Source organism: Octopus sinensis, linkage group LG19 (assembly GCF_006345805.1).
Source record: "Octopus sinensis linkage group LG19, ASM634580v1, whole genome shotgun sequence".
NCBI classification, from domain to species: domain Eukaryota; kingdom Metazoa; phylum Mollusca; class Cephalopoda; order Octopoda; family Octopodidae; genus Octopus; species Octopus sinensis.
This window is the reverse complement of record NC_043015.1, coordinates 47,905,199-48,007,698: the sequence shown is the minus strand read 5'-3', so window position 1 is coordinate 48,007,698 and position 102,500 is coordinate 47,905,199. Positions and strand designations below refer to the sequence as shown.

The window sequence follows — 102,500 nt, the reverse complement described above, 5'->3', positions numbered from 1 at the left end:
TTATGGGTTGGCCCTGCCCCTCTGGCGAATCTCTGACGTCATGTAATGTTATGGATTGGCCCTGCTCCTTTGGCAAATCTGATATGTAATGTTATGAGTTAGCCCTGTCCCTCTGGCGGATCTGACATGTCATGTAATGTTATGGGTTGGGTCTGCCCCTCAGGCGAATCTGATATGTCATGTAATGTTATGGGTTGGTCCTGCCCCTCTGGCGGATCTGACATGTCATGTAATGTTATGGGTTGGGTCTACCCCTCTGGCTAATCTTCGTCATGTAATGTTATGGAATGGACCTGCCCCTCTGGCAAATCTCCAACATATCATGTAATCTTATGGGTTGGCCCTGCCCCTCTGGCGAATCTGACATGTCATGTAATGTTATGGTTTGGACCTGCCCCTCTGGCGAATTTGACATGTCATGTAATGTTATGGTTTGCTTCTACCCCTCTGGCAAATCTTCGCCATGTAATGTTATGGTTTGGGTCTACCCCTTTGGCGAATCTCTGGCATGTAATGTTATGGGTTGGCCCTGCCCCAGTCATTTGACTGTGGCCATGCTGGAGCACCGCCTTTAGTCGAGCAAATCGACCCCGGGACTTATTCTTTGTAAACCCAGTACTTATTCTATTGGTCTCTTTTTGCCGAACCGCTAAGTGACGGGGACGTAAACACACCAGCATCGGTTGTCAAGCGATGTTGGGGGGACAAACACAGACACACATGCATACATATATACGACAGGCTTCTTTCAGTTTCTGTCTACCAAATCCACTCACAAGGCATTGGTCGGCCCGGGGCTATAGCAGAAGACACTTGCCCAAGATGCCACGCAGTGGGACTGAACCTAGAACCATGTGGTTGGTTAGCAAGCTACTTTACCACACAGCCACTCCTGCGCCTATTATAAGGACACGGTTTCAGCAAAGAAATATGTGGGCCTTACAGAGGGTATTGGGTTGTCTGGAAAGTTCATGCCGATTTATAGTAGCTTATCTTTCAACTTATTTTAGAACATGAAAGTATGAAAAATCTCTTATTATAAAAGGCAGATTTTATCTGCCTCCCTTTGGGAGTTATAGAAATCTACAATATAGGATTTCTTCAATTACAATTTACCTAGCATTTTTAAGAGTAGAATGCATCGGGTCATGCCAGGTCCAGTTTTTAAAATTTAAACTCCAATTAAGCAAAATTTACAGAAAACTCACATTCTGGTGTGTATGTCAAATGCTCTTCTTAATGTGGTTTACACCACACGCAAACGCACACACACAGTGTGCTACGAATAAAGTGAAACTAATTCAGTGTGTTGACAGGTAGACAATAGAATGCGATGACGACTATGACGCTGATAGATACATGAGTAAAATGTATGGGAAGCTAACAGATAAGAGTGAGTGAAAATGTTCTTGGAAGAGAGTAAATAGCCAGAGAGAGTGATTTGAGGAAGACTTTACATTAAATAACCTGTAGTGGCTTGTGTTAGTAATAAAGTAAACATACACTCATACATACATACATACATACATACATACATACATACATACATACATACATACATACATACATACATACATACATACATACATACATACACACATACACACACATATACATACATACATACATATACATACATACATACATACACACATACACACACACACAGTATTGAAGCTTGAGAACAATCAGATACATTTGCAACACATCTGTTGAAAATATTATTGTTCACACACATACATATACATATATACATACAGACTGATAGACACACACACACACACACACACACACACACGATCCAGCATGGCCACAACCTCAAGGCTGAAACGTATAAAACAATAACAGAATATAAATGTGTGCATGTGTGTGAGAGAGAGAGTGTGTGTGTATATGTATGTATGTATGTGTGTATGTATATATATATAATAATGCGGTTTTTTTCAACAGCTTGAACTAAAAGTCAGAGGGGAATGGGATAAACTACTTATATTAACTTGCTATAAAAGCAGGTAGTAATTTTATCTTGTCCTTATTCATAGGGCAAGTTTTGAAGAGTGCATTTCGATTTTAACAGCTATTTTTTTCAAAGCTATATTGGAAGTAACAAAGGAGCATATTTGGCATATTTTGCTTTATGAGTTCAATAAAGACAACAACGCAACGGAAAGTACAAGAAATATTAATGCAGTATATGGGGATTGGACAATAAGCGTAAGGCAGTATCAATGGTGGTTCCAGAAATTCCGAGCCATAAACTACAGCCTAGAAGACGAGCCTCATCCTGAAAGATCTGTAGAACTGACAAGGACATCCTGAAAACCCTGGTGGAACAAAATCTCATCGTAACTGTTGAGGAACTAGCAGAGAAGCTTGGATTTGGTCATTCAACCATTCATTGACACCTGTGTGCTATCGGAAAAGTCAGCAAATTGGGTCAATGGGTTCCTCACGAACTTTCTGAGTCTAATTGCATGCAGAGAGTGAATGTATGCTTTTCTTTGCTGTCACATCTCACCACTACTGCGCTATGTATATCTATATATATAAAACTGTAGTTGTGTGAGTGTCTGTCCCCTTCGATTTAGATTCCTAACTACTCCCACATTTTGCGGTGCAGTTTAACCAAATTCGGGTAGCTTATAGTCGTGATTCATATCGAGCCCGTCTGAGTATTAGCGCGCGTTTACGATGAGTCTACGATTTTAAAAATAATTTAACATCATTTTTTATTCCATTTTAATGCATAATTTTTCGTGTGTCGATGGCGGCGGAGTTGGCGTCCACGCTCACACCTGCACCTGTGGGGAAGGGAGTGTAAGGAAATCAACGTCGTAGTGCGTTGTCAAGGAGACCAGTGTTCTTTTAGAACAACGACTTCATGGCTTGAAGACACCAAAACAGAAATGGCTAAGAAAGCGTCTACATGAGTCTACGATTTTAAAAAAAAATTTACCATCGTTTTTTTTCCATTTTAATGCATTTTTTCCTCTATTATATAAGGGAAGTAACTCTCTAAAAATGTCTACGATGAGTCAACGATTTTAAAAAAAATTTACCATCATATTTTTTCCTTTTTAATGCATTTTTTGCTATTTTTTGGCTATAACTCTCTAAAAATGCTTATATAGTTATTTCCCTTACAAACCCGAGCAACGCCGGGCGATACTGCTAGTGGCTAATATTTCCTTTGAACTTTGCTTTTGTTAAATTTATTAAAATCCCAAAGAATCCCACTCAACACATGGCTATGATGCTCCCCAGCTAATCCTGTTCACAATCAGAGATGTGTATATTGTCAGCCACTAAGGGACATGCTCAATTGGTAAAGGTCAAGCAACTGACAAGCAAATCTGAGGCATTGAGCAGAATATTTGCTATAATGATATTTCTGCTTCAGCAACTCAGTGCTGAATCTGTCTGAAATGTAATGGGAAATAGGTCAGTTTCAAAACATTGATATCTAGGTCACAAAAGCAAAGTGTGAAGGGAATAGCAGTCATTTCCTTTGATTTCTAAATAGAAGCAAATAGGAAATAACACTTATTGACCAAAGACAATAAAATAAAATTAAAATTTTGTTACACAGTGTATCTCATATCTGATTAGCCTGTCATGTAATGTTATGGGTTGGCCCTGCCCCTCTGGCAAATCTTCGACATGTCATATAATGTTATGGGTTGGCCCTGCCCCTTTGGCGAATCTTCGACATGTCATGTAATGTTATGGGTTGGCCCTGCCCCTCTGGCGAATCTTCGACATGTCATATAATGTTATGGGTTGGCCCTGCCCCTCTGGCGAATCTTTGACATGTCATATAATGTTATGGGTTGGCCCTGCCCCTCTGGCGAACCTTTGACATGTCATGTAATGTTATGAGTTGCCCCTGACCCTCTGGCGAATCTGACATGTCATGCAATGTTATGGGTTGGCCCTGCCCCTCTGGCGAATCTCTGACATGTCGTGTAATGTAACATGCTTCATGATTTTGGTATACATACCTTTTTAGTATTTCCTCCTAAGAACCATATACTCTGGGAACGTATTAAAGCCCTTTTTGGGGCTACTTTATTTGAATTCTTTGAATGTTTTATTTAAGAAGTTAATACAACAGTATATTTTCTAGTTTCTTTGGAGGAAATTAATGTCTAATAGCCTACCTTTTACATTCCATGATATGAAGGGCTATAAACAAAACCAACTTGGTGTAACTTTGCTAATACATTTTCCACTAATACTGGCTGAGCAATCGCCAGTTCCTTTGCTTCTAAACCGAGACACCAACACTGTAACTTTTTGAGTGAAAGTGGTTTCATATTGGTAATTGTTGACTTTTCAAACCAGGTTGCAATATCATCTGGGTAGATATATCTAGAGATTTAAAGAAGGGAAACAAATATATAAATATACACATTAAGAATACCTTCTCCAACTGTTTTTTATTATTTGCTATCATTGAAATATATATCTACTAGCAGTATCGCCCGGCATTGCTCGGGTTTGTAAGGGAAATAACTATATAAGCATTTTTAGAGAGTTATAGCCAAAAAATAGAAAAAAAAATGCATTAAAGATGGAAAAAAAATGATGGTAAATTTTTTTTTTAATCGTTGACTCATCGTAGACATTTTTAGAGAGTTACTTCCCTTATATAATAGCGAAAAAATGCATTAAAATGGAAAAAAATGATGGTAAATTTTTTTTAAATCGTTGACTCATCGTAGACGCACGCTAATACCCAGAAGGGCTCGATATGAATCATGACTATAAGATACCCAGTTTTGGTTAAACTGCACTGCAAAATGTGGGAGTAGTTAGGAATCTAAATCATAGGAGACAGACACACAACTTGACTTTTATATATAAAGACTAGCAGTATCGCCCGGCGTTGCTCGGGTTTGTAAGGGAAATAACTATATAAGCATTTTTAGAGAGTTACTTCCCTTATAAATTCGGGCTTTCTTAGCCATTTTTGTTTTGGTGTCTTCAAGCCATGAAGTCGTTGTTCTAAAAGAACGCTGGTTTCCTTCACAACGCATTACGACGTTGATTTCTTTACACTCCCTTCCCCACAGCTTCACGAGGGAGGGAAGGGGGAGAAGCAAACAGGTGCAGCTGTGAGCGTGGACGCCAACTCCGCCGCCATCGACATACGATGCATTTTATGCATTAAAATGGAATAAAAAATTATGTTAAATTATTTTTAAAATCGTAGACTCATCGTTGACGCGCGCTAATAGTCAGACGGGCTCGATATGAATCACGACTATAAGATACCCGAATTTGGTTAAACTGCACCGCAAAATGTGGGAGGAGTTAGGAATCTAAATCGAAGGGGACAGACACTCACACAACTAGAGTTTTATATATAAAGATATGCGTTTATAAACAAATTTACATTAGCATTGAATCTGTATTGCATGATGCAGACAAGAAAGTGATATTTCGAATGCAGTAATCACCATTAAAACACCAGAAAAATTAGGCATTATCACCCTTAAACAGGGAAAAAGTTGTCAACAAACAGCCATTGGATATATATATATATATCTACCTATCTCTGTCTGTCTGTATGTATGTGTTACATATATATATATATATATATATATAAATTGCAGCTGAGATACCAGTGCCGGTGGCATGTGAGAGAACCATCCGAACATGGCCATTGCCAGCGCCGCCCCAACTGGCCTTGTGTCGGTGGCACGTAAAAAGCACCATCTGTTCGTGGCCATTGCCAGCCCCATCTAGCCCCCGTGCCGGTGGCACATAAAAAGCACCATCCGATCGTGGCCGTTTGCCAGACTTGTCTGGCACCTGTGCCGGTGGCACATAAAAAGCACCCACTACACTCATGGAGTTGTTGGTGTTAGGAAGGGCATCCAGCCGTAGAAACATTGCCAGATCAGACTGGGCCTGGTGCAGCCTTCTGGCTTCCCAGACCCCAGTTGAACCGTCCAACCCATGCTAGCATGGAAAGCGGACGCTAAACGATGATATATATAAGATCTTCCAATGGATGTTGTAACTAACACCTTTATCTTTTAAGGACCATATATGACTGGATAATTTGGTCGTTTTCCTTTTATCCCAGTGCCTGAAGCTCAAAGTGTGATTATTGAACCTGGCTTTGAAATTACCCTCTGTAAGGCCCACATATTTCTTCACCAAAACTGTCCTTAGTGGATATAGAGTCCACAGTGGTTCATAAATGATGGTCTCGGACATGCAAGGTCCATTTAGTGGGCACAAATTTTTATCCCTGCATATATTTATGTATATACATATATATATATATATATATATATATATATATATATAATAATATCCAAACTTACAGGGAAAAATTAGATTTAGGATTAAATCAAATTTCACAGTATAAATATAAATTTAAGTAGAGATAAAACCACTATTAGGCAACTCAAACAGTGATAGACATAAACATTTATGTCTATCACTGTTTGAGTTGCCTAATAGTGGTTTTATCTCTACTTTAATTTATTTATATATATATATATATTATATATATATATATAATACAAGTAATAAGAGAGAGACCACATGTGATCACTCTAACGCTAGATATAGATCCGCAAAGGGAATCCACCACTAAAGAATTGTTCTCAAGCATTAATTCAACATGCCAAGAATGTAAGCAGGCAGGACAAATGAAAAATAACGAAAAAATAGATTAACTCCATACAATTGTTTCATCGTTAATAGATTGTGTAATTTTACTTACTTAATCATTTTCGAATCTTAATATGTTCTCAAACCGGCAGTAAATTACTGGGGTATTATTTACATCCGATATTTTCAACGCGCCAGAAATGAGGATATTTGAACGTAACTGCAAATATAATTGGCTGTGCCGTTTGCCTTTGCTCGGCTTCGTATGGATTTTGGCGTTCGGTTCAGCAAATTATATTTTTGATATACTCTACTGAAGATTCGAAAATGATTAAGTAAGTAAAATTACACAATCTATTAACGATGAAACAATTGTATAGAGTTAATCTATTTTTTCGTTATTTTTCATTTGTCCTGCCCGCTTACATTCTTGGCGTGTTGAATTAATGCTTGAGAACAATTCTTTAGTGGTGGATTCCCTTTGCGGATCTATATCTAGCGTTGTGTTTTCTACTATAGCCTCAGGCCAACTAAAGCCTTGTGAGTGGATTTGGTAGACGGAAACTGAAAGAAGCTCGTCGTACATATGTATGTATATATATATATATGTGTGTGTGTGTGTGTGTGTATGTGTGTTTGTGTCTGTATTTGTCCCCCGCCCAACATTGCTTGACAACCAATGCTGGTGTGTTTACGTCCTCGTAACTTAGCGGTTCGGCAAAAGAGACCGATAGAATAAGTACTAGGCTTACAAAGAATAAGTCCTGGGGTTGATTTTCTCGACAAAAAGGCAGTGCTCCAGCATGGCCACAGTCAAATGACTGAAACAGGTAAAAGAGTAAAGTTGTTGACTTACTTGATGTCAATTATCTTGGAAATATTTTCAATGTAATTCTTCCAAGCTCTTCTCAGCCACTCTCTAATGGAACTCAAGAATGGACCGATTTCTCCTTCTGCAGTCTATTTAGATAACAAAGAGATATTACCATGAAATATCATTGTATGACTTGATATTTCTAACATAGTTAAATAACATTGTTATTATTTAGAAATAGCTTCAGTAAGTGGATTTCATAGACAGAAGCTGAAACAAACCTGGTGTGTGTGTGTGTGCATGTAGTTGTAAATGAGTGTCACTGTTATATAGGCAGTACCATTCATTTTTCGGAGGCACAATGGCCCAGTGGTTAGGGCAGCGGACTCACGGTCGTAGGATCGCGGTTTCGATTCCCAGACCGGGCGTTGTGAGTGTTTATTGAGCGAAAACACCTAAAAGCTCCACGAGGCTCCAGCAGGGGATGGTGGTGATCCCTGCTGTACTCTTTCACCACAACTTTCTCTCACTCTTACTTCCTGTTTCTGTTGTACCTGTATTTCAAGGGGCCGGCCTTGTCACTCTCTGTGTCACGCTGAATATCCCCGAGAACTACATTAAGGGTGCACGTGTCTGTGGAGTGCTCAGCCACTTACACGTTAATTTCACGAGCAGGCTGTTCCGTTGATTCGGATCAACTGGAACCCTCATCGTTGTAACCAACGGAGTGCTTCCATCTACCATTCATTTCTAATACATTTCTAATATCTGGTCATGGAGAAATATTGCCTTGCTTAGAAGGAACAGGTAGGGGTAGTCAACAAGAAGGGCATGAAGGCACAGAAAAATCTGCCTAAAAAAACTACAACTGATGCAGAGAAGCTTGGAAAAGTGGGCACAAAAATGATGATGATGATGATGATGATTGCCTACAAGATGGTTTTATAAATCACAAGTCATAATAAATAAGATGGTTATTTTGAGATGATTGAAGAAGGTTTTTCTGAGATGATTGAAGAAGGTTATTCTGAAATGATTGAAGAAGGTTATTCTGAAATGATTAAAGAAGGTTATTTTGAAATGATTGAAGAAGGTTATTCTGAAATGATTGAAGAAGGTTATTCTGAAATGATTAAAGAAGGTTATTTTGAAATGATTGAAGAAGGTTATTCTGAAATGATTGCAGAAGGTTATTCTGAAATGATTGAAGAAGGTTATTCTGAAATGATTGAAGAAGGTTATTCTGAAATGATTGAAGAAGGTTATTCTGAAATGATTGACGAAGGTTATTCTGAAATGATTGAAGAAGGTTATTCTGAAATGATTGCAGAAGGTTATTCTGAAATGATTGAAGAAGGTTATTTTGAAATGATTGAAGAAGGTTATTCTGAAATGATTAAAGAAGGTTATTTTGAAATGATTAAAGAAAGTTATTTTGAAATGATTGAAGAAGGTTATTCTGAAATGATTGAAGAAGGTTATTCTGAAATGATTGAAGAAGGTTATTCTGAAATGATTGAAGAAGGTTATTTTGAAATGATTGAAGAAGGTCATTTTGAAATGATTAAAGAAGGTTTTTTTGAAATGATTGAAGAAGGTTATTCTGAAATGATTGAAGAAGGTTATTTTGAGATTATTGAATAAGGTTATTCTGAAATGATTGAAGAAGGTTATTTTGAGATTATTACAGAAGGTTATTCTGATATGATTAAAGAAGGTTATTTTGAATTGATTGAAGAAGGTTATTCTGAAATGATTAAAGAAAGTTATTCTGAAATGATTGAAGAAGGTTATTTTGAAATGATTGAAGAAGGTCATTTTGAAATGATTAAAGAAGGTTTTTTTGAGATTATTGAAGAAGGTTATTCTGAAATGATTGAAGAAGGTTATTTGAGATGATTGAAGAAGGTTATTTTGAAATGATTAAAGAAGGTTTTTTTGAAATGATTGAAGAAGGTTATTCTGAAATGATTGAAGAAGGTTATTTGAGATGATTGAAGAAGGTTATTTTGAGATTATTGCAGAAAGTTATTCTGATATGATTAAAGAAGGTTATTTTGAAATGATTGAAGAAGGTTATTTGAGATGATTGAAGAAGGTTATTTTGAGATTATTGCAGAAGGTTATTCTGATATGATTAAAGAAGGTTACTTTGAAATGATTGAAGAAGGTTATCTGAAATGATTGCAGAAGGTTATTCTGAAATGATTGAAGAAGGCTATTCTGAAATGATTGAAGAAGGTTATTCTGAAATGATTGAAGAAGGTTATTCTGAAATGATTGCAGAAGGTTATTCTGAATGATTGAAGAAGGTTATTTTGAAATGATTGAAGAAGGTTATTCTGAAATGATTAAAGAAGGTCATTTTGAAATGATTAAAGAAGGTTATTTTGAAATGATTGAAGAAGGTTATTCTGAAATGATTGAAGAAGGTTATTCTGAAATGATTGAAGAAGGTTATTGAGATGATTGAAGAAGGTCATTTTGAAATGATTAAGAAGGTTTTTTTGAAATGATTGAAGAAGGTTATTCTGAAATGATTGAAGAAGGTTATTTGAGATGATTGAAGAAGGTTATTTTGAGATTATTGCAGAAAGTTATTCTGATATGATTAAAGAAGGTTATTTTGAAATGATTGAAGAAGGTTATTTGAGATGATTGAAGAAGGTTATTTTGAGATTATTGCAGAAGGTTATTCTGATATGATTAAAGAAGGTTACTTTGAAATGATTGAAGAAGGTTATTCTGAAATGATTGCAGAAGGTTATTCTGAAATGATTGAAGAAGGCTATTCTGAAATGATTGAAGAAGGTTATTCTGAAATGATTGAAGAAGGTTATTCTGAAATGATTGCAGAAGGTTATTCTGAAATGATTGAAGAAGGTTATTTTGAAATGATTGAAGAAGGTTATTCTGAAATGATTAAAGAAGGTCATTTTGAAATGATTAAAGAAGGTTATTTTGAAATGATTGAAGAAGGTTATTCTGAAATGATTGAAGAAGGTTATTCTGAAATGATTGAAGAAGGTTATTTGAGATGATTGAAGAAGGTCATTTTGAAATGATTAAGAAGGTTTTTTGAAATGATTGAAGAAGGTTATTCTGAAATGATTGAAGAAGGTTATTTTGAGATTATTGAATAAGGTTATTTTGAGATGATTGAAGAAGGTTATTTTGAGATTATTGCAGAAGGTTATTCTGATATGATTAAAGAAGGTTATTTTGAAATGATTGAAGAGGTTATTCTGAAATGATTAAAGAAGTTATTCTGAAATGATTAAAGAAGGTTATTTGAAATGATTGAAGAAGGTTATTTTGAAATGATTGAAGAAGGTTATTTTGAGATTATTGAAGAAGGTTATTTTGAAATGATTGAAGAAGGTTATTTTGAGATTATTGAAGAAGGTTATTTGAGATGATTGAAGAAGGTTATTTTGAAATGATTGAAGTAGGTTATTTGAGATGATTGAAGAAGGTTATTCTGAAATGATTGAAGAAGGTTATTCTGAAATGATTAAAGAAGGTTATTTTGAAATGATTGAAGAAGGTTATTCTGAAATGATTGCAGAAGGTTATTCTGAAATGATTGAAGAAGGTTATTCTGAAATGATTAAAGATGGTTATTTTGAAATGATTGAAGAAGGTTATTCTGAAATGATTGCATAAGGTTATTCTGAAATGATTGAAGAAGGTTATTCTGAAATGATTGAAGAAGGTTATTCTGAAATGATTAAAGAAGGTTATTTTGAAATGATTGAAGAAGGTTATTCTGAAATGATTGCAGAAGGTTATTCTGAAATGATTGAAGAAGGTTATTCTGAAATGATTGCAGAAGGTTATTCTGAAATGATTGAAGAAGGTTATTCTGAAATGATTGAAGAAGGTTATTCTTAAATGATTAAAGAAGGTTATTTTGAAATGATTGAAGAAGGTTATTCTGAAATGATTAAAGAAGGTTATTCTGAAATGATTGAAGAAGGTTATTCTGAAATGATTGAAGAAGGTTATTCTGAAATGATTAAAGAAGGTTATTTTGAAATGATTGAAGAAGGTTATTCTGAAATGATTGAAGAAGGTTATTTTGAAATGATTGAAGAAGGTTATTTTGAAATGATTGAAGAAGGTTATTCTGAAATGATTGAAGAAGGTTATTCTGAAATGATTGAAGAAGGTTATTTTGAAATGATTGAAGAAGGTCATTTTGAAATGATTAAAGAAGGTTTTTTTGAGATTATTGAAGAAGGTTATTCTGAAATGATTGAAGAAGGTTATTTTGAGATTATTGAATAAGGTTATTTGAGATGATTGAAGAAGGTTATTTTGAGATTATTGCAGAAGGTTATTCTGATATGATTAAAGAAGGTTATTTTGAAATGATTGAAGAAGGTTATTCTGAAATGATTAAAGAAGGTTATTCTGAAATGATTAAAGAAGGTTATTTTGAAATGATTGAAGAAGGTTATTTGAAATGATTGAAGAAGGTTATTTTGAGATTATTGAAGAAGGTTATTCTGAAATGATTAAAGAAGGTTATTTTGAAATGATTAAAGAAAGTTATTTTGAAATGATTAAAGAAGGTTTTTTTGAGATTATTGAAGAAGGTTATTCTGAAATGATTGAAGAAGGTTATTTTGAGATTATTGAAGAAGGTTATTTGAGATGATTGAAGAAGGTTATTCTGAAATGATTGAAGAAGGTTATTCTGAAATGATTAAAGAAGGTTATTTTGAAATGATTGAAGAAGGTTATTCTGAAATGATTGCAGAAGGTTATTCTGAAATGATTGAAGAAGGTTATTCTGAAATGATTAAAGATGGTTATTTTGAAATGATTGAAGAAGGTTATTCTGAAATGATTGCATAAGGTTATTCTGAAATGATTGAAGAAGGTTATTCTGAAATGATTGAAGAAGGTTATTCTGAAATGATTAAAGAAGATTATTTTGAAATGATTGAAGAAGGTTATTCTGAAATGATTGCAGAAGGTTATTCTGAAATGATTGAAGAAGGTTATTCTGAAATGATTGCAGAAGGTTATTCTGAAATGATTGAAGAAGGTTATTCTGAAATGATTGAAGAAGGTTATTCTTAAATGATTAAAGAAGGTTATTTTGAAATGATTGAAGAAGGTTATTCTGAAATGATTAAAGAAGGTTATTCTGAAATGATTGCAGTAGGTTATTCTGAAATGATTGAAGAAGGTTATTCTGAAATGATTAAAGATGGTTATTTTGAAATGATTGAAGAAGGTTATTCTGAATGATTGAAGAAGGTTATTTGAAATGATTGAAGAAGGTTTTTTGAAATGATTGAAGAGGTTATTCTGAAATGATTGAAGAAGGTTATTCTGAAATGATTGAAGAAGGTTATTTTGAAATGATTGAAGAAGGTATTTTGAAATGATTAAAGAAGGTTTTTTTGAGATTATTGAAGAAGGTTATTCTGAAATGATTGAAGAAGGTATTTTGAGATTATTGAATAAGGTTATTTTGAGATGATTGAAGAAGTTATTTTGAGATTATTGCAGAAGGTTATTCTGATATGATTAAAGAAGGTTATTTTGAAATGATTGAAGAAGGTTATTCTGAAATGATTGAAGAAGGTTATTTGAGATGATTGAAGAAGGTATTTTGAAATGATTGAAGAAGGTTATTTGAGATGATTGAAGAAGGTTATTTTGAGATTATTGCAGAAGGTTATTCTGATATGATTAAGAGAGGTTACTTTGAAATGATTGAAGAAGGTTATTCTGAAATGATTGCAGAAGGTTATTCTGAAATGATTGAAGAGGTTATTCTGAAATGATTGAAGAAGGTTATTCTGAATGATTGAAGAAGGTTATTCTGAAATGATTGAAGAAGGTTATATCTGAAATGATTGCAGAAGGTTATTCTGAAGTGATTAAAGAAGGTCATTTTGAAATGATTAAAGAAGGTTATTTTGAAATGATTGAAGAAGGTTATTCTGAATGATTGAAAGAGTTATTCTGAAATGATTGAAGAAGGTTATTTGAGATGATTGAAGAAGGTTATTTTGAGATTATTGCAGAAGGTTATTCTGATATGATTAAAGAAGGTTATTTTGAAATGATTGAAGAAGGTTATTCTGAAATGATTAAAGAAGGTTATTCTGAAATGATTACAGAGGTTATTTTGAAATGATTAAGAAGGTTATTTTGAAATGATTGAAGAAGGTTATTTTGAGATTATTGAAGAAGGTTATTTTGAAATGATTGAAAAAGGTTTATTTTGAGATTATTGAAGAGGTTATTTGAGATGATTGAGAAGGTTATTTGAAATGATTGAAGTAGGTTATTTGAGATGATTGAAGAAGGTTATTCTGAAATGATTGAAGAAGGTTATTCTGAAATGATTAAAGAAGGTTATTTTGAAATGATTGAAGAAGGTTATTCTGAAATGATTGCAGAAGGTTATTCTGAAATGATTGAAGAAGGTTATTCTGAAATGATTAAAGATGGTTATTTTGAAATGATTGAAGAAGGTATTCTGAAATGATTGCAGAAGGTTATTCTGAAATGATTGAAGAAGGTTATTCTGAAATGATTGAAGAGGTTATTCTGAAATGATTAAATAAGAAGGTATTTTGAAATGATTGAAGAAGGTTATTCTGAAATGATTGCAGAAGGTTATTCTGAAATGATTGAAGAAGGTTATTCTGAATGATTGCAGAAGGTTATTCTGAAATGATGTGAAGAAGGTTATTCTGAAATGATTGAAGAAGGTTATTCTTAAATGATTAAAGAAGGTTATTTTGAAATGATTGAAGAAGGTTATTCTGAAATAGATTATTAAGAAAGTTATTCTGAAATGATTGAAGAAGGTATTCTGAATGATATATTGAAGAAGGTTATTCTGAAATGATTAAAGAAGGTTATTTTGAAATGATTGAAGAAGGTTATTCTGAAATGATTGAAGAAAGTTATTTTGAAATGATTGAGAAGGTTATTATTTGAATGATTGAAGAAGGTTATTCTGAAATGATTGAAGAAGGTTATTCTGAAATGATTTAAGAAGGTTATTCTGAAATGATTGAAGAAGGTTATTTTGAAATGATTGAAGAAGGTCATTTTTAATGATATTAAAGAGGGTTTTTTTTGAGATTATTGAAGAAGGTTATTCTGAAATGATTGAAGAAGGTTATTCTGAAATGATTGAAGAAGGTTATTCTGAAATGATTGAAGAAGGTTATTTGAGATGATTGAAGAAGGTTATTTTGAAATGATTAAAGAAGGTTTTTTTGAAATGATTGAAGAAGGTTATTCTGAAATGATTGAAGAAGGTTATTTTGAGATTATTGAATAAGGTTATTTGAGATGATTGAAGAAGGTTATTTTGAGATTATTGCAGAAGGTTATTCTGATATGATTAAAGAAGGTTATTTTGAAATGATTGAAGAAGGTTATTCTGAAATGATTAAAGAAGGTTATTCTGAAATGATTAAAGAAGGTTATTTTGAAATGATTGAAGAAGGTTATTTTGAAATGATTGAAGAAGGTTATTTTGAGATTATTGAAGAAGGTTATTCTGAAATGATTAAAGAAGGTTATTTTGAAATGATTAAAGAAAGTTATTTTGAAATGATTAAAGAAGGTTTTTTTGAGATTATTGAAGAAGGTTATTCTGAAATGATTGAAGAAGGTTATTCTGAAATGATTGAAGAAGGTTATTCTGAAATGATTGAAGAAGGTTATTTGAGATGATTGAAGAAGGTTATTCTGAAATGATTGAAGAAGGTTATTTTGAGATTATTGAATAAGGTTATTTGAGATGATTGAAGAAGGTTATTTTGAGATTATTGCAGAAGGTTATTCTGATATAATTAAAGAAGGTTATTTTGAAATGATTGAAGAAGGTTATTCTGAAATGATTAAAGAAGGTTATTCTGAAATGATTAAAGAAGGTTATTTTGAAATGATTGAAGAAGGTTATTTTGAAATGATTGAAGAAGGTTATTTTGAGATTATTGAAGAAGGTTATTTTGAAATGATTGAAGAAGGTTATTTTGAGATTATTGAAGAAGGTTATTTGAGATGATTGAAGAAGGTTATTTTGAAATGATTGAAGAAGGTTATTTGAGATGATTGAAGAAGGTTATTTTGAGATGATTGAACAGCACAACTAGTGTAATAAAAGTTTTATAACAATATTGTTATTGTTAATAGCAATAATTACCTCGTGTAGCAATTTTTCTATATAAATTTTATCACTTTCTAATTGTGTAGCAGCTTTGTCAACTAATGATGTAATAAAATCTGCTTTTGTTCCTTTCAAAAATTCTTCTAAAAGTATGTGGAATTCTGCTTTGGAGATATATTTGGCTTCAGGCCTACGATTTGTACGACAATGGCCCTCCAAAGTTCTTGTGAATATTTCTTGACAATGGTGGACACTTTCTTCTATCTGTTGAAATAGATTTACATTAAATTTCTTTAGGAATGTAACAGTTAATGAATGTCAGAAGTCACCAATTTGTAATGGTTAAGTGTAAGATCCAATTTTAACAGTTTATAAATATTGAAGATCACCAATTATAACAACTATGTGTAATGATGATATGCAGCGAATAAATGAGAGAAGATATAAATCGTTAGTTGAAATGATCCTTAATATATTATTGTCATAATTACAAAGTAAGTTACAATTACTTGGGGTTATAAATAGTTAGGTTCATCCATGGTTACTACTAGAGAGAGAAAGGGTAACAGAGTTTAGTCAAATAGAAAGTGTAAAACTGTGTTGTCCCTTGCATAAGGGTTGTATGCCCCATCAGCACCAGATGAAGGAAGAAAAAGGGATGCTCTTTGCCCAGAGGCTGAGCAACCAAAGAGAAAACTGATTTATGGTTGCATATCTATAATTTCTCTAACTAAACTAGTTCAGAATAGATAAAGGATTTTTCCTCTCTAATCAGCCTTGACCCACGTTTGACTCAAATAAGGCTGAGAGGTCAGTTTACTCTCATAAATTTCTTAGTGCAACAGGTGAGAACAATAGAAAAATGTAGATGTGGTTTCGAATTCTGGCTTAGAAATTTGGAAGCTATTTTTTATAGGACGTAATAAATTTTCTTTATAATTTTAGAACATATTTCCAATAACTGATAATTAACTCCATTAGACTTCTACTATAGCCTTGATCAAACCAAAGGCTTGTGAGTGGATTTCGTAGGCAGAAACTGAAAGAAGCCAATATATATATATATATATATATATATATATTATATATATATATATATATATATATAATAATAAATATTAGGGAATAAATCCAAATTTACAGAGAAAATCAGATTTAGGATTGAATCCAATTTTATAGTAAAATATTATATAATATTAATTAGAGACAAAACCACTATTTTGCAAATCAAACAAAGAAAGACTTAATCCAATACATAAAAAAATTTTAATATAAATTAAATAAAATTATATTCGCCACTACAATTGTTTCATGTCTCTTCTCAGGACATTCATCAGGTGGATTTCAGATCTTCTATTCTAATATATATATATATACGAGCAAAACGCACCCCCCCCCGTCCAATGGACGGTGCTGAGTTGTTAACCATTTAAACCAAATTTTCTCAAAGCAACTTGTCCAACCGTCCCATAGGCCTCCCCTTTGAGAAACACTGATTTAACCTAAATTTGAGACACCAAACAGGCCGGCTTTTTTTGTGCAAGCTGCATCTGCATTTTACTCACGTACAACTGATGTATTTGTGCATACAAATGCATGTTTCCATGGCTTTATCGATTGCATTCTCACCTGGAATCGATTTTTGTAATTTTTTCAAGACTCATACACGCCCTGATACCATTGGTATCTACATATCAAAATTGAGTGCAATCTGATGGAGGATGCCCGAGATCCTAGAAGACGCACACAGACCAAACGGATTTTATATAATATATATATGTACATAGAGAGAGGGAGGAGAGCAGTTAAGAAACTTAGCTTCCCTGGAAAGTTAGAAGGATGTTGAATTGTGAAAGAAAAAGCATGCCTTTTTCTTTCTCTCTAATTATTTGGGAAAATATTTGAGTACCTTGAATTACGAATCGCAGTGGATGAATAAAGGGAAATGTATTTTTAAATTATACTTATTTTTCGTAAATATGGGAGTATACTACTGAAGATTGTAGTATGTAACAAATTTAAATTAAATTAATTTATTTAATTTGTAGATTTAACATGAAAGTAGTTCAGTATTAACCACTGTAATTTTAAAATAAACTTTATTCACCTTGCCCACTTTTACAGTTGTTTTGTATCAAGGCAAATTGTTGATGTTTTATCTAAACATTGATTATTCAACACGAATGGAAGTTAAATTTATTAACTGCTCTCTTCCCTCTCTCTATGTCTTTCCTTCTTGGGACACAAAACTCTACTTGTGAAGACCTGTTGAGGCAAGTGAAAATCTCAAATCCCAAATCCAAATCAAAATTGAAATCAATCAACATCAATGGAAATTGCAGCTGTGATACCAGTGCCGGTGGTACGTAAGAGAACCATCCGAACGTGGCCGTTGCCAGCGCTGCCCTGACTGGCCTCATGCCAGTGGCATGTAAAAAGCACCATCCGATCATGGCCGTTTGCCAGCCTCGTCTGGCACCTGTGCCGGTGGCATGTAAAAAGCACCCACTATACTCACGCAGTGGTTGGCGTTAGGAAGGGCATCCAGCCGTAGAAACATTGCCAGATCAGACTGGGCCTGGTGCAGCCTTCTGGCTTCCCAGACCCCAGTTGAACCGTCCAACCCATGCTAGCATGGAAAGCGGACGCTAAACGATGATGATAATGATGATGATGAATTTGCTGCCTTTGGCCCCAAGTTAGAAGGATGTTGAATTGTGAATTGCCTTTTTCGTTCTCACTAACTATTTTGTATATATATGTCTATATCTATGTGTGCATGTCTCTGTGTCTGTGTTTGTCCCTGCCATCACCGCTTGACAACTGGTGTTGTGTTTACGCCTTGTAACTTAGTGGTTTAGCAAAAGAGACTGATACAATAAGTACTAGGCTTTAAAAATAAGTCCTGGGGTTGATTTGTTGAGCTAAAACCCTTCAAGACGGAGCTCCAGTATGGCTGTAGGCAAATGACTGAAACAAGTAAAAGAATAAAAGAATTAAAACAACCTGTGCATAGGCACAGGTGTAGCTGTATGGTTGAGAAGTTTGCTTCCCAACCATGTGGTCTTGAGTTCAGTCCCACTGTGTGGAACCCTGGGCAAGCACCTTCTACTATAGCCCTGGGCTGACCAATACCTTGTGAGTGGATTTGGTAAGAGGAAACTAAAAGAAGTCTGTTCTATATAAATACACACATATATATTTATGTATGCATATATCTATGTGTATGTCTTTGTGTCTTCAATATGTTTGTTCTCCACCATCACTTGACAACCGGTGTTGGTTTGTTTACGTCCCTGTAACTTAGCAGTTTAGCAACAGAAACCAAATGAAATGGGTACCAGGCTCTAAAAAGATAAATAAATAGGGAACTTGTTCAACTAAACCCTTCAATGTGGTGCCCCAGCATGGGCACAGTCCAGTGACTGAAGCAAGCAAAAGATAAAAGATGGTTTGTAAATAACAAATTGCTATACCTCTTCGTTAAGTATTTTCCAGAAAAGCTTGACGTAGTTGTTAATTGGCGACAATTGTTTTAGTGTGAAGTAGAACGTATAAGACCATTCAGTCCTCAAAGTCTCATCTGGGAATTGCTTCATCATGTAAGCCTCAAGAAACTCCATGAGGTTGCTCTCCTATAAAAACTCACAAAAAAAGAATTTACTTGGATTTGAATCCATAATATTTCTAGGATCTTTTCGGTTTGAATGGCAGTTTTTAACATAATTTCTAGGTAACTAAACACTTTCAAACTTCGTATACTGGTAGAATGTGTTTATAAAACATCTTTTTCTCTTGGCTTTATTGAAAAAATTCTATAGTTTGTAAGATATTTGTTGTTTTTTTTTCTTCAATTTCTGCAATTTCAACCAATCAATGACATCTTTTTGAGGTGAAAACATTCTGTGCCGTATGAATATGTCCCTCGTTTAAGAAACAGATTGGGTTTATTTACATTTGTGAAGAAAAAATATATCCCTAACCCTAAAACAGATTGAAATGCAATAGATCGATACTAGTGTCATAATTATGGGTGACAATTTCATATGACACTGCTAGAAAAAACTGCCGTTCAAACCGAAAAGATCCTATTTCTACCTTTTCCTAGGTTAACTTTAATGTCAAAACTGAGCAAAATTTCATTGTTCAATGTAAATGCTTACCAAAGTAATCAATTGATTGGAAGCATATAAAGTAATGATGTGTTTCTAATAGACAAAGTGTGAGAAAACTTCTGAGATGATAACTGCAGTGAAAGTCTTTCAATGTTTGAGAGCACACAAACACCACCATTTCCCACTATTTCCACCTGCAGCAGGATGTATACCACCATGAGGTGGTTACCTCCAAAATATCAATCTATGTTACTGGATATACTTTATGTTAGTTTCATGTGCCATACTCTTCTATGCTGGCTTAGGGCATACTAGAAGAGGATATTAATTTTGGAGTTTTCTTTCTCCTAGATTGATTGCTTTCACTGCAGCTAAGGAACTCAATCTGCCCTTGCAGAAATCTATTAGGTTGTCTGGAAAGTTTGTGCCTATTTTTGAAGGAAATACTTGCCATTACATTTTGAATCAACCATATATGAACCATTTTGTTGCACAATGTGTCTCCATCTGTCCTTTAACTTGAAAATACCCTCTTCCCAGAATTGAGCTGGGTTTCATGGCAAAGAATTCATCAAGGTATCTTTTTACATCATCCAAGGAATTGAAATTTTTACCATTAAGACTATTCTGCAGAGACCTGAATAAGTGGAAATCCGAAGGTGCAATATCTGGTGAATATAGAGGGTGGGGTAACACATCCCAGCTGATCTGCAGCAATTTTTGTCTGATTCCCAAAGCATCATGTGCCGAAAATGAATTTTCTTATCTTCCATTTTAAAGTGTTACAGAATTAACACAGGTTATAGGAACATAAATCTTCTTCCACGAAAAGATAGCTTAAACTGTTCTCTAAATGGAGGTGTAGTCAAATCCTATTTTATGGACTCAACCATGTTCTAAAATAACTCGAAAGGTAAGCTGCTATAAATCGGCACAAACTTTCTGGACAACCCAATATTTAACCCATTGACAGAAACCTGACAGGCACAACCATTCTATGACAGAATGGACCTGGGAGTAATGGTAATTAAGGGTCACTCTATGCTCCCCATAACTCCATAACTCCCAAATTGGATGCTCACCACCAGACACATACATAGGACACAGCCATATTAGAGATAAATGTACATTGTTTTATTCTAATCATTATTGATTAGTGTGCCTCTTATTAATTCATTCCAGCATGACAAGGCTTTTCACATCAGAAAATTTGTTATTTGCTGTGTAAATATAAGAATGGTAGTTCTTAGTGAGCTGTGAATGACTGATTCTGTGTCTGTAGCTGATGAAACATAACAATGCAGGAACATGTTCTACAGTCTGACAATGTTGTTTATGGCCAAGTGGTGTCTTTGTTTTTTTGCACAAATTGTCTATAAGGGGAATTTCTTTCCCAAGACAGTATCAGTAGTGAAGGCCTTTCTATGTCTGAGCACATATGAATGCGTTAAATATATAAATGTATGCATCTATATCTAAAAGGAATAGGTTGTTCTGAAAATAATGGCCGATTTCAGAAACATACTTTTATGCTGGAAAATATAACAACAGAAATATTTTGATTATGCATCTCTGCCATCTATCAACAAGATTATTTATGCCTTGTTGATAAAAAACTTATTGGCTTTGATGCTAAGAAATCTTTGAAAGCTGATTCCACCTCTGGTTTGGACCTGAAAGTTTTATCACTTAAAAACGTGTTTAAATGCTTTAAAAAATGGCAGTCAGTGGTGAAAGATCAGGAGAATATGGTGGATGTAGTAAAGTCTCTTATCCCAAGTCTGAGTTTCTGCAGCGTCATTCCTGCAGCATGTGGCTTTACATTATCATGGAACAGAATCGGGCCACGCCAATTCACCAATGCAGATCTCATTTTTTGCGAGTGAATATGCACTTCAGTGAGTTGATTGCAGTAAACCTCTGCTGTAATGCTCTGATTGGCTTCCAAAATTGGACAAAGCCAATTGCAAACCACCAGACAGTCACCATAATCTTTTACTGATGCAACTTTAGCTTTGGGAAATGTTTTGGGGACACATCACGATCAAGCCATTGACCCGATCAGTTACGGTTACCATAAAGGATCCGCTTTTCGTCAAAAGCAACTATTTGGTCATGAAAAGGATCATTGGTGTTTCGCAGAAAGAGCACACTTCAAAACACCAAACTTTTGGATTTTCGTTCAGCTCATGCAGTACTCATTTATCAAGCTTTTTCACCTTACCAATCTTCTGCAGATTGCGTGAGACCATTGCAGTACTGACACCAAGTGCCTGAGACATTTCTCTGACATTTTGATGTGGGGTTTGGTTCAACAATTTCTTTCAAGACTGCATGACTGTCCTCTACCTTCTTCATCTTCAAGGCTCTTATCACCACTACAGAATTTCTGAAACCACCTTTGTACTGTGTGATCATTGTGGACCCCTCTTCCCCTGTTGATATTGGCAGGAGTTTGGGAGGTATTGTGCCCCAGCTTGAACTCATGCAAGAAAAGTGAGCGAAGGAGTGGCTGTGTGGTAAGTAGCTTGTTTACCAACCACATGGTTCCGGGTTCAGTCCCACTGCGTGGCACCTTGGGCAAGTGTCTTCTACTATAGCCTCAGGCCGACCAAAGCCTTGTGAGTGGATTTGGTAGACGGAAACTGAAAGAAGCCTGTCGTATATATGTATATGTATATGTGTTTGTGTGTCTGTGTTTGTCCACCCTAGCATTGCTTGACAACCGATGCTGGTGTGCTTATGTCCTCGTTACTTAGCGGTTCGGCAAAAGAGACCGATAGAATAAGTACTGGGCTTACAAAAAAAAGAATAAGTCCTGGGGTCGAGTTGCTCGATTAAAGGCGGTGCTCCAGCATGGCCGCAGTCAAATGACTGAAACAAGTAAAAGAGTAAAAGAGTAAAGAGAAGGTCCTTTTTTGTCATGTTCATAATTAAGGGCGCCTATGCTTCAAAAATGTTTTCTGTCTGAAATAAGTAGAAAATTATTAAAGAGCATATATAAATTATTAAGTATGTCAAAATTCACCTCAAATATAATTAAAATACTATGATAAAATTGCATTTCAAAACACAACACTTAGAACAGTCATTATTTTTGGAACAACCTAATAATATTAATGGTTTAAATCTTATTGATTGCCATCTTCAAAGTAATGCTATGTTCAGTTTTGTTTCAAAGGTCAACATACTCACTTCTTCATACACTCGGTTAGACCAAATATCTTTAATGAAGTAGACACAATCTCGCGGAGTCATCCGTCGGTTATTGACTTTCCCTTCATATCTCAAGAGTTTTGGAACATCTGGAGAAAGACCCTATAAGAGAATGTGGAAACTTAAAACTACTTCAAAGAAACTTTATTACAGTCTAAATTTCAGTAAACTTAAAAAATTTTTTTTACAATAATGGCACAGGTGTGGCTGTGTGGTAAGAAGCTTGCTTCCCAACCACATGGTTCTGAGTTCAGTCCCACTGAACTCAGAAAGAAGCCCGACATACTCTCTCTTTTACTCTTTTACTTGTTTCAGTCATTTGACTGCGGCCATGCTGGAGCACCGCCTTTAGTCGAGCAACTCGACCCCGGGACTTATTCTTTGTAAGCCCAGTACTTATTCTATCGGTCTCTTTTGCCGAACCGCTAAGTGATGGGGACATAAACAAACCAGCATCGGTTGTCAAGCAATGCTAGGGGGACAAACACAGACACACAAACATACACGCACACACACACACACATATATATATATATATATACATATATACGACGGGCTTCTTTCAGTTTCCGTCTACCAAATCCACTCACAAGGCTTTGGTCGACCCGAGGCTATAGTAGAAGACATTTGCCCAAGGTGCCACACAGTGGGACTGAACCCGGAACCATGTGGTTGGTAAGCAAGCTACTTACCACACAGCCACTCCTGCGTCATATATATATATATATATATGTATATATTTATGTGTGTGTCTTTTTGTCTATGTTTGTACCCCAACCATTGCTTCATAACCGATGCTGGTGTGTTTAGGTCCCTGTAACTTATTGGTTCGGCAAAAGAGACCGATAGAATAAGTACTAGGCTTATAAAGAATAAGTCCTGGGGTCCATTTCTTCAGCTAAAACCCTTTAAGGTGGTGCTCCAGCATGGTTGTAGTCAAATGACCGAAACAAGTAAAAGACTAAAAGAATAATGAAATAAAATAATGAATTGATAAGAACAGGATTTTTTTTCAAATTTTGATTGCCATTTTCAGCAGCTACTTCTCCGCAGCGCCAGGCATTGTGAAAATGTGCTTAGAATATTGCAGGGTAATATCACATGATGGATTCTTCAAGCCAAGCTAACTGACAAGAAACCTAGAATGGGGTAGGTGTAGACCAAGAATGAAATGGTTGGATAACCTCCATAGTTCCAGTAGGTCACGTTTGGGAATCCAGCCAGGATGTCTAATGATGACTGCTTCCGATTGGAGCCTATGGAGGAGGTTTTCTGAGGATTTTACCCCAATGACCCTTCCAGGAAAAGTAGGCAGAGAAGATGGCTGAATAGGAATATGAACGGAAAAGAAGAAAACAAGGTTGGAATCATATAGACAAAGATTTTAACAAGTAAATAGTTATGTTTGGTCAGAATATTCTTGTTTAAAAGTTTGCTGGGTCAAGATCCAAGGCTGCATCTATATCTAAACAGCAAGAATGACAACCTTGCAACTACCCAACAATAAATCATACTCTTTGTTCTGACTCTGGCATGTACTAATGCCATTTATACCATACATATGGTATGTAACTGTGTGTGTGTGTGTGTGTGTCTTTGTGTTCGTGTTTGTTCCCCACCATCGCTTGATTTGTTTAGGTCATTGTAACTTAGTCGTTCGCAAAAAGAGACCGACAGAATAAATACTAAGCTTGTTCCAGCATGGCCGCAGTCAAATGACTGAAACAAGTAAAAGAGTAAAAGAGTAATAAGAACTGGGGTCAATTTGTTCATCTAAGACCCATCAAGACAGTGCCCCAGCATGGGCACAGAAACAAATAAAAGAGTGAAAACAAATGATATTAAAAGACTGTAATAAACGAAGATAATAGAAACCTTTCCAGTAAATGAAGTTATATCCATTTCAAGATGAGCAGCTTCCTTTGCACTGATAGTTTGTATCAAAACTTGTAAAAGTTCCCGGGAGGCTGCCTCAGAGGATATTTCTTGCCAGCTGACATCTTCGCCAGTGATATAGCCAACACATTTCTTCCAATGTTGTCTAAACAACGAGATATAAACTAGTGTTAGTTTTTCTTAAAAAGAAAAATTATTTTAGGTATATATAACAACTATGACTACCAAGTGAGGTATGTATATATTTACCCATTGTTCATTTTATCATGAAATATTAAGTTTTATTATGGAGATGTACTTGCATAGCAAGCGACCTGATCTGAGATCGTGTGCTGGAACGAAAACAATTGCAGCGTGGAAGATGTTTAAAAGCCATTTAAGAAACACACAAAAATCGTTAGATTCACTGCAACATTTAAATTTAATTTGTCAAAATATTTTCTTCGCTTTGAGACTGCGACCTGTTCACTGACAAAATTGAGATGCAGCACGAAATTTTGTCAGTGAACAGGTCGCGGTCTCAAAGCGAAGAAAATATTTTGGCAAATTAAATTTAAATGTTGAAGTGAATCTAACGGTTTTTGTGTTTTTCTTAAATGGCTTATAAACACCTTCCACGCTGCAATTGTTATAAAGTTTTAGGTTTTGGTTAAAACTATGCAAGATTTTTTCACAGGTTTAAAATGTGACATTGATTTCGTTATCTGCATTCCAACAAGGGAGCTTTGTATATTTGTTAGGAACCAGCTCCTTCTTCAGAAAAATTTTAATATTTATAAACAGACAAGAACATTCATACCTACCTACCTACCTACCAACACACACGCAAGTTTCTTTCACTTTCTGTCAATCAAATCTCATAAGACTTTAGTCAGCCAGAGGCTAGAGCAGAAGATATTTGCCATGCAAGTTATCCATACCAAAACATCGTTAACAGACTTACCAATGCCAAAGAGGACTTTGTTTTGTTTTTATCAAATTTTTCAATAGCAAGAGACCATTTGAGTGTTGTTCAGGATCAGAATTCATACTGTGATGTGAATGTATGATACTCTTTTACTCGTTTCAGTCATTTGACTGTGGCCATGCTGGAGCACCGACTTTAGTCGAGAAAATCGACCCCAGGACTTATTCTTTGTAAGCCTAGTACTTATTCTATTGGTCTCTTTTGCCAAGCTGCTAAGTTATGGGGATGTAAACACACCAGCATATGTTGTCAAGCGATGTTGGTGGGGACAAACACAGACACAAAAAACATATTAACACACACACACACATACATATATATATATATATATATATATACATATATACGATGGGCTTCTTTCAGTTTCCGTCTACCAAATCTACTCACAAGGCTTTGGTCGGCCCGAGGCTATAGTAGAAGACACTTGCCCAAGGTGCCATGCATTGGGACTGAACCCGGAACAATGTGGTTCATAAGCAAGCTACTTACCACACAGCCACTCCTACACCTATGATATAATTTTCTTATAAGAAACTTAAGTCCTACATAAGTAATTCCTAGTAAATGCATCGTTTTGTGAGAAAATGTAATACATACATTGCTCCTGATATTGACTGTAGTTTCTGCTGCTGTTGGTAATAATGGTTTCTTTCCTCTGTTAGATTTTGGTTCATCTTTAATAAAATTCTATTTTAAAGGAAACAGAAAGCATTGAGAAACTTTTGATACAGCATAGAAATAGAATGTATTTTAATTAAATATCAAAGAAAACAATTTATTCTTGATTTTAGAATCTTAATCAATTCTAGAAATCACTGAACACAAACTGACTTGATTTCTCTTTATAATTGCATATACATACATACATACATACATACATATATATAGTGGAGGCGCAATGACCCAGTGGTTAGGGCAGCAGACTCGCGGTTGTAGGATCACGGTTTCGATTCCCAGACCAGGCGTTGTGAGTGTTTATTCAGCGAAAACACCTAAAGCTCACGTTGCTCCACTTCACTCAGCTGTAGAAAAAATGAGTTGCAATGTCACAGTTGCCAAGCTGTATCAGCCATTGCCTTTCCTTTGGATAACACTGGTGGTGTGGAGAGTGGAGGCCGATATGCATGGGTGACTGCTGGTCTTCCATAAACAACCTTGCCCGGACTTGTGCCTGGGAGGGTAGCTTTCTAGATACCATCCCACGGTCTGTGTCGTGACCGAAGGGGGTCTCAGATATATAAATATATATGTGTGTGTGTATGTATATATATATATATATATATATATGTATGTGTGTGTGTGTGTAAATATATATATATATATGTTAATATATATATATCGGGGACCTCCTTCAGTCGTGAATGACCATGGGATTGCACCTACAAAGTTCCCCTCTGAGCCACAAGTCCGGGCAAAATTGTTTATGGAAGACCAGCAATTGCCCATGCATACCGGCCTCCCCTCTCCATGCCACCGATGTTATCCAAGGGAAAGGCAAAGGGGCTGATACAGCTTGGCACCAGTGACGTCGCAACTCATTTCAACAGCTGAGTGAACTGAAGCAACGTAAAATAAAGTGTCTTGCTCAAGAGACACAACATGCAGCCCGGTTCAGGAATCGATCTCACAACCTCACGATTGTAAGCTCGATGCTCTAACCACTGAGCCATATGCCTTCACACACACACACACACATATATATATATATATATAAAGGCGGTGAGCTGGCAGAAACGTTAGCACGCCGGGCGAAATGCTTAGCGGTATTTCATCTGTAGTTACGTTCTGAGTTCAAATTCCGCCAACGTCAACTTTGCCTTTCATCCTTTCGGGGTCGATAAATAAAGTACCAGTTTCGCACTGGGATCGATGTAACCGACTTAATCCGTTTGTCTGTCCTTGTTTGTCCTCTCTATGTTTAGCCCCTTGTGGGTAGTAAAGAAATATATATATATATATATATATATATATATATACATACATACACACAAACACCTTTTCTTCTTCTTCTTCCCCCTCCTTCCCTTCATCTTTTCGTAATTGTTATTGGTGTTGTTATTCCTATTATTATTCATTGGTTCTTCTTTTATCAACTCCAAAAGAAAGAACGAGAAATTAAACCTTAGCGAAATTTGAACCCAAAACGTAAATTCAGAGGAAATATTGTCAAGTATTTCGTCCTGTTTGCTAATGGTTCTGCCAGCTCACCACCTTAAACTGGAATAAAATATCGAATAAAAATAGCAAAAGGTTGGGATAATAGGATCAGATTTACCCATGTTCAGATCCAAATAGTTTGTAAGTGTTCAGTAAATCTTCATAGGTCGTCATTTCTTCCTGAATAAACAAAAAACAAAAACATTTTAATGCTTTGATCAAAAGTCTATAACCTATCAATGAATTTTATATAATTTCTACTAATTTATTGGAGAAATACTTGAAATCTTCATCTGCAATAATTACCAAATTTAATTTCTTTTATTTATTTACTTTTTTGAAGAAAAATAAAAGTTAGATGCATTAAAGGCCTTTAGCTAGGGTCTGTTTATCTACATTTAAAACTGTATACAGCTATGGTACGACCACACTTGGAATTCACATCATCAGTTTGGAACCCCTATCTTGCTCAGAACATTGACCTCCTGGAATCTGTCCAGAAATGTGCAACCAAACGCATACCTTCCATCAGACACCTACCATATTCTGAGCGCCTTGTTTCCCTGGGCATGGATTCACTGAAGCTCCGGCGTCTGGCGACGGACTTGGTAAACACCCACAAAGTTATCAACCACCTCACCAACAACAATACTGAACACCTTTTTGATCTCCATGTGTCTAACACACGTGGACATACCTACAAAGTCAGAAAACAACACAGCTCCCATGACTTTCGGAAACATTTTTTCATGCTCAGAGTTACTGAAGCATGGAATAAACTGCCTGCGTCAGTTGTTGACTGCCATGACACTGCATCCTTTAAGGCCCTCATGCTTTCCGAAATCCGCCGAAACTACACCTGATTATATATACACTTTAGATGAGTTGTAGTTCACCTGAGCACTGTACACAATTATTATTATTATTATTATTATTATTATTATTATTATTATTATGGCCTTAATCAAAAATAGGTCTAACTTCAAACTGTATGACTCAAGATGAGAATTATAAATGACACCTCATAGATACCCTCTATTATAATTACTGAAATAAATACACCGTCAAACGAGTACTAGTTATGAGAGTAGTACCTGTGGCTGATTGTGCTAGTATTGGGTTGTCCGGAAAGTTTGTGCCGATTTATAGCAGCTTACCTTTCAACTTATTTTAGAACATGGTTGAATCCATAAAATAGCATTTGACTACACCTCTATTTAGAGAACAGTTTAAGCCATCTTTTCGTGGAAGAAGGTTTATGTTCCTATAACCTGTGTTAATTCTGTAACCCTTTAAAACAGAAGATAAGGAAGTTCATTTTTGACACATGATGCTTTGGGAACCAGACAAAAATTGCTGCAGCTCGGCTGGGATGTGTTACCCCACCTTCCACATTCACCAGATATTGTTGGTACTATGGACATGTGAGTAGAATGTCACAGGAAAGAATTACAAGACAGATTCTTCAAGCTGAGCCAACTGGCTGGAGCACTAAGGGTATACCAAGAAGTAGATGGTTGGATTATATCCATAGTCTCAGTTGGTTATGCTTGGAAATTCAACCAGAAAGAATAATAATGATTGCTTCTGATAAGTTAAGTTGAGTTAATTTTTTGGCTCAAAAAGCAAAAAGCAAGGCCATGTAGGGGGACATGGAGTTGTGTACAGGGTGGTGTTCATGCAAAGAGTTCAGGCCATTTCTGGTCAAGAGAGACTTTGAACCGAGCGGTCATCGGCATCTTCCTTATCTCGTCTGGCAGCTTATTCCACAGATCCGCAACCCGGACGGAGAAAGCCCCTCTCCTTTGATTGAGATGAAATCGTCACAGATAGAGCTTTTTGGAGTGACCCCACAGCCGACGCTCTGGAGCAGGAGTGAAGAACAGCTCTTTTGAGAGGTTACACTTTCCGCTTATGATGTTGTGAGCAAGAATGAGATCACCACGGCGGCGGCGTTTTTCTAGAGAATAAAGGTCGAGCGTCTTCAGCCTTTCTTCGTAAGACAAATGCTTGGGGCCAAGAACCAGGTGGGTAGCCAACTTCTGGACTCTGGAGGAGACATCTGTGAACTCTACCCACCGTGAACCTCTAGGAATTGTGGATGGAGAAGAGGGGTAGGTGATTTATCTGATGTACTCATAGTTCTGATATCTCTAGATTTTATAGACCAAAGTTATAAAGCTAATTGTATGAGGGGGTGCTGAAAAGACCCTGGCTTAAAGGATATTGCAAAGGGCTTGGTTGGAGGCCCAATCATCCAAGTTCTTTTACAGGGCTTAGAAAATCTTAAGGACCACTGCAATAAGTGTGTGTATATGAGAGAGGGATACGTTGAATAAAATCATAACTGACTGATTCTCCTGTATTGTTTTTAACCCAAAGCCAGAAACTTCTCAGCACTCCCTCATGTATCTATGTGCATATATATATATTTTTTTTCATTTTCATCTAGTTTCAGCTCACGATCTGTGGCCATACTGGGGAACCGCCATATATATATATATATATTCTTCTTAATAGAATTGAAGGATAAAATCACGTTAATGATTATATCAGGTAGTCAGCATGAAATAAAATCTTATAGGTAATTTATATGTTAAATTAATAATTATATATATATATATAAATATATCACTATGGGCTCCGTGTGGGCAGTCATCTAAAAGTTTTTGTGCATCTTGATGCTGACATAAGTTCCTTGTTTTTCCTGATGAGAAGGCGGCATAATGCACCCCTTATTCCTTCGAAATTAGGAATATGCAGCCTTCGAAACATATGTCGAAAATAAAGGAATTTTGTTAATTCGTCGTTCAACTCCATTCTTTCATTTATATTTATATATATATATATATATATATATATATATAATATATATATATATATATATATATATGAGTGGGGTGCTTAAAAGTTCCTGGCTTTAAAGGGGTATCACAAATGGCCAGGTTGGGAGGCCCACACTTCTGGCTTCCTTTACAGAGCTTAGAAAAACTGAAAGATCACTGCAATAAAGTGTATGAATCTGAGAGGTGAATTCATTGAATATAACCATAATTAACGGATCTTCCTGTATTTTCTTTTACCCCAAAACCAGGAACTTTTCAGCACACCCCCTCATATGAGACAAAGAAAATGGCTTACGTCGTATTTCTTTTTGAAAGAATCATAATCTTTTCTTGGTAAAACATCACAATAATTTGCATTCATTTGAGAATACATTTTGCTTGCAGTTCTTTCTTTTAACTTTGCCTCTCTGCAATAAAAATGAGTGGAAAGAGTTCTCTCTCTCTTCAAATTCTATTCGATGTTATTAAGCATTTAATTTCAGCAAACGATAACATCTTTATTAACAAACCTTAAAAATAAACAGCGCTAATTAATATTCTTTGTGCTCACAGGCACAAGGCCTAAAATTTTTTCTTGCAGGGGTGTGGCTGTGAGGTGGGGTGGGGGCTACCTGATTACATTGACCCCGGTGCTCAACTGGTACTTATTTCATTGAACCTTGGCCCGAGGCTATAGTAGAAGACACTTGCCCAAGGTGCCACGCAGTGGGACTGAACCCAGAACCATGTTGTTGGCAATCAAGCTACTTACCACACAGCCACTCCTGCACCTACACGATTAATAGAGATTAATCATCATCGTTTAACGTCCGTTCTCCATGCTAGCATGGGTTGGACGGTTCGACCGGGGATCTGGGAAGCCAGAAGGCTGCACCAGGCTCCAGTCTTATCTGGCAGTGTTTCTACAGCTGGATGCCCTTCCTAACGCCAACCACTCCGTGAGTGTAGTGGGTGCTTTTTACTTGCCACCTGCACAGGTGCCAGGCGAGGCTGGCAACGGCCACGGTCGGATTGGTGTATTTTATGTGCCACCGGCACGGAAGCCAGACGAGGCGGTGCTGGCATCGGCCACGAGTCGGATGGTGCTTTTTACGTACCACCAGACCAGGGATCCTGGCTGGTTCAATTCGATTTCGATTTCGCTTGCCCCAACATGTCTTCGCAAGCAAGGGTGTTGGCATGGGTGCCTGTTGTACGGTCATACGTATGATAATGATTTCAAATCTAAGGGCAGCTTAGGGGTGGGGGTTAAGTTGATTATATCGACCCCAGAGTCGACCTTGGTGGAATTTGAATTCAGAACATAGCGGCAGATGAAATACCTATTTCTTTATTGCCCACAAGGGGCTAAACATAGAGGGGACAAACAAGGACAGACAAAGGGATTAAGTCGATTAGATTGACACCAGTGCGTAACTGGTACTTAATTTATCAACCCCGAAAGGATGAAAGGCAAAGTTGACTTCGGCGGAATTTGAACTCAGAACATAGCGGCAGACGAAATACCACTAAGCATTTTGCCCAACATGCTAACGATTCTGCCAGCACCCCACCCTTTTTGATATGTATGATAATGATAACGATAGATGACTAATGAACAGTAACAGCTATGATGCAGCTATGTGGTGGTGGTAGGGGTGGGGGCAGTGGTAAATGGTAGTGATGGAAGTGATAAGCAAAAACGCACTTGACTGCATTCTTAAGAGCGACGGGATCTTCTTGAACTTCTGGTGGTGCACCGTCTGACGATCGGCGTTTCATTATTTGTTTCATTGTGAATTGCTGCTGGGCAAGAAGATGGTTTATTTCGGTGACCAGCATCTTATGACGACTACGTTGCTGATCATATTTCTCATGAATGTCGTCTACTTCCTCCTTCAATCTACCTAGTATATATTCGATATCCCGTTTATGCTCCAACAAACTTTGCACGTTTTTCTGCAGCCTGATGTGCTGTTCTTCCATCAAAACAAGTTCTTCAAAAACCAAAAACATAAAAAAGAAAAGAAAAAAAAAATTGATTGACAGAAATAGATCAGACAGGTGGACAAACAGACAGAGAGAGAGATGGATGGATAAATGTGAAAAAAAATTTTTTTTAAAAGAGCCAAAAGTAAGTTCCCTAGACATTGCTGTCTCATGTTGTAGTACTCATAGGGCCAGTTACCTGGATTGCATGGCATATATATTTCTTTACTACCCACAAGGGGCTAAACACAGAGGGGACAAACAAGGACAGACAAAGGGATTAAGTCGATTAGATCGACACCAGTGCATAACTGGTACTTAATTTATTGACCCCGAAAGGATGAAAGGCAAAGTCAACTTTGGCGGAATTTGAACTCAGAACGTAATGACAGATGAAATACCTATTTCTTTACTACCCACAAGGGGCTAAACACAGAGGGGACAAACAAGGACAGACAAAGGGATTAAGTCAATTATATCGACCCTGAAAGGATGAAAGGCAAAGTCGACCTCGGCGGAATTTGAACTCAGAACGTAGCGACAGATGAAATACAGCTACGCATCTTGCCCGGCATGCTAACGTTTCTGCCAGCTCGCCGTCTTGATTGCATGGCATATAAATGACTAAGATCACAACATTCCCCCTGAATGGGCCACCAGTCAACTGAGGGTTACTCATTTACAGCTGAGTGGACTGGACCAATGTGAAATGAAGTGCCTTGCTCAAGAACACAATGCATTGTAAGGTCTGGGAATTGAAACCACTTATTTATGGTCAGGAGTACAACCTAGCCATTAGGCCATGTGCCATCATGGATAAATGTATTAGGTTGTCAAGAAGGTTCTTGTGGAATTTTAAATTTTGGTTTTAAATTATGTATTTTCAAATTAATTTTCATTAAATTACTTTGACTTTATATATAATTTTAAAGCTTGTTTTTCACTCTGTCTAATGTGTTACTCTTTTTTTCTTTTTGAATAATTAGGCTATTTTTTCCGGAACATTGAATACGACATGGACAAAAAGCAAATTCGCACAATTTTCTTATTCCAGTTCAAGCTAGGCTGAAAAGCTGCTGAAACAGCTCGCAATATCATCGATGCATTTGGCCCAGGAACCACTAATGAACGTACAGCACAATGGTGGTTCAAGAAATTTTGTAGCGGTGAAGAGAGGCTTGAAGATGATAAGCATAGTGCTCGGCCATCGGATGTTGACAACAACCAACTAAAAGCCTTAGTCGAAGCCAATCCATGCACAACTGTTCGAGAGCTTGCTTCTGAATAAGACGTAACGTATACGACAATTTCCAACCAATTGAAAGAGATTGGAAAAACAAAAATACTTGAGAAATGGGTGCTGCACGAATTGAATGACAACCAAAAAAAAACGCCGTTTAGAAGTGTCGTCTTCCCTTCTTTTACGCAACAAGAATGACCCATTTCTCAACCAGATTGTGACTTGCGATGAAAAGTGGATTCTTTACAGCAACCAGCAATGCTCAGCTCAGTGGTTGGACACCAACAAAGCTCCATGGCACTTCCCGAAGCCAAAGTTGCACCAAAAGAAGGTCATGGTGACTGTTTGGTGGTCTGAAGCCGGTCTCATCCATCACAGCTTTTTGGATCCAGGTGAAACCATTACAGCAGAGAAGTACTGTCAGCAAATGGATGAAATGCATAAGAAACTCCAACAACAGCCAGCATTGGTCAATGGAAAAGGATCAATTCTCCACAACAATGCTCAGCCACACGTCACACAACTGACCCTGCAGAAGTTGAACGAATTGGGCTACGAAACTCTGCCTCATCCACCATACTCACCAGACCTCTTGTCTACCACTTTTTCAAGCATCTCAACAACTTCCTGTGTGAGAAATGCTTCAAAAACCAAGATGATGCCAAACATGCCTTCATCGACTTCATCACCACCAGAATGCAGGATTTTTATGCTACTGGCATAAATAAACTTGTTTCCCATTGGCAAATGTGTGTTGATCCTGATGGAGTTTATTTCGCTTAATAAAGTTTTGTTTGAGTCGAGATATGTGCATCTGAATTTAAAGGTTAAAAACTGCAAGAACTTTCTTAACAACCTAATATCTAGGAGTGAATAATAAGGTAGACAGACGAATAGCTAAGAAAACAATGGAAGCTGAGAAAATGTGAAATATTGAGTAAGATATGGAGACTGAACCTGGAACCATGTGGTTGGGAAGCAAGCTTCTTACCATACGGCCACACATGTGTAGCTGTGGTTAAGAAGTTTGCTTCCAAACCATGTGGTTTCATGTTCAGTTCTTATGTAACAGACCGATGCCTATCAAAGCACTGGGAATGGATTTGGTAGACATCTGAATATACTTTTTTCAAAAATATTCAAATTATTAGATATGGCCTTCACTGATATAATATCATCAAATATAATATAATATAATATTTCCTATATGATATTTCACTTACAAAAAATTTACCTTACCTTGTTTTTTGTCCTCATAAACATCCATGATCTTCTTTTCATATTTTTCAGCAGTAGTAACAACCATTTGCTGAAGAGCCAAATAAAACAAATAAAACTTAATTGCGTTTTTCACAGCTACATATACATAAAAGAAGTTATACAACCACACATGGATTATAGGCGATTTTTTCCTCCTTCTTCCTCCTTCCCATTAGACTTTCCCATTTTTCCTGTTTCTGAAGAAGAGCTATGCTCAAAACAGAAAACAACTACTCTTTTCCTTCTCTGAGTGTCATATTCCTATAACATTGCTTGTGCTATGTCCTCTCTTTGTTTTTTTATTTTTTCTTTCTTCTCCATTTTATTAATTAAAGGCGCAGGAGTGGCTGTGTAGTAAGAAGCTTGCTTCCTAACCACATGGTTCTGGGTTCAGTCCCACTGCCTGGCACCTTGGGCAAATGTCTTCTACTGTAGCCTCGGGCTGACCAAAGCCTTGTGAGTGAATTTGCCAGTGTTGCATGTCTGGCCCATTTAAGAGTACCTTTGATGCATTGGGTGATATGTTATGCTTGAGAAGACCTGTTGAGTAAAATAAAACCAAAATTGTAACTGTGACCAGTGCCCCCTGTCTGGCTCCTGTTGTGGTGGCATATAAAATGCATCATCCAAATGTGGTTGATACCAGTGTCCCCTAACTAGCTCCCATGCTGGTGGTACGTAAAAAACACCATTCGAATGTGGTCAATGCCAGGTCTGCCTGACTGGCTTCTGTTCTGGTGGTATGTAAAGAGTACCATCCAAACGTGGCTGATACCTATACCCTCTGACTGGTTCCTGTGCTGGTGGCACATGAAAAGCACCCAGTACACTCTCAGAGTGGTTGGCATTAGGAAGGGCATCCAGCTGTAGAAACATTGCTAGATCAGACTGGAGCCTGGTGTAGTTGCTGGCTCTCCAGACCTCAGTCAAATCATCCAACACATGCCAGCATGGAAAATGGACATTAAATGATAATGATGATGGTGGGGATAATTACATACACACACGCGCAATGGGATGGTTTCAGTTTCTGTCTACTAAATACACTCACAAGGCTTTGGTCTGCCTGGTGCTATAGAAGAAGATACTTACACAAGGTGCCACATAATGGGACTGAAATATGTGGTTCAGAAGCAAACTTCTTACCACAAAGCCGCATTTGTTCAAGTTTTTATAAATTTTTGCAATATTTCAAATCCTTACAATACTTCACTCACCTTCATTAAATCTAATTCGCGGAGTTGTGACCGCAGTTTACTCAGAGTTACTTCATATGAATTTTTGATAGAAGACAATATACTTTTGTATGTCTTAAAGTTATCAATTAAATATTCAAAAGCTTCTTGGTGAGCCTATCGTAAAATAAAAGGATATTACAGTGATAAATAACATACAAAATAGAGAAATATTACATGGAGATCAATAACGATTCAAAGTAATTTATTTAAAATATATAAAAAATGGTTTGAAAAAAAAAAAAGATTGTAAAGACAGACGAAATACCACTAAGCATTTCTCCCAGCATGCTAATGTTTCTTATTTCTTTATTGCCCACAAGGGGCTAAACATAGAGGGAACAAACAAGGATAGACAAAAGGATTAAGTCGATTACATTGACTCTAGTGCGTAACTGGTACTTAATTTATCGACCCTGAAAGGATGAAAGGCAAAGATGACCTCAGCAGAATTTGAACCCAGAACGTAATGGTAGACGAAATACCACTAAGCATTTCGCCCGGCGTTCTAACGTTTCTTATTTCTTTACTACCCACAAGGGGCTAAACACAGAGGGGACAAACAAGGACAGACAAAAGGATTAAGTCGATTACATCGCCCCCAGTGTGTAACTGGTACTTAATTTATTGACCCCGAAAGGATGAAAGGCAAAGTTGACCTCGGTGGAATATAAACCCAGAAAGTAATGTCAGACGAAATACCTATTTCTTTACTACCCACAAGGGGCTAAACACAGAGGGGACAAACAAGGACAGACACACGGATTAAGTCGATTATATCGACCCCAGTCCGTAACTGGTACTTATTTAATCAACCCTGAAAGGATGAAAGGCAAAGTCAACCTTGGCGGAATTTGAACTCAGAACGTAACGAGACGAAATATGGCTACGCATTTCGCCCAGCGTGTTTAACCAGCTTGCCGGCAGACGAAATACTGCTAAGCTTTTTACCTGTGTCCAGCCTTGGGCAAGATACTTTATTTCATGTTGTTCCAGTTCACTCAGCTGATAAAAATGAGTGATGCCTGTATTTCAAAGGTCCAGCCTTGTCACAGTGAATTTCCCTGAGAACTATGTGAAGGATACGTGTGTCTGTGGAGTGCTCAGCCACTTGCATGTTAATTTCACAAGCAAGCTGTTCTGTTGATTAGATCTACTGGAACCCTTGTTGTTGTAAGTGATGGAGTACCAGTTTATGTGTGTGTGTGTATGTGTATGTGCGTGTCTATGTATGCATGTGTGTGTATGTATGCATGTGTGTATGTGTATATATGCATGTGTGTATGTGCTGAGACCCCCTTCGGTCATGACTGACCATGGGATTGCACCTAGAAAGTTACCTTCCCAGGCACAAGTCCAGGCAAGGTTGTTTATGGAAGACCAGCAGTCACCCATGCATACCGGCCTCCCCTCTCCATGCCACCAGTGTTATACAAGGGAAAGGCAAAGGGGCCGATACAGCTTGGCACCTGTGTCATTGCAACTCATTTCTACAGTTGAGTGAATTGGAGCAACGTGAAATAAAGTGTCTTGCTCAAGAACACAACACACAGCCTGATCCGGGATTTGAACTCACAACCTCATGATCGTAAGCTTGATGTTCTAACCATTGAGCCATGCGCCTTCACTGTGTATGTGTAATGCAGTTATAAAAACCTCTTAATCCACTGAGCTACTCAGAGTTTCATAATATTTGGTTCTGAACCAAATCTCGCTTTACAGACCCTTGGAGGACATCATTTAAGTGATCTGCCATTCATACATCTGTGTTCTGTCTGTCTGTCTGTTTGTCCATCTGGAGATGCGAAGTACAAGGCAAAACTTGCAAGAGATGCCCCAGGCCCATGAAACATTTGAAAACCGATAAAGATCCTTCACCTGAGTGGCCTAATTGTCAGACTGAAAACAGAGATTTAGTTTGCAGTCTTTGCAAAATTTTCTAAGTCTCTTACTGGCTTCATGAGTCACTGTTGATCTCACGTTCATAAGAACAATCAGTTATAAGTCAACCTGTTACTGATAGCCATGCTTGGCTAACAAGCAGACACCCATCATGTATACACATATATATATATATACATACACAATAGGTTTCAGATCTTTACGTTTTGAACGACAGATTTAAAAAATAATTTTTTGTAACTAAACACTTTCAAACTCCGTATACTTGTAGAATATGTCACATAAAACATCTTTTACTCTTGGTGTTGTTGAGAAAATTCAGAAAATTCTGTAATTTGGAAGATATTTCTTGATAAAATTGTCGGATTTCGGTAATTTCAACCAATCAATGATGTGTATTCAGCTGAATAAAATTACTGCTGTTGTTTGTCAACAACAACTTCCAGAGGTGTATATTTCGTTTGTCACTGTTATTTATGACATATTTCATCTGAGTTATGCTTGTATGAATAAATGAGTGTATCTGAAGCATGTTTACTTCATGGCACCACCATAATCGTTCGTGCTTCATATTTTATTTTTTTCCGTAGCTCTAACCCTAAAACCCCAATCCTAACCCTAAAACCTTAAAGCTAAAACCAGTAGAAACATACGAATGATGTCATAAATAACAGTGACAAGCAAAATATACACCGCCGATAGTCGTTGTTGACAAACAACGGCAGTAATTTTAATCAGCTGAATACACATCATTGATTGGTTGAAATTACTGAAATAGGACAACTTTAAAGTGAAATAACTTCCTAAATATAAGCTTTTCTCAAAAACGCTAAGAGTAAAAGATGTTTTATGTGATACATTCCACCAGTGTCTGAAGTCTGAAAGTGTTTAGTTACAAAAAATTATTTTTTAAATCTGTCGGTAAAAAGGTAAAGATCCTAGGTTTCTTCTAGTTTCTGGGTATAAAATAAAAGTTGTGATAAGGCGCAGGAGTGGCTGTGTGGTAAGTAGCTTGCTAACCAACCACATGATTCCGGGTTCAGTCCCACTGTGTGGCATCTTGGGCAAGTGTCTACTGCTATAACCCCGGGCCGACCAATGGCTTGTGAGTGGATTTGGTAGACGGAAACTGAAAGAAGCCTGTCGTATATATGTATGTGTGTGTATATGTTTGTGTGTCTGTGTTTGTCCCTCTAGCATTGCTTGACAACCGATGCTGGTGTGTTTATGTCCCCGTCACTTAGCGGTTCGGCAAAAAGAGACCGATAGAATAAGTACTGGGCTTACAAAGAATAATTCCCGGGGGTTCGATTTGCTCGACTGAAGGCGGTGCTCCAGCATGGCCGCAGTCAAATGACTGAAACAAGTAAAAGAGTAAAAGAGAGTATAAACAAATTTATCGAGAGTTTTACCTGCAGAGAAATGTCGTTAACATCATGATTGCTAACTCCAAGCAAATATAATTCTTTCTCTAAGAAGAATTCCAACTGTTGAAGTAATTTCGGTTTATGTTTCTTCTCGGCAGGGTCTTCCCAAGATTCACTCCTATACGATACATTGCTGTAATTTTCAGATTTGCTAATGATAGTCCTTTCGTCAAAGCAGGTTTTCTTCTTTGGGGTATTCTGTAAATAGAAATATATCTCAGTGGCTGTGTGGTAAGAAGTTTGCTTCCCAACCAAATGGTCCTCAATTCAGTCCCACTGCGTGGTACTTTGTACTTTGGGCGAGTGTTTTCTACTATAGCCTCAGGCTGACCAAAGCCTTGTGAGTGGATTTGGTAGACAGAAACTGCAAGAAGCTTGTCGTATATATATATATATAATATATGAGAAAGTTGGTGTGTGAAAGCACGTGGTTGAATATATAGAAAATAGTAAAAAGTGAAAAAACTACAGAAAAAACTATGTCATTGTATGAAAAAAATTTATAACATTCTTCTGACATAATGACTCAAATATATATTTTTTAACCTTTTAAAACAAGCCTTCTGTAGTTTTTTCACTTTTTACTATTTTCTATATATATATATATATAACGGGAAGGTTTACGAAAATAAACAAAAGACGAAGGCAGGTGGAGTACAAACAAACAAATGTATTAGTATGGCGCTCAGGAATAGAAATAGAACAAGTCTTTTACGTTTCGAGCCTACGCTCTTCGACAGAAAGATACACAGAAAAAAACAAGGAGAGAAACAAGGAGAGAAAAAAATGCATGTAGGAGCTAACGATCTATCATAGTTAGGTACAATAAATTCAGGGTGAATACTTGATAAATGTAAGCACCTGTATATGTCAGCTAGTGGCATAGGTGATATGATATATGATACATATATTTCATTTGATACATTTATTTCATTTGATAAATATATATATATATATATATATATATATAGGGAGAGTTTACAAAAAAAAAACAAAAAACGAAGACAGGTGGTATACAAAACAAACTGATGTATTAGTATAACACTCAATATACACACATATCATCATCATCATTTAATTTCACATATATATATATATATATATATATATGCACACATACATACATGTAGATATTACACACACACACACATAGTTATATGTATTATCTGTGTGTGTGTCTTTGTGTCTGTATTCTTCCAGCCACCACCACTCAACAGTCAATGTTGGTGTGGTTATGTCCCCGTGACTTAGCGGTTCAGCAGAAGAGATTGACAGAATAAGTACCAGGCTTTAAAAAAATAAACCCTGGAGTTCATTTGTTTCAACTAAAACACTTCAAGGCGGTGTCCCAGCTTGGCCACAGTCTAGCACTTATTTTAATGGTCTCATTTGTTGAACTGCTAAGTAAACAAACCAACACTGGTTACCAAGCCGTGGCGAGGGGAACAGACAGACAGGCAGGCAGACAGAGACAGACAGACATACACACACACACACGATAGTCTTCTACACAATTTCCATCAACCAAATTCACTAACAGTGTATTGATCAACCCAGGGCTATAGTAGAAGACACTTGCCTGAGCTGCTGTGTAGTGGAACTGAACCTGAAACCTCATGAGTGCAAAGCCGGTTTCTTAATCATATACTCTCTCTCTCTCTTTTACTTGTTTCAGTCATTTGACTGCGGCCATGCTGGAGCACCGCCTTTAGTCGAGCAAATCGACCCCGGGACTTATTCTTTGTAAGCCCAGTACTTATTCTATCGGTCTCTTTTGCTGAACCGCTAAGTGACGGGGACGTAAACACACCAGCATCGGTTGTCAAGCAATGCTAGGGGGACAAACACAGACACACAAACATATACACACACACATATATATATATATATATATATATATATATATATATATATATATATATATATATACGTATATACGACAGGCTTCTTTCAGTTTCCGTCTACCAAATCCACTCACAAGGCATTGGTCAGCCCGAGGCTATAGCAGAAGACACTTGCCCAAGATGCCACGCAGTGGGACTGAACCCGGAACCATGTGGTTGGTAAGCAAGCTACTTACCACACAGCCACTCAGCCATGCTTGCATTACTAATTAATCATATCGATATTTTTCTTTAATTCCTTTTATTCAGATTCTTATTTCTATTTTCCTTAATCAACTGATACCCTCAAAAAATAAAAAGGCGCAGGAGTGGCTTTGTGGTAAGTAGCTTGCTAACCAACCATATGGTTCCGGGTTCAGTCCCACTGCGTGGCATCTTGGGCAAGTGTCTTCTGCTATAGCCCCGGGCCGACCAATGCCTTGTGAGTGGATTTGGTAGATGGAAACTGAAAGCCTGTCGTATATATGTATATGTATATATATGTATGTGTGTGTTTGTCCCCCTAGCATTGCTTGACAACTGATACTGGTGTGTTTATGTCCCCGTCACTTAGCGGTTCGGAAAAAGAGACCAATAGAATAAGTACTGGGCTTACAAAGAATAAGTCCCGGGGTCGAGTTGCTCGATTAAAGGCGATGCTCCAGCATGGCCGCTGTCAAATGACTGAAACAAGTAAAAGAGTAAAGAGAGAGTATGAGCTTTAGAACATTCTATTTCTTTCTGCAAACCTTAGGTTTTGTAGGTAATCATAAGAAATTAACACCATCAAAGATAAAAATGATATGCTTAGGGATCTCCCCCACCATCTCACACACACAACTCTAGTGCCTTCTGGAATGTGACCATCCTCAAAATGCAGACAAGGTAAAAATTCTATAAGATGTAAATTAAATTCATTTACAAGGCTCTGGTCAGTCTGGAGTTGCAGAAGAAGACACTTAGCTAAGGTACCACACAGTGAAACTGAAGCAAGTTTCTCGTCCACGCAACCATACCTAGCTATGCCCCCATTTTTCTTTTTTTAATTTAATTATAGCAGAAAGAAAACAAAAATTACTTGTTTAGGAGGTGGCAGTTCCAGTTTGTTGATTTTGGAATATGTGTCAGGTACCTTCGATTGCATCGACTTAAAAATAAGAATTAGAAAGATTTAAATTCATTTTATTTCAAATTCATTATAGAAAAGTCATTTTCATTCTTATAAAATATAACGATCTTTCTCAATTAACAAGAATAGCATATTTATTATCATTATTTTCTTGTTATTATTTTGTTGTTACTGTTGTTGTTATTATTATTATTATTACTACTACTACTATTATTATTGTTGTTGTTATTATTATTATTATTATTATTATTCTATGTTTGACTTTTGCTTTTTATATTTGTACAAGTTGGCTCCAGGTCTCACCCAGAAACCTCAAGAGACAACAGGTTGGAAGTTCGTGATGTTGTTATGCATAGTGTGCATATATTTGGTTTTGTATTTAGTGTTGTACTAGTGAATGTCTAAAAAAAAAAACGAAGATTATGTTTGTTTTAAAACTTGAAATTACATAGAAAGTATTTTGCGTAGGATATGAGCAGTTCCCATGGGCACTATCTTTTGAATTTCTGCCATTTTGGGGTTTCCTGGTCCCCTTTTTATTATTATTATATTATTATTATTATTATTATTATTATTATTATTATATTATTATTATTATTATTAAAAAGATAGCAAGCTGGCAGAACCATTAGCATACTGGGCGAAACGCTTAGCAGCATTTCGTCTGTCTTTACGTTCTGAGTTCAAATTCCACTGAGTTTGATTTTGTCTTTCATTCTTTTGAGGGTCGATAAATTAAGTATCAGTCAAGTACTGGGGTCAATGTAATAGACTTACCTCCTGCCCCAAAATTTCAGACTTTGTGCCTTAAGTAAAAAAGATTATTATAATTATTATTATTCTATGTTTGACTTTTGCTTTACATTTGCACAAGCTAGCTCCAAGTCTCACCCAGAGACCTCAAGAGATAACAAGTTGGAAGTTCATGTTGGTGTTATGCCTAAGGTGCCATATATTTGGTTTTGTACTTAGTGTTGTACTAGTGAATGCCTAAAGAACCATACGAAAATTATGTTTGTTTTAAAACTTGAGATTACAAAGAAAGTATTATTAAAAGGCAATGTTTATACTCAGCTTGAAGAAAAATTCTAATTTAGCCCCACCTGCAAGGTCATGCACTGTTTATATTGATATGCAATCACCTTATCATGCACATATGGTTGTGGTGCATGTACCTGGTGTATTTCTATCAGATAGGTAGTTATGATAGGTATATTGAGCTTTGTAAATCTGTACCCCACTGTCACTATAATGGCATGCATAACAACAACAACAACAATATTAATAAGTTAGCATTACTTGGAACTGCATGCATATTGCGTAAAGTACTGTCTGTCTCAGGTCCTTGCTGTTACTTGACAAACCGTACAAACCCCTGGTAGACACAATATCTTCAATCAACAACCTCACAATATTGTATACTGTGTGACATCGATAATAATAATAATAATAATAATAATAACAATAATAATAATAATAATAATAATGATGCATGTGCCTGGTGTACCCTTATCAGACGGGTAGTCATGATGGGTATACTGGGCTTCGTATATTTGTACCCCAGTGTCACTTTGATGGCATGCACTGCTCTCTCATTCAATAATAATAATAATAATAATTCGTTCGTTTATTAGCCACAAGGGCTAACAAAGATCAATTAAAACATAAAGGGACAAAACACAGGACGAAAGTTACAAAGGGTTTTGTCCGTTTGCAAAAAGTCCGTGTACTAAAGCGGGATGACAACGAAATATAAGTAACAATTAAAACTCCCAATAGGGGGAGGCACTTCGAAAGGTTACTCATGGAAATAATAATAATAATAATAATAATACTTTCTTTTATTGGCTACAAAACAAATAGGGATGATACAATGCTAGGGACAAGTAGGGTGTTGAACAATACCGTGTATACAATAAGTAACAAAAACAATTAACAATATAATTAAACAACAAAATTCCCTAAAAGTGGGGAGTTCCTCATAGGGACAACTGAGGAAACTCACACATTCTAGTTGTCCTGACCACTAGATGCACCTCAGCAGTAATAATAATAAGGCGGCGAGCTGGCAGAAGAAGGCAGCGAGCTGGCAGAAACGTTAGCACGCCGGGTGAAATGCATAGCCATATTTCATCTGTCGTTACGTTCTGAGTTCAAGTTCCGCCGAGGTCGACTTTGCCTTTCGTCCTTTCGGGGTCGATAAATTAAGTATCAGTTACGCACTGGGGTCGATGTAATCGACTTAATCCCTTTGTTTGTCCCCTCTGTGTTTAGCCCCTTGTGAGCAATAAAGAAATAAGTAATAATAATAAAAGACAGAGGATGAGAAGGTCAGGAAGTACTAAGGCCTAGGATTGGAAGTGAAAAGAATCCACACAACCTCAAAAGTGAGTGTGGTATTTACTGTGCTCACGGTGCACTTGGGACCATCTCAAAGAGAGCAATATTCTGGCTTTAAAAGCTGCAAATACCAAACTTTGTAGGAAGTACATGTTTGGCGGCAATAAAACATCCACCAATGGACTTATGAAATTTTAAAAAAACATTTTTAAAGAAAATTAGGAAATTTGTTTGTTTTTTTTGTTTGGTTATTGTGAATCTGTGAAGCTGATAGCATAAAAACCCTACCATTTTTTTTTTGTGTGTGTGTGTTTTCAATGGTCTGGGAAACTGAAAATATTTTTCAAATGAAAATTATTACCTTCAAAGGAAGAGTCATTTTGAAACTTGTTTCTTTTCTTTCTCTGAACAAATCTATTTTAAGAAAACAAAAAAAAACAACAATTTTCTTTGAAATATATCATCATCATCATCATCATTATCAACATCAACACCACCAACACCAAAACTAACACCACTGCTGCCATCTTTTGTCATTGTTATTGTTGTTATTATTATTATTATTATTATTATTGATGGCAATCTGGCAGAATTGTTAGCACACCAGGCAAAATCCTAACTTTACGTTCTTAGTTCTAATTCCATCGGGGTGACTTTACCTTTTAAAAAGGCTGTGAGCTGGCAGAACTGTTAGCATGCTGAGTGAAATGCTTAATAGTGTTTCATCTGTCTTCACATTTTGAGTTCAAATTCTGCACGGGTTGTTTTTACATTTCATCCTTCCGGGTTCGATAAATTAAGTACCAGTTGCATATTGGGGTCAATCAAATCGACTACCCCCTCCTCAAGATTGCTGCCCTTGTGGCAAAATTTGAAACTGTGTTGTTGTTGCCTTTGATCCTTCCAGGGTTGATGAAAGCTTCTTCTCCAATGGGATCCAAGCACTACAACACCATTAGGAGAAGTGTGTGAACTTCAAGGGGGAACTAAGCTGAAAAATAAACCTCATTCAGTCACTTTCCTGACCACTAGATGCACCTCAGCAGTAATAATAATAAAAGACAGAAGATGAGAAAGTCAGGAAGTACTAAGGCCTAGGATTGGAAGTGAAAAGAATCTATACAACCCCTATGAACTTTTCAACCAGCCCTCATGGGTACAAGGTCTGAAATTTTGTGGGGAGAGCCTAGTGAATTACATAGACACCGATGCTCAACTGGTTCTTATTTCATCAAGCCTGAAAGGACGAAAGGCTAAGTTGACCTTGGTAGAATTTGAACTCAGAATGTAAAGAGCCGGAAGAAACGCAACAAAACATTCTGTCTGGCACAACAAGCATTTGGCAAGCTCATCGTAATCTATCAACATCAATGGAATTTGCAGCTGTGATACCAGTGCCGGTGGCACGTAAGAGAACCATCCGAACGTGGCCGTAGCCAGCGCCGCTCTGATTGGCTTCCGTGCCAGTGGCACGTAAAAAGCACCATCTGACTGTGGCCATTGCCTGCTTCGTCTGGTCTCCGTGCCGGTGGCACGTAAAAAGCACCATCCGATCGTGGCTGTTTGCCAGCCCCATCTGGCACCTGTGCCGGTGGCACGTAAAAAGCACCCACTACACTCACAGAGTGGTTAGCATTAGGAAGGGCATCCAGCTGTAGAAACATTGCCAGATCAGACTCGGCCTGGTGCAGCCTTCTGGCTTCTCAGACCCCAGTTGAACCGTCCAACCCATGCTAGCATGGAAAGCGGACGTTAAACGATGATGATCATGATGATGATGGCCTTGTTATGCCCAATTAATAACTGGTACAAATTAGAGGAGATTCTTTAATTCTGCTACAGACAATCTCTCTTGTGCTAGTGTCACAATAAAATAAAGGAGACAAGTCTATCTTCCTGCTGGCAAGGATTGGCCTGGCCAGTTCCTGTCATACTGTCCAACCCATGCATGCATGGAAGGCGGATGTTGAATGAAGATGATAAAGATGATGATGTTCTCTGAAAGTCCTATCGCAGGTTACCTATCTAGAAAGGCCTGTAGGCATAGGAGTGGCTGTGTGGTAAGTAGCTTGCTTATGAACCACATGGTTCCGGGTTCAGTCCCACTGCGCGACACCCTGGGCAAGTGTCTTCTACTATAGCCTCGGGTTGACCAAAGCCTTGTGAGTGGATTTAGTAGACGGAAACTGAAAGAAGCCCATCATATATATGTATATGTGTGTGTGTGTGTGTGTGTGTGTATATGTGTTTGTGTGTCCGTGTTTGTCCCCGCAACATCGCTTGACAACCGATGGTGGTGTGTTTACGTCCCCGTAACTTAGCTGTTCGGCAAAAGAGACTGATAGAATAAGTACTAGGCTTACAAAGAATAAGTCCTGGGGGCGACTTGCTTGACTAAAGGTGGTGCTCCAGCATGGCCACAGTCACATGACTGAAACAAGTAAAAGAGTAACGTTAATTACTCAACTCCTAATGGAGTTGTAGGGTCACCATCATGGTGTATAGTGTATCATGGGGCAGCTCATCCCTCTCCAGGTCTTATCCCAGTCGATTTCTGCCCAAAAGAGAGAAACATACAAAAAGTGAGATAAGGAAAGACCAACCTCAATACAGAACTGGTACTTTATTTTATTGTCCCTGAAAGGACGAAAAGTAAAGTTGGTTCCAGTAGGATTTGAACTCAGAGCATTTGAACTCTCTTCACACAATCCTACACAAGTGTATTTTAAGTGTCTGCCTCTCAACCTCTATAATTCTCTTCTTTCCTACGCAGTGGGAATATTGGTTTTAAATTTTGGCAAAGCTGGAGTAGAATGTTGTTAGGCAATCTATTGAATACTCTAGCAATTGCACCACTTCACTTCCCTGCATACCTAGAAGGGCAATAACAGCAAATAATGGTTAAAAGAAATAAAAAAGAGCAGACAATCCCTGTGGTGTTGGCAATATAATAAGTCTACGCATACTAAGAGGACCTATTTTTAGTCCATCTGCAGGCAGCCCCTGCGGTGTTGGTAACACAATAAATCCAGGTTGTAAAGTAGTTAAGAAGAGGAAAACACATCCAGTCATTAGAACAAACTGGTTTTCCCCAGTTGTTGTGTATACCAGATGACAAATAACCACAGGAGGGGGGGGAGATGAATCACTGCAATGAGTGGGGTGAGGTGTGGGGAAACTTCTCTAACCTGTGATAGTGTGAGAAAACAGATGGATGATGATGATGATGATGATGACAATGATGACGACAACGATGATGATGATGACGATGGCATCTTGAAATTATTTGATTTCTAAACTACAGTTACCTCAAAATTAGTTAATCCCTTTACAATTCTATTTTACTTTGTTATCTCTCTCTATATAAATGGCAAAATGTCTGTGTGTCTGTGTGTGTGTATCCTTTATACAAATCCACAATTTTTCAGTTAGAGGGCTTGCACTTTCTATGGTCATTCAAAACCGTCTGAGGGTGGTCGTGCACATCTTTATATTTCCCCAGTCGCCCTGCAAAGCCATTAAAAAATCAATAGAAGTGACTTTTTTGTGAATTTTCTATCCAAAACCCAATCAAAATGCCCGAAAACTTGATACGCCAATTGAATGCCAGCTAACTGTATGTGATTGGTCGGAGATTTGGACAGTACTCGCGTGTATGAGCGCATGCACACAGCTGTATATGCATGCACTAGCAATATGACCCGGCGTTGCCAGGTCATAGTGCTAGTAAGATATATTCTTGTTTATTTCCTTAGCAACAGTTTTATTCAGCCCATTTCAGAGAGTTATGGTCAATCTGTTACTCATTGATGAAACCTAAATATTTCTGCAAGAAGCTGTCTTCCATATTTGCTGCAACAAACAAACAACAAACATACAAAAAAAGAAGAAAAAAGAAGGAAACAATATACTTTAACCATTGCCAACAGCTCCCATGACTTTCGGAAACATTTTTTCATGCTAAGAGTTGCCGAAGTATGGAACAAACTGCCGGCATCAGTTGTTAGTTGTCGGAGCACTGCATCCTTTAAAACGTCCATGCTTCCTGAAATTCGCCAACACTACACCTGATTTTCTCCCCTCCATACACACATAAGCATGTATCTGACTCATACATTATTCACTTTCCAGACATTTGTACATCACTGCATATACTATATATTATCATCATCGTTTAATGTCCGCTTTCCATGCTAGCATGGGTTGGTCGGTTCGACCAGGGTCTGGGAAGCCAGGAGGCTGCACCAGGCTCCAGTCTGATCTGGCAGTGTTTCTACGGCTGGATGCCCTTCCTAACGCCAACCACTCCATGAGTGTAGGGGTGAATTTTACGTGCCACCGGCACAGGTGCCAGGGTAGGTTGGCAGCAGCCACAATCAGTCGATGCTTTTTACGTGCCACCGGCACGGAAGCCAGTAAAGGTGGGGCTGGCATCGACCACGTATGGATGGTGCTTTTTACGTGCCACCGGCACAGGTGCCAGGGTAGGTTGGCAGCAGCCACGATCAGTCGATGCTTTTTACGTGCCACCGGCACGGAAGCCAGTAAAGGTGGGGCTGGCATCGACCACGTATGGATGGTGCTTTTTACGTGCCACCGGCACAGGTGCCAGGGTAGGCTGGATATATATATATGTATATGTATACATGATACGTCTACCTACCATCTTTTTTTCTGCATTTAATTCCAACATAACTGTAATCAACAATACCATCTGAAAGGAATTTGTAGAAAGTTTCATTAAGAATTTCCATTTTTGACGATCCTTCGGTATAGGTACCGTAAGTGGTTGTGTTTACATTTCTCAAGATAACAGAAACCCTTTTCTCCCCCCCCCCCAACCCTACACCCCACCATATATATAAAAAAAAACCGACACTTTTTTGAAATGTATCCGGTACCTATACCGAAGTTATGCCCATTTTTCTATAAGTTATGAGGATACAAAATCAGAGTGGAGACCTTCATTGATGGTACATCGCTGTTAACGACCCTTTCGCGTCGCCACACCTCATTAATCCCCTTAATGCTGTGGTGGTGGTGGGGCTACTGCATCCATAGCCGAACAATGAGACAGTGAAATTATTAAGTAATTTACGCTTTTCAATGTTTGGTATTTTAAGAGGAAGCTGGACCTCCTCTGACACGGAATTTTTGGATTGTATTAACCTGAAATGTCGGAAGTTGCTAATAAAAGTGCTTTGCTATTCCAGGGTCTCAACCTCATCATAATTCGCGATAATGACTTGTTTTGGGTTTGAGTTTTAACAAGAATTTTATAAGGGAAAAAATACCCATATTTTCTGGTACGATGTATATAATTAAACGAATGTGCATGTCACTTTATTTTACTAATTTACTTTCTCTGTTCTTTTTTTTTAACCGTTCTTTTAGCTGTTTACTTATATAAATTGTGCACATTTTCGGTAAATAAACAACTATGTCAGTAGGTAGATAGAAATTTCAGCCCATAATCACAGAGCGAACTTACCTGTGACACACATGTACACTCGAGATAGATAGATAGATAGAAGTTAGTATTCCTTTTTTTTTTATCAATATGTCGGTACATACAGCGTCATTATAAAACATTTAAAAAAATACCAAAATAATATATTGTATGTTAAATAGCAGCAAATGAACTTACATTTTATTAAATGTCCATCGTTTATAGATATTTCTAATAAAGGTGTTAAGAAATTAAGTTGGTGTTTGAACGGCGTAACACGTTGTCATAACAACTACGGTTTCCGGTTTATTGGGACGTTTTTTTTATTTTAATTACATACAATATGAATTCATTGTCACAGCATACTTAATTACATAAATATTCCACAGTAAAACGAAAGGAAATTTAATGACGTGCGAAAAAAATAAAAAAAAAGGTAATATTAGTTGAACACGAAGAGCATCATTCGGTCGCACACCATAAGAGTCGACGGAATTTATTGAAACAAGCCAACTCACTCGCGGTATTATTGCGGGCGATGGCGTGGCTAAGGTATTAGAATAGCAAAGCACCTTCACGGGCATTACCTGACACCTTGGTAAGGTGAACCACTAACGATGACAAGAACTTCGCTGACAGCGGCCCAGCTTTTCAAAATATTTAAAACTCTGCAGGCTGGAAGAAATGGTTCACCGACAAGTCCCAATGTTTTAGGATTTTGTTCCAGTCGGCAATGGAAGCAGTGACCCTCCCATTCCAACAGCAGTCACTGACTGTGGAACCCTAGATGAGGTACCTATCTCTAACTTAGGGACAAAGGGTGAAACCTTCAGGTTTCTTTCCATTTCTTCTGGATAAGCCCACAGGCTCTAAAACTGAAGGGATATTTACCCACTTAATGATCAGGTTTAGTTCAGTGTGACGAGTGAAATGACTGGATCTTTTCCCTTTGACCGGCAGATTTAAAATGTAATTCTTTTAGGGAAAAGATCCAAACGACCATGAAGATCTGTGGAGTCAAAGGTCCTACAACAGCAACATTTCAGGCCCCTATAAAAGTTGGCTCCCACTCTGAGTGCAATGGAATGCTAAGCTCATCCAGATAGAATAGACCACCAATGTTGGCCACAGACGGGGCATCAACCCAGTCTTCTGTGAGGTTCTGTACTTGTAGCAGTGTGAGGCCCTCTTTTTGCATTTTTAGTGCTAATGTCTGGGTATAATATCTACCACAAAATAGATTCCACTTGCTCCTTATTGGACAGTTATTTTCATCATTTTCTCCAAAAGAAACTCTGGCAGAAGACAGTAGGTTATCGAGAATGAGTGTCGTTGTTGCAATATGACCATCCCCATCAATGATCCAAATACTTGAGTTTATGAAGTATTCAACGACTGTATTTTTCAATTGCAGTCTCTAAATGGCATACGAGGACACCTTGTTGGTCTTGACCAGGGGTACCTGTGTTTATGCTAAAATTTAATTGGCCAAAAGTTGTCAGGCAATGCTGACTCACTATCAAACCAGATTTGAATGATATATTGAGCCATTCCATAAATAATGTGAATTTTTAATACTTCTTTTATTTTTCAAAATTAAGATAAACAAAGTTCTTTTTTTAATCTAAAGTTCTTTTTTAATCTAAAATATACTCTCCTTCAATTTCTACAATGCTCCTCCATCTATCTGGTTGACTTGCAAGGCCCCCTGCCCCCAAATTCACTCATCCTTCAGTACTGTTCTGACCTCATCTTCAGAATTTATATTTTTTCCGTTCAAATGATTTTGAAGACTGCGGAATAAATGATAATCAGATGGGGCAATGACCTGCTATTATGGCAGATGGTGCATCATTTCTCATTCAAACTGCTCCAGCCTTCGGAATGTCATCTTCACAGCATGTGGCTGAGTATTATTGTCTTGAAACCAAAAATGCTCGTTGTTCTTCTAGCACTGACTTAAGCCACTCAAGCTACTTACAATAGATCTTCTTTGTTATAATTTGGTTTGGGTTTAAAAGTTCAAAGGGGACTAAATCTTTCATATTCCACCAAACAGATAACAACACGTTATATGGGTGAAGACCTTTGTAGCGCACGCTTGAGGGAAATTCCTCTCTCTCTGTTATATATACATAAATACAGACGTGGTAGATAACAGCTAGCCTTCGGCCACACCTTTGGGCCCTGTTGTGTCCACTACAGTGATTGGTTGGTATTAGTGCAATTTGTCTCTTGCTCTCTCACGTGCCAATATGCAAAGTTAGTGTTACACATTCATATCTATGTGTATACGTATGTATGAATGTATCCCCACTATTGGCACTATTTGTTAGTAAACAGTGTGAACTGCGTCTAGGGTGGATGCGCACAATGTGTATAACTCCACTGTATATTGACAGTTCGTAAACAGGTTAAGCAAAATAAACACGTAAAACAATAACAATGCCTTCATTGAGTTGTCTATCATCCATCATGAATGAAAGAATGTATAACAGCTAGTATGTAAACGTGACTGCTGTAGTGGTGTTGTCTGGTGTTGTCGCTGGAACTGGCTGTGTCTTGTGGTCAGTGGCTAGACCTTAAAAGGTCTGGAACCAAAAGACCTCAAAATGAGGAAAAGCTGAGTTTTTATAAAGAGCTGTAGGCCAAAACAGGGTAGTCAACAGGTTGTCCCACGTGAACCTATTTAGAGACTCCAACTGGTTATATGTGGTAAGTTGGCGCAGTCAAGTATGAAACAAATTGTGCCAATACCAACCAGTCAGAATAGTGGACACAATGGGATCCAAATAGCAGCCAAAAGCTAGCTGTTCCCTGTTACATTTGAATGTGCATATATATATATATATAATAAATGAGAGAGAGGAATTTCACCCAACTCTACGCTATAGGTTCATTCATGGGATGTGTCAGCAAAGAAGAGCACACATTCAATCTCTGTGCACAATTAGACTCAGAAAGTTTGTGAGGAATCCTTGGACCTAATTTGCTGACTTTTCTGATGGCATGCAGGTGTCGATGAATGGTTGACTGACCAAATCCAAGCTTCTCTGCTAGTTCCTCAACAGTTACGATGAGATTTTGTTCCACCAGGGTTTGCAGGACATCCCCATTGAGCTCTACAGATCTTCCAGAATGAGGCTCATCTTCTAGGCTGTAGTTTTCAGCTTGGAATTTCTGGAACCACCGTTGACTCTGGCTTACACTTATTATCCAATCCCTTTATACTACATTAATATTCCTCTCATTTTTCTTTGCATTGTTGCCTTTATTGAACTCATAAAGCAAAATATGCTGAATATGCTCTTTTGTCACTTCCATTATAGCTCTGAAAAAATAACTATTAAAATAACTGCACTCTTTAAACCTTGCACTAAGAATAAGTACAAGGTAAAATTACTACCTGCTTTCATAGGAAGTTGATGCAGGTTGTTTATCCCATCCCTCTCTGACTTTTAGTTCACGCAATTGAAAAAACCACATTATTTATGGGATGACCCAATACACATGAGGGCTTAGGTATATGTTTATGATAAATAAGTGTAGCTTTTACTTGTTTCAGTCATTAGACCGAGGTCATACTGGGGCACTGACTTGATTTTTTTTTCTGGTCAGATGAATCAACCCCAGTACTTATTTTTGAAAGCCTAGTACTTAATCTGTTGGTCTCATTTGCTGAAACACTAAGTTACTGGGATGTAAACACACCAACACCAGTTGTCAAGCAGTGGTGAAGGATAAACACAGACACAAAGAAACACACACACACACTGAGAAGGAGGGCAACATTAATTTCTTGAAAGTGGGGTCATAATCCTGAAATATTGAATACAAAGTAAGTCTACATTAATTCATATATTTGTTTTCTTGTGATTTGCCTTGCATTTACTTTGCATTGTTCAAGCTTTTTTAAGTTTCAAATTTAGTTAACGGAGTTTCTTCTATAAGAAGAATCATGATTTTATTTCTTTAAGAAATATTGTTTAATTCTATTTGATTATTTATCTATTATTGTTGACCTGAGGAGTGACTATACTTTTAAACTGAATTGTTTTTCAATTAAATTTAAATTTAATTGTAATTCAAATTGAAGTTATAGCCACGAAACGTACGTAGTCATTTTACTTATTACATATTGTTTATTCATTTTTTGTACTTTTTGTGATCTAGTTATATGTTTTATAATATATTTTATTTTTTCTTTATGATTTGGTTTATGCCTATCTTTGTTTGAATTACATAATAGAAGTTTTTCTCTAATTTATATATATTATATATTTATATTGTGAAATTTGATTTAATACTAAATTGAATTTTTCCCTGTAAGTTTGGAGTTATATTCCCTAATATTATTAGTATGTATATATACACATGGGAACCTATATATATATATATATAGGTTCCCATGTGTGTGTGTGTGTGTGTGTGTGGTGTGTGTGTGTGTGTGTGTGTGTGTATGTATCTATCTATATATATAGGTCCCTATGTGTGTGTATATATTTATATAAATATATATATATATGTATGTATATAGGTTCCTGTGACAGACCTACAAAACTTACAAAAGTTACATGGGGCTAATGTTTTAAGCAATAATTTATGTAACTCCTACTAAATGTGTTGAATGCCGATTCCTTTTGTTTGTCCACTCACTCACTCACACACACACACACACACACATATATATATATATAAAGATACACATTAAGTACAGGACATCATCAACGAGTGAAAAATACATAAACACATGAGAGACAAGTACACAACAAATTACTAAAAGAAGATAACTCGCTCATCAGTTGTCAACTATTTTACTCACCCATTTTACACACATTTATGTATGTGTGTTTTTCCACATTAATAGGTATAAATTAAGTTGTTCCCAGCATTATTGTATGAAACTAAGTCAGATGTAGACCAACTTCAGTGAGACTCAGATAAATAACTAAGAATAATAATGAAATTCAGATTTGTTACTCTTTTACTTGTTTCAGTCATTTTGACTGTGGCCATGCTGGAGCACCGCCTTTAGTCGAGCAAATCGACCCCAGGACTCATTCTTTGTAAGCCTAGTACTTATTCTATCGATCTCTTTTGCCGAACCGCTAAGTTACGGGGGACGCAAACACACCACCATTGGTTGTCAATCGATGTTGGGGGGACAAACACAGACACACACAAAAACACACACATATATATATATATATATATATACACATATATACGACGGGCTTCTTTCAGTTTCCGTCTACCAAATCCACTCACAAGGCTTTGGTCGCTCCGAGGCTATAGTAGAAGACACTTGCCCAAGGTGCCATGCAGTGGGACTGAACCCAGAACCATGCGGTTGGTAAGCAAGCTACTTACCACACAGCCACTCCTATGCTTAACAAGAAATATAAACAGTTGGCCACATTAATGAGGTATATTTTTATGTTAATCCTTTTGTTACCAACCCAGCTGAAACTGGCTCTGGCTCTGTTGTATAAATGTCTTGTTTTCATAAGTTTTTAATTAAAATCTTCCACCAAACCTTAGTCACAATTTATGTTCTTAACACTAGCTTAATGATAACAAAGTTATCTTACTAAATTCTTTGTTATATTTAAAGCAATTGAAAGAAACACAGAGCATCTCAAAATAAATACAGTAATGAAAGGGTTAAGGTCACAAATAAGATATTACAAAAATGATATTTGTAAATGATGAAAATAACAATAAACAAAGTCATACATAGTCAGTTCAGTATTTTATTACACTGTCAGAAATGTTTTACAAAATGTAACTTTGATCCCATATATACATATTGAATAATACAGACTTTAAACAGCATCATTAAAAAATTTATTTTGTACATATAAAGTAAAAATACCGGTCATCTCATATGTATCAAAAGATAGTTTGAATGAACAATATATATATATATAAAAAAAAAAAAAAGAAATTAAAAAAAAAGAAATGATGTGGCATAATTTGGAGAAGGCTCACATGATCTTGTATCTCGTATTGTCTGAAAAGGCAAGGCTTGGATTAACATTTCATTAAAACTAATATAAGAAACCCGATCATTCACGCATGACTATATTAATATCTCTGATTTGATTAAACAAAGAATATAATCTTAATGAAGGTAGTCAAGATAAATGTCTTTAGCTGCAGCTTGACTCAGCGGAATCTATTTTCACTTGACTAAGATCAATTCCTTATTTGAAATGAAGACTGTTCTTGATTTTATGTGTTTACTGCAATTTATAACAATCTCTAGGCTGAGAGCAAATTCAACACAAACTGGCAAGGCTGCAACCATGCTATCCAGAGTTAAAAAATAGATATCATCAAAGACCTGATCGCTAGGGAACAGGGCCAAACTCTCTCTATTGGAGGAACAAGTAAGAATAATATTCCAGCCAGGTACAAACTCATCAAACAAAGATGAGCTTTACATTGACTTCAACTTGTTTCCTGAAGGGAAGATGGCATGGTTGTGTTGTAAAATATTTACTCTCCGGAGAACTGGAGAAAGAAAGAAAGAAAAAAGAAAATAGGAAAAAAATACCCCAAAACAAGAGAAGCTATGTTTCAAAGACTTCTGCAAGCATGGTTTTCATGCACTTGCAATCATTATTGTCGCTAGGGAAACAGTTGCTTCAGACAGAAATATCTGAAAATGCAGGTGGTAGACAGAACTTCCTCACTTCAAGGAGTTCATGCAACATAGACCAAGGGGACTCCTGAGGAAAAATAGTCTGCACCTTAAAATTAGCCACACCATTTGTTTTGGCATACAGTGTGGAAGGTGAGGGTTTCTTCACATTGTATTATTATTAATTTTTTTTTTTGCTGGAGCAAATGTCGTTCCAGTAGTGCTACTTCACAAGTATTCCACCACATGATACTACACAGAAATAACTTCAACATAACACACAATGGATAGAGATATTAATAAATTAAACTCATTTCTCTCTCTCTCTTTTTTCTCTCTCTCTCTTTCTCTCTCTATCTCACTCTCTCTCATTGGACAACCTGATGAAGACTAAGCAGGCTGACATCTTGAAGTCACTGCCAAGATATTTGTGTAAAAGAATATATATATATATATATATATATATATATATATATATATATATATATTATATATATATATACATACATATGAATATGTATATAAATAAATATATATATATAAATATATATAAATCTAAATATATATATAAATATATATATATAAATCTAAATATATATATAAATATATATATATAATATAAATATATATATAAATATATAAAAATAAATATATAAATATAAATATATATATATAAATATAAATATATATATATATATAATATAAATATAAATATATTTATAATATATTAATATAAATATATATATACATAAATATATACATATATATATATAAATATAAATATATATATATATATAAATATATATGTATAAATCTAAATATATATATAAATATATATATAAATATAAATATATATATAATATATAAATATAAATATATAAATATAATATATATATAAATATATAAATATAATATATATATAAATATAAATATAAATATATATATAAATATATAAATATAAATATATATATACATAAATATATACATATATATATATAAATAATATATATATATATAAATATATAAATATAAATATATATACATATAAATATAAATATATATATATATAAATATAAATATATATATATACATAAATATAAATATATATATACATACACATGAATATAAATATATATATATATATATACATATATACACATGAATATAAATATATATATACATACATACATACAAATATATATACATACATACATATATATACATACATATATATATATATACATACATATATATATATACATACATACATACATACATACACACACACACACACACGCACACATATATATATATATATATATATATATACATATACATATATATAAATATATATATATCTCGTTTAGAGATTTTATATATATATATATGTGTATACATATATATATATATATATATATATATATACATAATATAAATATATATATATACATGTATACATATATATATATTATATATATATACATATATATATATATATATATACATGTATACATATATATGTACAAGTATACGTATATATATATATATATATATATATACACATACATATCTATGTATACATATATATATATATACACATACATACATGCATACTCACATACACAAAGAGAGGAAGAGAGATTCAGAAATTTTTACAACAATTTTTTTTCTTTTAAATATAAATTAAAATCATATAACAACAAACATTAGGGTTAATATCCCATATTCACATGTAAGTCAGACTTTTTTTTTCTATTGTTTTTAGATTCCTCCAACAACCTTATTTTTTGTAAATTTTTTTTGTGAGTTTAATAGACTTTGAAGGACATTCTTTCAGTGTAGATGTTTGTAGGTTGGACTGAAGAAGTATTGCTAGCTAAGATGTACATAGTCTGTATGGTTGTGAATGATGTAATAAAGTCATTAACTCAGCAGTGAATGGAGATTGAGATCTCTAATATTGGTTTCACATTTTGGCACAAGGCCAGCAATTTTTGGAAGGTCGGGGAATAAGACGATTACATCGACCCCAGTGCTCAACTGGTACTTATTTTATCAATTCCGAAAGGATGAAAGGCTAAGTCAACCTCGGCAGAATTTGAACTCAGAACGTAAAGACAGATGAAATGCTGATAAGCATTTTGCCTGGCTTGGTAACAATTCTGCCAGCTCTTTGCCTTAATAATAATAATAATGATTTCAAATTTTGGCACAAGGCCAGCAAGTTCAGGGGAGGGAAATAGTCGGTTACATTAACTCCAGTGCTCAACTAGAACTTCTCTTGCAGGTCCCCTAAAGGATGACAGGCAAAGTCGACCTCAGCAGAATTTGAACCCAGAACGTAAAGACAGGCGAAATGCTGCTAAGCATTTTGCCTGGCGTGCTAACGTTTCTGCCAGTTCGCCGCCTTAAGAATAGTAATAACAATAATGAAACCACACAGGTGTCAACAGAGTTGTATAAGAAGTAAAACAAGAATATATATTAAACTAATAATAACAAATATGACTACAATATTTGATAGATATCTTACAGGTAACACCACACTGTTTCATGCTCACACCCATGCATATATATTATATATTCACCTGATAGTGCGACAACCATAGTCGTAACTGTTATAAATAGATGCCAGCTTTCACCATACCCAATAATTCTATAATACATACATATATACATACATATATACATACATATTTACATACATACATATATACTTACATATATATATATACATACATACATACATATATACATACATACATATATACATACATATTTACATACATACATATATACTTATATACATATATATACATACATACATACATATATACTTACATATATATATACATACACACATACATATACACATACATACATACCTATATACATACATACATACATATATACATACATATTTACATACATACATATATACTTATATACATATATATATATACATACACACATACATATATACATACATGTAGGTATGTACATTGGCCTGCTCGTTTAACGAGCAGGGTGGCATCATTCGAAAGCTAAAACAATGCGAAGCGCATTCTGACCAGCGATGTACAGCAACATCCAATAGTATGGCTGATACTGTGATACTGTAATACATATGTATATACACACATACATACAGCAATTAAAAAAAAAAAGAAAAAACAAACAACAAAAAAATGTATAATTAAAAAAAAAATGAAATCCCCGACAGTAAAAATCAGGGAGGTGCTGGGAGAACATATTTTCTGATTATTGCTGGAAAGTTCTAGGTATTGATTATTTTTGTTGTTTTATTTCACACAGATTTTGTAATTTACTAAAAATACTTTGTTTTAAGAAATACAATGTTTAGAAAATTGAGAAAATATAAACCAAAAAAATAATTGAAAATTTCATTTTTACTCTTTTTTTTTAATATATATGTGTGTGGGTGTATGTATATAATTTCATCATGAAAATATATTTATTTTCTTAAAACACTAATGACAAAATCTTAAACACAAAATATTTCAAAATATTGGATGATTAAATTCTAGAAATTAACCCTTTAGCATTTAAACCAGCCACAACAGACCCAAATATTCTACCTTGTTTTATGTTCAAACTGGCCAGATTCAGCCTCACACACCTACCCTACAATGTCATTTTAAAAATAAATGGCCACTTTATCAAAATTTCAAAGCTTCACGATTCTGCATGATTAATTCAAAACAATGTGAATCAATAAGCATTACATTCGACAGAGTAACTTGCATGCTAAAGAGTTAAACTGCTGAGAGCAGATTGGCAAGTCAGGTTACCCCTCTTTCTCTCCTTAAAAAAACCCCCCAAAAACATGTTTATTCTACTGTAAAGCTTCATCCCTCAAACAGCACAAAAGTAATATGAAATGGAATGATTATTTAAAGCTTTTAGTGATAGCTTGTCCTGTAATAAAGCTTTGAGTGGGAGGGGGCAATGCAATTCCAGCCCTGATAATAATTCTTCAAAACTGTATTTTAATAAGTAATAATTTTTGATAACCACACTACGTAGCCTCATATCAGAGTAAAATAATTCTCGAATATCTAGATCCAAGTTAGCATATAAATGGCAAAGACTTCTATGAAGACTGATGGCAGTGGATATTAAAAAAAAAATGTTTTTTTTTAATCATAAAAACAGTAGTTGTACAAATTATATATATTTAAAAGGTTTTATGTCCCTAGTAGTAGCAACTAGGAAGAATGCCTCTGTTTTAGTAATATATACTAACATATCTTGCTTGAATATATATATATATATATATATATATATATGTATATATAGCTTGTCTCAATACAACCTCAATGACAAACATTCCAGTTATTTTGGCACTGACCATAACCCAGAAGTTTTCAAATTGTGCACCGCAGAAGGGTGTGCGTATGTGTGCCTAGGTGAACCATGGATTTGTAAAAAATATAAATTTAAGACTTTAGAAAACCCTTTATTAATACTTGAGTGTCTTGGAAAAACATATATTTCATAATTTCATAATTTTGTATGATTAAGAAAACACAGCAAATGAATGTTTACTTTATTTTTGTTATGTTCTGGTTTTAACCAAGAAGTTGTATTTATTTAAACACTAATGTGCCAATAGTCGTTTAATATTCAATCTCCTATGCACCACAAAGTCAAAAAGATTGACCAATTAACTTCACTAAAGATTATATGATTCAATAAAAAAGCAAACGGTAAAAGCTTCAAACTAGATAAAAGATACTGTCAGCATTTTAGAATATCAGATTTATATTTTAGTATATTTATATTGTATATTTATATTGTATTTATATTATTATATAATATGTAAATTGTAATTATACTATATTTATATAATTCTGTATGTAAATATTATAACTATATTGTATAAAATGTATATTGTATTTATAATGTACTATATCATATTTATGTTGTACAATATTTATAGCATATTTACACTATGTTTATATTCTACTGTATATTATTATATCTATATTGTATAATACTTATATTGTATTTGATGTTGGGAGAGCAATTCACCCAATAAACAATCAACTAGAAAAACAACAGAGTGCATATACTGATATATGATAATTTATGTACTGATATATATATATATATATATATATACATACACAATGTATGTATACTGATATATAAAAAATGTATATTCTGATATATAATTATATGTATATACCAATATAAACACTGAAAATGGTGATAATGTATCTTTTTTCAAGAATATAACAAGAATGATTTCCACCCCACTATTTCCTTGCTACTTATCATGTTGACTCCAACAGGATTTGAACCGCATAATGGTTATTGTATGACATTTTGTCTAGTGATCCACTGATTCTGCTATCTATTACCTAACACTATAGATTTCTAACATTGCTACACAGTCATGAATTAAATTTACCCCTGTATTTTACTGGTATTTATTTCATTAATCCCAGAGTGATGAACAACCAAGAAGTCCCTTGTAGTATTTGAACTCACTATGTAACAATGTATAACTAAATAACACAACACAGCATTTATCACCTCAGCCAGTCTTCCTGATGCCGATGATGATAAAAATAATAATAATGGTTTTAAATTTCAGGTACTTCAGGTCTCTAAGAAAACTATATGTTTAACCTTGTGAAATGTTGAATTCAGTTTAATTTTTTTGTCTTAAGTTAAGCCATGCTGATGAGTTCAGAGAAAGATGAAATGGTGCTACACATGGCTACCAACAAATAGAAACTTTAAGAACTTTATAATACGCAGAAAAAAATGTGTACGCTGTATACACCTTCTTTTTTACTTTTTGATATAAATTCCAAACTTTTAAAATCCACCTCAATTTAACTGAATCAAAAAGAGATTATCTCCCCAGTAATAGTTACCCTGAAGCACACTACATATATTTATCTATGTTTAAAACAAAGAAAAAAACTGTGTAAACAAAAATATCATCGAAAATTTAGGTGAGTTTTTAGCTCATACAGGCTTCATCTTTCATCACCATTTTCATTTACACACGAGGTTTCAATGCTTAACTGATCTTCTGTACTTACATCATCCCTTTGTTATTCTCTCATTTCCTTTCTTATAACAGATGAAAGAAATAGTGAACAAGTCAATAATCCTTTCAAAGCAGTCCAAGTGCTAATTGCTAATGATATTGAATTTTGCTTGTGTTCACCCATAATGTGTACATTATACATGAAGAAGCCAAAAACACTGAAGACGAATGTGAACGAAATTACTTAGCAATTAGCTTCACTTTGATTGGATCATCAGAAAGAGAAAAACATTGTTTTATACTAAATTGTGAAGAATGGACTTGAAACAAAAAACACTACACAACTTGCTCATAGCAATGACTAAATTACCATACAGAAAGATGACATTTTTCAGCCAAGCAGGCAGAGTAATTGCTAATATCTTTAAAAGACCAATAATAACCAGAAATAAATATAGAAAGCGGAAAAAAACTTTAGACTGTGATTAACGTTATTTTCGTTTTCCAGGACGTAAGGGAGACAACTGTAGACATATTTTTTTTTTTGGTTCTAATCTGATTTCTTCAACGAAGTACAGACTTCATTGTATTTTTCCAAATTAGAATTTTGTAGTAAAAAGAAAATATATATAGGTTAGAAACATCTTGTTTTGAATAACCTGTCTAAAATGCAAAGTTAGCTATATTCTTTGTAATAAAGAAAAAAAAAAAACAATTAGAAAAGACTATGAAATATACCTTACCATTTAGTACTCTTGGTATATATGTGTGTGTGTGTGTGTGTATATACATATACATAAATACATACATATATATATATACGTGCATACACACACGTATATACATTTATACACATATGCACACACACACAAATAAATGCCATTATATATTCATCTAAACCATAAGCTAGCTTGAAAAAATGGACTTAAAAAGAACCACTGACTGAATGGATGTATCCTGTTCTGTTGCAACTTTCACCTGCAGATTTTTTGAGCATTTCTGTAATCTAAAAATGTTCATTAATAAGTTTGAAAACATGAAGAAATTTTCTGATGTTTAAAATTGTGTTTAAAAATTTAAATATAAACATATTTATATATATAAATAAGAATTTTCCTCTAAAGGTAATTTTCTCATAATTATTCCTTAAGTGATATTTTCCAAGAAATTTTAATTATCCCTATATTTATTTGCAGTTTCTCTTATATTCTGTTTCATCACAATCTTGGAATATTTTATGTTCTTTTATAAATTTTGTCGAGAGATATATGAATTTACTACAAGATATCTTCAATAAATGGTTAATAAACCCTTATATATGGAAATAAAATTTATCTTCAACAAAAGCAAAAGATATTTTGCAATGTTTAAAATTCTAAGATTAAAATAAATCTGTGTTTTGTCTCAGAATATATTTGGGATTATAAAAAAAGCGGGGGAAAAATATGCTTAAAACTTAATTATTGCTTGATTTATGAGATTGGCAAGAAAATTAGCTCTGGTATTAATTTAATGGGCTTCTTTAATTATTCCAAATAACAAACGTTAACCCTTTGCCTGTCAAAAGCATTTTCATAAGTTTGCCCTAAACACCCATGCTTGATCTCAGACTTTTAGTTGGCCCTTGTTTTATACATTCTCAGTAATATAAAGCTTTCCAAGTTACTCTATGGTTGAAAAAATTTGGGAATGCATATCATGTATGATGCATGGACGCCAGGGAAACTTGGTGTGTGTATCGCATATGATACACAGGACAGACAGAGGGTTAAATATTGCTATCAGCTCATGGTATTTATTAGTTCTCATATTGGTTATAAATATTTCAAGTTGAAAGAATATAACAAACTAAAAATGTGGCCAAAAAAAAAAAGAAAAAAGAACAGCTTTGGGTCTAACAAAATGTTGGTTATCTTAGAACTTAGCTACTAGTTTTAATTTTGCTGTAACAAGTAGAAAGGATTAAAGAATTGCACATGAATTTGATAGCCTGCCTTTGACACTATCACACGGCTGTAGATGAGAAATCAAGAGGACTTGATTGGTTTTGTTGTGTTGCTGCTGGATCCATGATTTTTTGCTTAATGCTTACTGGTGTGTCAATACTATTGTTATCCTTAGATTCAAAGTGTTTGCTTTTCCGACTGAATGCTTTCCCAAGGGATCCCTAGAGAAAAGAGGAAAAAAGAACTTTTTAAAACATGTGCTCAGAGCCCAAAGATAACTTTGAGACACTAGGCATGTTATTAAAACCTGCCTAGAAAATATCTCCAATGTATGAAACTATTAGTAGCTCAAACTATAAACAATGTACATTAAACAATATTTATCACTCACTGGATGGAGTACATTTTTTTGTTGATCTTACCTTAAGGGAAAAGTAACCAGTCATTTTGACAGTTTAGCCAATAAAAACACACGCACTATATATTTGGTGTTAATTTGCTTCAGCTCTATTTATTTTTTACATTAATCTTAATCTTATTTTGGCCAGATTGACTAAACTGGCAACATGACCATTCCTAAATACAACAATATCTGTTGCAACACACGATTTCACATCAAGAATCTTGCAAAACAAATATATAAACGTTTATATATATATATATTTCAATCATTGGGCAATAAACTGTGCATGAAAAGACCTCTTGAGTCAAGTGAAATCATTGTTGTGGCTGATGCCAGTACCGCCTGACTAGCTCCTGTGCTGGTGGCATGTAAAAAGCACCATTTGAGCATGGTCCTTGCCAGTGTCACCTGATTGGCTCCTGTGCCAGTGGTACATAAAAGGCACCATTGGAGCATGGTCATTGCCAGTACCTCCTGACTGGCCCTCGTACCAGTGGCATGTAGAAAGGACCCATTACACCGTTGGAGTGGTTGGCATTAGGAAGGCCATCAAGCTGTAGAAACCTTGCCAAATCAGATTGGAGCCTGGTACAGCCTCCCAGCTTTCCAGCCCTCAGTCAAAATGTCCAACCCATGCCAGCATGGAAAGTGGACGTTAAACGATGATGACAACGATGAGGAGTGTGTGCTTGCATATACCTTGTCTTGGCATCATGTGATGGCTGTATACAAGCAACACCATCGCACAAATAATGTTACTTATTTCTAGTCTACCATGACTAGAAACAAATACTTTTTACTGCCTCTACTATGACCTTGATAAAAATATAGCTTTACAATGACTGATAATGAAGAATAATATCTTACCCTAATGCTCATTCGAGGTTTGGGAGTGAGATCATCAATACTTGTGGTAGAGCGGAAAGATCGAGTAAAAGATCGACCAAGTGATCCTCCACCGGATTTTCTTTTTAGACCTGTAATTTCTAGCTCCTCTCTGAAATGGAAAATATAGATTAACTAATTGATTAAAGTTAATAACCAAGTCATTAAGATCTGTACAATGTGATCTATAATAAGTAGTGTGGCTGTGTGGTAAGAGGTGTACTTCTCAACCTCATAGTTTCAGGTTCAGTCCCACTGCATGGCAACTAGGGCAAATGTCTCCTAGTACAGTTCTGGGCCAAACAAAGCCGTGTGAGTGGATTTGGTAGATGGAAACTGAAAGAAACCCATTGTGTGTGTGTATGTGTCACATACACACACACACATGTATATATATATATATATATATATATATATATATATTATATATATATATATATATATACACATGTATGTGTGTATATATGTTTGTGTGTCTGTGTTTGTCTCCCCCACCATTGCTTGATAACCGATGCTGGTGTGTTTACGTCCCCATAACTTAGCAGTTCGGCAAAAGAGACCAATAGAACAAGTACTAGGCTTACAAAGAATGAGTCCTGGGGTCGATTTGCCCAACTAAAGGTGGTGGTCCAGCATGGCCACAGTCAAATGACTGAAACACGTAAAAGAGTAAAAGAATCTCCTCGGTCAGGATTCACCTGGGTCTTAAATACCAAGCGGTTTCCTCAATGATATGAGTATTCTTAACATATCCTTAAATTTTTCCACTGGTTTACCACAGGCCACATGGAGAGCAAAAAATTAGGAAGAATAGCAATACATGGTATTCATAAAGATAATACGTAGTATGGAGAAAGGAGTGGTTTTCATGGGTTTTTTTACCATGAGAAACCTAAACATCAGGAACTGTAAACAGGTGGCACATAAAAAGCACCCACTACACTCACGGAGTGGTTGGCGTTAGGAAGGGCATCCAGCTTTAGAAACACTGCCAGATCAGACTGGAGCCTGGTGCAGCCTTCTGGCTTCCCAGATCCCCGTTCGAACCGTCCAACCCATGCTAGCATGGAGAATGGACGTTAAACGATGATGATGATATACTAACCTTGCAGGCTTTATAAGGGCTTCAAGTTCTGAAACAAGATGACGCCGGACATAAGATTTAGATGGAGGGATTCCTAATGCTGTTGCAAGCGTCTCTGCAGTAAATGATGGTTCCATAACAATTAGTGCTCCATGAACTCCAGTTTCCTTCAGTTTGTCAGCATATTCCTGTTTTGAGAGAGAAACGTGTTTTTCAAATTTTATTATTACAAACAAGTGATACAGTCATTTTGTACCAAAATTTAAAACCACCACCAACACCACCACACTACTGCTGCTGCTACTGCTACTACTACTACAATTAATATTGATAATAATTTATTCAGTGGATCCCACCCAAAGGATAAAAAGTAAAGTTGATTTCAATGAGTTTTGAACATAGAAATTAAAGGGACATAATCAAATACTGCAAGTTTTTTTTTTCCTGAAACACTAAGAATACCTGGCCATTAAATATTGCAGGTCATAAAATATAGTACCAGACATATTCTGTGGGTTAGATATAATACATTTTACCCCAGAGGGATCTCTGTGAAATACATTTTGGCATTCAAGAATACACTTCAATATTTAAGAATACACTTTTACACTCAAGAATGCATTTTGACATTCAAGAAGACATTTTGACATCCAAAAAAGACATTGACATCAAAGAAAACATTTTGAATTCAAGAAGACACTTTGACATTCAAGAAGACATGGGCGAAATGCTTAGCAGTATTTCGTCTGCCGCTACATTTTGAGTTCAAATTCCACCAAGGTTGACTTTGTCTTTCATCCTTTTGGGGTCAATAAATTAAGTACCAGTTACGCACTGGGGTCAATGTAATTGACTTAATCCCTTTGTCTGTCCTTGTTTGTCCTCTCTATGTTTAGCCCCTTGTGGGCAATAAAGAAATAAATATTCAAGAAGACATTTCAATAGTCATGAAGACACTTTGACATCCATGAAGACATTTTGACATCCTAAAAATACACTGACATTCAAGAAAACATTTTGACATTCAAAAAACCCCATTGACATTTAAGGAACACATTGACATTCAAGACACTTCATTGAGTTGGAAGAATCATTAGCATGCCGGGTGAGATGCTTAGCGGTATTTCATCTGCCGTTACGTTCTGAGTTCAAATTCCACCAAGGTCAATTAAATAAGTACCAGTTACACACTGGAGTCAATGTAATCGACTTTATCCCTTTGTCTGTCCTTGTTTGTCCCATCTATGTTTAACCCCTTGTGGGCAATAAAGAGATAAATATTTAAAAAGACAGGTTGACATTCAAGAATGCGCTTCTGATGGAACAGAAAGATAACACGAAAAGAGACAGTCCACAAGTGAACACTGAAAAACAAACAACTTACACTCAAGTCAATTGACTTTATCCATTTGATAACTCGATCATTTGTCCACACAAGGGGATCTGTGTTTTCTTCTTCACACTTGATCTGCCTTTCTTGTAAAGCCTACAAAAATATCAACAGAGAAAATAATTTAAATTTTACAATAATTTGAGATAGTTTTTCAGAACAAGAAATAGTCCACAGGACAATTTCTATCTTCTCTTCCAGTCTCCATAAACATTTGGTCAAACTCTGATAATATCACCAATCCCTAAAACACATTGAGCACACATTCTATTAATTTCTAAAGGGAAAAAAAAACCAACAAACTCTTGTCTTGTAACCTTGAACCCATCTAGTCACTCAGCTACAATTTATATTTTAATTTCTTTGAAATAGTATTATGTAGTACCCACTCTCTGGAGGCACATGGCTTAGTGGTTTGAACAGTGTTCTTCAACCTTTTTACTCTTGCATATTTTACCCTTAAAATAAATTACATGTCTCAAGGAACCCCTGCACGAAAAAATTATATACTATATCTTTCTCATATTTTTTTCTTCATTGTTCACATGGTAAATATCATATATAGATAGGCGGCGAGCTGGCAGAAGCGTTAGCACATCGGGCGAAATGCTTAGCGGTATTTTGGCTGCCATTATGTTGTGAGTTCAAATTCTGCCGAGGTCGACTTTGCCTTTCATCCTTTCGGGGTCGATCAATTAAGTACCAGTTACGCACTGGAGTCAATGTAATCGACTTAATACCTATGTCTGTCCTTGTTTGTCCCTTCTATGTTTAGCCCCTTGTGGGTAATAAAGAAATAGGTAAATATCATATATAGATAGGGTGTCCATAAATTACAGATGTCCCTAAATATATCCCTAATGGTTGTAATATTTTTTTGATAACATAATAGGTTAGATAATTAATATGGTGTGCATGTATAGTAATATTACGATCATGAAATTAGCATGTCTCACTCTTTCTTGCAGAACCCCTAGAAACCTTTTGCAGAATCTTAGGGTTCCGGAGAACCTCGGTTGAGAAACGCTGGGTTAGAGTGTTGGATTCATGATAGTAAGATTGTGGTTTCATTTCCCTGATTGAGCAATATTTGTGTTTTTGAGCAAAATACTTCATTTCACATTGCTCCTGTCTACTCAGCTGGCAAAAAGGAGTAATTCCACGATGGACCGTCATCCCATCCAGGAAGGAATGTATGTGTCAGTGAAACCAGGAGACCGGCCCTTTGCTTTTTATGGAGTAATGTGAACTAACCATAGCACTTTCCAATTACTAGTACTCAGTTTCTCTTATCTGGATATTAGTAAGAAAGACTTCCAGTTATTCTAGCTCAAAGTTTCTATTCCTTATTGCACTAAATTCATCTGCTGCTTCAATCACTCCCCAAAATCTTCCAGCCATCAACAACTGTCAACTTGGCATTAGGAAAGGTATCTAGTCATAGAAACACTGCCAAAGTAGACGCTGGTACACAATGCGATTCTCAGGCCCTTCAGATTCTGTCAAACCATCGAACTAATGCCAGCATAGAATACTGGTATCAAATGATGATGATAATGACAATGATGATGATAATGAAGATGATGATGATGAAGATGATGGTGAGAAAGAACAGAGATACTTACTTCTTTGTCAAAATCTAAAGACCTCAGAAGTTCGATTCCATGAAGTATACTGGCATGATGAAATTTGCGATGAATTGCAAAATACTTCTCTAAGTCTTTTTTGGTCAAATTATTTAACATGCGGCCATCAACTAGTTGTAATTCAAATGTTGCTTTATACTGAGACAAACCGAGGTCAGGAATCCATTTTTCAGAGACCCAATTATGGTCGATTTCAACAGCTTTGAGATATTTCCTGGGAAAATAAAGATTTTGGGAAATAATTACCATTAATTAAAGCAGAATTAATAAGACAGTTTTACATGTTTTTAAATGAAGCAAAACAAGAAAATATTTTATAATAAAAGTTTCTATAAAACAATTGCAGCATGGTAGGTGTTTGTAAGCCATTTAAGAAACACACAAAAGCCATTCGATTCACTTCAACATTTCATTCATGCAGCACGAATTTTTGTCAGTGAACAGGTCGCGGTCTTATAGCGACGAAAATATTTTGACAAATTAAACTTAAATGTTGAAGTGAATCGAATGGTTTTTGTGTGTTTCTTAAATGGCTTACAAACACCTTCCACGCTGCAATTGTTTTCGTTCCAGCACACAATCTCAGATCAAATCACTTGCTATGCAAGTACATCTCTGTAGTTTCTATAAAAAATCTATACAAATTTTCAAAGCAGATTTTTTTTTATCTTCTTTTGGAAAATTTTTATGGGGTTTTATAATTTCAGTATTTCTTTTCCTCTCAAGAAATACGAGGTTGTGCATTCATTGCATGAAGAAGTTTTACCAGAGCAGAATGAGGGTGGATGATAGTGGCTTACATAAAATTTGGAAAGAAGGATTCTAGTGTTTGGCTGTAGCTGTGTATGGAAGAACACTTTCATAAATAGAATTCACATAAATGATTTTTTTAATCTTTATCTTTTATTTGTTTCAGTCATTAGATTGCGGCCATGCTGGAGCACTGCCGTCAGGAATTTTAGTTGAATGAATCAATTCCAGTATTTATTTTCTTTTAAAGCCTGGTATTTATTCTATTAGTCTCTTTTGCTGACCCGCTAAGTTATGAGGATGTAAACACACCAACACAAAGACATACACACATAGATAAATACATATCTGTATCCTTCAATACATCTCAATGCTTCTAAGGCAAATTTTGTTGACTTTCAATGTAAGCTGAATTTAATATATACTATGGGCTTCTTTTAGTTTCCGTCTACCAAATCCACTCACAAGGCTTTGGTCAGCCCGAGGCTATTTCAGAAGATACTTGCCCAAGGTGTCACACAGTGGTACTGAACCTGGAACCATGTGGTTCGTAAGCAAGCTACTTACCAGGGTTGTATATTTTTAGAATGACATTGTAGGGTAGGTGTAAGAGGCCAAATCTGGTTGGTTTGAACATAAAATAGGTATGATATTTTGGCCAGGTATGGCCATTTTAAATACTAAAGAGTCAAAGACTCTTGAGTTATTTCAACATTTGTTTCACATTCTTCTATATAGTTTTAAGGTAATGGAAACAGAAATACAAAAAAAAAAAAAGGCTGTTTATAAAATGATTTAAATAATTCCTTATTTTTAAAATACATTAAATGGAAATGTAATATATACAGACAAAATGCGTTTGAAATAAATATAAATCTTACACTTCAGATGGGGTCCGTTGTGCTTCAATAGCCATCCGTAGTTTCCTTCTGTGCATAGCACTGGTGATAGAAAGAGCTGAGGCAAGTTCTGAGTCGTTAAGACCAAGTAAGACCTGTTATAATTAGAGGAATTTTGTTGGGAGATTTTAGAGGAGAATATTAAAGATTCTGGAAATAAAATGCAGATAATTTTTCTCTTGAACACTTATTAAAATAAGGACAAGTTAATTCTTCAAAATAGATATTTTCTATCTTTTTATCTTTTTATTCTTTTATTTGTTACATTCATTGGCCTGTGGGCAGGCTATGGCACCACCTTAAAGGGTTTAGTTGAAAAGAATTGTTCCCAGTACCTATTTTTTTCCCTTTTTAAGTACAGTACATATTTTATTGGTCCCTTTTGCCAAACTGTTAAGTTATGGGAATGCAAACAAATATCAAATATATGGGAGTGGAGACACACACACACACACACACACACACAGGGTTTCTGAATAATTTCCACTCATCAAATTCACATACATAGCATTAGTCAGCCTGGACTACAGTAGAAGACACTTGCCCAAGGTACCAAATAGTGTGACTGAAAGTAAAACCATGAGGTTGCAAAGCAGGCTTCTTAGCCACAAAGCCATGCCCGTGTCTATAGTCTCTTCTACTCTAGGCACAAGGGCTGGAATAAGGTATCATGCATACACACACACACATACATCTGTGTATGTAGAGATATGATAGGATCCTTCAGTGTTTGATGACCAATATCACAAAGTATTGGTCAACACATTAGCTACAGGATAAGACAACAGCCAACAGCATCCACACAATGGGACCAATGGGACTCCAAGGTGCCTGTTTCCAAAGCAAATGTCTTAAGCACACAAGTATATTAAAATAAAAATAAACAGCTACAACCTGAAATAAAATACTCACCTTTCCACTTTTGATATTATGAGAGCACATTTTGCCATACATTGGCATATTCAGAACCACTTCTAGCCACGTTAAAACTTGATTAGCTTTCCATTGGGATATGTGAGTCTCTTTCAGTTTTTCTGCTATGTTTAACTTTTCTTGTAGGTTTTCCGTATTCAGTAAACTAATGTGAGAATTCAATACACTGGAATCTAAAATAAAATAAATTAAAATAAAATGTAATAAAAATAGAAACAGGATTACTGCTTGCAAAATTATTTGGTCTTTCATTTGAATATTTGAGACTTTATTTCAAAAATTCAGATGAAATACCAGGAACTAAACCAGCCAAAAAGCCAACTGTTCATTCGTCCGTCTGTCTGTCGATCCATCTGTCCGTCCGCTCTGCTCAGTTTTCTTGAGAGAGTCATGGGGGTAGTATTCTCAAGGAACCTCCTCCATAGGCTCACATCAGAAGCAATTATTATTAGACTTTTTCGCTAGATTCTCAAGCATGACAAATTGAGACAATGGATATTAACCTAGCCATCTCATTCATGGTCTTCTTGAACGTTTACTGTTTGTTGGTTTGGCTTGAACAATCCATCTAGCAGTGATTACAATGTAATCACATGTCCAAAGTACTGGGGCTGTGACCACACAACGGGGAGAGATAGTGGCTTGACCTGGAGAGACTTCCTGATCTCCGAGCTATGCACCCTGTTGAGCAACATTACTCTAGAGCAGCGTTTTCCAAATTTTTTGTCATGGCCCATCTTATTTATCTCACAACCCACTTAAGGGTCGGGACCCACAGTTTAAAAAACACTAGTTTATATTCTGCACTTTGCACCCAAGTGCTTTTTTTCCTTTTTTTCTTTTTGTTGCGACCCATTTTATTTATTTTGGGACCCACTGAAAAGTTGGGACCCACAGTTTGAAAAATGTTGCTCTAGAGATCCTTCGAAGGAAATCCATTTTGGTTCCTGCATTCATGATTATATTCTTTCAATCATTACCCAACATTCAGAATGGCACGTAAAAAGCACCATTCAAGCATGGTCATTGCCAGTGCTGCCTGACTGGCTCCCATGCCAATAGCACGTAAAAAGTACTCCCTACACTCTCAGAGTGGGTGGCATCAGGAAGGGCATCCAGTTGTAGAAACCTTGCCAGATCAGATTGGAGCCTGGTGCAGCCTTCTGGCTTGCCAGCCCTCAGTGAAACCGTCCAACCCATGCCAGCATGGAAAGTGGACATTAAACAACGATGATGATGATGATATATATCAGAAACTTACACACCCCAATACAGGAAGAAAACCACTGAAAATAACATTGATGTTATAGGTATGTGCCAAAGAGTTAATACTTCATTTCCTGCCAACTTTACAGTTTTTCTAAAAATTAATAACCCTTTCCTTATCATATTTCTAATCGAAATGCACTCCTTATGTGTTTCAAGTAAATTATAAAATAATTGTGAATTTAGACTGGTTTCATTAATCAACTCTAATTTTTTTATCTACTGATGTACTAATGGGATTTTTGGAACAATTTTATAAAAGGTTCTAAATGAAAGCTATTGCATAATTTTTACGACTAAATACAGTTAAATTCAACAAAACACAAAATTATTTTTTGAAAGCTTACATTAAACAGCATATTCAATTTTTCATCTGTAATAACAACAGTTCTCATTTGGAATAATTATTACAGAAAATCCAAAACTATAATGATTTTTTTATAAAAATTTTTTTATAATTAAATTTCATAGTTAAAAAGCTCTGAATGACAAATCCATACATATATTTAAGCAAATCATATTTAAATATAGTTTGTTGAGGAAACATATAATTAGTGGTAATTACACCTGGGTATCAAGATAGCAGTGAGATTTCAAATTTTATCAGTTGCTTATATTCGTAACCTCTCTCATATACTAATTAAAGTCTTGGTTTACTTAGTTTAACTGTAAATATATATTCTTTATTTTTTTTTATTACATTTGTAACATATTACAAATATTTAATTTTAATTTTTTTTTAAATTTTGGCATAATTGAAGAAGTGGAAAATATAATTTTAATTAGAAATAAAATTTGTTCAACATTTTTGTGATATGTTTAAAATTTATCCTATCATCATCATCATCATCATCATCGTTTAACGTCCATTCTCCATGCTAGCATGGGTTGGACGGTTTGACCGGGGATCTGGGAAGCCAGAAGGCTGCACCAGGCTCCAGTCTTATCTGGCAATGTTTCTACAGCTGGATGCCCTTCCTAATGCCAACCACTCCGTGAGTGTAGTGGGTGCTTTTTACGTACCACCTGCACAGGTGCCAGGCGAAGCTGGCAACGGCCATGGTCGGATTGGTGTATTTTATGTGCCACCAGCACGGAAGCCAGTCGAGGCGGCGCTGGCATCGGCCACGAGTCGGATAGTGCTTTTTACGTACCACCAGACCAGGGATCCTGGCTGGTTCAATTCGATTTCGATTTCGCTTGCCCCAACATGTCTTCGCAAGCAAAGGGGGTTGGCATGGGTGCCTGTCATACGGTCGGATTGGTGTATTTTACGTGCCACCAGCACGGAAGCCAGTGGAGGCGGCACTGGCATCGGCCACGAGTTGGATAGTGCTTTTTACGTACCACCAGACCAGGGATCCTGGCTGGTTCAATTCGGAGATATTGTTTATTTATGCTACTGCAAAACTTTAATGAAAAGTACTGGGGCTGTGACCACACAACGGGGAGAAATAGTGGCTTGACCTGGAGAGACTTCCTGATCTCCGAACTATGCTCCCTGTTGAGCAACATTACTCTAGAACAGCGTTTTCCAAATTTCCAGACTGAGGGCTGGCAAACCAGAATGCTGCACCAGGCTCCAACCTGATCTGGCAAAGTTTCTACAGCTGGATGCCCTTCCTGATGCCAACCACTCTGAGAGTGTATGGAGTGCTTTTTACGTGCTACTGGCACAATGGCCAGTCAGGTGGTACTGGCATCGATCATTAATTCATATGCTAAATAATTAGGAATATAAATAGATGTCTATAAATAGATGGCCATTCATCAGCCTCGTCTGGCACCTGTGTCGGTTGCACATAAAAAACACCATCCAAGCATGGCCGTCTGCCAGCCTCGTCTGGCACCTGTGTCGGTGGCACATAAAAAACACCATCCAAGCGTGGCCATTCGCCAGCCTCGTCTGGCACCTGTGTCGGTGGCACATAAAATCACCCACTACACTCTCGGAGTGGTTAGCATTAGGAAGGGCATCCAGCTGTAGAAACACTGCCAGATCTGACTGGCCTGGTGCAGCCTTCGGGCTCCCCAGACCCCAGTTGAACCATCCAACCCATGCTAGCATGGAAAACGGACGTTAAACGATGATGATGATGATGATGTCTACAGCCCTGCATCTAATCTGTCCCTGGTGATTTCCTCACCCTTGCAACCCATCCCACTAGCACCCACCCTTCTCACAACTCATCCGACTATAGCACTACTCATTCAGCTGACGTAACTATGAGAGTGGAACTGCATGTATTTCACTCCCTACCCCACCTACTACTGCTTACCCTCTCTGGAACTACTTCCTTTGTCTCATGCATTCTCAGTACCTTTTTCTTTATTGCCCACAAGGGGCTAAACATAGAGAGGACAAACAAGGACAGACAAACGGATTAAGTCAATTACATCAACCCCAGTGCGTAACAGGTACTTAATTTATCGACCCCGAAAGGATGAAAGGCAAAGTCGACCTTGGCGGAATTTGAACTCAGAACGTAACGGCAGACGAATTACCGCTAAGCATTTTGCCCGGCATGCTAATCATTCTGCCAGCTCGCCATGCAAAAATGGAAAATGGACAGTAGAAGAAGAAGAAGAAGAAGAGAAGAAGAAGAAGAAGAATTGGTTTCTTTCTGGCTGGGCAAAAAAGCTATATATTTTAGGGAAGGAAATGAATGGGATACAGGGGTAGGCATACCTTTACTGTATGTAATATTAGAATATTAGTGAAGTGACTCTGAAAGTTTTATCCAAAATAAGCAAGGTCACCCACACTTATTTGTGTACCTTACTTATTATGAATGGGTTCTTAAAGCGAAGTCTTAGATATCAAAGAAAATACACTAATACAAAAACTGTTGAACCATATTTGAAAGTTATCTAGGAAAAAAAAAACAATAAAAAAACCTTAATCAAAATTCTATATTTATTTCTTCATAAGATGATTACAAGCATTTAGAAAGATAAAGATAATTATATAAAAAAAATTTAATTAATGTAACCCTGTAATTTAGTTTACATAGACATAACTACTTTTGAACCATTAAAAAAATTGTCTTCCATTTATATATTTTTTAAAAAGTTAGTGACAAAATACATTAAATTAATAATTATATAAATAATAATTAATTCAAAATATATTGAATTAATAATTAATAATTAGAGAGGTGCAGATGCCAGGTCGGTAAGATATTACACTGTATATTTTATTGGAGCTAGTTTGAAGTCTCGCTTTTCCTACCATGAGGTGTTCGCTTTATAATAATAAAAAAAATGGTTATTTTAATCAGTTCATAATGATTATTAATTTAGGCGTAGGAGTGGCTGTGTGGTAAGTAGCTTGCTTACGAACCACATGGTTCCGGGTTCAGTCCCGCTGCGTGGCACCTTGGGCAAGTGTCTTCTACTATAGCCTAGGGCCGACCAAAGCCTTGTGAGTGGATTTGGTAGACGGAAACTGAAAGAAGCCCGTCGTATATATGTATATATATATGTGTGTGTGTATTTGTGTACCTGTGTTTGTCACCCCAACATCGCTTGACAACCGATGCTGGTGTGTTTACGTCCCCGTAATTTAGCGGTTCGGAAAAAGGAACCGATAGAATAAGTACTAGGCTTGCAAAGAATAAGTCCTGGGGTCAATTTGCTTGACTAAAGGCAGTGCTCCAGCATGGCCACAGTCAAATGACTGAAACAAATAAAAGAGTAAAAAAAATGGAAATTTGAATGTTGTTTACCTTCTAGTTCGGCTTCACTTGCCACAGCAATAGAGTGTCTGCTACGGGTTTTAGAAAATATCTTTGATAATGATCCCAGGGGTTTTTTCCTTTTGTTTTTCAGCTGGTTTTCAAAATTTTCTTGGCTAGAACTGAGCATAGCTTGTAAGGGCGTAGTAGTGTTTTCCATTATCAATAACGAACTATTATTTGAGACTGGAAGGGAAATAGAAGTCGGAAGAAACAAGGAAAATTATTTACAAGAATGAGGTGAACGAAAACTAAAAGCTGTATACCAATAGGTAAGTAGAAAGTAGAAGAGTTAAATGAAAGTATACTAACACATCTGATGTGACCTACTAAATGCAGGATGGCTGAGAAATATTATGTTGTAGAGTAGAGAGAGACAATGGTTGTTCTCTACATTGTTCCAGCAAGAGTAAATAACTTTGTTTGACAAAATGACAAAAGATGTTCAAAGCTTCAGAGACTATTTGAAATGTTATCCTAAAGCAAATATTGTTAATTCAGTGCAAAAGAAATCCATAGACTTCTGGATAGTAGTGATTTGTTAATTTGTTGGTTTTGAGATAAACTCACTTTTTGTTCTTCTTTACTTTGGGATTTATCTCAAAGTAATATAGAAAATGGACAAAGCTATCACCTTGATTAGGTAAAGACAAAATGCCTCCAACAATGACAAGATTAATAAATATCATGTTTAAACTGTTCTATAAAGCAGAACCTTTTTCAAAAAATCATTCATTATTATATTTCGTTCTTGGATTTGGTTTGCAAGATTCTTTATATGAGTTTGTGTGTTGAAGCATATACTGTTGTGTTTGGGGAGAGTCATTCTCTTTTAGTGCCTTATTATTTAACACACTCACCAGTAAAATTTCCACTTATTTCTTATTTTTATTTTCTAAAATTTTCGTTGCGTCTTGCAACCTTTTTATTATTTAATAATAAAAAATCATGTGACATGGCCAACCATATAAACTTCTAATTTCAATTAAAATTTGATTAGATATCAAAAGAAAAGAAGCTGTTCTTTATCTAACTGGTCCAAGTGGTGACTGTATGAAGATGCTATTTTTATAAATACACCATATAATGTCTGGTAGGGTAGTGCAGCTTTCCAGGTCAGTAAAATGCTACACTCCATATTTTAATGTATCTACTTTGAAACCTCACTTTTCCAATAATAAGGCTTCCACCTAATCAAAAGAAATGATTATTTTAATGTTTTAAAATGTTTATTTATTATTGAAATTAGATCTGTTTTACCTTCTAGTTCAGCTTCATTTGCCACAGCAATTGAATATCTGTTACGAATTTATATATACATACATACATACATACATATATGTGTGTATATTTATATATATATATATATATATATATATATATATATATATGCATATACAACCAATCAATTAATCAATCTATCTATCTATCTATCTGTCTATCTATCTATTATTGGCTTTGAAAAAGTTAATGACATCAAAGTTATTTAAAAATGATTATTCAATTTTCAATGATCATTTCAAGTTTTAGAAAGGGTTGGCATGTTTTGTGGAGGTGATAAAAACCTATGCACATATTATCAATAATTTAAAAGTATTTGCGCATTGACAAAATTTTTAGCTAAATGTCTATCTAGATTGCCATCTGCACAAAAAATTTATCATATTTATTCATATATTATTATATAGTAATGCCTCTCATAATGGGAAATGGAATTCTGGATAAATATCTCCCCTGTAAAATAAGTACTGACTTTTCTTATGTATTATGTTGTATGGAAGGCAAAATGATTAGTCAGATTTATTGTAATTGCTGTATAAACACATTGAAAAAGTTCCCAAATTCTAAATGCAACAAAAAGCAAATTTGAAGTTTTAGACATTTTAGACACTTAAATATTCAGGAATTGGCATTTTCTTTTTTAATTTCATGCTAGAAAAATTTAATCAGAATCTTAATAAATTGAAATATAGTGTGATTAAGGCAGCTTGTCTACAATCAGAGACACTACCTATTGTCAACTCTCACCTACTTTCAAGCAAGGTAATATTTTCCCATAGCCAGGAGTATTTTTGAAGACTATTGGAAATGAATGATATTAATCTAATCTGAAGCACTCATGCTTACCAATATTGATTTGATATTTGCAAGAATATTACTGAAAAATGTAACATTATTATAATGATTTAAACTCTTGATTACATATCAGTTAACTCGAACAATTGATATAACTTATTTCTTGCAATGCCATCTTTAAAATGGCCACACACTTGGCGCCAGGTAAACATAGATTAACATTTTAGATCTTAAGTATAATACTCTCCATTAATGTTCAGGCTTTAAAATCTGGGAAAGAAGTCTGTATTATACACTAAATAAATATAGAAATTCTTTTGTATTAAAACAATTTAAAACAGCAATTTGGAAATTGGTTAATTCTGCCATTAAATTCTATAGCAAATCAAATTTAGTGAATATTCTTGATTTCATTCTAGTCATACCACTCTAAACTTTAAAAGAATCTTGCATATTTTGTTGTCTTACTTAGAAAGAGAGAGAGAGAGAGAGAGAGAGAGAGAGAGAGAGAGAGAGAGAGAGAGAGAGAGAGAGAGAGAGAGAGAGAGAGAATGTATGCATACATGTTTATATCAGCATGCATATGTGTATGTATGTATAAAAATACTTACGCTTTAAATTATTATCTTCAAGAGATTTTTCTGATGATTTTTTTTCAGGTGACAGTAACTCTTCCACTGATTGACTTTCTTTCAAACACTTTGAATTATCAAATATATCAGACGTGTTATTTGGCTGCATTTTATAAGTCGAAGAGAACTGATTCTTTAACTGCAATAAATGAAGAAAAATTGACCTTGTTACAATGAATTTTTCAATTACCATTTTCTATTCTCTTAAAAATTAGCAAGTTTCTCTTTTTTAGATTTGACCATTTTATTCTCAATTCCATTATCAGGTCAAACTATTGGGTTCTTGTCCTCATTGTTTTATTTGAGATTTTACAAAGATAATATCACTGAAATGATGTCCTCAATTAGTCTATAACTGTATGAAATTAAGACTTTAACCCTTTTGTGTTTAAGCTGACCATATCCAGCCCAAATATTCTACATGCTTCATGTTCAAACTGGTCAGATCAAGCCTTTCATACCTACTTTACAATGTCATTCTAAAAGTATGCAATTACATCGTCAAAAATCTTGAAGCTAAAAGATAATGCATGATTAATTAAAAAAAAAAGGCAATGTTAATACATGAGTATTACATTTGACAGAGTAATCTGAATACTGAAGGGTTAACAAAACTTTTGAATATTTGAGAAAATGATATCTTATTTAGTTAATAATGAAAGACACCTTAACCCTTTCGTTACCAACCTGGCTGAAACTGGCTCTGGCTCTGAGTACAAATATCTTGTTTTCATAAGTTTTGAATTAAAATCTTCCACCAAACCTTAGTCACAATTTACATTCCTTACACAAATTTTTATACCAGTGTGGTGGATACTGTTGAAGATAGTCTAGACGATGGTGCTAAACCGGTAATAGATGAAGTCGACCACTTAAGTTTTATTAAATTCTCCACACTAAGCATTCTATATATAAATATCTCACTACACATACACACACAATATAAACAATATCTCTCTTCTCTCCTCAATAACTCTTCCCACATACATTATACATTGGCCTCATACACTGTTGACAACTCATATTAGTTAGGAATCACTTCATGATCAGAGACCAAGAGAATATTCTCCGATGGGAAAATGGCAACCTAATCTCTTTCAACAGCATCAACACACATTATCAAGGACAGACACTTGAAACCCCATGAAAGACACTCAACTAAATCCATGACACACTTAAGAAATACATGACCTGACAGCATCTGATGACCTTTCATGGAAACCACACATCAATAACATAGCCACTTTGCCCACTGATGTGAATATCATGTCCTCTCTATCTCTCTCTGCTACTATTACTACAATGGTTGATTCTACGAGCTAACAAGATGTATACCATATATATATATATATGCTAGCTGAATGACCCGGTGTTGCTGGGGTTACTGCTATTCTTATTCAGATTAAACAGTAAATATAAAGATACATTCTCATAATTATTTTTAAAATATCTATATTTTATTAAAAAAATATCCAAATTGTAATGATAATAGGATAGAATTTTGAACTGAAAATCTGTGAATGTTGAAGCACATTCAAGCACACCTCAGGCGTATCTCTGTCTGTGTGTCTTACTCTCTCTAGAAGTGTGTGTGTGTGTGTGTGTGTGTGTGTGTGTGTGTGTGTGTCACATACACTCAAGCACATACTTCTCAGTCATCGGCCTAAATTATATGATGAACTTGCAAACACACACACACTCATAGACACACACACACACACACACTCATATAGAAAATGTGACGTGGTGGTGGCGGTATAAAATGTTGTTTATGATGGTTGACTTATAGAAAGATTATAATGTTAAATTTTTGTAATGCAAATATGTAAATGAAAATAAAGTTTATTTGGTAGCTGAAAGATTACTGAATCTTTTGATACTCCATATGTCAAAATTGGCTACTAAGTTTTCGAATGCATAAGGAACATACATGCACACACACACACACACACACACACAGACTCTGCTTTATATATATATATATATATTTGTATACATGAAAGGCTTCCACACAATTTCTGCCTACTCAATTCATTCACAAGGAATTAGTTGGCCTGCAGCAGCTATAACAGAATATACAACCCAAGTGTCACTCAGTGAGATTGAAACCAGAACCATGCGGTTGGGAAGCAAGCTTCTTCTGACACAACCATGCCCACACCTCAGAAAAAATTCTTTAGTCTTGCTGCAAAGAATCACCCTTGGACCAGTCACATGACAAAATCTAGTCCATGCTGTAAGAGAGGAGCCAGTTTTCTCTTGTGATAAACATTTTGATGAGAGGCAAGATTTTGTGAAATCCATCTAACCCATGCCAGCATGGAAAAATGGTCATAAAATGATAATTATGACGGTAATCTTAGACGAAGTTAATTCGTCAGGAATTATCTTCCTCTCTGCTAACAAATATGCAATTAAATAGGTTAAGTGGTTTTCTCTGACACTTTAGCAAATTACAGAGAAGCTACACCTTACTAATTAACCCAAATAGAAGAAATACAATTAACTTCTTTATGGCAACAAAATGAGAATATGAGTAATAATAAAAGTAATTATTTTTGTTTGTCACATGATTAAAGGCTGATCATCATTTTGCATAAAGAAGCAATAACAAAATTAATATATTTCTGGAACCATTGCTTAGTGAAAGAAACACAGAGCATCTCAAAATGAATGCAGTAATGAAAGGGTTAAGGCAGCGAGCTGGCAGAATTGTTAGCACACTGGGTGAAATGCTTAGCAGTATTTCGCCTGCCGCTACGTTCTGAGTTCAAATTCTGCCGAGGTCGACTTTGCATTTCATCCTTTTGGGGTCGATTAAATAAGTACCAGTTACGCACTGGTGTCGATATAATCGACTTAATCCGTTTGTTTTCCCTTGTTTGTCCTATCTGTGTTTAGCCCCTTGTGGGTAGTAAATAAATAGGTATTTCATCTGCCGTTATGTTCTGAGTTCATATTCCGCCAAGGTTGACTTTGCCTTTCATCCTTTTGGGGTCGATAAATTAAGTACCAGTTACGCACTGGGGTTGATATAATCAACTTAATCTGTTTGTCTGTTCTTATTTGTCCTCTCTGTGTTTTGCCCCTTGTGGGTAGTAAATAAACAGGTATTTCGTCTGCTGTTACGTTCTGAGTTCAAATTCCGCCGAGGTCGACTTTGCCTTTCATCCTTTTGGGATCGATAAATTAAGTACCAGTTACGCACTGGGGTCGATATAATCGACTTAATCCGTTTGTCTGTCCTTGTTTGTCCCCTCTATGTTTGGCCCCTTGTGGGCAATAAAGAAATAAGAAATGTTAGCATGCTGGACATAATGCTTAGCTGCATCTCATTCACCTTTACATTCTGAGTTCAAATTCTGCTCAGGTCAACTTTGCTATTCATCCTAGTTGATTACACCAACACCACTGCTTATTTTAAATAAGGATTGACGCTGATATAATCAATCAGTCCCTTCCCACAAAATTTCAGGGCTTGTCCCTAAAGCTGAAATGATTATTATTTTTATCATTATCATCATCATCATTTGACAACGTGTTGGTGATGGTCAAGTCAAAATGATTGTCTGAAATCAAAATAGGATGGTAACTGTTAGTGACTGAATTGTCTTTCATCTAACCTGGATTTAATGAACCGATGGCATTTTACTGTCGCCATCCCATTTAAGTTCCAAGCTATTAACTGACATTTTACTGTGACGAATATCTCAACTATACAGTGAAATGTAAATAATAATATTGGGTTGTCCGGAAAGTTCATGCCGATTTTTAAAAGAAAGAAAAAGGTCAATAAATACTTGCCATCACATTTTTAATTAAGTAAATATGAACCATTTTATTGCACAATGCATCTCCATCTTTCCTTTAACTTGAAAATACCCTCTTCCCAGAATTGAGGTTTCATGGCAAAGAATTCATCAAGGTATCTTTTTAGATTATCCAAAGAATTGAAATTTTTACCATTAAGACTACTCTGCAGAGACCTGAATAAGTGGAAATCTGAAGGAACAATATCTGATGAATATGGAGGGTGGGGTAACACATCCCAGCCGAGCTGCAGCAATTTTTGTCTGGTTCCCAAAGCATCAAGTGCCGAAAATGAACTTTCTTATCTTTCATTTTAAGGGGTTACAGAATTAACACAGGTTATAGGAACATAAATCTTCTTCCACGAAAAGATAGCTTAAATGGAGGTGTAGTCAAATCCTATTTTATGGACTCAACCATATTCTAAAATAAATCGAAAGGTAAGCTACTATAAATTGGCACAAACTTTCCGGACAACCCAATATTTCTAGTGTGCTTTTACATATGTATATATCATTAGATACATCTTTATACACACGCACACATTTAATTTTTTACTTGTTTCAATCATTGGACTGCAGCCATGCTGGGCACCATCTTGAAGGGTTTAGTTGAACAAATTGGTTCCAGTACTTTTTCTTATAAGCCTGGTACTTATTCTATTGGTTTCTTTTGCTGAACCACTAAGTTAAGTCAAGGGGCCACAAACAAACCAACACCGGTTGTCAAGTGGTGGTGGGACACACACACGCAAAAACACATATATCACAGACTTTTTTCAGTTTCTGTCTACTAAATCCACTTACAAGCCTTTTGTTGTTCAGGATTCCCAACAGAAGACACTCACTCAAGATGCTTAGCAATGGGATTGAACCTGAAACATGCTCAATTCACTGGTGATTACAGATTCACTGGTTTGAAAAGCCAGAAATTTATTGATTCTTTAAACATTAAATTCAAGAGAAAAACTCTAAGATAAGATTCCTTATCTACAAATCATTAACAATAGGAGCGTTTCAGAAACTATCTGGATTTTAAAACCATACAAAAATATATGAAGTAACAAGATCTGAGAGTAGACACTGATATTAAAACATGCTCTGTGTACAAGTAGAGTATTTTACAACGACAGCCAGTGAAAGAAGATGACCTTGGCCCTGCTGCTGATACTGGTTACACAATTTAATTAGTGACAAAGTAATCATAAAAGTTAATTCTTCAAAAACCAGTTAAACCAGGTCAAGTCAAGCACACCTACTCATGCAGATATGCCACACTTCTATTTCATTGAAATTCTCAATCAGTTAAATTACCATGACACCTTATATTGGAAATATATATATATATTATATATATATATAGGAGTGGCTGTGTCATAAGTAGCTTGTTTACCAAACATGTGATTCCAGGTTCAGTCCCACTGCATGGCACTTTGGGCAAGTGTCTTCTACTATAGCCTTGGGCTGACCAAAACTATGTGAGTGCATTTGATAGACAGAACCTAAAACAAACCAGGATGTGTGTGTATATATATATATATGGCCGATGCCAGCGTCGCCTCGACTGGCTTCCGTGTCAGTGGCACGTAAAAAGCACCATCCGAATCGTGGCCGAAGCCAGTGCCACCTCGACTGGCTTCCGTGCAGGTGGCACGTAAATTGCACCAATGCGACCGTGGACGATGCCAGCCTCACCTGGCTCCAGTGCAGGTGGCACGTAAAAAGCACCCACTACATTCGCGGAGTGGTTGGCGTTAGGAAGGGCATCCAGCTGTAGAAACATTGCCAGATAAGACCGGAGCCTGGTGCAGCCTTCTGGCTTCCCAGATCCCTGGTCGAACCGTCCAACCCATGCTAGCATGGAGAACGGACGTTAAACGATGATGATGATGATATGTGTGTGTGTGTGTGTGTGAGTGTGTGTGTGTATATATATATATTTATTTATTTGTGTGTCAATGTTTGTCTCCACCCACCACACACATATATACGACGGTCTTCTTTCAGTTTCTGTCCACCAAATCCACTCACAAGGCTTTGGTTGACCCGAGGTTATAGTAGAAGATATTTGCCCAAGGTGCCACGCACTGGGACTGAACCCAGAACCATGTGGTTGGTAAGCAAGCTAACTACCACACAGCCACTCCTGCACCTATAAGCAATATAAAACCAAAAAGGAAAAATTCAATAGCCACTAGTTGTGACTGAGGGTGCAGGATAGCACATATGTGTATGTGTGTGTACACACATACACATTAGCATCATCACTGTTTATCATACACACACACATGTACAGAGGTCCTTGACTTCTAACAGAGGTCTTGTAGGGTCTATGTGTGACATAATGACACAATATGCCAGCGGCGAGCTGGCAGAAACGTTAGCACGCCGGGCGAAATGCGTAGCCGTATTTCGTCTGTCATTACGTTCCGAGTTCAAATTCAGCCGAGGTCGACTTTGCCTTTCATCCTATCGAGGTCGATTAAATAAGTACCAGTTACGCACTGGGGTCGATGTAATCGACTTAATCCGTTTGTCTGTCCTTGTTTGTCCCCTCTGTGTTTAGCCCCCTTGTGGGCAATAAAGAAATAATAATGACACATGTCTTGGCCATTTTAATCTTGGTGGATTCCAGCTGTTTCCAAGTCAGATTTCTTTGAAAGAGAAAGGAATTGATCCAACCTCTGAACTGAACTGTTACTTTATATATCGACCCCCCCCCCCACCAAAAAAAAACACGAAAGCAAAATGGACCTCAAGAAGATTTGGCAGGATTTGAACTTACTTGAAGTAAATCTTGTTTCATCTGATTGATTATTTGTTCCTTTGAATCAAGTCTTGATTGAAGCATCACACATCTTTCTGCAGCTTCTCGGGCCCGTTTAATGATCTCCCACTTTTCACATTCGACATGTTCTTTTTCTGAAGTCAACTAAAATTAAAAGATATATAATATGTTGAAATATAAATTTATCGTAATTATTCATTTATTTCAACATATATAATGATCAAATGTTAAAAAAAGTAATCATACCTTGACTTCATAAGAATTCATAAATGTTGACAAAACATGAAGTAATTCTTTTCTTGGAACAGTGGCTCTTGAAGCAGATAACGCTATAAATAACAGTATGTAAATACTGGGCTGAAAAACACCTTTTGGATAGAAAAAGTCAAAGTCTAGGAGGCTTAACATTTGCCTTTCTCTATCCAATAGAGTCTTCTAGAACAATATTTACATGCTACTTAAGAGGGTAAGCTGGCAGAATCATTAGGCATCCATAGTGGCATTTTGTCTGTCCCTATGCTCTGAGTTCAAATTCTGCTGAGGTTAACTTTGTCTTTGATCCTTTTCTTTTTTTTTCTCTCATTTTACTTGTTTTAGTCATTTGACTGCAGCCATGCTGGAGCACCGCCTTTAGTCGAGCAAATCGACCCCAGGACTTATTCTTTGTAAGCCTAGTACTTATTCTATTGGTCTCTTTTTGCCGAACAGCTAAGTTACAGGGACGTAAACACACCAGCATCGGTTGTCAAGTGATGTTGGGGGAGACAAACAGACACACACACAAACATATACGACAGGCTTATTTCAGCTTCCGTCTACCAAATTCACTCACAAGGCTTTGGTTGGCCCGAGGCTATAGTAGAAGACACCTGCCCAAGGTGTCACGCAGTGGGACTGAACCCGGAACCATGTGGTTCGTAAGCAAGCTACTTGCCACACTGCCACTCCTACGCCTATGTAGGGAATGAAAAGGGTTAAAATAAATACCACTTGAGCACTGGGGTCGATGTAACTAACTTACCCCTTCCCCTGACATTACTGACCTTGAGCCAAAATTTAAGTTTAAATCCAATATTCACATGCTGTTATTTATAGCATTATTTGCTTCAGCATCCACTGTTCCAAAACAAAAATTGTTTTATATCAACTGTTTTTGTCTTAGTTTTATGTTTTAATAAACTATGGTCTACAAAATTTGTAGATTTTATGTAACACAAGTTAAAAAGGTTCTAAATTGCCTGCAAAATCTTACCTGTCTCATGTTTTCATCATTTTCAGCTATCTGTTGTTCATAATTTCGAAGAAAGTCTCGTAATTCATTTTCCTTTTCTTCTAATGTACTGTATAATTTTTTAATCTGATTTAGAAGTTCTAGCTTCTCAGCTTTTAAGCGTTTTCGATCTGCTTTAAGGGCTAAAATTCATGAAAATATTTATTAGAAATAACAAGGGACACCAAATAATTTATTTAAAAATAATATTGAACTAGACATAACCATCACATCTATTGAATAGAATGTTATTGATAGTGAATAGGTACCTATTAATTAATAGGTACAGATCAGTAATGATCTCAAAATAATAAAACAATTTAACAAGCAGAATAATTATTTCAGCATTCCCATACACCACTACGAAAAAAAAAAAAATCAATCTTCCAGTTAATAGTTTTAGCTTTTATAAAACATAAAGACAGGTGAAAAGACCTGAAGCAGATCTGGAGTAGAAAGGGCATGTGTTTAATGAGGTCATTAATGGCAATGATAGTTTGATTGACCGAACAATTAATCAAACAATCAATTAATTAATTGGTTAAATGTCAATACATTGACTAATAATAATAATAATAATAATAATGATAATAATAATAATCACAACAAATCACAGCACATACCCAAGGCACATAGAGCTGCGCTCGGTAGTGAAGTGAAAGCACGCTATAAAAATAAAACTACTGAATAATAATAATAATGATGATGATGATGATGACGATGACAAGGACGACGACGACAACAACAACAACAACAACAACAATAATAATAAAAGACGTGAAATAGAACAAGTGTGTTCAATTATTACTGGCAATGACCCCAATGTACAACAAATTCTGTTTCAATACATGAGTTCACAACAAGATTCTTGCAAACCAAATGCAAATATAATAGTTTTAGATATTATAAGATATTACATAACATAATAGAAGTGGATTCCTTAATTCAAACCCATACAATAGCTGGGGAAGAACAAGGAAAAAGAGTAGTAGGCCGAATAGTCAAAGTAGAAAAACTAACTTATGTAATTAAATTAATTTAAATAAGGAGACTGAAGGGGAAAACATTTTAATGTGTGTAGCTAAGAAATAGTTCTAAGAATGCAGTTTCAAAGTAATGTTAACCTGCAGAATATATTGAAAGCATATTATCTCAAGTTTAGAAAAATAATACTGAATTCAAACAACTACATATTAAAGGGAATAAAGGTGCATGTTTTGTTTGCTGATTTCTACATTGGAACAAAAGAGATGGCTTAGCTCAGAATCATGAGAGGTGTTTGTCACTGAGAAGGTTAAATCAAACCAAAACACTAGTATCTGATGATTCGCTGATGTCATTCTGAGTTAGCTGTGTTTTCAACACACCAAGTCTCTAAAGAGATGTTTTCCTCTAAGACAAAATATTACTGTTAGCATCATTCTACATTTTGTATATACATCCCAGATGTAACTATTATTTTAACCCAATGCAGTTTCAAGACCAAATATCAATTTGTTGGTGCCATGCAAAGAGCACTTTTGTATGCTCTGTAAAGTGGTTAATGTCTGGAAGGACAGCAGAGCTTGGTTGCAGTCTTCTGACTCCTGTCAAACTGTCCGACCCATGCCAGCATGGAAGGAAGACATTAAATGATGATGATGATGATGATGATGGTGGTGGTGGTGGTGGTGGTGGTGGTGGTGGTGGTGGTGATGATGATGATGATGATGATGATGATGATTTTCTTTTAGCAGTCAGTGACACTGCTAGATTTCCTTATAGCCATTGGCACCACATTTCATCTTTTAAGATTAGGTTGTTCTAAATGTCTTTCACATAATTTGGCAGATGCGGTGCTGAGTCACCTTATATGTAATTTCTTTTTTCTTTTCTTTCCAAAATCCTTTTTGGATTTCTATGTTTACATTCAGCAGAAAATATGATTTTGTCACAAAGAAAAAACGACAACAACAACAAAAAAACAGGTTTTCCAAAATCCTATCCCACCCGACTTTTTGATTTTTAACTTTGTTTAATTTTTAGTGTTCATCATCATCGTTTAACGTCCGTTTTCCATACTAGCACGGGCTGGACGGTTCGACCAGGGTCTGGGAAGCCAGGTGGCTGCACCAGGCTCCAGTCTGATCTGGCAGTGTTTCTACAGCTGGATGCCCTTCCTAATGCCAACCACTCCGTGAGTGTAGTGAGTGCTTTTTATGTACCACCGGTACAGGTGTCAGGGGAAGCTAGGAGCAGCCACGATCAGTTGGTGCTTTTTACATATAAATAATGGTGCTGAGCTGGCAGGATTGTTAGCATGCTGGGCAAAATGCTTAGTAACATTTCATCTGCATTTATATTCAGAGTTCAAATACCACAAGGGCCACTTTGCCTTTCATCCTTTCAGGGTTGAATAAATAGGTACCAGTTGAGGACTGGGGTTGATGTAATTGACTAACCCACTCCCACAAACTTGCTGGCCTTGTGCCAAAATTTGAAACCAGTATTGTGTGTGTGTGTGTGTGTGTGTGTGTGTGTGTGTTTGTGTGTGTGTGTGTGTATGTATGTATATACATACATATTCTTTTATTCTCTTATTTGTTTCAGTCATTTGACTGCAGCCATGCTGGAGCACCGCCTTTAGTAGAACAAATCGACCCCAGGACTTATTTTTTGTAAGCCTAGTACTTATTCTATCACTCTCTTTTGCCGAACTGCTAAGTTATGGAGACATAAATACACCAACATCAGTTATCAAGTGATGATGGGGGACAAACACAGACACACAAACATATACACACACACACATATACGTATTCGATGGTCTTATTTCAGTTTCCGTCTACCAGATCCACTTTGGTTGGCCCGAGGCTATAGTAGAAGACACTTGCCAAGGTGCCATACAGTAGGACTGAACCTGGAACCATGTAGTTGGTAAGCAAGCTACTTACCATACAGCCACTATATATATGTGTGTGTGTTTGTGTGTGTGTGTGTGTATGTATGTATATACATACATATTCTTTTATTCTCTTATTTGTTTCAGTCATTTGACTGCAGCCATGCTGGAGCACCGCCTTTAGTAGAACAAATCGACCCCAGGACTTATTTTTTGTAAGCCTAGTACTTATTCTATCACTCTCTTTTGCCGAACTGCTAAGTTATGGAGACATAAATACACCAACATCAGTTATCAAGTGATGATGGGGGACAAACACAGACACACAAACATATACACACACACACATATACGTATTCGATGGTCTTATTTCAGTTTCCGTCTACCAGATCCACTTTGGTTGGCCCGAGGCTATAGTAGAAGACACTTGCCAAGGTGCCATACAGTAGGACTGAACCTGGAACCATGTAGTTGGTAAGCAAGCTACTTACCATACAGCCACTATATATATGTGTGTGTGTTTGTGTGTGTATATGAAATTGTAAAGCAGAGATGAAAATACTTTGCATTGTGCTGCTTTTAATGAAATAGTTTTCGTTTGACAAAATCTTACTTTGTAAGGCATCCTTAGCTCTGATTAAATCCTGTGACTTTTGGATAACATCTAGTTTTAATTCTCCATAGCCTGCTTGATGGACATGTGGAACATGCTTTATCGTACGAAGATCTTCTAATTCTTGCAGAAGATTGGACACTTGCAGTTCAAGATGTTTGTTTTTCTCAATTAGATACGCGAAATCATGTGTTACACTTGATACTGGGACAATCTGGTTTTGTGGACCACCTGTAAAGAAAGAACACAGAAATAAACACATTTGTTTGGTATTTTAAATATGGGATTTAATGAGGAAAAGAACCTCTCGCATCAAAATTTCTATGGAGTAAATAAAATTGGATATGAAATAATATTAATTTCAGATATTAATGAGCTGTAGGGACAAAGTATATTAAACGGTTTTCTAAGTGATTAATTCCAGGATATTTAGATAATATAGCAAGCCTTTTAGAAACTTTCAACACCTGTCTTTTGTTAGATAGAAGAAATAAATTAAAGATGAAAGTCAATTAGACATTTTCAATCAGTTGTCTCCATACTGAGATACAGACCATTCCAATTGTATTTGATCTCAGTCATTGGTAACTCAGTTGAAATATTTACAAGTTCTTTGTTGTTAGAAAGATATTGAATCTTTACAGAAACCTGCTGTAAGGTGTGCATGTTATATCATCAGGGAAAGTAATCAACATGCTTGGCACATGCAGACACAAAAACACTAATGGCATGCAGACATGTCTACACACGGTTAATTATTGTCAGTGTGCAAGTACATGTGCCAAAATCATTCATGTGTGCATGTCCCGGTAGCATCATTGGAATCTCTCACTCTCTATTCCAACATTATATAAAGGAACAGGAATTATATCCCAAAAAGTAATTCCGGACAGAAATAGCCATAATCTGGACCTAAGAATAAACACAATTACAAAAGGAAACCAGATAAAAAGAGAGAAATTGTCAACAAATACAGAAACGCTAACAAGATGACAAACTTGAAAGACTATCTTTTAGACCCACTTGACAGAATTTACAACACCAGGTGGAAGAAATTGAATGAGAAGAACTGAAGATAGTCAATTTTTTCATGCAAAATCCTTCAAGCACAATTTTAGTTCCTCCCAGAAACCTTAAAATTCACTTGCCGCAATAGCCTACATTCAATGAAACACAAGATGATACAAACACATAAACATGTATGTATGTATGTACACATCTATGTAATGTATGTATGTACGCATGTATGTATGGATGTATTATGTATGCACACATGTATGTATGTAATGTATGTATGTATGTATGTATGCACGCATGTATGTATGGATGTATTATGTATGCATGCATGTATGTATGTATGTATGTAATGTATCTATGCACGCATGTATGTATGTATTATGAATGCATGCATGTATGTATGTATGTATGCACGCATGTATGTATGGATGTATTATGTATGCACGCATGTATGTATGTAATGTATGTATGTATGTATGTAAATATATGTACATTTATGTATTATTGTTTTATATATCCTCATTGTTCTAATGTTCACTTTTCTATATTTCTAAGGCTCACATAAAATTCCCTGAGACCGATTTGTAGAGTTAGATACCCTTTCTGTTGCTAATTCCTATGTTTCCCAGCAACGTAATATTTTCCCACGACCAAACAGGTTTCTGCAGAAGATTGGACATGAATAACAGTGATTGCATGATGGTAGCACTCCTTTATAATTATTGCGTAATAGCAAGAAAAAGACACACACAAACACACACACACACACACACACACAATAGGCATCTTTCAGTTCCTGCTTACTAAATGCACTCACGTGGCTTTAGTCGAAAACACTTGGCAAAAGTGCCATGTGGTGGGATTGAACATAAAACCTCTTGGCAGGGAAGCAAACTCTTAACCACACAGCCATGTCTGCATACATACACATAGACATTATATATATATATCATCATCATCATCATCATCATCGTTTAATGTCCGTTTTCCATGCTAGCATGGGTTGGACAGTTCGACCGGGGTCAGGGAAGCCAGGAGGCTGCACCAGACACCAATCTGATCTGGCAGTGTTTCTACAGCTGGATGCCCTTCCTAATGCCAACCACTCCGTGTGTGTAGTGGGTGCTTTTTATGTACCACTGGCACAGGTGCCAGTGGAGGCTGGCAACGGCCACATATATATATATATATATATGAAGCATACATACATATAACTTATTGCAAAATACACAATGCTTGGTGTTTAGCTGTCTGAGGACTGTGAAGACATGTCCCTTGCTAAGCTATTTTTGGTAGGTAGAGAAAAAAATGCTTTTGCTTTCAGGGGTGTTTAGCACAGATTCAACCCTTTAAAAGAACCACAGAGGCTGAGGGGCAGTGGGGGGGGGGTATAGTATTGTTTTTATTGCCTTGATTAGACAATAACCAGAGAGTCTAATAAATAGGTAGAGGAATTATTTCTGCCGTCGCTGCCACCACCACCGATGATTTTTGCCAAGAAACTAGAACCATATCTTTTACCTTTTACATATATATATATATATATACACATATATATATAGACATACATTATATATACATATATATATAACATATATATATATATACATATATATATATACATATATAATATATACATATATCATTATACATAATGCATATACATATATATATATACATATATATATATATATATATATATCACTATATATATATATATACATATATATATATACATATATATATATACATATATATATTACATATACATATATATATATATATACAATATATATATATACATATATATATATACATATATATATATACATATATAGATATACATATATAGATATACATTATATATATATACTTATATATAGACATATATATATATATAAATATCTAAGATATACATATATAATATTACAATACATTATATATATACATACATAGTAGATATTATACAGACATATATATATACATGAGATGATGAGACATTATATATATTATGATATATATAGATATAGATAGAGATAGCAGACATACATATATATAGAGACTACATACAGATGTATATATATACATACATACATATATATATACATACATATACATATATTATACCTATAGATAGATAGAGATACAGATAGATAGTATATATACAGATATGATATATATACATATATATACAGATATAGATATATACATATATATAATATATATATATACCATATATAGATAGATAGAGACATATGATATATATATATATACATATACGATATATATTACATATATATAGATACATATATATAGAGACCTATATAGATATATATCCTATGACAATATATATACTTAAGATATACATATATATACATATATAGATACAGAGATATTACATAGAGATACAGATATATCTACATAATAGATATATATATATACAAGAATAGAGAATACATAGATAGATACAGAGATATAAATATAGATAGACATTATATATACAATATATAACATATATATATACCTATATTATACATATATAGCTACTATATATACATATATATATACATATATATATACATATATATATACATATATCTCTTACATATATATAAAAATATATATACATATATTCATATATATATATATATATATATATATCATATATACATATATACATATATATATTATATATATAATATATATAATATATATATATATATACCATACAAAATATTTATAATTATTATTTTTATATATATATTATATATTATTACATACATATATATATATATATACATAATTATATATATAACATATATATATTCAATATAATTATATTATATATATATATATATATAATACTAGATAACATACACATATATATATATATACATAAGACTATATATAGATACTACAAATATATATATATATACATATACTATATATACATATATAGATTATACATCATTTATGTTATATAGATATACATAGTATATACAATAATGATAAACATATACATATAATATATATACAATATATAGTATCTATATATTACAGTTATACGTATGATACATAACATACATATATATTACGTCTTATACTATAGACATATACGTATATACATATTATACATACATATATATACATATATACATAATATATATAATTATTATATTATAATATGTATGTGTGTGTGTTGTGTGTGATGGGCTTTTGACTTTATTTAAGAATGTGAGAATTTCACACTCATGGCCACTGGTAAATATAAAGTCCATATGATAAAAATTAATAGGTGAATTACCTCATAGTGAAATACCAATAGTGAATTACCTCATATATATACATATATATATATATATATATATATATATATATATATATATCATATATATATATATATATATATAATACAAATATATATCATATATATATCATATATATCTATACATATATAATATATACATTTATATTGTATATATAGATATATATATATTATGTATATACATATATAACATATACATAGAAATATATACATTTACGTTATATAACATATATACATATACGTATATACATATACATACATATATATACGTATATACATATATACATATACGTATATACATATACATACATATATATACATATACATACATATATATATATATATATGTGTGTGTGTGTGTGTGATGGGCTTTTGACTTTATTTAAGAATGTGAGAATTTCACACTCATGGCCACTGGTAAATATAAAGTCCATATGATAAAAATTAATAGTGAATTACCTCATAGGTCATGTATTATCATATGTACAACTCTAACAAGATTTTACTGGATTCGGTGAGATCGTACACAAGAAATGTATGTTTATAGTTATGCTTACATATCGAGTGTAATCAAGAAAAATTGCTTGGAATTTAAGCAATAAAGATAAGTCTTCTATTTTAGACGTTATCACAGCTATGTTTCAAAAACATTCTGCCTTCCTTCTGTTTCTTTTATCAACATAATAATGGTTCCTGCTCCTCTGAACTAGCAAGTTGTGTATCGTTTCAGCCACACCCAACAGATTTACCTGCCTTCCTTCCCCCCATGTCATTGCAGCTATGTCTCACCTTCAAAACACTGTACTTAGTACTCCACCAATAATTTATCTCCAATGCTCCACATAATTAAAACACGCTGCCTGCTTACAGTTTCTATATGAACTATCTATCAAGCACTGGTTGGGTGTTAATAAAACTACATGTTAAAAGGTCTCATAGAAATAAGAAGATATACTAAGGCAGCAAGCTGGCAGAAACGTTAGCACGCCGGGCGAAATGCTTAGCAGTATTTCTTCTGCCATTATGTTCTGAGTTCAAATTCCGCTGAAGTCAACTTTGCCTTTCATCCTTTCGGGGTCGATAAATTAAGTACCAGTTACGCACTGGGGTCGATATAGTCGATTTAATCCATTTGTTTGTCCTTGATTGTCCTCTCAGTGTTTAGCCCCCTTGTGGGTAGTAAAGAAATAGGTATTTCGAAGGCCACTACGTTCTGAGTTCAAATTCCCCCGAGGTTCATTTTGCCTTTCATCCTTTCGGGGTCGATAAATTAAGTACCAGTTACACACTGGGGTCGATATAATCAATTTAATCCGTTTGTCTGTCCTTGTTTTATCCCTCTATGTTTAGCCCCTTGTGGGCAATAAAGAAATAAGAAATAAAAAGATATCTTTAGAATTTACGTAGGGATACAAAACCCATCCAACCCATTCCAACATGGAAGGAGGATGTTAAACGATGATGATGATATGCACACACACACACACACACACACACACACACACACACACACACACACACATAAATATATCATCATTTAGCATCTGCTTTCCATGCTGGCATGGGTTAGACAGTTCGACTGAAACTGGTAAACCAAAGAACTGCATCAGGTTCCAATCTGATTTGGTCTGGTTTCAATGGCTGGATGCCCTTTCTAACACCAACCACTCTAAGAGCTTAATGAGTGCTTTTTACGTGCCACTGGCATGGGAGCCATAAATTAAATAAATTACATAAATTACATAAATTAAAAGTGAAACATATCTAATAATAAACAAGCATTTAGCTTCCCCTCAAAAGTCTCTGGCCATAAACAATACACACAATAGATGCATAGTATTCATGGGAAAATTATGGCCTAGACAATGGAATAGCAACACACATGAAAGAAAGGAAATTGCACTAAGTTTGTATATGAATATGAAAGTCAGGTACAACTGACTTGTCTGATTTAGTAATATATTATATACACTAGACTTGTCACAGTTAAATATTAATAATTTGTGGCTTTGGTTTATTATCGGTATTTTATAAAAGCATATTTTATAAAAGCCACAACTACAATCTCACTTGGCTTGTTGATTCTCCGCAAGCATGGCATATCACCAATCATCTCAGTCACTTGTCATCATCTCCATGAGATCTATCTATCTATCTATCTATATTATAATGGAGAAAGCTGCTTATTAATTAGGTATGTAACAGTTACTAAAAGAAAGCAATTATTAAAGGCTTGACTGTCTGGAAATTTTCTAATAAATTTATATTCCAAGAAATTTCCGGTTATTTCAATTTCTGAAGTTTATTGAATAATTGAACTACAAGTTTTACACAAATTTAAATATTCATCGCATTCACTGTGGAGTAGATTTTAATGTTTAACATTAATTCGTTGCAGGCGAAATTTTCTGTTTTCATTTGCAAAAATCTCTCACTCTCTCTCTTGTCTCTGTTTTTATTAATCCTAATTTAATATATATTCATTTCAATGTTTTCATTTCAAGTTTTAATTCACTATTTGCAAAACCCACTGTTTATTCTATATATGTAATGTAAAAAAAATCATTTATTGAATGAATACTATTAGACGAAATAGTTGTATAACTTTGATACAAGGCACAATTTCAAGAATAATGTTTCTGGAGTTTGTTAAATGAATATTTTTGATAAAATGAAAATTTTTAATATCCTGGAATAATTATAAAAAAAAAAATATTAGAAAATGATTTTGTTGGTATGGCTGTTTGAAATGCTATAAGCCTTACAATAATAACTATGCGATCGCTGCTATTTCTAGTATGGTAGACATAGTTTGTTTAAATTTGAAAGAAATATTTACTAAGCAAGTCAGATTTTTTTACAAATTGAAGTTTTCAGGAAAATTTATTTTCTGAACTTCCTTTCATTTTGACTTGCATAAATGTCATTGTTAATTTCCATAAAAATTGTTTTATTTATTTACTTTCATTTTAAAGTGAAAATGTACATACATGTATATGAAATGGATGTGTGTATATGTGTGTGTGTGTGTGTGTGAGTGTGAGAGAGAGAGAGAGAGAGAGTGAGTGAAAAGGTGTGTTGTCATGTATACATACTCTTTTACTCTTTTAATTGTTTCAGTCATTTGACTGTGGCCATGCTGGAGCACCGCCTTTAATCGAGCAACTCGACCCCGGGACTTATTCTTTTGTAAGCCCAGTACTTATTCTATTGGTCTCTTTTGCCGAACCGCTAAGTAACGGGGACATAAACACACCAGTATCGGTTGTCAAGCAATGCTAGGGGGACAAACACAAACACACAAACACACACACGCATATATATATACACATATATACGACAGGCTTCTTTCAGTTTCCGTCTACCAGATCCACTCACAAGGCTTTGGTCGGCCTGAGGCTATAGTAGAAGACACTTGCCCAAGGTGCCACGCAGTGGGACTGAACCCAGAACCATGTGGTTGGTAAACAAGCTACTTACCACACAGCCACAAATAAATATACATACATCTTTTTTGTATGTATATGTGCATGTGTGTATGAGAGAGAGAGAGAGAGAGAGAGAGAGAGTGACATTTAGACATCACTCTCTCTCTCTCTCTCTGTCACACACACAAGCACATGTACATGCAAAAAAGATGTATGCATATATATTTATGTATGTACATATACATGACAACACACCCTTTCACTCCCCCCCTCTCTCTCACACATCCATTTTATATGCATGTACATACCTCTTTCACTTTCTCCTCTCTTTCACTTTAAGACAAAAGTAAATAAATAAATTTTTATGAAAATTAACAAACAACACTGACATTTACGCAAGTCAAAACTAAAGATGACCTTTTTGCACACTAAACATAGTTGGACTACCTTGATGTTTGTTTAAAAAAGGGAGATTATGACTGATAAAATAATGAAAGCAATATTTACTAAGCAGGTGAGCACTATTATACAAAGAAATGATTCGATGTAAAATATCATAAAAATTATTAGAATTGAGAATCAAATGCAAAAATATTATCAAGTGGCTAGTAGAAAACCGTCTGGAGGGCTGACTTTTTGCTAGTATGTATATATTCTTTTACTCTTTTTATTTGTTTCAGTCATTTGACTGTGGCCATTGCTGAAGCACTGCCTTTAGTCGAGCAAATCGACCTCAGGATTTATTCTTTGTAAGCCTAGTACTTATTCTATCAGTCTCTTTTGCTGAACTGCTAAGTTACAGGGACATAAACACACCAGCATCGGTTGTCAAGTGTTGTTGCGGGGACAAACATACACACAGAAACATATACACACACATACATACATATATATACCTTTTATCATTTACTTGTTTCAGTCAGTTGACTGTGGCTATGCTGGAGCACCACCTTGAAGAGTTTTAGTTGAATAAATTTACCTCGGGACTTATTTTTTAAGCCTAGTTCTTATTCTATCGGTGACTTTTGCTGAACTGCTAAGTTACGGAGATGTAAACACACACACACACACACACACATAACAAAAATCAGAGACAAAAAAATCATTAACAACAACCAAAACCAGAACTGAATACTCTTTTACTGTGGCCATGCTGGAGCACCGCCTTTAGTTGAGCAAATTGACCCCAGGACTTATTCTCTGTAAGCCTAGTACTTATTCTAACGGGTCTCTTATGGTGAACTACTAAGTTGCAGGGATGTAAACACACCAGCATCGGTTGTCAAGCGATGTTGGGGGCACAAACACAGACACACAAACATATACACACACACACACACACATACACACCACACATATATGTATATAAACATATATACAATGGGCTTCTTTCAGTTTCCATCTACCAAATCCACTCACAAGGCTTTGGTCAGCCCAAGGCTATAGTAGAAGACACTTGCCCAAGGTGCCACGCAGTGGGTGCTGAACCCTGAACCATGTGGTTTGTAAGCAAGCTACTTACCACACAGCCACTCCTAAGCCTAATTTTTTAAATGCTTCCAAATTTAAAAGTGAAACATATCTAATAATAAACAAGCATTTAGCTTCCCCTCAAAAGTCTCTGGCCATAAGCAATACACACAATAGATGCATAGTATTCATGGGAAAATTATGACCTAGACAATAGAATAGCAACACACATGAAAGAAAGGAAATTGCACTCAGCTTGTATACGAATATGAAAGTCAGGTACAACTGACTTGTCTGATTTAGTAATATATTATATACACTAGACTTGTCACAGTTAAATATTAATAATTTGTGGCTTTGGTTCATTATCCGTATTTTATAGAAGCATATCTTCACCCCTCTTTGTGTTTATGTTAATGAGGCATTTTATACAGGTATGTCACATAATAGCGTAGACAGGTAGTCAGAGTGAGGTATAGCAGTTAAGGTCAGCTCAGCCCATTTTGTCCCAAATATTTCTGAAAGCATGTGTGATTGACATACTTTAAGTTTGTGGCGAAATCGGTTGAAAAGTCCGAGTAAATGTTGTTGTCGGTTGTTCCTGGCCACTGTGGACATGATTACTTCACACACACAAGCACAAACACACATGTATGAGACTTAATGTGTGCACACAGACACAGACACACACACACATGTATGTGTGTAAAATGGCAACGATGATGATGATGATGATAATGACTATGTTGTATGACTGTTCGTTTTTTGTTTGCTTTTTCCATGTAGGCCATGGGTTGGACGAGATGTCATCTTAAAGCAGTATTCAATGGCCTGATTCCTTTCTTGATGTGAACCATAGCAGGAAAAAAAAGTGTGCTTTATTTCACTGGTCTTTGTACCATGAATCACTAAGCTGCAGGACATCAGCAAGCACTTGTCACAGCACAGG

The 102,500-nt window shown here is 35.4% G+C and overlaps 2 protein-coding genes across 4 annotated transcripts; both read right to left on the bottom strand.

The window, feature by feature from the left end:
- Nucleotides 1-4,078: 4,078 nt before the first annotated feature.
- On the bottom strand, nucleotides 4,079-51,015 carry LOC115221985 (translin-associated factor X-interacting protein 1-like). Of its 3 annotated transcripts, none has more exons than XM_036511482.1 (16): nucleotides 50,828-51,015; nucleotides 45,542-45,594; nucleotides 42,790-42,858; nucleotides 39,814-40,026; nucleotides 36,482-36,616; nucleotides 35,244-35,313; nucleotides 32,484-32,772; nucleotides 31,092-31,203; nucleotides 28,069-28,130; nucleotides 26,391-26,480; nucleotides 24,806-24,971; nucleotides 22,910-23,032; nucleotides 19,076-19,234; nucleotides 15,636-15,863; nucleotides 7,487-7,590; nucleotides 4,079-4,371 (listed from the first exon to the last, which is right to left on the bottom strand). In XM_036511482.1, the coding sequence occupies exons 2-16, from the start codon at nucleotides 45,557-45,559 to the stop codon at nucleotides 4,164-4,166; spliced, it is 2,046 nt and encodes a 681-aa protein (XP_036367375.1). In that variant the 5' UTR covers nucleotides 45,560-45,594; nucleotides 50,828-51,015; the 3' UTR covers nucleotides 4,079-4,163. The 3 variants fall into 3 exon arrangements, with proteins under 3 accessions (XP_036367375.1, XP_036367373.1, XP_029647947.2); XM_036511480.1 differs by lacking the exon at nucleotides 50,828-51,015 and adding an exon at nucleotides 50,672-50,713; XM_029792087.2 differs by lacking the exon at nucleotides 45,542-45,594.
- Nucleotides 51,016-62,308: 11,293 nt separating this feature from the next.
- Nucleotides 62,309-92,977, bottom strand: LOC115222077 (kazrin). Its single transcript, XM_029792176.2, has 13 exons — nucleotides 92,854-92,977; nucleotides 92,312-92,542; nucleotides 88,800-88,960; nucleotides 87,545-87,691; nucleotides 80,930-81,089; nucleotides 78,234-78,428; nucleotides 73,219-73,412; nucleotides 72,289-72,401; nucleotides 70,637-70,871; nucleotides 69,006-69,107; nucleotides 67,643-67,809; nucleotides 66,520-66,649; nucleotides 62,309-65,470 (listed from the first exon to the last, which is right to left on the bottom strand). The coding sequence occupies exons 1-13, from the start codon at nucleotides 92,975-92,977 to the stop codon at nucleotides 65,309-65,311; spliced, it is 2,121 nt and encodes a 706-aa protein (XP_029648036.1). The 3' UTR covers nucleotides 62,309-65,308.
- Nucleotides 92,978-102,500: the final 9,523 nt, after the last annotated feature.

Bases quoted from the DNA above. Each gene is read 5' to 3' on its own strand.
- LOC115221985 (XM_036511480.1), bottom strand. The intron at 36,617-39,813 runs GTAAAACTCTCG...ATTTTACGATAG, and splicing joins TTAACGACATTTCTCTGCAG to GCTCACCAAGAAGCTTTTGA. The intron at 19,235-22,909 runs GTGAGTATGTTG...GAGTTTTTATAG, and splicing joins CTAACCGAGTGTATGAAGAA to GAGAGCAACCTCATGGAGTT.
- LOC115222077 (XM_029792176.2), bottom strand. From the start codon at position 92,977: ATGCACACCTTACAGCAGGTTTCTGTAAAGATTCAATATCTTTCTAAC. The intron at 87,692-88,799 runs GTAAGATTTTGC...TTTTAATTTTAG, and splicing joins ATGATGAAAACATGAGACAG to TTGACTTCAGAAAAAGAACA. The intron at 67,810-69,005 runs GTAAGTTGTTTG...CTCTCAAAACAG, and splicing joins TAAAGTCAATTGACTTGAGT to GAATATGCTGACAAACTGAA.